The following is a 141,156-nucleotide window of genomic DNA, read 5'->3' on the forward strand; positions in this document are numbered from 1 at the left end:
TTGATGTGCTAGATGTAGCACTTCCCCATGCCTTGGGGGAAGTTGTAGAAAACAAGGGATCATCTCTTAACCACCACCTCAGTCTCTGAGAAGGACTGTGGTGGTTTGACCATGGCTGAATGCCAGGTGCCCACTAAACTGTTCTATCACTCCCCTCAACTGGACAGGGGAGACAAAATATAATGAAAGGCACATGGGCCAAGATAAGGACAGGAGGATCACTCAGCAATTACTGTCCAGGCAAAACAGATTTGACCTGGGGAAAATTAGTTTAATTTATTACCATTCAAATCAGAAAATACTTTCTCCTCACCCCTCCCTTCTTCCCAGGCTTAACATAATTCTGATTTCTTCACCTCCTCCCCATGACAGCACAGGAGAACAGGGAATGCGGGTTACAGTCAGTTCATCACAGGTTGTTTCTAACACTTCTTTTCCCTCACACTCTTCCCCTGCTCCAGCATGAGGTCCCTCCCACAGGAGACAGTTCTCCATGAACTTCTCCAACATAAGTCCATCCCTCTGGCTGCAGTTCTTCACACACTGCTCCATCATGGGTCCCTCCCACAGGTCCACAGCAAACGGTGCCAGCAAACAGTGCCAGCAAACCTGCTTCAGCAGAGGCTTCCCATGGGTCACAGCCTCCTTCAGGCATCCACCTGCTCTGGAATGGGGTCTTCCATGGGCTGCAGGTGGACACCTGTTCCACTGTGGAACTCCAAGGGCTGCAGGGGCACAGCTTGCCTCACCATGGTCTTCACCATGGACTGCAAGGGGAATCTCTGCCCTGATGCCTGGAGCACCTCCTGCCTCTCCTTCTGCACTGACCTGGGTGTCTGCAGAGTCTCACATTGTCTCACTCCTTTCTCTTGCTGGCTCCGTGGGTTTTTTTCCTTTTTTCCTTCTTAATATTACTATCACAGAGGTGCTACTTCCACCGCTGATGGGCTCAGCCTTGGCCAGCGGTGGGTTCATCTTGGGGCCAGCTGGCATTGGCTCCACTGGACATGAGGGAAGCTTCTGGCATCTTCTCACAGAAGCCATTCCTGTAGCACCCCTGATACCAAAACCTTGCCACACAAACCCGCTCGCTACAAGGACCTTCTTGGAAATGCTCTGAACATCATGGTCCTGTCAGGCTCTTGGGGAAGAATCTTCCCTTGAGCTCCGGCAGACACTTTAAAATGCCAAAACAGTGTCCTCTGTATCCATGGCTCTTATGTTTCAGGACTTTCTACAAACACACCTGATACCATGTCTAAGAAGGGCCAAGGTTTCCTGGCCAAATGAACATCATTTTGCTTTGACACCTTGTCTTCCAGATTGTCTTTGAAATCAGCCAAGCTGAAACACAACAACTTTGTTTTGCCTGTCTCTGGGGGAAAGTCAGGGTTGTTTCCAGGGCTCAAGCATTCCTGATGCCAACAGGGATAGCCTGTGGTAGGAAACCATGGGCTTCATGAAATTTCTTCCTTGTATATACCTTTTTGCTCGAATTTGCTGGTAGGTCTTTGGCTGGGGGCTGCGCTTTTGGCTCCTCTGCAAGGGATAGCTTCCAGGTCCATTGCAGCTAGGTGCTGCAAGGGCTGCTATCAGTGCCTTCCCTGCAATGAACCCTCCACACTTAAGACAGCAAGGTGCAGTGTCACTGTTAATAAGCAACAAACCACAGTATGTCAAAAAGGTGTTCATCTCCTCCAGCCTATCCCTCTGGAGGGGAAGCCAACAAAAGAGGCAATGTCAGTGATATCCTTCCCCCCATGCACCATCCTTTCCAGCTGGCAAAATGCCTGTAGCCCTCAATGAAGCCCAGGCAGCAGTACTCACCCCAGCAGCAGTTGTTGCTCCAGCTCAGGGTGCAGCTAGCAGGATAGGGCTGATTTGCCAGCCTATTCACCCCCAGGCTGTCAGATCCCACCTGAGTTTGCACTTCCACTGCCTGTTTAACACCTTCCTCAGGACTCTTCAGAAAACAACAGAGTTCGGAGGAAACAGGTTATCCCCCTGCAGAAGCCTGGCTGCCAAACTGGCATTTCCTATAAAAATAAAGGCAATCTCTTAAACATCCTGCATGGCAACCTCACTGGAGTCTGACTGGGCCTTGCTGCTCTTCAAAGACATTGGAGTACTAGATCTGAGCCACAACATGAGCAGCCCTGGGGAATTCAGGGAATTCCCCCTCACTAGTCAAGTCACAATGCCATATCACCATTCCTACCTGAGCCTCTGGGCTGTAATACTGTTTGCCTGAATTCTGGCTGTGAGCCTTGTAAGCTCACACGTCCCACAGGGACTGAAGGCCTGGAAAGGCAGATGAAGCTGCAAACAGAGGATTAACAGCAACCAGAACCAAGACGCTTTGCAATTTGTTAGAGATGGGTCTCAAGTTTGCCACTCCTTTGAGACAGGCAACGTCCTGGCTCAAGCAGGATTACACATGGCATAAACTTTCTCATGCTGAGTCTTTTCCTAGTGACGTGCGGAATTAAACTCTATAACGCAGGAGAAGTTACAAAGCAGGTATGTTTATTGCGGTGCTGGGTGCAAGGGGGATCGCTCCTCCTAACTTGAACACCTAGTTAATTTTAAATTTACTGGGCATGCTTCTCGAGCGGGGGATTCACTCTCTTCAGGGGGTCATTTGAGTAGGTGGTAGTGATGTCCCACTACCACAGTTATTTTGTCCTAGTGTCTTGAGTCTTACCACTTCAGTAGGTTTTTTTTTTTTAGCAATTAGCACATCCTTGTCAGAAGGCTACTGATTTACGCTCTTGTGGAGCTCATCTACATCTGTACTTACTGTCCTTTCTGAAGTGCTGAGTGGGCTGAGCTCCAGACCTTCTCTCCAGACAGTGAGGCTCCTGCCTGCCTGTTGATGGTTCCTGTTACCTATGCAACTCCTGCCTGCAGAGTTTTAGGTTTTTCACTATATTTTCTCGCATCACCCACCTCCTCTGCCCCCTCTGGGTGATGCCGGGGACGGGGGCTCTGCTCAGCTCATGGCAGCTCCTCTCTCCGCGCCTTCCTGCTCATGCTTCTCCCCTGCCTGCGGTCCCTCATGGTGAACAGGCCTCCCCTCTGGGGGCTGCAGGGCAATCCCACGCCTGCAGCTGCCTCCTTCCCTGCCCTCCGTGCTCCCAGGGCCCTTCCTCACATTCTTTCCCTCACACCTCATTGTCTCCGTGGTGTTTCACCCTTCCTTAAGCAGGTTTTCCTCAGGGTGCTGCAGCCGAGGGGCTGGGGCGGGCCCTGCGGCTGCGAGTGGCTGCTGGGCAGGCCTGGCCTCACAGGATCCCCTCACAGGGACCTCTCGCAGGATCCCCTCACAGGATCCCCTCACAGGGGCCCCTCGCAGGATCCCCTCACAGGGGCCGCTCGCAGGATCCCCTCACAGGGGCCCCTCGCAGGATCCCCTCAGAGGGGCCCCTCGCAGGATCCCCTCACAGGGGCCCCTCGCAGGATCCCCTCAAAGGGACCCCTTGCTAAGACCTGCATCACTAGCTACAATATTCTTGAGCTGAGGAATAAACATCTCTTTGACTTCCCCCTGCTGGCTCTTGCACAACTGCTTCAGGGAGAGCTTTGGTGAAAGGGGCTGAAATACTAAAGCTTTTGAAGTAGTGAGTGTTGGTTGCTCCACCAGGACTGATAGCCTTGATTTCCATGAACACAGCTCTCACTTCACTCTCTTGTTGGAGATCACCTGCACCCCAGCCGTCTGCCTGGCAGCTCTGCAGTTTCCCTGGCGTGTGCACTGTTACAGGGGCCTGTGGTTACCCCTGCTAAATCCAAAGCCTGTATTGCAAACTAGACAGCAGTACCCTGCCTACCCAATTGATCAGAACTAATGAACACAGAATGAGATGCTACCACAGTACTGGGGGATGTGGAAGGGAGGCCCGACTCCACATTTTTCTACTAGTCGGCAGGGCTTGATGAGATTCCTGAGGGCAGTACTGTTACCGAAATCTTGGAATGAAAAACTTACCAACACCAATGTGATGTAGATAAGCAGACCCTTCTTTATTGATGGTGCGTGAGTCCTCTCACGATCAACGATCAATGCACACCATGGTTCAAAATCATACACCTTATATAGAACTTATTCATACATATTCATTAAGTATTCATGCATAAACATAGTATTTCCCCAAAATCATTAACATACTCTCGCTTCATATGTTAATTAGCTTATCAGTCCTTCACACTTGCGCGCTTGCGCAAATTCTTCCAAGAATTGTGGGCAGGGGTCTCCGGGATGTGGGCAGTGGTCTTTGGGAGGAAGGCTGTAGGTCTTCCTCAGAGTGTACTTTTCACCTTTTGCCTGGAATGTGATGGTCTTGCAAGTCTGCAGTGTCCTTATCGGTCTGAGCTATTTTATGTCCTTGTCGACCATCTGTTTCTTCTCCTTGTTTCTTGTAGTTGCTCCCTCTATATAACTTATAAACAGGCCCCTTGTTAGAGAAAGTTAAAGAAAGAGAAACAGACTCCTCCTTTCATCAGTTATTTCATTAATTATTTATATAAACTTATATACAACTTATATAAACTTACATAAAACCAAACTATGGTTACATGACCTCATTACTATACCTACATTCTTTGTGTAAATATAAGTTCTTAGCCTTGGTACAGGGCTGTACAGAGGATTTCATAGCAGCTTTTCTTGTGCAACTACTAGTTTCATTAGAATATATTTCTTATTCCTCTATATTTCTATTAAAATGATTTTAGCAAATCTGTAACAGTACTATGGTTTCAGGACACGGATCCTACGAAAGAGTCCCGATGGAAACCCCAGTCTTCTGATACACGTTGTAGGAAAGCAACATTTAGAAAGTCCATCGGTAGCCTTGCTATTACACAGCGCACTCAAACCTACGTGCCATACAGCGGCCAGGAAACACGTTCAGACGGAAGGACCGGCACAGCTCCAGCCCCACTGACAGGCCCTGCGGGGAACGGCCGCTCCGTCCGCCCGCGCAGCCGCTGCCGCAGAGCCATAGCACAGGCGCGTAGGCCCCTCGTGCGGCCCGCAGGAGAAACGCACCGGTGCCGCACTTCCCCGGCCTGGCGCAGACGAGAACGGCGGCGGCCGCGGCGGCTCCTTCCGGCCGCGCGGGCGGCGGGCGGCGACGTCACCGGCCTGGCGCCGCGCCAGCGGTACGTCAGCGGAGGGCGGCGGTGCTCCATGGCCGCGCTGCCGTGGCTGGCCGTGCAGCTGGGCGCGGGCCGCGCCGCCATGGCCGCGCTGCCGTGGCTGGCCGTGCAGCTGGGCGCGGGCCGCGCCGCCATGGCCGCGCTGCCGTGGCTGGCCGTGCAGCTGGGCGCGGGCTGCGCCGCCTGCGTGGTGCGCGTGGACGTGGGGCGCGCGGCGCGGCCCCTGCCGCACTTCTGGAGGAGCACGGGCTTCTGGTAAGCGCGCGGGGCTGGCGGGACGCGGCCGCTGCCCCCGCCGGCTGCCCCCGGCCCGTGGCCGCGGCCCTTCTGGAGCGGCCTGGGCGCTGCCAGCCCGCTGCGGAGGCGTCGGAGGGCCCAGCCCCTTGCTGCTGGTCATGGGACGTGGCCAGCGAATGTAAACAAAGCGGATCAGGAGATGAGGCCATAGACGCCCCGGCTGTGACACGCTCCCTTGCCACCAGGGCCCTCGGACACCTTCCCCTTCCCCAGCACTGCACATGTGTTGACGCTCGGAGCTCATTCACTCTCCTTTTCCGAGTTCCTTTGGTCACGGTCCTGAAAGAGGCCCGGGCGCAGCTTCCCAGCCTGTTAGCTCTAGGGAGTTTATTCTTGCAAGGCGCTTTCAACATATGCCATCTTCCTGATGTGGCCAGTGAGGCCGGTTGATCCGAGTCAGTGGGATGTGTGGGAGCACGTGTAAATCCCAGCCCCACCACTTCACATCTTGGTAGTGCTTTGCTTCTCAGAGAAAGCCCAGTCTTGCTGAGCTAACGGGGGTCAAACAGTCTTCAACTTTTGTGAGATACATGAAGGCTTCTAGCAGGCTTAAAAGCGAGAGACAGTACCTCCCTCAGCCATGTTTGTATCTTACTCTAAACCGCTTATGGCCTCCTTCATTTAGACATACAGTGGATTAAGTAGCAGTTGTAGGAAAAAAGAGTTGCAACAGGGATGGAATCAGCAGTGTGTACTTTGGACAAAAAGGAATTTGTGCACTTTTTTTGTGTAATGCATAAAGGTAGTCTAAGACAAAACTTGAAAAAATTCCCATTAGTTTTCCATCTTGGGGGGGGGGGGGGGGAACAAAACAGGGCATCAAACACATTCTGGTGAAGAGAAGTGTTTGGGCTTTTTGGATTATTTTTCTTTTGCTGTTTCATGTCTTGTTTTAATTTTTGCTTGCAATGTTAGGAAATATTAATGAAAAGCTGCCTTAAAAATATATCTTTTGCCCATTTAAACTTTAGCCCAAGAAACAACCGTTATTTTAATTGTGTAAAAGTAACTTTGGAAAGCTGCAAACATGAAAAGCGTGTGAGGGAAGAGCAGAGGAGCCGCAGCAGAGGCAGAGGCTCTCCAAGGGTCAGCATCTATTCAGTTATAACGCTTGGCCAACACTGGTATTTCTTATGATGTGGGATCCCAGCTCCCTTGAAAGCTCACGCTAAGACAGAACTGGGTTCCAGTTGTTAAAGCTTCTTTTCTGCACCACAGTTTCAGACAGCTGGGCAAATGCACAGCTGTGGATCAGCAGTTGACAAAGCCTGGGAGCAAGGCTTGATTTTTTCTTGGATGGGTGGTTTTCGCTCTGAACAGGAAAGGACAGATACTGATACTACCAATAACAAAACCTACTGCCAGCTTTCTTTAGTATCTTGTCATGGTTTTTGCTAGAATTCTCTCTAGCAGAGTGTGAATTTCAGAGTATTTATTCAGTGTGGATAGAGCAAAAAATGTGTCAGTGCTTCACGCCTTGATTCCCAGCTTTGCCACTGCTTGAACTGAAGCAGGTTTGAATCATGAAGTAGTAGAGCACTCCTTCAGAAACTGACAGTTAACATTGTCCTTATCCACTGGGGCAAGAAAAAAGACCCAGATGGCTGGTAAGAATGGAATTGGTGACTTCAGTCTCACTTGTGTGACTTGAAGCATCTCAGGGAGATGATTTTTAAGTGCCTTGTATGCTGGTGAAGTTGCAAAGAGGAGCTCATTTGTGCTGGCTGATATGTATGGATCACTACAAGGATGTAATCTGTGTAAAGACTTGCACTTTCAGATGAGGATGCAGGACATGGGGTAATAGATAGGCACTGTCTTAGCTAGGACAAAAGCTGTTGTCCAGGTGGGGTCAGGTTTTTCCCCCCTTTGCGTACAGATAGTTATATGGTAGCAGGTGCATTTGGGGGGCCTTTGGAGATGGGATAAATATGTGCAGGGGGACAGAGGAGCAGAGGATGACAGTGTGACTCTTCCCAGCATAGTTATAGCCACCACAGAGCCAATCCACCCATCAGAGGAGACATATCACAGTAGTCAAAGCATAAACTGTATTAGTTTTTTACTTGTACAGTTAATATAAAAGTCTGTAGTTAGAGCACAAGTCATCTCTCTTTGCAATGTGAAGACACGTGGAAGTATTTTACTGAACCTTGGGGAACAGTGTTGGTTTATCTTTCTTGTAATACAAATACTTTAATGCTCAGAATTTGCACGTTAACAGGAAGCTTAATGAGAGTCTCTAAGGATGCCCAAATCCAGTGAACTGGGCAGCATTCTAAGTTTCTGACTTGTGGAGGGTGGTGTGAAATCTTTCTCCATCTTGCAGCTATTTATCTGCAGAGATAGAGGCAGCAGAAATTTGCCCCAGTGTTATGTTAATTTCAGTGGAATAAGTAGACACCAAAGTCATAGTGAGATGATCATTGCTGTATAGCTGTGAGCAGGTAAAACTGCTTGCAGCATCAAGCATAGAAACCTCATACTCCTGTGCTTCCTTGTGCTTAGAGGTGAGTTGAATATAGCCAAAGAACGTGGAGGCTCTGAGTGTCTAATTCTGCTTGTAACAAGTGCAGCTTCCACAGCAGAGCAAGAATTGGTATCATTGCATGGACTGCAGCAGGAAGATCAAACCTGCATTTGTTTACTACAGACCTCAGCAAGTCTGACTTCCACTCCAAAGCCTAAAAGACACTGAGCTGCCTGAGACAAGGTGCCTACCATTGTATGGCCTCTGCTTTCTTTTGTAATGCTTTCTTTTGAGCATGGCAATGAAATGCACCCAAGTTTTGCCAAACTACGTGTGTAGCCAGTTAGCCCCAAATAACCTGCAACTCCATTTTGCTTTCATTTCATCTTAGATAGTAGTCCTCATGCCGGGGAGGATCTTGTAGGTGTTATAGGGACTTAGCACAAGGATCTTTGGATACCCAGTGGAGCAGCCAGTTAATGTTGCAATGTGGTTTTTCTTTTCTGTCCCTCCTTTTCTGAAGCCCTCCTTTACCTCACAGCCGTGCTGACCTATTTGACCTGAGCAAAGACCAAGAGATGAACCTTGCCTATATTTCTTCTGTTCCGCATGGTGGCATTGAACAAGTTCGAATTCACTGGTTATTGGAATTAGTTGCTCTCAGGTAAGCAAACTCCTCGAGCCAAAATACAAAAAAATTTGGCACATTAAAATATCCAACAGGTGCTCGCTTTGATACTTATTGTAGTATGATTGCAAGCTGGGCATGTCTTTGCTTCCTTGGAAGTCAGGTAAGTGCCAGTGGTGGAGAGTCAATTTAAGAGTGCATGAGATTAAGAAAGAGAGCTTGTATTGAGAAAGATGGGGCTAACCTGCATGCATTACATCCTGACAACAGGTTAAGGAGCCCTTTAAGGTTCCTTTCATCTGAAGAGTCTTGTGGGTGTGCAAGTCAAGTTTTACCAAGAGTGTCTCAGGTCATATGCTACAGTCATTCCATGTCTTCCCTGCTGCCATGCCTGGCCACAGCATCTTGATTCCCAGTTTTACCATGACTCCCAGACAGGCCTCAAGCTAGCAGAAATGGATTTCATGGATCCTTAGCATGTACAAAGTTCTAGTGCAGCTTTTTGTGACTGGCTGCATTCTTTCTAAAGTACTGCTTGGCACAACTTTCAAGAGAGCTCTAGAGGAGTCTCCAGTTGTTCCTTGAAGAAGGAACAGTTCTGCTGTGCAGTCAAGGCATCTGTGCCCAACGTTACAGAGAGAGCTGTCGGCAGGGTTCCAGACAGTGTTCATTCCAGCTGTTTTCAAGACTCATACTGGGTGATATCACTGCCAGGATTTCGGTCTTAGTGCAGGAACACCAGCATCTACTCACTACTGAGAAGAACTGCTGGGAGAAGCGAGACTGAGAGTTCAGGTCCCGTGCACTTCCCGGCTGTCCACACGTGTACATAGAGCTCCCCCTAGCCGTAGTTCTGCTTTTAATATTCAGATCACAGTGTTAACGCTCCCTTTACAGGTTAGATGAGTCTTTGGCAAAAGCTAGGAATAGGATAGAATAGAGTGATAGGCATAAATTCAGTCCATTCCTTACCAAAGCATTTCAGGTGGCAATACTGTCTGAAACAAGACTTCTCACCCATCCTGTTCTGGGCTTTGCTAACCATTAGCCATTCTAAGAACAGTGCTGAGGGACTAGAAAGATGGCTTGCTTTTCTGTCCTTTAATTTAGGAGACATGATACAGCAAAAAAAGTCCCACAAAGATTAAAACAAGCTTGATTTACTGACATGTCTAAATGAAAGCTGCCATTATTTTGTTACTATTTCTGTCTTCCTTCCACTTAACTTGGGAGTTTCATTTTGCATCCTAAACCTACTTGTGCACTGCAACAAGTGATAGATAGTGACAACTGAAACAGGGCAACTTTAGTTAATACTGTCTTTCAAAAGGATTCAAATGCATAATAGCATTTATAGCTCTAGGGAAGTACCTGTCAGACTTTATGAGGACAACACTGGAATTCTTTGCCTTTTGGGTCCCATTTAACTCAGCTTAAAACATCTTCATACCAATATGTCCAGTGGAAAGAACCAAATATAGATGCCTAGAGCAAGAATGATTGGTCTGTCAGGAAGGACAAACCATAAAACCCCATCAAAAGTTGTAATAGCTCTTAAAGTTCTGCCTGGCTCAGCGTGTTGCTGGGCAAAGCATGTTTACAATCCACTCCATTACTCTGTCTGCTGTCCAAGACATGAGGATGGGAACTTACCAGCTGTAAGTTGTGGAAACAACAAGGAGAAGGAGAGCTCAGATTCTGGAAATGGAATATGAGCAGAGAAGTAGTGGGTTTCAGAGTGTCCATTAGGAGCACCTTCCCCTTCTCAGTTTTAAAGTGTTTTTTCTCATTATGTCTTCTAATCCCACAATGCCAAGTGCATCCCTGTATTTTAACCCTTTTCTAGGACAGCAAACCCACCTCTTACCTTTTTCTTTATTCCAAGTTATCCTATTATTTCACCACCCATGAAAGGATATCACAAGGAAAACTTTTCAAATATCTATTCATTTTATTTTCCAACCAAAAGTATGCGTTTGTCTCTAGGTCATGTGACACAGGAATACTTATAGTTGCAGGGAAACCCAAGGTGTCTTTCATGGACTGGACAGATCCCTGGTTGATAGTTACCAGTGCCAATAAATGCAGCCATTTTGACAGCTAGACTGCACATTCTGGCCTGTTGCACTAGTCAACAGGGAAGTTTGAGGTTCGCAGCTCTTTTCCAGCTCCATGGGACCCACACAGTCTGCAAGTTAAGAATCCTTTCCTATTCTTGTGTAGCAGTACTAAAGGTTGTTGGATACATGATTTATACAAGGTGCCACAGCAAAAAAAAAAAAATACAGTCTAGATACATGATGGATATAACATTTCCTAAAAGGCATATAATGATTTTATTTCAGCATTAGTATTAACTTAGTTGGAATTACAAGCCAGTCCCCAGCTCCTCTCCAAGTCATTCCTGATAGAATAGGAAAGAAGAAGATCATCAGGTTTTAACATTTTCAATCGTGATACCCTTAATCTTGGTATAACGTGGTATAGCAAACATAAATGTGCCAGGGAAAGGCTTGCTTTTTCAGTTACTTTTTATATACTACTTAGAAATAATTTACAGTCTTCCAGCATCCTTACATCATAGCACTGAAAGTTTCCCGGCTGCATTTGACACTGTCCAACACAATTGTGAGCCAGCTGTGCGAATGAAACTGAAACAAATTGTTCTTGTGTTTTTTCCTGGTCAATAGTTTCTTCCTAGTAAAAGTCTTAAAGCCTACCCACCCTCTTATGCATAGCCAAGTTTCTTTGCTGAGGTATCTTTTGGTGCCATTCTTGCAACAAATATGAAAAAGAGACTTCTGACTCTTAATTTCTTAGCCTGCTGGATAAGAGAAGGACAGCCTTTCTTCATTTTTCTCCAGAGACTGTTGCAAGGATACACCTTCCATTGGAATCTCTCTTGCTTTTTGTTCTCTTTTAAAATGAGATTCATCTAGAGTTAAGGGTATTTTTGCTTTTTTTGCCTTATGTTCTAGGTTGGTAGTTTGACCCATACAGACAGATGAAGTCTAAATTGCTAGAGTGTGTGTTCTTTTGCACTGAAACAATTACATTTTCTTCCAATGAGAGCTTGCTTTGGCACAACAGCCTTAGAGTGTCTGTATTTATATTGTCTGGCAGTGACTTCTGTAAATTCACTTCTTTGTGCTAGGCCCTGGTAGGTCCTTAAAAGAGATATTCCCTGGTCAAAGAATGGTTACAAACAGAAGCAGACACAAAGCAATACTTTGTCCTTGGGCTGTGCCCATTTGCTTTTATGACAGAAGCTAGTCATACCAAGTCAGCAGTTTGAAAGATAATGTAATTAAATTGTTTTATGGCAGGAAAATGCTGCCAATGGTCAATCCTTTAATCTCTTGACAGACATTTCTGTCAGGTTTTACTGCTTTGGCAGTACTAACAGTGTGCAGCTGATAACACTTTTATAATGAGTGCAGGAAAATATCTGCATTGAATCACTTAGCTAATACTGTGTTACTCTCAACCTCTGTGAAGACATTTTTTATTTTATCTTTTGGGAATGCACTGCTTTTCCTTTAATAAAATATTTGTTCTTGAGAGCCTGACAGGCTCTGGGGCACCTGAAGAACCTCAGTTTGGGTGTTCTTTCATTTAAGACCTGAAAAGCGTAAATAAACAAGTCACCTGTTGTGTTGACCTCACTTTTCTGGTTTTTGAATGGCACAGCAGAGAAATGGCTTCTGCATACATGGAACCTTTTTCTACAGTCTGCTAATTGTAAGAGGCACAGCTGTGAGAGAATTTCCTTCCATGCTTGGTGCTGTCTGTGAGCCAGCCATGAATAAGGAGAGAAAGATGGAGCAGCTCTCCTATCTTTCATGCAGGTAATGATAAACTTGAGTATGAGAGAGGATATTCTGCCCGTAGGCCAGAGTACTAACTCTGTTACAATGAAAATCTAAATCTATACATATTTGTAAAGAGAGAACATGTATATAATAACACAACTGACTCTGGGGGTATCATTTGACACAAAGCAGAATGAACAGCAGTTAATGCAAATTATTATAGAAAGCAACCCAGCCTTGGAAAACATGGTTTAGTAGACCTCAAATCAAAGAATAACATGACAGGAAAAAAATAACAAACAACAAACCAACACCAAACATCTGTAGTATGTACAAACAGTGGTGGAGTTTTTCCAGCATATGGGGATGCACAACTTAAAAAGCATTGCTCCCTTTACTTGGCCCAGGTGTGCTACTGTAAAGCTTCATTAGTGTTGCATCAGAGACCAGCCAGCCAGTTCAGACTGACTGATCACTCCCCTTCTAGGCAGATCACAGATTTACCTTCCCACCCTACCCTCTTTTCTCCTGTTTCTCTTTGCACCCAGGCAGGCAGTTGTTGGAACAACATGTTGTGCTGCATCACAGTTATGAGGTTTCATGATTGATCATCCCTATGTATCCCTGAATTTGAATTGCATCTGCGCACCAGAAGCAACTTTTATTTTTACAGGATGGTACAACTACTTGGGTAACTGTGTGACTGCCTGTTAAAGCCATTCATTTTTCTTAATTCTGTTTATCCTCTTACTAGTTACAAAATTGCGTGTCAGAGTCATATTTCTTGCAGCATCATTAAGGGTATCACAGCCTTCAGTAACTAATTACCACAGATTGAAGCCAATAACACAGGTGCCTCCAGCAGTAATTTTTGGAAGTGATAGTTTTGAGAGGAACCTGTGATGGATCATGGGCAGTTCGTGTTATTAAGGCTGTGTAATTGAGGTGGAGAGACATACTAAATTGTACAATATTTTATACAATTATTTGTATACAAATAGTGGGAGTTGTTTAGGAGCAACTAGAATGATGGAAGGGGCAGGAAACTGCAAGCCAGAATTTAAACCAATGTGTCCCCAAGATGCTAGATTGATTGCATTTTCATGGCTTAGCCCTCTTAACGGAAACCAGCCATTAAACCACTGGGAGAGTCAGCTGACACTGGGCAGACCTTCTAGTGCAGCAGTCTTATGATGTATACGTGGTCACACATGATCATGACACAAGAGAGAAGTCAATCACAATCTGCCCTATTGCACATCACCTGGATTTTAAAGTGAAGGTGCAGGTAATAATCCAACCTGTTCCATCCTGGTCCTGAAGTGTATCCCCAGTGGCTGTTATATGTGGCATCTCACAAACAGCCAAGCTCTTCAGGGGAGGATGGCTTGTAGGCCCATTGCTGTACACAGTCAACAGTGTGTCTGATAATGTAATTATTGCAAACTGCCCCTTCCGTCTGTCACTTTTGTAGTGAATCATCAAGGAAGGAACAGGATTAAACTGAGCAATCTGCTGGAAGCTTTTGGTCTTTTGCAAATTGCACAGCATTATGTATACTGTAAAACAGCATTTCCTGCGTACTTCCAAAATCTTTCCCAAAGTAACCTCCTCTTTTCAGAGAGTCTATCACTGAGGGATTGCAGCAAGCCAGGAGAACAGAAACATTTAAGTTCTTGTAGTCTTTCAGGATTTCCTTTAGAGTATTAACTCCAGTGGTGTCCAAAAATGAGATGGAAGAGCAATCTAAAACTAAGGCTTGGAAATCAATTTGCTTAGGAACTAGTTGCAGAGTGGTTTCTCTGGTGCCCAATCCATTAGCAGTTGTGTGATCTCCCTTTTTCAGATGCTGCTTTTCCTTTTTCTCATATTTCTTCCTTCTAGCAGCTTCTAGGTTAGGATCAAAGTTAGTCAGTCTGTACAGAGACTTCAGGAAGTAGTTTCTATTTGCATAGTAAAGTGGGGCCTCAAAACGGAATATTTTGACCTTTGGAACAGAAGAGAGATTTTCATATTCTAAGTCATCCTCGTAAAAGTCGGTGTCTTGGATCTGACCAAGCAGGGTTGTCCGTGGCCGCTGTGTCCGAACAATGATGCATAGCATGGAGAAAACAATGCCAACCAACAGCCCTATTTCTGTGCTGATCAAGGCAGAGGCAGACATGGTAACAACCCAAACAAGCGTGTCCACCTTATTCACATGATACCGTGCTGGCACATCTCGGAACTTCCTCAGGGCTCCTCGGAGGCTGACAATGATGATACAAGCCAAAACACACTTCTGCAGGGAGTAGAAAAGAGGTGCCAAGAAAAGCAGCACCAGTAAAACCACCATTGCACTAATTACTCCAGAGACCTGAGTCTGGCAGCCTGTAGATGTTTTGACGAGTGTTTTTGCCAGAGCTGCACTGGTTGCAAAACAGTGAAAGAAAGAAGGAATGATGTTGCAGAAGCCCACAGCAAACATTTCCTGATTGGCTCGGATGGTGTAAGCGTATTTCTTTGCACACATTTCAGAAAGGGATACAGTGAAGACAAAGCTGACTATGGCGAGAGGCAAAGCATCTATAGCAACTCGGAGCATTAAGCTGAAATGTGGTACCTTGGGGGGAATAAATCCTGTTGGAATAGCCCCAGAAACACTGGATGCATATACTTCATTTAACTTTGCATAGTGTGACACTAGTGTTGCCACAACGATAACTACCAGCTCTGTGGGCAGAGGAAATTTCAGCTTATGCTTATACCGATCTCCCAGTTCCTTAGCAGTGACCAGCACCACAATACAAATGGCACTTGTGATGACATCACAAAGATTAGCCTGAGAAATGTTCCGGAAAATGTTAATCCAGGTAATAACAAGCATCCCATGCCCTTGGCTACGTGGGATTTTTATTCCAATCAGATACTTCACTTGAGCTGTTAAAATGGTTAAGGAAGCACCAGTTGCAAAGCCATCTAGTACAGACTCAGATAGGTACATAGATATGAAACCCAGACGAAAGATTCCCATTAGAACCTGAGGAGACAGAAAAAAAAAAGTTTAAAAAAACAGTTGAGCCTTGAATGGTGCTGCAAATAAAGTACAGATGGGAGAGGACTAGCTGGAGGCAGATAGCGTTTGGCTATTTGAATCTTAGAGCAGGAATTACCCTTTCATGTTTCCAGTCTGCTTTTAAAACATAGGATTCCTTTTACTGTTGTGGGATGCTACAAAACCAGGAGGTGAATGAGGAGTTTGAGACAGGGTCAATCAAACCTTCATCTGAAGTGATTCCACTGAAGTGGCTTGTCTGCCTTTTATTTCCAATGCAAAAGAGCAATGGATCCAAAAAAGGCATCTGTTATACTAAAGCAAATTTTCTATTTTTCATGTCTTAAAGTGAATAAAGTTAAAACTTATGACCATTGCTTTGTAAACAGAATTTGAATGATAACAGCTAAGATCCCTGCTTTAGTGGCACTGTTACATTAAGCAGCTTTTGAGCCCTGTGAACAGAAGGAAGAATGGAGCACAGGCAGCCTTTGTGGCATGCCTAAGGTCAGAAATGCCAGAAGTGCTCACAAACTTTCCCAAATCCCAGGATACTGTCCTTAACTAGTTGCTTTTCCTTCCTTCCATGACTTTGGGAAGAATAGCTTCACAAGGACATTTTGTTGTTCATAAATGTGATCTGAAATTTCATAGTAAACTGGAAGATAGCTAGCTCTGTCATAATTCATAAATATGTATATATATACACACACACACAATTAATAGGTCAGTATGTTCATCTTGCTTCCTTTTGCATTCTCTTGGTATCCTTGTAACAAGCAGCACATTTGTAAGTCTCAAAGAGTCAGCACAGCTGTGGTCTGAGACATAGGTTAGTCAATCTATTTCCCCTCTTGTCCTTTCTGCTTCTGAAATATCTTTGGGCAGCCGTTTGGTAGAGCATAGTACGCACTAGCAAAACACGGAGCTGCACATTCTGAACCTGTGCAGAAGTAGATGAGTGGGTCTGCACCTTCTTAAAGTATCGAGGGGATGAGAACTCTTTTTTTCGCTGTTAAGCTACCTGAGAATTTCCCTCATGGTAAGATCTGTATTGGATTCATGGTCCCATGAAAACAACAAGGCTCAGAGACAGTAGAGTGTCAAAACAATGTTAATGGTCTCACAGAAGACTCTTGTTTTACCTGTGCTTACTAGTAGCTAAGAAAACTGCCTACCTCTTGCTTTCTCTGTGTTGTCTGCAGTTAGGCTTCCTGGAGAAAACAGTCCAAGGTCATTCAAGTGAACTGATGCTCTATCTCTTATTGAAATGAGAGTCAAATGAAAGCTTAGGTCGTGCAAAGAAGATTTAGGAACTTCATACCTTGCCTCTGGATGTCAGCAACCACTTACCTGATACACTCCAGCCACAAATGTCAAAGCTGTAGCAATGCCAATAGCATAGCATTCTTTCCCACACTCAGCATTCATCCCTGCAATTGTAAGGTTGAAGGCAGTTGTGCTGGACTGAGTGTCATTCTGCTCAGAGCCACCACTCGGGGCTGGTGGGACATCATCATTTAAGTCAAACCCAGCCAAGAGAAGTTCTCGATCCACAACTTGTCCTACCATTAAGCTTATCAAGCTGAAAATGCCAACTGAGACGTGACGGGATGTGCCCATTAAGAAATAGATGATGTTGGCAAAGAATGATGTGTAAAGACTATAAATGGGCTTCAGACCTGCCAGCAGTGAGTATGCAATTGCTTGGGGCACCAAAATGATCCCAATCACTAACCCGGACATAACATCCCCCCAGATATAGTCTTTGCACTGGTACTTGGGAAGCCATCGTAAAACAGGAAGGAAGTTCATGACAAAGTTCTTCATCTTCTTTGGGGTGCAGGAGCAGCTCTTCCTCAGCTTAGCTAGCATGACTTCTTTCCTGTTAATCTTGGCATGAGTCTTTCTTTCCATGAGAAAGCAGGGAGAGGCATGCTTTTCTATCCTGGTAGCCTCAAGTCCTGTTTCCATTATCTCGGTGTTTACTTCATGTATGTGTTCCTGCAGTGTGAAGAAAACTGCTATTAGGTTGCCATTCGTGAAGGTTTCTTTTTAGCATAGATGCTTAATTCTAAAAGTTTGTCACGGTTGTGCTTTTAAGGAAGCATTATCCCAGCAAGAACACCACCACAAGGCTTCAGTGACACAAATTTCAGTGACACTAAAAAATAAGTCTGCAGATTGAGCCCATTCTTGCAGACATTTAAGAGTATATTTGATTAAATCTGGTTTGTTTTACTAAGGAAAAATGGAGTTAAATTAGTAAATTCTTTGTACAGGTATTTTCATCAGCTCTTCCGATGCTCCATCATAGAGGTGTCTTTGATCAGGGGCAGCACTTGGTAGTGTGAAATAAACATATATTAACGAGGTAGGCTGTGGTATTTCTAATAGCACATCTTGTAGTCATTGATGTGGAAGTCACATGTGGTGTAGTGACCTGTCACTGCAGCTCTCCTCAATGCACAGGAGAAAAATTTTGCTAGTAGAACCTGTAAAGCAGTTTTCTGGAGAGCAACAGTTTAGTCTTATGCAAAACTTTGTACACAAACCATTGGTGGACTCTTAGAGGCTGCTACATAACATGGACCTGTTGAACTGTAGATTATTTTGATATGCAGCTTCCATTAATTAATAAGCATCTCCTCACAGATACCACTTAGGCATCATATGGACCATACGTCATGATGGAATCTATTACCATCTCAGAAGAGTGCTACTTGTTAGTATTTTCAAGTTTAAACCCATAGTTACTCTAACTTTGTTCTCCGGGGAATAAGATACAATAAATAATTATGTGGGCAGCAGAACAAACATGTAGTTCTCCTGCATGTCAGTTTTCTCATTCATAAAGACTGGGAAAAATTGTATTCTCCAGATGGAAGTGCTTTTGGTGTCTCTTGCCTCTATGAGCACAACTGTTTTCACCAAACTCAATTTCTGCATTTTTACTCAATTGTCAAGTTGAAATTAACTTAGTGCCTTCATAAATCATTTCAGGGTAGGTAGGGACATGACTGAGAGGCAAAACAGTGTAACATGCAAGAGCCCTACCTGAAACAATTTAAAAATAAAAATAAGAGCAGGAAGGTGGACAATGTGAAATAGATTATGCCAGGTGGCAAATCCTGGCTTCTGGTTTGCCATGGAAATAAGTGACTTCCAAGAGTGGATGCCTATATGTAAGTACTGGGAGATAAGGAATGACTTGTATTGACTTAGAAGGAGAGTATATGTACTAGTACAACAGTATGCAGAATCTTGATGAAAGAAGAATTTCTTAAGCCTAGCCTCTCACACTGTCATAAACAGCCAGGATCTCTGCAACAAAGCTTTTTGGTGCCAGATGTGACACGCAGTATAATTTCAAAGCTTGTCTTCACTTACAAGTTAAAGCTGTTTCTTTCCTCTTTTAGCATCTAGAGGCAGAAGCCATCAATTTCCTAAAACTTGGAAGTACGCTCACTGGCACAGTATTCTGTTGGTATATTTTGATGCTTTTATCAGTTGATAGTAAGCTTAGACTCTAGTGACAGAAGTAATCACTCTCTGTGTAAATATCATATGTAATTTTTTTTTGTTAGTAAGAGTACTTTGATTTGTTAATGTTTGGTAACACCCAGTAAAGTGTAGAATTCCAAGCTGAAAAAACCCAAAAGGATTATGAGACCAACTGGAAGCATAATGAATAAGCAAAAGAATAGATTACCAACAGCTTTTAATCTGTAGCACTCCAAATAGAGAGTGGTTTATTACAAAGTGTTCTATCATGCTTAGTGATTTTGTCAAGATTTTAACAAATACCTTTTGCCAGCAAATTGAAAACACTAAGATACGTGTTTGTAACTAGAGCAGAAGTCTTGAACAAGTTCCTAGGTATTATTTTAAATGACACAGTGTGATTTCTAAGGCCATGCAAAATTTAACCACAACTTGAAACAGGATGTTTTAAGTGTTGCAGATAGGTAATTCATAATTTGGTAGAAGGCAGAAAAGAGATTCTTATTAGATGTATGTGGACTCATTGCCCAACTTGAAAATGACTTGCATAGTAGACTAAATATGTTTTTAAAAATCAGTAAATGTCTATGCATCTCGATTACATTAAACAGTTTTTAGCTCCCACTGTATAATTTTCTTTATGTTTGTAAGAAAGGTTTATTTCCATCATAAGGGAAAGCTAATTACAATTTAATGTAATTATTTGGAAAGATTGATGGGTATTTTTATCAGTAATGCCAAATTTACTTTAGACTTTAATGTACTGTGTGGTTATGCTAGGCAAGATCTACTTGGACAAGGCAAGAAATAGGTTGGATCTGGTGTTTGTTAGAATGCAAAGGTGAGAGAAAAGATAAAAGTTACACCACCACGAGAAATATGTAAGAGCATACACTTAAAGCTTACGAAGTACACAATGCTATCAATGGTAATGAAGACTCATTTTTCCGATACAAAACCCCAAAATGTCCTGTCTTACCTAAATTAGTTTGGAGAATGAGAGGCTTGTGTGTGAGGACAGCAAGTCGTATTCAAAAGCCACCTGCTTCTTACAGCCAAGTGAATTCAGACAGCCAGGAAATAAATACGGTGCCCTTATTCTACATACTTAAAAGCTAGTGGGCAGTTCAATATCCAATGAGTGTTTTTGGTAGGCTACATAAAAAAGATTGCATCAGCTTCTGTACACTAGGCTCATATATTTTAATTGTACAGTTGCTGTCTGTCTCTCTTTAAACTCACACAATTCACTTGCAAGTAAATTTGTATTTTCAAAATCCCCCATTAAAAGTCACACATATGCAGTTTGTGCAGCTTCCTGAGGGATGATAATATTTTTTAATATATCAGATTATTGGAATATAATTACTCTGGAAATCTATTAAGACATCTTGTGTATGAATGATAATTTAGTAATGCATCTCAGCTGTACTACTTTAATGGATAATCAAAATAATCGCTTTTTGAAAAAAAACCAAAAAAGCTAGTATGATGAAGCGTATATCTTTTCAGCAGTTTTGATGCATTTTAGACAAAGATCAAATAACTCTTCATGGTGGAATAAATGCATTTGAGCTAAAAGACAGCCAAATACTGACAGAAAGTAATTTTCTTCAGTTTTTTTTCTTCTGAAAATAAAAGTTTCCTTCCTGTAAATAGCCATTTATTCTGCTAGATGCATTTTCAGAAGCCAAGTCAAATGAACGTGCTAGCTGTGAAACAGCTCTACAATGAGATGGTTTCGGTTTCCAGAAACTGTTAGTATTTATAGTTAAATGTTGCTTTTAGAACATAGTAAAGCTGCAGTGATGTTGTTACCAGTGAAACATTTTTCAGCTGTGTAACCCAAGAATTCTCAGGCTCTGATGCCTGTAGCTCAGTAATAACTCAGTTGCTTCACCTGAAGAAAACAGGATTCCACCATGGCTGCATACTATCCCCTGCACATTTGTGCAGCCCAGCAGAGAGCTGGGAGCTTCCAGTGCTCTTGCCATCTCCAAAGACAGGAGGGTGAAGAGCAGATCTGTCTATGCCTGTGCACATGAGTATACTCCAGCCTTCTGATTCTGGCACTGAGATACAACACTGTTATTCCAAAGTAGTAATACTTGAGAACATTCAGGACCCTTAGGGGTGCCAGTAAATAGATTCCTCTACTGGTTCACCAAACTGACCTATTTTCAGTTTAGTCCGTACTAACTGGTTTATAAGAAAAGGGACAACCCCTACTTCAGGCTCCCCCTTGCCCCCCCGAGCTTCACAGAACATAATGCTTGTATTTTATTCAAGGGGAGGCTTCCCATCACTTGCTGTTCTTAGCTGTGTTGTGCAGATGAAGCAGCATGTAACACAGAACATGCCTGTCCATTGACTTTGGTATCAGAACATTCTCAGCTGTTTAATACAAATGAAAGTTACTCGCATACACATTCATATACATATGTATCATCCATATCGTTACAATGAAAAGTAGCCTTGGTTATTTTTAATTGTATTTTGATGTTTGGAATCTTCACAGTTAAGTTTTTTCAAGTTGTCCTTGACCATATAAGCAAAACCAAAAAGCTTTTAATTTTTTTTCCCCTGCTTGAGCAGAACCAGTGCCTGAACCACCCATTCTTTCACATTAAATGCAGTGACTTTCTCTTGTGAAAAGGAGAAACAGAGCAAAGAACCATTCAAGTCAAACAAACTGCTAACTTTCCAGCTGGCCCTAGTCCCACCTTTCTGTCTTTTCACCATGCCACTGACCTGACGGGATCTCTCTGAAGGGGAGGAAACATCCATCACAACATGGTGAGTGGGATTTCTCTTTGCAGATTCCTTGGCAAGGAGTTTCTGCTGGTACACATATAACCATTCTGGCTAGTTGAGTTGTTCTTGTTGTGAAACGGCACAGCCCCAAAAAACTTTATTCTGATGCATCCTTTTGTCTTCCCATTATGATTGTCCACCAGAAAATCTGAAGCTGTATCTCTAGGAAGTCCAAGAGCGAGTAGGCAGGGTGAGCCTGCTTCTTTATGCTAAGGTCTCTTAAATGCTGTATTCAGGACAGAAGTCTGACTATATCACAACTGTATGCTAGAATCACTCACTCTTGCAGAAATAGTGATTGCGAGTGTTAATTTAGGATAGAGCCCTTTAGTTTGAGCCAGGTGATGCAATTTTCTTTATGTTCGAACTATGGAAAATCAGCTAAAAATCTAATGTGGTAGAGCAGGTTTTGTATTTATCACCTGAAGTTCCACTGTATTTTTGTTGCATAAATACAGAAAAAACATGAGAGACAGTTTGGCTAAGCATTTGATTTAAAACACATATAGATGTTGATTAAACTGTTCATGTTACTCATCTTTCATACTAGCAACATTTTCTGCCTATAAGAAACCTCTCTTGGTCTCTCATGGCTATGACTACATTACTATTCTGGTTTTGAGCATAACACAGTTTTGAAAAAAATCCCTGGTTAGCCTCGTTTACAGTGCATAGATTCAATGTACAGAGACATGTTAGGCTTGCAAACCAGACACTTTTTCAGTGGAAAGTAACCCAGAAGCTCTGCCCCAGTGCACTCGACCCTTTATGGTAGCATAAAGTCCTGAGCCAGCAATTGGTTCTTTGGGTAAATTTGAACAGATGTGGTGAGGACATTTAGTCTGTGCAACCTGACTGGTCTGAAATAAAATCCCCTGAAATGCATACCATACGGTACAATGCTGCTTTAGCACCTACTACTTTGATTTATTAATCTGTTTTGTTGTGCAGAATTACTTAGAAATGTCAACATAACCTATGATTTTTAGAAGGATCAAGTGACAGAACAAGTGAAATGGTATTTCTCTTTGTCTTGCATAAGCTATTGTATTTTCAGCTTTAGAGCATCAAGACCTAGATGTACTTGGAAGCAGGCTTCAGCAACGTGCCAGCAACCAAAACCCTTTATTTAACTGACTGACCTGAGCACTGACCTCGCAAGCTTTCAGGCTATAGGCAAAGAATGTTGCAGTGCTTTTTAGAAATATCATGTGAAACTTCATGAGCTTAGTTTTTTACTAAATTTGGGAAAAGGACTGTGGCTTCAAAGCATTTTCCCATTAAGTTTCAATGTTGTGCTAATGCAAAATTGAAAGAGGAAAAAATATTACAGTTTATTGGTCTCTGTGAGTCAGAAAAGGCAGAACATTAGTCTTAAATCCTCTACAAATTAACACTGCTATACTAAGAAGTTACTCTAAGAGTCAAGCAGTCTTTTAGATTTGTGTGTTTCTAATTAAAATCTCCAATTCACAACTTCTACGTACAGCTATAGATTGATCTAGGATTTCCAAGCCAAGTTAGGCTCCTTTTCAAATGCCTGCATTTGCCAGCAGCTGTGGTTCAATTCATATTTTCCCAAGGACTCTCAGTGCAGTGTCCCACTGGGTAAGATGACAACCATGACATGTAACAGTCCCAGAGGTGACGAGCAGGCTACAGCAGAACTCACACAGCCAGCCAGCAGCTGTTGTTAAAGGCTGGCCCATCAGATCATTGTTGGGAATGATCAGACCTTGGAAATAAATGATCAAGCAGTTTCACTGTTCCTCCAGGGGCTGGTTTTTTTCAGGGGTTCCAGAACGTGCTCGTCAAAATATTGGCGTGCACTTGAAGGCAAGGCAGCGTTACTCTTCTGGAGAGTCCTAGGGCATGACCACTAAAAAGATATTTTCTGTGGGGTCAAAGAATATTCCTAAATATCAGACTTCTTGCTTTGGGAAAGGTAGCTGGTCCAAAGTGAAGGTCTGATTTTTAAAAAAATCTTCCAAGACAGCTTTCCAAGACCTTAGTCACCAGCCACAGAGCTAAACACTATGCTGTTTTCTGCCCTGTGGTTTTGCTGGAGTTTGTTGAGTCACATTCTCATGTTTTTTCCTGTTGCCTTCTGTGATATCTTGGGTTTACAACAGGCAATGAGGACAATACTTTGGAAACATTCTTTCATATTTAATTACTAAGAACATGCTCAGTTTTAATAATAATTTATACTTTGAGAACCAGACAAGCATCATATAGGCCACTTTTCTTAACTACAAATAAAAACTAACCAAATGGCTGGTCTTGAACTCCCAAATCAGGGTTTGCAGGAAAGATTATTTTCATACCAATTGCAGCTGGCTATGTGTTTTACAAACCTTTGCCCAGTATCTACCTTATAATTAATATTTATGAGAAACAGAATAATGACAGAATTTAAAAAGCATCACCAGTTTGCAAACTGACTGAAAAGAGACAGTTTTGCACCTTTGCAAACAGGCAAAGAATGAATAAAACCTGAGCTCAGAGGTGTGGGAGGGCAGGCAAATCTCTTACCTGGATAGCTTTTTGACAGGAACGTTCGGCTCTGTTTTTGCACGTTGGAATGAATGAACGTCTTCAGTCAGGCTTTGCTCTATTTGCATAAAGGATAATTATTAGCTAAGTATTCCTCAAGGGAAGAATGGGTAATTATGGAATCTTGAGCTTGCTGCTTGGTAGTGTGTTGCCACTTGTACCGCTCTGAAAACTTGATATATGTGCAGCACTCACTGAGGATTTGAGTTTAAATAATGTGTAAGATTATTAATTAACTAACGCTGATCCAAAAATTATGCTGAGTTCAGGCTAGTACATCTCTGACCTTTGAAGCTGCTTCTCATCTGAGATTTGACCTGGTTTATGCATCCTCATATAGCACTAGCTTTTGATTTTGCGTTTTCAAGGTATAAGAATGGAACTGCAATGTTGCCTGAGATTTGAGCATTTTGTGGGCTGGAATAAGTACTGTGCTGCTCAGCACATAGGATGGGACTGTTGGAGGTCAGAGTTCCATTTCTACACGTCAGCACGTTCAGATCACAAGATCTGTTGTTGCTTCTGTAAACAGAAGACTGTAAAATGTAGGCAGATCAGCAGAACAAAGACTGACTGTCTGTTCATTCTTGTGAGGTATGTAAGTGACTGAGTCCCGTCTCAGCTCTTTGGATAGGTGCAGACCTGTCCAAATGATAAATAATCATCCATTTCTTCTTCTTGACAAAGGTGATAGTTTATGTTTAATGGTTACTAAGCGGTGTAGATTAACAGTTGGAGCAGAAGGCCAGGTCTCCCAGGAACTGTGTTCAGTTGGCCTAGAAGTTAAGGGATGAGGAAGTATGTTTCTCAGCCAAGGAAGAACATGAACATGCATGCAATAAGAATCTGAGGTGGGAAGTGCAAGGTCTGAAAAAGACTGTGTTGCTGGATAGACAAACATGGTGCCTCCTTTCCTGCCAGCAGGAGTGCTTGCAGGGGGGTGCTGTGCACAAGCATGTCTACAGAGGGCCAGGTTACAACATTGTCTTTTATCCCAGCACAAAAAGTTGTTTGCTGCTTTTTAAAAATAAAAAGAAAAGTTGACAATTACGGAAGTGAAAAGTCAAAACACCAACACGAAGGTGGAACAGAAGAGGAAGCACATATCACCTCTGTGCTCAACTAGTCATAGATTCGTAAAACTACTGGCTGTTATCAAGAACTCAAACTTGGTGACAGTAGTTGTGACATTCTAATCCCAAAAGTTAAAGGTGGTCATTTAATTCTTAGTAACATCCTCTTTCTTGCCCCTTCCCTGTAGAAAGTCTTGTCAAGCATTCCTGTTCTTTTGCCATTCCCAAGGTAGCTCTAAGAATAAAAGGGAAGCAGTTGCACTTAATTTGCATAATGAATTTTGTACACTGGTGGCAGTAAAATAGTGTGTCTGTTTAGTCTTGTGCACCACAGAATAGAAAATGGCTTTATTGCTTCTGTTGATTTCTTTTCAGGCCTGTAAGATAAAGTGACTTGAACTCAGTCTCTCAAATTTGTTCTTTCATCCATTTTACTACATAATTCTTAGAACCAAGAGTCATCTTCTCTAATGACCTCTTAAAATGTTCAAGCCATCTGCTTCAAGACCAAAGTAAGGTTGGCTACTCTGTCCTCCTTTAGAGCATGTTTCCAGTATTTGCAAACTGTGCAACTTCTGTCTAGTATTTGCAGTCCTGGAATTTGCAAAATAATTGGGTTTTGCCCCACTTACCTTGTTGGGGTTTTTGGTTTTTTTTTTCCCCCCAAAGAAACCTCTGCATTTCTCTCCACAGCATTTTTCCTAATATCAGGCTCGTAAAGGTACCACAGGATGTTTGCATTATAACTTGACCCCTACCATATAGAGTCGGTTTTAACTTTGTTGTGGCTCAGGCTAGCCTAAAAATAGTGCTTTCTGAAATCTAAAAAAAAAATTCAAATCATAATTTTGAGATACATGAACACTGTTTAGGCACAGCACCATTCAAGTGGGGCTGAATATGTCTGGACAGGACAATTCCACATGGGAAAAAAACCTGACAAAATGAAGCAGTCTCTTATTCTGTCTCTAGGAGTTGTGAAAATAATCTAATTTTGGAGAAACTACATTTTATGATGAATAAGCTTTACTTAACATACAAAAGTATTGATAGCAGAAGGTTCATCACTGCTTTAATTATAGGGATCCTAATCCACACTACATAGCATGAAGCAATTCATCAAGGCTTCAGGCCAGCAATAATTCTGAGTGTGCAGCCCCTGGCATCCTGGTTGAGTTCCACTGACACTAACAAGGCAGGACTCAGTTTTAGAAGAACTGTGTTTCCATGTCACATGCTCAGTTGTGTATTTAACAAACAATGGTAATTGGCCAAAATAACCAAAAGACATGCTACAATGAAACATCTATCATCAACAATAGAAACTACATTAAAAAAGAAAAGACCGTTGACCAATAATTGAGAGTTTACAGATGATTTTCCTTTGTGTGACTTACTATTTATCCTTATAAACAGATGCCTAGTATTAACTGGAGTAAGAACTGCAAAAGGTTAAAAGCAAAATCTACCTGGTGGTATTTGTGAAATAAATGCTGTAAACATATGAAACATATTTGGCTTTGTTGACACACTTACTTGAGAATTTCAAAGATCTCAGAATAATTCACAACATTACTACATACAATTCATATCCAGTAACCTAATTATATGCTTAAAGAAATAACACTGAATTAATATTACAGGGAATATTAATCATACAGGGAAAATTAATCATAGAATCACAGAACCATAGTTAAAAGTGTTTGTTTACAGGGCTACTATCAATAACATCAAATATTCAAAAGTACATACGACAAATAGCCTTGTTCTTCCTTCTGTGCAAGTGTTTGAAGTTCATAAATTCAGCGAATCATAAAAAACACTTAAGACTGATGTCTGAATTATTTGAAATGCCCTCAAGCCTCAATTAGTCTACAGTTTGTCTTTATACCATAGTGACCAGGTGATGTGCTTAAAAGGCATACATTTTATTGCTATTTAATAGGAAAGATGAGAGAACTAAAAATAAGCACCTACTCTTTAAAAACCTCTATGTGCTATCCCTGACAGTCCTTCTCTAGCTGTTGCAAGTGTCCAGCACAGCTGAAAATTATGTGTATGTGGGAGGGAAGCGACATGTTATTGATTAGCTTTTTTTTTAAAAAAAAAATCTTCTGTAGTCCCTGCTGCAGGAGAAACCTTTGAAATCTGCAGGTTCAGTGCAAATGCATCTATTCAAAACAGAGTAAGACCATCCTTTACTATGCATCCCTCGTTCTGTTTCCCATTACAAACAGAAACAATTGATCAGCACTTACCAGAGGCACAAAGTAGCTGCAGTAGCTCCACAACTGATTTCTTATCAGCACACAGTAGCACAGTTCCCCAGGAGCACAGCTTTCTACAAGAGTAGATTAGAAATTCTGTATTTATGGTTTGTGTCTGTCCAATGCTATTACTCCAATGGTGTTTACAGTGAGATAACATATATAAACAGTAGCTCTGGAAAAAAATCTTTGTCCTGTAGAGTGTAATCACAGGTGGAAGATAAGCTTAAAATCATTATATTGCAGGGGCTGGTGGTAATCTCTGCCTTCTTACTCATCCCTGCTATTTTATTTAATAGAGCAGTTGCAGTGCATGGGGATCAACTAGAAGTGCAGTTCTGACTTAGCTTTATCAGTTTCACTTTTTTTGTGAAGGGTTTTGTATACTTAACTTGAATTAAACAAAAAAATAATGTATTAAATGGGATTTAATGTGTGGAACTGTCCTTACACACAGTGTTGAGCTGTCTATGGTTATTAATGGAGTTGTGTCCTCTGAAAAAAGTATTTTTATTAAAATACATCATGGAGGGAATCTTAATGTCTAGGAAGACTTTACGTACCTGCCACTGCCATTGAGTGTGAAATGCATGAGCTTGTTTGCCTGGTAAACAAAACTGCCTGTTGTTTCATCCCTGAACAGCCAGAACTGTGGTACCAAAGCCTGCTTATTGATTGGTTTAGGATGAACATTACCACTGATATTTGTAAATCTTAAGTGGTGAATTTACTGTAGCAAGGATTGTCTCTCAGGAATACTGAAGCTTCTTTGCCCATTCCTTGCATTCATGCGTAATCCTAACTGGATATTCAAAACCCATTTCTGTGTACAAATAAAATAGAGTTTCTTACTGCATTGTGAGGTAAATTTTCCTGTTTCATAAGAACAGAATGTAATGCACTTTTATGCTGAAAAGGGAGGTATTTTTCATATTAGTGGAAACTGTTTGGGATGGGGGAAGAAAGAAGAAAAAAGGATTATAGATGACATGAAGACTCATGGAGTGGAAGAGCTGTCACTGCTGTATTTAATAATACATCACTAGCCTGAATTGTAATGCCAAAACCAGGTTTGGAATAGATCAGCTTTCAGTTTATAGACATGCAGGTTTGCATCTCATTGAAAACTCCCTATAGATGCTATTAATTGGTTTTACCTCCTTAATTGTAAGAGGTTTTGCTATGTTTTACATTCAAGAGCAAAAAACAGACACTGGGATGCCATTTGAAGTGCTGCTCTTTCCAGTATTGGGTTATAGCGCTCTTTTGTTAGTTCTGAAGTATTCAGAAACCACTCATCCCAAAAATTCTGCAAGATAGGAGCAAGACAGTGGATGACACATTCATTGTGCTTTTTCACCATCAATTAAACATCAGTAAAATATTAGGAAATTAACGTGGTATCATTTAGTGAAGCTCTTCTAATTTTTGTTTTGCAAATAAGTGATATATTCAAGTTAGACATACAGTTGCCTGTGGGCAGGCAATGATTAATATAGAAAGACACACCTGAAAGTACATCTGCCATGCAAATATATCCAGGAGCAGCTGGACTTCGTCAGACACCATGTGCTATCTGTACTTTTTAGAGAAGTACATCAGCTGAGAAGTCTGGCTGCAAATCACTACACCTGCAGTGCTTGGCTCCATGTCTTTCTCTTCTTAGACCATTCGTTAGTTGTCCTGTTAGATGCCTCTCAATACAGATCTCACCAAGTGGAAACAAGTTTTGAGAATGTAAGATGGAAAAAGTTAGACACCTCATGAAAGTAACACAGCGTGCATTAATGCAACATTTCAGGTCCAGTTGCAGTATGTTTGTGGAATCTATGATGATCCTGGGTGCTTGCAAGATGTACAGAGCAGACTAAGTAGAGCATTGTTGAATTTGGTTCTTCTTGCATATTTGGCAGCAGGAAGGGCAACCATTCCAACTCCTTGTTGTTATAATACAACAGTAAATAAGCCATGTCCTGTGCTATAATTGGATTCACTTACTTTTGGACTATATTTCCACATAGGACTAACAGGCAAAAGAATAGAATGAGCATAAACAGAAAATAAAGATGTGAAAATGAAGGAGTGACAGTAACAGTACTGTGAAATGAAGCCACGTACCATGGAGACTTGTTACTGAAGGTGCGGTATTAGGCTGGGTGCTTGAATTAGAATGCTGGATGCATACAGAGAACAGTTCTGTTGCTGCTTGGAAAGAAAAGTTCAGTGACAGCTCTCCCAGGCAGTGCCGAAAAGAGTTATGTGCTTGAAGCAAGTAAGTTTTAGCACTTGGTTATCATTCCTTTTCCTTGTGCATCTCAAAAGTCACCCTTTAATCTTCATTTTGGATTTAGTCTCCCTATCCCCTCTTTCTAAAACTTTTCCTTATAGATGACATTATTTGGAGTTGCATCATCAAGAACAGTATAAAACTACAATGAATATTATACATAGAGCCATGTGTTATGCAGGAGGAAATCACTTCCATACATCAAACTCAATCAGAAAGAAAGGTGTCCTGTAGCAGCCCAGCTCACATACAGTGAGCCTACTCACTATATAGACTGAGCCTGCTTTTCAGGCACTGACTGAGCCTTTGAATTTGTAGTGAACAATTAGTGAAAAAGCATTTTCTACTACTGGATTTGCCTTATTGTTATTTCATTACTTCTCTTTGTGAATGAGTGTAGATACAACGGATCTCAACAAGCGATCACAACAAGATCTCACAACAGTCAAAATTATCCATGCCTAGATGATCTGATTGGATGTGTTTGCGTGTTCGGAGAGGCAAGACACTGAAATACCTTATAGCTTTTGCCTAGATTGCTACGCTTTTGTAGCCTGTTTCCCCTTTTACATCTTGAATTTGTTTTAAAAGGGAGGGAGTGAGGGGAGGGGGGAGACAAGACACAACAGTCTAACGATATTCCTAGCAAGCTAACTCACCTTGGCACAGGAAGCTGTTGATGCTTTGTCTGCCTCTCGTCCCCCCACACACAGCACGCTCATTGCTGAAAGGACTGAGGCTGTGCTCACAAAAGCAGGCTGAGTAAGAAATGGAAAATCATAGGCCGTGATTAGCATCAGCTTGAAAGCATTCATTGTTTGCTTACACTTCTATGCATGTGAGTTTTAGCCAGATCACAACAAAGATTTTGTGAGTTGCTTTGCAAGGTGAAGCTCAAATAACGCTGATTTCAAAAAGGAAAGAAGGTAATTAAGATGCTGTATAAATCAAAGTCAATTCTATTTTTATGTATTTAAAAAAAGAAAAAGATTCAGCTGAATGCACAGCCTCCTCGCCAGCTTGTGGAAGAGGCAGTGATTTCCAATAAATAACAGAGGATGCATTTTGCATTTTTGAAGCCAGTTTATTCCTAAACCACAAAGATTCATACCCGTCCTTCTTTTTGCGCATGTGTCATGCTGGCTGGTTGTATGGATGGATTAACTGTGACAAGCTGTGACATCAGCAAGGGCTGGATGCTGCCTGGCTATGTGGATTTGTAATGCATCCTCCCATTATTGCTGGGCTGACTCATGCACACTTTAGGGTGAGTGAATTATGCATGTTATGGGCCCGGGCAGCACGGACTGAATGAAGTCTTCAGTATTGTGCTCCTGTGCAGAAGCTGTGCCATAATTGTAAAGCAAGCAGATTTTCAGTCCCTGCTTATACAAACAATATAGCTGAGAAGCAAATGCAGGCAAGTATTAATGCTAACAAATAAATGAAGAAGTAATAAAGTATGCCAGTTCTTTAGCATGGATGCAGTAGTCTTTGGCCTTGTAACTTTGAAAAAGCCTCTGAATGAAGTTTTAGATCTGCAAAGCACATGTGAAAAGCACAGGTTGTGTTTTGCCTGAGGACTGCCAAGGAGGAAGAATCGGTGTTCATGAACCTGAAAAGGTCAAGTGATCATGGTTATTTTGGGATATGGGGATTTCATGGAAGGCAGCCAATTTACCATATCATAATGATCACAGGAAGCCAGAGCACATGGAGCAAGAACATGGTAGAAGCAGCTCTGCTGTAAATGAGTGCTGTATTGTCAACTTCCACTGCATTCAGAAGAGGGAAGTGTTTATTAATAACCCAGGAGCCTGCTGATTTAATAGTTACTTATTAATGATCTTGTGATCAAACCTGAAGTACCAGTCTAGTAGGGATTTTTTGGTTGACATTGAGGAAATGTGGAGCAGTAAGTGCTGAGAAGGCAGCCTCTGGAAAGGTGAATGCTAATGATGGCTATCCTACCCTTCATATACTCTGAAGTATCATTTCTGTAGTGCTCATTCTCCCTTAGTATCTGCTTTTACAGTCCAGAGGTTTTCAGAACAAGAAACTTATGTAGAGTTGGTGGTTTTGGAGCAAACAAGGTCTTAGTTACAACCTGAACTTTAAACAGGCTTCATTTAATTCCTCAGAGCTGGAAAAGTAAGTAAAGAACAAGGAGGCAGGATCCTTTTGTGTCGTAACAGGGATGTGGAGGGCAACAAGTTGCCTTCTTGGAAAAGGAAAACTTGCTGACATTTCCTATCTGGAGCTTTTGACCTTCATCTTGAAGATGCTGTGCTCACAGCTTGCATGCTTCACTGTCACTTCAACAGTCTGCTTCTCTGGCTAAAGCAGTAAGTTACTTCTGGAGAACCTGGTAGCAGCAAGAGTTTGAACTGGCATAGTTTATCACTGTTTGTTCCTACTTCTTTCCAGTGAACATTTTGGCTGCGGACACTGAGCTTCTCTCCAGGTTAGACAGGCTTGTATGTCTGTATGGTCCCTAAAATGGTGTCATGGACTCTAGAAAATCAATTTTTTGGGACACTGTATCTAAGGATGCTCCTGATAGTAGTCACCTGCTGCAACTGTTGACCCTTAGTTGACTCATGAGAGGGGGAATTTAATTATCATGAATATTTACACTTATCAGAACAATGATGACTGTGCTACCATTGGTCCACATCTGGGCACCATGGCCAAGGGAGTGTATGCTTGCAGGAAACAGCTTACAAGGCCAAAGATGGTCTGGCACACAGCTAAGCATCTCTATCAAATGAATAATGGTGTGTAATATGTTCATTCTCTGAACAGACACCATAGCAGGGTAGTGGCTTAGACTGCTCTTTCACTTCTTTCTAAGACTGTAACACAGAAAACCTATGGAACAGTGTCTTTTTCTAGGTGGCTCCCTCATGGAGTGCACCTTTCAAATCTGAGGTCAGCCAATACCCTGCTGAATAATCTTGTTTACTGTTAAGATGTCATTTGCACCTCTCCTTTGCCAAAAGCTTGTGCCAGTGTTCTGTGTGCTAGTTCTTGGCAGCATTTGCCACTAGGCAAGCAGTCTTTTCCAGCAGAAGCTCCCAGTGAGGCTGTAAGCAGACTCCGCTGCCTTGGGAGTGGTGCTAGCCAGCCACTGTGGCCAGTCTACCAGAAGAGAGGCTGTTCTCAGACATTGGTGAAAGCAAGCCAGATTATGGTAGCTTCTGATGTGCATGGTAACTGTCCACCAGAAATGTAGAGGGAGGCCACATCAGCTGAGTGAGAATGTCAGGATGAGAAAGTGTATAGATATTTCCCAATCGTATCAATCCTAGGTCAGACAAAGCTCTCTTCAAAGCTCTGTTGATGGTTACCTTACTTGTTACCTTAGGGTTCCTAAACAGGCTGTGAGCTACTGACAGAGGTCAGCCACAAGGCTTCCTATCCCAGGAAATTTGTTCAGTACATTACAGTAAAGTTTGATAAAGTTAGCTTGACGTGTAATCAGAGATTCAGTACTTGACTGAAGATTACCTGGAATGGAAACACTCCCTGCCTGTGTTTTTCTTGCTCTCTTCTCTGTAGATAAGATACTTGGTCCAATGTCTGCGTGTGCACTTGCTTCCGAGGGCATGCAACGATGTTCCTGAGCAGGATCAACCCAGGGCAGAACAGAAGCAGCAGATTACTGGACACAAGAGGGAAGCTGTAGCTGTAGGCTAAGGAGCAGTATCCACAGCTGTACTAACCAGGGCAGACCTGGCTGTGATGCAGGGTGTTCACAGCCAAAGCTAGCTTACCCCTGCCCTCCCGAGAGATTAAGTTTGTTGATGGGAGTAGGCTGAAAGTGGTGTGAATAAGAAGCACAATATGATTATCTTACAACACTTCGGCAGCCTATCCAGCCTGTGCACCTGAAAAGGATTTCCTTCCATACTGGAAAAACCTTACTCCAGTAAAGGGAGGCAAGCGGACAGATGTTAACCTGGGCCTGTAACCTTTGACTCAGCAAAGGATGTCCCACAAAGCAAGCCTCTCCAAGGATGTGAGCACCAAGATTTTATGACAGCCAGCAGACTCTGCTCCATACTTATCATTACTCTTCATGTTCACAACACCATTGTTGCTCTTAGGAGCAAGCATGTACAAATGGGTCTTGAACTGACACCATGACAAAGACTGGAAAGACATCTCACCAGTGGGCAGGAGTGTCTGCAGTATAGCAGTCTGAGGCCTGGGTCTTATATTGGTGCCAGGAAGCCAGTAAGCATGTTTTAGGGTCATTGCTTGTTATGACTGAAGATGATGAAGGCCTTATCTGGCAGGTCTCCCAGAAAAAGCCTAGTTGAGGAACATTTGAAAGGCAGACATAGACAAGACAGTGATCGCTGTTCCACATCGAAATGCCCAACGGCAAACCATGAACAATCCCAGTCTGGCAAGCACTCACATGACATGACAAGGACATAACCTTCTGCATGTTCGTAAGTGAAGATAGTGGTGTCTAGAAACCATAACTTAAGGGTAGAGAGATCAGAAGATGAGCAGGCCAAAAAAAAAGAAGACTGTAAAAGTCTGTGAGCCTGCTACCAAGGACCCAGTCATAGGTCTGCGGTGCTGCACCAGCAGGTCCTAGGTCAGATATACCAAGCTGTTTTGAACAACTTTGACAATGTTAAGTGAATTTATCCTGGGTCTGGGACTTACCTTGTCACATGCCTGTGACAGTTTTGATATGGTCTTCAGTGTCCTAAAATTATATTTATAGGACTCCTGGTAACAGCCTGATAGTTGAGCCAATCTTCCCCCTGCAGAATGTTTGTAAATAATACCAGCTTGTGAGATTCCTGCTGTGCCCCATGCATGGCAGTCAGCACAGCTTCCAGACACCTCATGGCATGCAACCATGCAACCCAAATTCTAGTGGTACTGTATAGGTTATGTAAAAAAAAAAAAAAAAAAAAAAAAATCAACCATCAACTGCACATCAGAAAAGTAGTATGGGTGCGGATAAGATCAAGATCTGAGAAAGCTGCAATCCTAGCAGTTAAGTAATAGTTTCACTAATAGGAGCATACTGCCTTAATCCAATTGCAAGCAAGAAAAGATTCCCATGAAGTGACAGATCAGCCCAAGGATATAAGAAGTACCTCTACATCTACACATATAACACAGGATCTCATGTACTGTCACTTCAGTCATGGCTAGCAATGGCATTCTGTTTTACATGTTTTACTTAATTGATACAGGAGGAGAAATGTGCTGGGTCCTTAAGTGTACATGCATCACATCGAAGGCCTTATTTTCCTGTATGTTTTCACATAGTACTGTGTAGACCTTAGACTGGAGTCAGGAAGACAATAGCTCTTTTGCTATTATCTAAATGGTGTTATTAAGTTTTTACAAGACAGTACAGTTAATCATTCTTATGCTCACTGACTGTAAGTGTGCATGTAAGCAAATATTTCAATAGAACACAGGGTACAACTGGAAATAGTTAATGGATCTGAGGGAGTAGAGCTACCTTTTGCAACAGAATATTTGTCTTTGAACTTTGGAATAGGACTGTCAGACTTTTTTTTTTTAACCTCTGTCTAAGCAAAAAAAAAACCCCAAGTTCCAAATGGCTGTTCTTTCATTCAGCAGTAATTTCTAAAATGCTCTTATGGCTACTAAAGTAAATAAATATCTTTCTGCTCCATTTGACTCTGGCAGGAGCTGCAAGCCCATCAATGGCTGCAGACATGACAATTTCTGTCCTGGTGGTAGGGCATACTTTAAAAGAGAAAAGCCAGCTGCAGGTCTTTGGTAGAGGAGTGTGACCATGCATGGGCTGAGATTGTGTGCTTGGTTACATCACAGATGGAGCTGGTACAGTGGATATAGCTTATGTTACATCTGTTTTGCCTGTCCTATTTTCATCTTCCATATCATAGTCGGAGATGCTGATGGCACTTTGTCCTCTTCAGGTTGTACACTTCCCTTCTTTATTCCCTAGGCAATTTTGTCTGCCTTTCTTAATTCTCTGGGAACTTTGGGATTGCTAATACAGGTTCTTCACTGAAACCTTCCCTTGGCAAGAAAGCACAGAGGAAAAGCCCAGTCTAAGAGGCTCACAAATGCATGGGAAGGCACAGAAGGAAGTTGTGAATCTCAGCACAGAGCCTATCATTGATTTAAGAGATCTGCCAACTGCCCCATTCACACTTTTTATCCTTTGTGTCCAGCTGGCACTGATCTGTTATAGAAACTGTGTGTGATTGTGTCTCCCCCTTCCATCACATCTAGAACATTGCATCAGCAGTTCACTTGTACAGATTTCCACCCAAGCAGAAGCAGTGTGCCTGGGAAAGAGTAGGCAAGGCAGCAGAGGCAGGGCTCAGGCTGCACTGTACCAGAGAAATTAGGTGTAGTGCTCTGGCAAGGATGGAGAAATCAGCTTTGAGAGCTGCTGGCAAGACCCTGATCATCCCTCTTATATGACCAGGGCTGGACCTACCTCAGGGGTGCTTACAAAGCCTTTTGCTTAGGGCATACTGAAGTCAGAATTTGGCTTGGGCCAAATGGCTGCAAGTCACACTACCGGAATGTTGTCAACAGAACTTCATTTTTAATTCCTATTTGACACTTCATACTGGCAAAACTTCTGTCTTGTCAGATTTCAGTTAAATCAGGCCACAGATTCAGAAGTTACAGGAAATCATACATTGACCCACATACTACATTATTTTTGTTTTCACTGGATACCAGGCAAGAAAAGCCTTTCAGGAGTTTAAAGGGTATCTTCAAATGTGTCATAGATAAATTTCAAATGCCAGTTTTCATCCCCTGGGTAAAAGAACTCCAGTGTTCCTATACAGGTGCATGCCCAAATTTTACTACCTGTGCTCCTGCAAGATTCATTGGCACAAAGGGGTGCATCATGGGGCTACTCCTAAGTATTTGAACACAGATATTCAAGGCTGGATAAAAGGGTTGCAGCCTGAGGTCCTGGGAATACAGGAGAAGTAGTAAGCAAATGCTAACAATGAAGTAAAAATCACATCGTGTGCATAAATGCAGCATTCTTCGAAAGATACAAAGTTGTTTCTCAGCTGGACCTAAGCCCCTAAGAAGCACTACTAAGAAAGCTGTATTATATATTGCAAATTAAGAGAACATTAAGAGAGACTGCATATGAGACAAGGTGGAAACCAGCTGGCCTAGCAGTAGGTAATCAAATGGAAACGGAAAAAACAGCTTAGCTGAAAGAAGTCTAGGTAAATTTCAGTTCAGCAAAGATGCAGAAATCTTAATATCCTGTTAAAAACTCAAAATCCAGCAAGCAAGTTCATTATATTGCTTCTATTGCTGCTGCTGGAATAGGAAGGGGCATGGGTTGGACAAGAAGCATGACTTGCTTATGGTGAGCACCCATTACTTTAGAGGAGGAAAGTTTGTGTATAATTCTGAGAACATTAGTTACATGTAAATTTAGAGAGCCAGAAGAAGGCAGCCATCTGACCCATTATCTGCAACTAAGTGCCACCTTTGCTATAATATTTATGTTTTTCCTTTTTATTACCTGTATTCTTCAGAGTGATGAATGGGAAACTTCACTACAATTTTACTGCCTTGGATAACCTTATGGATCGCCTGTGGGAAAATAAGCTAATTCCAGGTGAGGGCAGCTCCCTACCTCCACAACGTGCTACATCTGTTTGCCTATGTTGTGCAATCATCAGAGAATTCTTAGCTTTGCCAAAGCTGATTTTGATAAAAATCCATTCTTCTCCTTTTTGCCTTTACCTTATATCCATATAAACACAAAGTGTGAGCAAAACACATTTACAACAATTAAGACAACATGAATAGTTTCACATTGCTTTCAACAACAGTTAGAGATGTATAAATTCGGAAATTACATTAACATGTACCTAAAAGGGCCAGTGAAGCATCTACTCAAAGGTATAGTTTCCACTGAATTTTGGCAAATATCCAGGTTCCCTCTGAGACCTGAATTTATGATGGTAAGTATTAGTATTGATTACTGTAGTCATTGACAAGTAACAAGTTTGAGCAACCTCAAATCTGAAATATTCCCGGTGGGAACATGTTAAAACAGGAAAGCCCATTTAATGATGCTTCTTCATTAACAAGTTTGTTACAGATAATGCAATAATCCCTTTGTTAATCAAAAGTCAATACCATTCACAAAAAAAGAAAACCAATCTTTGATGCCTTTTTTAGGATTTGAATTGATGGGGAATCCATCAGGATATTTTTTTGATTTTGAAGATAAAGAACAGGTAGTAAGGTGGAGAAACTTAATTACACTTCTGGCCAACAGATACATAGGTAAGTTTTGAAAAAAGCCCTTTTATTTGTTCTGTTGTAATCCCTTCTAACTACCTCAAAAAGTTCTGTGTATTGTGATCAATTTCAAGACCCTAGATGTCAGCACAGAACTGGAAAAACGGCATGCCGGAGCAGACAGTGGGATAATAGCTAGTTTTTTTGCTGATCTGTGACTAACATCCTGAATGAGTAGTGTGTTCTGGGTAGCACATTTGGCCTGCCTCTGAGGACTGACTTTTTAACTTTGTTATGTTGTTGTGGTTGTAAACCACCAGCTTGCACTAGGACATGGTAATCTGAATACTTCCCACATGCCAGCTTCAAATATCTCTAATGAGACAGAAGCTGCAACCTGCATTAAGGCGAGGTGAGTTCCCTAACCACAAGGCTGTAATGCACATCACCTCCCTCTCATCTTTCATCTTTTTCAAATATTGCTGTGCTTCATCAAAAATGAGAGATCATTTTGAAACTACCAACACCACATTTCCCTCATTATTAAAAAAGGTAATATATATACCCTGTTATAGCTCTGGGTGCTATTGGATTGTCTGGATCAGTGAGTTAGTAACTGATAGGATTGTCTGAATATGTAGCTCACTAGTAAATGAGGCCTTCTGCAGATAGGTATGGATTGGAACATGTTGCTAAATGGAATTTTGAAACATGGAATGAACCAGACCACCATGACTTCGACAATGTCTCTATGACAGTGAAAGGTAAGCATGTTTTGGAGCACTTACTAGTGTAGTAAAGCGAGACAGGTATGTTGGGTGGGTGGAGGGTTGACAGTGGGAAAGGAGAGATGCTGGCAAAGAAATACGGTAGATAAGAAAGATAAGGAATGTGAAAGTTATATCTAGTCTGTTTTGCTAAGGTCATGTTGCTGATTGATAACACTTTGTTCCCTGCTTGGACATCAGTATAAATACAGGGATAGCAGAACAGGGAAAACAGAAGAGAAGTTACACGAAGAAGATGCAGTTCATTATTTCAATATAAAGTAAGGTTACTGGGGTTAAGTGGGTAAAGGGTGCAAAACTGTTCGTTGATAGATGCATGCTTCGGGAACTTGTCCTCACAAGACCTTTGGAAGAACCTTGTGAATGCAGCTGAGGTTGGATGTCTTCTCATGCTGTCAGTGTATAGGGAAGGGTAGCCTCAGTTTGTGAGGTTCTGCCAATAAATGCAATAATAGAGTTATGACATCTCCCAGTAGTTTTAGATCAAAACTCTGTTTTGAGTTATCGTCTTTGATACATGCATCTGCTCGGACTTCAGGGTTTCTCAACTATTATGATGCCTGCTCAGAAGGATTAAGAGCAGCCAGTCCTCTACTAAAATTTGGAGGGCCTGGGGATTCCTTCCACCCCTTACCAAAGTCACCCATATGCTGGAGTCTTCTGGGTCATTGCTACAATGGAACCAACTTCTTCACAGGGGAAACTGGTGTAAGGCTGGACTACATCTCTCTCCATAAGAAGGTCAGCCCAAGATTTGAATTTAAGGCTATTTTGTTAATCAGCTCAATCCAAGTTACATTTTATTCTGATTTATGAAGTTGATTTCCAGATGAGTGTCCAGCCTGTAGCAGGAAGCATGGCTACCTATTCTAATGAAACTTTGAAGATGTTCAGTTGCAAGACTTGAACTCAAAGGAAATTTGCCTTTGCCTAATTCCCAGGGGGAAACAACTCCTCTACCTCTTTTCCATTTTATATTCTAGGAGGAACAGCACATGCTGTAGTGGATTAAGTAAAAATACTAATACTGTCTGACCCATGGCTCTTTAGGGACCCCATAAACAAGATTTTAGAATATGTTGATGTTTATGTGTTTACTACTGTTTTCTCACTTCCACTAAGGAGGTATGAAATATTGTTGCAGGGAGGTGGGAGTTCTCTCTACATCTTGCAACAAGAAATAGAAGCAGTTGAACAAATTCAGAAGCTGTTCCCAAATTTTGCTTCTATTGCCATATACAATGATGAAGCAGATCCAATGGTTGGATGGTCCATTCCACAGCTGTGGCGAGCTGATGTGACCTATGCAGCTATGGTTGTAAAGGTAAGTGTTTATTGACAGTCTTGTCACAGTAGGGTCTCCTGATGGGTTAATGCATTTACAAAAGTAGACTGACAGTCAATTTTTAAGCAGCTACTCAGAATAATAGATCCAACAAAAGGACAGCTCACTATTGATACAGCTGGGGTTTCCCTTAGTAGTCTGGTTTCAGTAGCTTTATTTAGTTTGTATTCGTTTTCTTTATCTTCCCTTTCAAAAAAAACCAAACAACTGAGGGCTAGCATTCCATGTGCTGGATAATGTGTCATATATTGTATACAGCCCCCCAATTAGATCCACCTGCTAAGACTATACCCACACATCTTCTCTCCATGTAATACTACTGCTATCATCTCACTACTGCTAGCTGTCACCTGACTTATGTGAGACATTATTTCCCAGCTCCTTCATAAGTTTATCTCATCAAGAGACAGCAGGTACAATTAATAAGTCCATTGAGCTCTCTGCATAAGCCCATTCTTTGGTTTTGGATAATGACTGTACATGTGGTGTTATTGATTACTGTTAGTAATGATGACTGTTGCATCAGAAAAGCAGAAGAAGAGAATGGTCAGCATTCCTGCCCCTGCAAAAATTGTAGCCTGGCACCAGAGCAAGCACAACTGTTTCCCCTGCATAGCAATAGTTCCCACTGCAGGCCTGTTGCTTTGTGAGCCACTACCTTACACAGCATCCAAAGTCCAAGTACTCCTGTGCAAAGTAGTAATTCCCAAACCTGGGAGCATGTATGTCACCCAGAAACAAGATACGTCTTATCAGCTGCTCCTGTGGAGACAGAGGCTCCCAGTTTGTTTAGGCTGCGTACAAGAGCAGTCTTCTTCAAAGCAACAAGTTACTGACTGTATTGCAGTGAGTTTGTGAGAGCAAACAACAGTGTTTATAATGACTTGACAATATGAAGGGATTAAAAAACCCACATCCAATGGAAAATTAGCACCTGGGTGGATGGGATCTGGAGCCCTGTGTTCCTTCAGGGGTACAATTATGAGACCTTTTCAGTTGTCAGCCTTCTGAAGTTCTATTTGATTCTGATACTTTGGCACAGTCTGGTAAACAGAGAGCTTGGGACTGCTGACATTTTGCAGGGAAGCAGCATAGCAACCAGTGAAATGTCAGAACTAATTCTGTGTTAGCACCAAGCGGGTAAAGTGACTCATTGAGTTACAAGAATCCAGGACCAGCTCCCAGACATACGTATAATGGTTGCAAAGTAACTCCAGAATTGAATAAGCGTTTAGACTTAATTCAGATGGTAAATCTGGATTACTAATTTAATATTCAAGACAGAGGAACATGGTTTGTAGTGCAGTAGCCAAGGAAATGTATTCATAATTTATGCAGAGTACTAGTGGATACTTCAGATTTTCCAGTGATTAATGTATCACCTAATGAGTATTTTCTCCAAGAGTTGTGAGGAACAGTTTAGTTCTTCAAACTTTTCTAAATGGTAGAGTGGCAGCTCTTTTCAATATGCTGAAAAAAATTAAAAGAAACAACAACATTGTGTGTTTGTTAGATTTTCTCCACGGTGAAGTTCTCTATGACTTCGCAGGTAATCATCCAGCATCAAAATCTGCTCATTTCCAAAGCCAACAACAGCATCAACTACACACTGCTGAGTAATGACAATGCCTTCTTGAGCTACTACCCCCATCACTTCACACAGCGGACTCTGACAGCCCGTTTTCAGATGAACAATACAAAGCCACCTCATGTCCAGATGGTGCGGAAACCAGTGCTGACTGTCATGGGGTTGCTGGCCCTGCTAGGTATAGTAACCACTGATTAAAGAGCATATCAATAACCTTTTCTGCCTAGAAGCTTCCTGCCTAAGAGAGATTATTCCAGCCATTTCACTACTGACAAAAGCAGGATTTCTCCTACCCTTTGTTTACCAGCTGTGTTAAGAAAATGAAAATTAATTTCCTCTGAGAGATTCATAGCTCAGGAGATGTTCCTGACAGTCTGTTATCCGTTTGATTTATTTTACTGCTTTGTTTAGACCCTGTGCATGCCAACCACTCCTTTTTTGTTCACTGGTACTTCCCTCTTGTGGCATCTCATCAGGCTGCAAATGTCTTTAAAAATTCCTACAGCTGGAAGACCCATAGAGCATGCTAAAGGAAGATCCTAATCACTGTTACATGCTTATTGTCGCTAGCTGAACTGCTAAGCATAAGAACTGCTGTAGTATGTGCATGCTCTGCTGTTGTAAAAGAAGCCTGACTGAATGCTATACATGGTAAAATAAGCTAGAAGATAACTCAACTTATAGATCCCCATGTTTTGACCATTCCTCTATCAGAAGATGATATAGGACTGACTAGCAGTGATGTTTACAGTGTTGTCACATTTTTTAAAGGAGAGAAACAGATTTTTGCAGAAGTGAACAACAGTGAAGGCGAAAACACTGAAAATGGTACAATTGGTGTCTTGGCATCTGTACACACCCCAATTGAGATGCAGCCCTCAGACAGTTGGCAAGCTGCTCTGCTGATGTATTCAAGTGAAGATAACAGAACTTCATCCAACATCAGCACCATCACGGTGAATGCCACCCACTTCCCCAAACTTAAAGGTAGCCAAACATTAAGTAGTCACCTCACATAATTTATCTTTAGGATAGAACATCTGTTGAAACATTTCTGCGGAGTTGCTTTCATTGCATGAGTGAGTTTCATTTGCTGTCTTTCTTCTGGACACTCCCAGATTTTCTGTGATACGATGCTGCTTTTCTAGGAAATGTTTTTTCTGAATGCCTGCACTTTCACCCTGTCTTTAATGGCAGCTCTAAGTGCTACCTTTTTGGGAAGTTACTAACCTCAGTGTCCTTGGCTGTATATTGCCAAGCAACAATTTTCTTACTGGGATGACTCCGAGACAGCCAACATGACCTCATGATTACATAGCTGATGCAGTTGTCAAACAAATGTGTGCAGCATCTGTGCGAAAAATAAGAGGGTTTCAGTTCTGGTTATGAAAGTAAGAGTTTGAAATTTAAACTTGGCAAACATGAATTGTAGAGCCTTGTAAGAGTGCTAGCCTCATGGCTTTCCTGTGGAAGTCAGGCTCTGAAGTGCTGATATCACTTTTGAGCAAGTAGACGTAAACAACTTCTGCTGAATTTATTCTTGTTAATCTTTAAATCCAAGTAGAGTTTACTTACTTTCATTTGTGTTTCTAAAGAGCTGGTGTATGTAACATATTACCTGGATAACAACCAAACCAATCCCTACCTGAAGTGGAAAAACCTGGGAAGCCCTGACTTTCCTTTTCCAGAACAGTTCCAGCAAATAAGGGATGCTGAGGTATGACCATGTGTTTGCCTGAAGTGTGGCATGGCTAAAGTGCTTGTGAATTGGTTAACTACAGCTAGAGAGACAAGAAATAAGCTCAAGTAGTCAAAATTTTCTTATCTCACTGTCATCTTACATACATATAAAAATGCACTTGCAGGCATGCAGAGAAATGTAGCTGATACACAACTGATACCTTTGCATTTATGTTATACAAGAGTCTAAATGTAGATCACCAGCTTCTTTGCTACTGGCCTACCCTTAACTAAGGAGATGGAGTTGCTCCAGAGCAAGTTCCACCTTCTCTCTGAAACTTCAATAAGCTTTGAGACCCTTTCTGTTCTGTCTCACCAAATAAGTCACATGGCCCGGTGTATATTAAAGAAGGGCCATATTGCTGCATTAGAGAGTTGAAATGAACCCCATTCAATAACAGAAAACAAAATACCAAACAGCTCTCTGAGGTGGAAACTACCCAGTGCAAGTTCAGAAGACACATCTCCCAGGGGCTCACAGGTAGGCCTGCAGTTTACCTTCGTCCTTACCAGTTCTGAATGCACCCCAGAGGAGACTGAGGAATAAGTCCTTTGTGAGGACTTCTCTCCTCTCTAATGAGAAAAGCCATGGCCAGATTACTTACTGTATCTGAGAATATGTGAGCACTCTGTCACTTCAGCTCCCTCTCCTGTAGTCTCCTTATGCATTCAGATCCACAGGTTAAAATAAAGGAGACCACCTCTATCACCTTAGGGGCTTACAGACAGTAACTGCCTTCTGAATTTAGTGTGCAGTACTGTGTCTTCTCTTCCCAGTCACCATAACCCACTATTGCTAAGGCCTGTGAGATACTACAGGAGCCATCAGCTCTTCCTTCAACAGGGCAGCAGCAAGGTTTTAGATACTCTTGGCCATCTGGTGAAATCTCATCCTCAGAGACCAGCTGAGGGGGCTGTTGTAGCTAGCAATAGCTTTCACTGCACACTGGGAGTCCACAGCTAAGAGACAAGGGTGTGGTTTGTAAAGATCGCTAGCCTGAAAGAAACCATCCATGGGAAGTTATTAAAAATGACAGGTTGCACCTAAAGGGCATTTGTGATCAGCCCAGTCTGAGAGATGGACAAACCCTCTTGCTTCCTGAAGACCTGGAAAACAGGCAAGACAGAAAAGCCTCTCAGCTTGAAGAACTTTGATGGCTGTAAGCCATTTACCAGCACCAACACTACTGGAAATTTACAGTCCCAAAGTAAACACACAGTCACTTCACAGTGATGTAACAGTTGGTCTTCAGGTGCTGTACTGAAAGACTGTTCATAACGCTTCTCTTTGGCTCAACAGGACCCGGTGGCAACAGGCCCATTCCCATTTCCTGAAGATGGCATCCTGACACTGAAGCAAGACCTTCCCATTCCCTCAGTCTTTCTGATCCACATCTGTGCAAGACCCAGATCTTTTCCTGGTCAAGTATGTGTTGTATTCTACTGTCAGACTCACCAAATTAGTAACTGTGTCCTGCTTTAAGTCTCACTGTGAAGAGCTAGACTAGTATTTGGACCTATTACATGATAAAGGTACCATCTAAGACTTAGTAAATAAACAATTCTTCTCTCCTTTGATGAGAAGGCTCTCCAAGCGTAATTCAAGATAAAGCATTCCACAGCAAGTAATAGGAGCCATTGCTGAGATGAATACAAGTTTATCCTCGATGGGGAAATAACAATGCAGTACTGGAAAGGGCAGTATCTTTTTTAAAATCACACGTACTACCAGGCTTGACAGTAGCCCTCCAGTTAGTAACTGATAGCTGAAAATAAAATGGAATCGTGGCTGCCATAGATTAGACATCCGTATCTGCTCATTTAGTCCTGCCCATGTTCATAGTGGTACCCAGAGCCTCTGAAGGTCCTCTGCAAGGTTGACAGGTTGGAGACATAGGCTACAAAGCTATGGAGCCAGAAATTCTGTTTTTTCCCTTAGTTTCTATGGAAAGAATCAAGGCAAGTAATTAATAAGGAAGGATGCACACAGAAGTCTGTCCTGGCTGCTTCGTTTGTAAAGTTTTCTTACATGGACCTGTGTCTTTGGACAGGTGACCGGTGTTCGTTTGATCCCTCTCACAAAAGGGCAGGTCATTGTGTTGTGGGACGATGGTTGTGTAAATTCAAAGTAAGTAGCATTCAAAATAAAATTGATATAACTGAGTTACCAGCACATTTCTCCCTAAGTTGCCACCAGTCCTACAAAGTGAAACGAGTGCACAAATTAATGACTGCTTGCTCTTTGAGAGATGCTATGGTGCATTTGTCTGACAAAATGAACCGTAGAACCTACATGGAGTAACTTGACAGCAACCCTGACTAATTTGCAGTCCGAGCAAGGGAATCTGCCTGTTGCTCACCAGCATCCAATGGCATTTTTCACAGAATCACAGGGTTGAAAGGGACCTCTGGAGATCTTCTAGTCTAACCCACTGCTAAAGCAGGTTCACTTAGAGCGTGTTGCACAGAGTCATATCCAGGCAGATTTTGAATATCCTCAGAAAAGAAGACTCCACAGCCTGTCTAGGCAGCCTGTTCCAGTGCTCTGTCACCCTCAAGTGAAGAAGTTCTTCCTCATATTCAGATGGAACTTCCTGTGTTGCAGTTTTTGCCCATTGTCCCTTGTCTGATCACTTGGCATCACTGAAAAGAGCCTGGCCCCATCTTCCTGACACTCAGCCTTCAGATATTTGTAGACATTGATAAGATCCCCTCGCAGTTTTCTCTTCTCCAGGCTAAACAGGCCCAGCTGTCTCAGCCTTTCCTCGTAAAGGAGATGCTCCAGTCCCCACTGCAGCCCTCTGGTGGACCCTCTCCAGCAGTTCCCTGTCTCTCTCGAACTGGGGAGCCCAGCACTGGACACAGCACTCCCGATGTGGCCTCACCAGGGCAGAGCAAGGGGGAGGATCACCTCCCTCTGCCTGCTGGCCGCGGTCCTCCTAATGCCCCCCAGGATTCCGCTGGCCTTCTTGGCCACCAGGGCACAGCGCTGGCTCATTGGCAACTTGCTGTCCACCAGCACTCCCAGGTCCTTCCCCGCAGAGCTGCCTTCCAGCAGGTCACCCCCAGCCTGTACTGGTGCGTGGGGTTGTCCCTCCTCAGGTGCAGGACCTTAACCTGCCTTTGTTGAGCTTTATTAGGTTCCTCTCTGCCCAACTCTCTGGCCTGTCCATGTCATCCTGAATGGCATTGCAGCCTTCTGGTGTATTTTTGAGGGACTTGCCTTAAGCACAGCAGACAGGAGCATCTATGTTAAAAGTTACATTAGCAGCAGGTGCCTAGGAGGAATGTTGTACATCCCTATAAGGGATGTGAACTCAAAGAGAAAACCTCCAGTTCCTTGCTCCAGCAAGCTGTACTAGACTGGAAGCCCTCTGTAGGTGAACTGTCAGAGGCATTCCAGTGTATGTCCAGTTTCCTGCAGGAAGCACAGAATTAGTTCCTTTTCAAACCAGTCTCCCTAGACTCTTCAACCTTGATAACCCTGTTTTGAGAGTAAAAGATGCATAACGTTTTGTGATGTTGCAAGTACCTAGCTATAGCAAGTCAGTCTGGGTGTTGTTCTGTGGGCTGTTGGAGCTGTGGTTCTTCGTGGTAATGACAATTCATGCCAGTCCCGCATTTGGTAGGAATGAGTCAACTGAGTATTTCCTGGTTTTGGCCTTCTTTGTTGAAATGGCCCTGACATTAAGATTTGATTGCTTGATGCATTATCGGTTGTATTTAATGAGCTGTCTTTTTTTTTTTTTTTTCTAGATGTATAAAGACATTTGAAGTGGAGTTCTCACCAGATGGAAAAGCGTACCAGCGGATTAATGCCAAAGACACAATATTCACTCTCTGGGTCTACAGTCCAGGTACATGTATTATGTAATCCGTCATGTTAATAGTGCCACTCATGAATGTGTGAAATATCATTTAGTAACTACTGAAGGCACATAGCTTGCTAGTGACATACACTCCATCACAAATAAGAGCACGTCCTTTTAGGACCATGTTCTTGGTGAAAGCCTTATTCTCAAGGACAAACACTAATTGACAAGTAGTCATGGGGACATTGTTAGTTGTATTGTCGTGAGTAAATTCCCTGTCACAGAAACCAAGGTCACCCAGCTGCAGGCCTGGCAAGCTGCCTGAGAGGCCACACAGCACTTTGTCTCTATTCGTAGCTGGTATAGAAGCATGCAAAAATAAGAACAAAAAAAAAATTGCTCCATGTGACCAGACCTTGGTGTTGTGCTCTTGGTGGTAGACTCACAGCAAGGCAAGTCTGAGGTTTGGGCTCAGTCCCACATGTATTGGCCATGCCTTTGCCTAAATTTGTGCAGTGTTTTTGGGGTGGGGCAGTAGGAGCAAACTGCCTTAGTAACACTTGTTCTGTACTGCTGAGCCTTGAGGTATTAGACTGCCTAAGGATACGGCATCAACACAGAAATAAGTGGGAGGTCATGTCCACCTTTCATGGAGTGGTTGGTTGCCTGGCATTTATTATGTTCTGAGCTGCTCCAAGGGAAGGCTGCAATTTTGTTTTCGTCATGGCTACCTGTCCCTGTTTCCGTATGTTTTTTATGGCTTGGCAATCTTAAACTAGTGAGAAGCTCCCTTACAAGAGCAGAAGAGGTGCTCCTGTAGGACAGTTAGTCCTGGCTGTCTGAACACCTAGCCGAGAAACCACTCCTCTCTGCTGTTTCTTAGAGCTTTCTTTTTAGCCCTGATTAGCTGCCTAAGTTTTAGATGTTTCACATTAGAGGGTAGTGAATTTCATCTTTGACAACGGGCAAAGCTTCTCCCAGAGCCTGTGGTCATTTCTCCTCAAGTACAGCCTAGTTGCAACAGAAACATAGCCAGATGAAAAATACTGAAAGAAGGTAGTGATGTTTTCTTTGGGTATTTTTTTGTTGGTCTGGGGGCTTTGTTAACAAAGTGTGGTTTAATCCACAATGTGACTGTCCAGCAAGTGTTACTAATAAGCACTGATCAGAGCTGTGTGAAACACAGACAGACCTTGCCTCAAAGTTACTCTAATAAGAGCAATTCAGAGAGGTTTTTGCCAAGAAAAAATGAGCCCATCTTAGCCTGAGAAAGGCTAAGCATCAGCAGTGGGTGCATGATAATATTCAGAGCTCCTATTGCAATGTAAAGGCTACACAGGTAAGCAAAGACTGTAAATCATGGCTAGGGCAAATCGCTGAAATTAGGATTCATTATCATCTCGTGCTGTACATCTGAAGAACCTACCAGATTTAACTGTTTGTTTCTAAAACAAAAAAAAGACTGCTTGAAAAAATCTCACATCTCAGCAGCCTTTGTTGCTAGGTACTTCCTTTTCATTCACTATTGCTATCATTCTTTAAAAAAATAAAATTAATAGATTACAAAAAAACATTTATATTGCTTGTGAGGTTAAAGACTGCTAATGAAGGCTGTGTCCTTTGAACTGGATCAAGGATGAAAACCAGCAGAGCCACAGAACATTAGTTCACATACCTTTGGAGCAACTGGTGTTGCTTCCTGAGATGAGCAGAGGGCTTTCAGTCAGCCTTTATGCTTCTTGTTCTGCTTCTTTGTTGATTCTGTCCCCACATAACCTGTTCCAAAGGCACAATTCAGGCAGAAAAGTAAGTCAGAAAAAAGGAAATTACTAGTTGTGGGTTGCAGAAGATGTCATATCCTTCTTCCAAAGGGACGGCTGGGACAGCAGTCCTCTAGCTGTACTTGCAGATCCTAATGAGGAGAGGAAAGGTCCTTGGTGCAACAAAGAAAAAAAGCCAGTACTTGGCCCTGAGTAATTTATAATCAGTTTTAGTTAGACAGGCACAGGTACACTTACACAGGGTGCAGAATTGATTTCACCACTTCTCCAGCCCATTCCACAAACCTACATTTTATAGGAGTAGTGCCTGCTCCACATACTGCAAGCACCACAGGCGTCAGCCTTTCACAGTGACCATTTCTAACCTTTTCATTTGCAGGAAGGTCAGTCTCCGGCTTTTACAGAGTGCGTGCCATTGACTACTGGGGGAAGGCAGGCCCGTCTTCCCTTCCTGTGGAGTATGTTGAAGCTTTCAAGTGACCCTGAAGAGTGGTGCCTGGCTTGGTGACTGAGTGGTGTATGCTTCCAGCAAATGATAACTCCCCAGAAAAATAAACTCCTCCCAGGCTGAGGAGGGAGTATGGAAAGGACCTGATGAAGCAGGTTAGGAATGCAAGTTAGAGGCAACTGCCCCTGTTAACTCTTCAGAGCTCAAAAAACAAACAGCCACCACTGGCAACCCAACTGGTACAATTGTAAGAGGCTGCCGTAGGACTGGGATTCAGCTTCATAACTACGAATTGTGGGAATATTATTCCCTATATACACTGAGGTAATGGCCAGGAAACCAAAGATTTATGGAGGTCACAAACTGCAGCAGGAACGGGACCATCAGTTCACGGTACAGGTGAGGATGGCAGTGAAGCACAAGGAGGACCTGTCTGAGAGTGAACTGCCTGCCTCAGGCGCCAGGCTGTCTTGATGTAATAGTTTGATGGAGAAGTGCACAGCAACCAGATGCATCCAGAGCATGAAGTGAAGGATCCCTGCTTCCCTGCTGGTTAGTTACACATGCTCCAGTGGCTTATTTCAGAGCACTTGTCATGTCTTCAGATGTATGAGGTTCTTTACCCTCTCACAGAGGGTTTTGCACCCAGCTCTCTGCATTTGTGGCTGTTGGATGCCAGAGCTATTCTCTTCATGCAGGCAGAGGAAGGGGTAGCAGCTCATCTTCAGAGGGGAAGAAGACACAGGAGGCTCTAGCCTCCAGACTTCCCTGCCTTTTCTGCTTTCTGCTTTTGCCCAAGTCACCTCTTTGCACTGTGGCCGTCAGCTGCTGGTTCTTTGTGGTGGCAGCTCTGACCCTGAAAACCCCTTTCTCTCCATTGCGGTCACCTAGCCTGGCCTTCTACTGCACTTGCAGCTAATGTCTCTCTCAGCACACCTACCCTCTCAGACTGTCAGTGAGCTGAGGCTTGGCTTTAGGTGGCCAGGAGAAAGCTGAAATGCTTGTTAGAGCCTTTTGTGTTTTTCATATTATGAGACCATATTCTTGAATATAACAGGGCTGCTATTGACAGCCAGTTAGGAAGTCAGTGAAGAACAATTTGAGCTTCTGTGCTTTGCAGAGCGTATCACAAGTGTGTGATAGCCCCAGATCATGCTACAGGGCACCTCTGGCAGTCCTTGGAGCTGCCAGAAACTTTTATGTAACAGCAAAGTTCCCTGACATTGCAGGGGTGTTTTTTAATTCTCCTCTTTTCACAACTGACACAGTTTGAACTGTGCCTTTAAAATGCTTGTAGAGGGAGGCATAATGCCAGTGAAAACAACTGGTGTGTTTTCCGTAAGAGAAGCAACTTTGTCGCACAAACAAATCCCCTACTGCTTTCTTTGCTGACATCAGCTATCTCACCAACGTAACAACAAAGACTGCATATTTGATGAAACATTCAGGCCTCAGACAAAAAAACCCAAGCTTGGGCAGTAGGAGAGAGCTGAACTACCTCAGATGGCCTCACTTTTACAGCACAGAAAGAAACATATATGCAAAGTCAGTACATGTGAGACAAGACCTCATATCTCCTTACCTTGTGCTTCCTTATTCATGTGCTTGTGCTGGAAGTTAGCCTTAAAAGATTCATTTTATTGCAGAATTCAGACAAAATAGCTCTTGCGTCACTGAAGTTTGAATAAGGAGCACTTTGTTACCTCCTAATCTGCCAATTCCTTGCCCATAAAGGCTTGTGCAGAACAGAAAATGGCTATTGGAACCTACTTAATAACTTTCTCAGTTTCAGAAAAGTTAGTGAGAAGTTCTACTTGGATGGAGATAGAAAAAATACATTTCAAGTATGTTATAACTGTCCCTAAGTGAAGAACCAGAAACGCAGTTAAATAAAATAGCAGTTAAGACATATTGTTTTGCCAGTATGAAGTGGAACCACATAAAAAATGACTTTTAGAAATGTTCAAATGTAGGTCCTTAAGAGATTTTAGTACATCTGAAGCAAGGGAAGATACAGCACCTAGAGTGGACAGTTTACCCTGTTAGGCTGTCCTATTAGAGTAGCCAAATTTTCCCACACTGGCAATTGAATATAGCAGTCTTTATCAAACCAAGGACCATGCAGTAGTTACAGGTCTGTGAAAAAGACTGAAGCATAGCTGTTATGAAGAGTTTTGATTTTGCCATGCAGTGATGTAACAGAAAATGTATAGGTGTGCAAATCATGAAAAATGGAAGACCAAAAATCACTGCTCCGCTTTATTTAGCCGACAAACTCAAATTATACCTCACATAGTGAGGTCAGTAATGGCATATATGAGGCAAATCTTGCAAAGCTGATGACTCCTTGTGGAGTGTTTGGCTTTTGCAAAGAAGCAGAACAGAGAATGGCAGTTCTCTTACTCATTCACTGTATTGAAGTCTGGCCCTATGGCAAGTGATTTCCTTTAGGGCAAGTTACCACCTTTTAGAAGATTTTAGGGGGAGAGTTCTGATGGCCCAGGGTTTCTGCTTCTCAGCGGTGACAGACATGAGACTTGCAGCTGCCTCTTCAGAGTGGTTTGTAATTCTCATGCTTACTTCTTTTGCCTTATTAAAAAGCAGGGAAGAGCGCTGTGTTCTTTAAAGTTTTAAGGTAAAATTTCATACATTACTATCTTGCTTATTGAAGCAACAAAAAAAGGAGAAATTTTACATGCAAGGGCAGAGCTTAACATGTTGTAGATGCAAGTAAAATTGAGTTTCTTAGGGGCAAGTCCAGCCACTTTGAAAATCTGTCACTAGGTCCCTGTTCTAGGGCTTTTAGATTAAACATCATTCCATATGTGGAAGGCACGGTAATTTTTCAGGTATTTTCCTGGCAGTGGCAAATACTCATGGAAAGCAGAGCTGACCAAAAATGATGCACTGTCTGTTCAGAAACAAGTTTTGAATATTCAGTAAGATATTTTTTTTCTTCTTCTTTACTGCTTTGGTATAAACTTATGCCTTTAAGCAATAAGCAAGTCTCAACAATTGTAGCAGAGATGAATTCGGTATTTCCAGGTTTGAATTTATTTCTAACAAAGTTTAGAAGTTTCGGGCTGCCCTTGTCTTTATTGTAATTTCATGTCTACAGAAAAACGCTATTTAATACTCGAAACTTGAGTTTTATTTAGCCATCTGTCACTGACTCTGTCTAATAGGGCTTCCAAAATTGCATGGTTAACTCTGCCGTCTTCTCCATTACTGGGTAGTCATCAGCTCCCCCTCACAGTCTCATTTTTCAGAAGTACCAGAGGTGCAAAGCACTGAGTGGGAGTAGCAGCTGCTTAGTAGTTCTGTACCATCAGAACCAAAGTAAGACTGCAGAGCACTTGGGTATGTCTCTTGCTGGCCATAAATCCAAATAGGAAAATTTAACTGCAACTGCACAATGAGATTTTTTGCCTGGTCTTTAAGCAAAAGCATCTGAGGCTGTGTAACAGTTTTGCAATTGTTTGTTAAAATGAATGCTAGGGAAGAACCTTTCAAAGGATAGCTTTATATTGTCTAATTGTGTATATACTATATTAATTACTATCTTTTGTGCTACCCAATAAAACCAGGTTTTAATCTTTCACGTGAACCCTCTAAAACCAGGATGTGATCACTGTGTTCTGAAAAATTCTCAAAACTCTCGTGTCAACAACTTAATCTTGGGAAGTAAAGCCTGTTCTCAAGGTATAAAAGATAACTTGATTGGTACAAGTTCCAGTATTACACAAAAGTGAAGCATGAAGGGAGTGTGACCGTAAGCAATTTCAAGGCTGAAGTAGGAGCTTGAGTTGCTGCAGTTACCACAGCCCAGGGAAAAGTGGTCTAACACAACATGGTATTGGACTGAACATGGACAATGTGGACTGGACATATCTCAGGACTTGCAGTGTCCTTGCTGGGAGGAGGTTCACTGGTGTGTGAAGGACAATATCTTTGCAGGGTTCCTCCTGCTGTTGCACAGTTGTAGCCTTTCTGCCAGCACTAAAGGACCTTCTGAGGATAAAACAACAGTCCTTTTCATTTGTAAACAGCTTTTTCTTTTTTCTTGTTAGTGGAAAGTTTGTGCAGGACAGAGATTATGACTTGTGACCTATACACACAGTTAAACCCAGGAATAATAGACTGGTTCTCATCAGCCAGTTCAACTGCAGACCGAAGTGTGTCTGCCTCTAGACATACCCCAGATATTTTATGTTTAACTCAATGGAATAACAGGAGAAGTGTAAATCGGACAGCTGCCTGCCCTACCCTACCTCATCTTTAGCATTTTCTGCAGTCAGTGGAGAGGAGTGGATATCAGCTAACTCCCATCTGTTTATTAATTCACGAGATTTGTATGATGAGGGTCTGCATGTGGTCCTGATGGGACCATGTTCCCACAATTCCTGCAAGTACAAAGCAGATGCCAAGGGCATGTGTAAATCCATGGTATATTCTCCCAGAATCACCGCTATCCTACAAACCTAAAGGCACAACCTTGTGTGGCAGAGGAGGGAATTCACTGCCTAGCTCATCTGGACAGACTATATCAAGCACAATAAGGATGCACTTGGTCCTGCATGTAGATCTTTCTCCCGTCTGCTCTGGTCATACAGTTATTATAATGATAGACATGAAAAATTCCACTTCTCTAGGACGGGTAATACTGGTCTGAATGTCCTGGCCAAAGGCCAGGCTCCTTCAGTTAAGGTCTGGCGTTGTCTGATCACCTGCGATGCAAGTCCCAAGTTCACCAATCTCCACCCCAATACTTCCTTATGGGAGAGGCGGGCAAGTGGTGAACACTCAGTCAATGCACTGACCTTGCACTTAGTCCAGCACAAAAGGCTGATATTTTTTCAGCACTCAGTAGTCTGTATCTGTGTGATTTTTTGTTTGTACTGCCTGCTGCTGCTCTTCAGTTTCTGTCCTTAGCTTTAGATGGTAGTTCACCATCTTGTTCCCCATCAGGGTAACTTTCCCTAGACCACAAGAGCAAGGAACACTTTTTTTTTTTATGCTGGCTGAGATTCTTAGGAGTCCTGCCTGGAAATCCTGGGAAACGCAAGCTTGAGAGACTTCTCTGCATATCTGGGGTAAGGCCTCCGGCCTTGGAGAAGAGTCTTCAGTCACTGATTTTTATGTGCCTTCCAAGAGAGGCAGTAGATAATCGTTGGATGCTGTTGATTGTGTATGCATCTTGCAGAAGCTGTTTTGTAGTGCAGTGCTCTGAAGGTCTTCACTCGATGTCAGCCTTGTGCCACATACCTTTTGAAAGCCTCAGGAGTGGGGGCTGTTCAGCTTGGTCTTCCCTCTGTGCTTGGTAATCATGACTTGTAAAAATGAGTGTTGCTGACAAATTGCAGGGTTCAGCAGGTTGCTGGGGGTGTTCTGGACTGGTAGTTTTGTTCATAGGAAACATTCGAAGTGAACGTGCTTTTACTAAGGGCAGTGGGAGATACATATAAACAATGCTGACTTGGGTACTTTTTCTACATGGAATTATCTAGATACTATTCTTTTGGTTCCCTCTATGTGTGAAATTCTTGGCCATAAAACCTATCAGTTCTGTATTTTTCAGTTCTGTACCTCAGATACTGGAGGCTGGATTACAAAGGCAGTGGGGAGTAGATTACTGCTTATGCCGTTAGAAATGGAAGTAACTGCTCATTTAAAGCAATGTCCTGGTGTTACTGACAGGAACATCTGCTTTATTGCATTTGTGATTCAGGTGCTAGTTAGAAATACTCTGTGCAGACTTTGGAGTATTCCCGTGTACCAGAAATAACCATATTACCAGGCAGCAAGGATCACACTATCAGCCTCATCTCAGGTTGTTGTTCAAAAGGATTTCGTAGCTTCAGAATTTAAATAGAAATGTTCGTGGGAGAGCTACATTGTGTATGCCAGGGCCCTGCAGGCACCCACAGCCCTTCGTTGCTTTGTGCAGCCTCACCTGGGACCGCCACCCCCATACTGCTTGTATGCAGACCCCTTGGGACCCCTCTGTGGTCCACAAACCCTTTTCAGCTCAGCCTGGGCCTCTGCCCCCTGGGAGCCTTGCCGGAGGTAGCTCTGCCTCTGACCCACTCTCCAGTCCTGTCTCTGGCCGAAGACACCACGCAGGCACGCCTGTGCCCTGTCCTGTGCCTTGCTGCCCTCGCTCTCTGGTTGGACTTCCCAGGCAAACCCCAGGCCTGTCCTGTCCCTGTGCACTTGTCTGACAATCAGCACTGTCAAGGGGCCTGTCCCTGTCACCACTGCTGCCCTGCTTCCCCTGCTTGGTGCTGGGGAGGGACAGAGCCCTCCCTGCCTGTGCTGGGGCCACCCCCAGCTGCTGCCTCACCTCCCCTCGGCAAGCAGCCCCACTCTTCCTGCTCCTCAAGAGCACAGCGGGTAACAAAAAACAGTTCCAGAGGTGTGTTTTTAAAAAACATTTATTGACAAATGCCACATTAGGTATCCCCTTGAAAATCCAAATATCAGTACTGTATTGCACACAGTTTACAAAAACACTAACATTTTCATGTGTTTTTCAGGAAAAACACACTAGTCCATACTATGATTTTATTTTTTTTATTAGCTGAGTGGCAACTTCTAGGAGGTCTGGTTTCTGTGCTTAAGGATAGGATCAGAAGTGTACTTTTAGCAGGCCCCTGGAAAGAAAGAAAAGCAAACTTTAGTCCCAGTAAGTAATTTGCAAAGAGCTCTAACAATCTTTCAGTCTTCAGTGAAGCTGTAGCTACAGCCTTCCTAGGGTACTTCTGAATCACAGTACAAGATTAGAGTGGGGGTTGCAAAAGCTGCTGTTTGCATTGCTCTGTGTCTGTTGGCATGGCATTTGCGCAGCCTTTGGTAATCCCAGCTAGCCATCAGTTTGCAGCTAGGTCAGCACCTAGACATGAGCTCACAAACCAGCTGCCCTCCCTCTGATACAGTAAGCAATGTGGAAGGCATGGGGCAGGGGTGCCCATACCAGGCCCATAAACTCGGATGATGCCAGCACCTGGCACCTGCTCTGTAGTGGACTCGTTCACACAATGGTGTGCTGTTCAGAAGGTTTTAGCTGCTAATTCTTGTCCAGAAGTGCAGCAACACGTGTGTTACTGTGGCAATCCCCCAGTCCAGGTCCCCATGCCTGGGCTGGGAAGGGGCCAGTGTCCAGGCAAGGCAGTGGGTAGGTGAAGGGTGTTGGCACTCAGCTGCCAAGAAAGAGGAGTTTCTGCCTCCAGCATATCCCTCAAAAATTATCTGCCTATCTTGTGGACTAGCACAGGAGCTATAGATCATCTGCCATGCCTCCCCAAAAAAAGTTATCTCAAAATAGGCTTTGGACATGTTCTGTCTGCATCTATGTGGCACAACTGCTGACTCCCACTGCCAGCAGACACAGTCAGAACCACTGCTCAGAGCCCCTCGTCTCTGCTACTCAGGCCACCCAGGACACAAATCACGGTGGAGCTAAGAGCGAGGGTGCTTCTTCTTGGAGGCAGCTTATCCTCCCTTCCTGAAGGACAGTACACAGACATAAGGTAAGATGCTGTTACCCAGATGGCCAAGACAAGCATTTCTAAGTGCAGAAACACCAGGTTGTTACACCCGTCCATACCCTATCTATTACAGTAACAGAGCTGATCTTCCTTTCGTAGTGTGCCAGTTTCAGCACAGAGGATTCCTATAAGGGCAAACTTAAGGTCTCCCTTGTATGGGTTTCCCTTTGCAACTATTTTCCTATTAGATAGAATTTTTTTTTAAAGTTGCTAAAAGACTACAACTTAGTTCGCTGTGGTTCTTGTTGTATTTACAGCAAATGTTATCACCTACCCTACAAGCTGCTAGCGCAGCCATATCAGTGAGTTTGCTAATTAGCCCGAAGTACCTGACTGAAGCACTGGCTGGAACTGGCCAGACATGCATATTTCTTCCTGCTTCTGACGGACAATGCGCTGGATGGCTGGGGGGAGGCCACGGGGGTTGCGTGAAAAGATCAGGGAGTAGCCATCGTCACAGGAGCCATCCTCCTTTAGACTGCGGCAGGCATAGGTAATGGCATAGTTATCGTAGTCAGTATCAATCACCCAGTAGTTGTCCCCTGAAACATCAGAACACAATTGTTTGTCACAGCAGGCAAAACAAAGCAGAGGTGGACATAGTCATCCCACAGGTAGACACTTCACTTCAGCACATGGCAGAGATAGCATCCCAAAGTATGTGAAGTCATCTCCCACATCCATCTTATGCCCACACCATGAAGTGAAGAACTGGGACAAGCATGGGGCATCCTGAGGCTGTGTTACTCCCCACGATGCTCAGTACATTTTCACCTTTGGTTTCTTAGGCAAGAAGTATTAGGAGGACTAGGACTTTCCAGGTTTTCAATGACAAAAAATGGCTTGATTTTTCTCGCTCAAGCATGGTGGGTGGAGCATACAGATTAAATTTTGGCTGTACAGATTACATTTCCTATAGAAGAAGCTTCAGTTAAAAAAAAAACATTCCTCCTGTTTTCCAGGCTCACTCAACTAAGTGCATTTTGGTGTGGCTTATCTGCCTGTACTAAATGAATGTACTTCTTTCTTATGCATTAGCAGGCCAAGCACAGCCCGACTCCACAGCTGGAGTCCCACAGCTGTGGGAGACTGGCACGAAGTATGGGATGTGAAGGCTGCGTAAGTGAGGTTCAGCATGAGCAGTTTCTACAAGGGGGACTTCAGTTAAGAGCTCCATTTTGTTGAGTCCAGCTATGTCTGTCTGAGGAGAACTGCGTCTTGCTGCTGGAATGCAGATGTGGGTCTGGGTCCACATGTCACCTCCCATTAGTTATGAGGAGTACAAGGATGACTGGCCCTCAGCACCTCTGTAATGCCCACTGCAGGGCCCAGGAAATACTGCCTCCCTAGGTGCAGCGCCCCACTTGGCTGTATAAAATCTGTGTAGCCCATTGTCTCTAAGCTGCATATGCCCTGTTAACATATATGGTGTGTAGGTGGGGTGTCTAGGGAGTCTCTGTACCCTGCCCCTTCTGTGGAGATAAAAAGCATTTCTTGGTTAAAGCGTCCTCTCAAAAAAGGATGCTTTGTCTCCACTTGAAGCAATCTAAACTCAACTGTTTTTCCTGCTCGTACACTGAAACACACAAATCTGGGCAGCTCTGAGCTATTGACCAGCACTGGGGGGCTGGAGCAGTTCACTTACCACCGCTGGAGAGGTAGCTGGCCAGGCCCTGGTAGGTCATGTACATTTTTGCTGGAGTGGTTGGGTCAGGTACTGTATACTGAGCAGCCATGTCAGCACAGATCACCCAGAACCTGCAATGAGATCCATGAGACTGAAGGTAAAACCTTGTGCCCTCTGAGCTTTGAATGGGTGTCCCTCACTCAGGGCTCAGGCAAGAACCAGGCTACAGTTCAGCTGAGCATTGGGTATGGCCTTTCTTAATGCAAAGTCGCTGTTTGTTGTTAAGTAAGCAAATCTGTGACACCCTCCCCACCACTGGCAGTGCACTGCTGGTGTCTGGTCCGTCTGGTCTCTGCCCTGCTGTACAACTACGCCGCTGCAGCTGGGGCAGTGCCCTGACCCTCCTTCAGCTCAGCAGGCTTTTTACCACCCATTTCTGTACAAGCAGATAGCTACCAAGCAAAATGATGGACATTGTTTCTTGGCTCCCTGCTAGCAGTTTGCAGAGTGAGCTGACCTGCATTTGGGCTCTTTTGCTGTGTCCCCAGGCAGAGGCAGGGACTTGGCTCTCCTCTCTCTAACCCTTCCTAGCTCTGTTGCCACAGGGATGTCTGTTACAAGCACAAAAATAATTACAGACACTTTGCTGTCCAAGCTAGTTAAAGGACTTTATACAGGCTGTGGGAACCCAGTAGGTGCCCAGACAGCCTGTCTTCATTGTCCATTTCTTCTAATGTCCTTCTCTGGTTGGCATCTGTTTGCTTTGAATACCACCTGCGTCTTAGCACACTTTGTCAAGCATTACTTGGATTTGTGAAACAATGGAAGGTCCTTCACTCCCTTCATTGCACAGGCTGCACTTCCCCTTTACTCTGCTGTTGTAGAAATAAATTCCCAGCAGCCTTGAGACCCCAGTTGGTTTCCGGAGGGTCTTTTCAGGAATCTTCCCACCCACATTGCATAGTGTGCCTGCAAAGCTTCATTTGCCCCATTCCAAAATATCCTGGAGTGCTCTGCTCTAAGACTTACAAGGTTCATAGTCACCTGCTCTACTCTACTGTTCATGCAGTTAGACAGTTTTTGGTAGTTAATGCACAGCAGGACTAGGGCTGGTCTGTGGAAGCCCCAGGTTTTCTTTTCTACACCCAGAAAGCTGTTTGGTCCCCTTAAGTGCTGTAATTCCTTATAGTAACCGTGACCAACTGGCAAAACTCTTAAGCATCCTTCCATCTGTCTGTTCAGGCATTGCAATGGCATCGAAGAGTTAACTACGTTTTCCTCAGAAGTCTGTCCAACAATGTGTGGAAAGATCTGTGAAAGTAATGCTCACTTACACTCCTTCCCCTGAACCACTCAGTGAAATAAGATTGCTCCTGCCCTCACAGCCCCACAGACTTTGCTAGCTCCTCTCACCTGGTTGCAGTTCATTTACCTGATCACTCCATAATTCAAGATTTGACTTTATAATTTACTTTATGCAGTAGTTTTGTGATGGACCCATACCAGAGACAGGCTGAGAAGTAATCCAGGACTCAGAAGTGTCTAACCTCTGGCTTTGAATGTGTTACCTTGATTGAGCTTCCCTTTCTGGTGGAGACAACAGGTTGTGTTGTGTGCTCAGGATAGATCACCTATTGTAGTACCTCATGGCAGCAGCTAGAGCTTAAAGTCAGGAGAGCTCACCCAAAAAGCTTCACTCGGCCTTTGGAAGATGCTGTCATTGTGCCATCTTCCTCCACAGTGTATTCAGCAGAGATGTTGTCCTGAAGGAAAAGGCCTTCTGGATCCTTCTTGGCCAGGGCATACCATTTCCCTGCATACTGACATGAAATACTGTTAGTATCTGGATTAATCACCATGGCAAGATTAGCACAAAAGCATTTCTGTAAACATGATGCCCTTCTGGCTACCCATTTCCTGGCCTATGGAGACAGTCTTCGTTCAGGTGGGTGTGTAGCACACACCTCTGCACTGCTGAGTGCTTGTACTCATTGTCATGTGGAATGTTCCTGTCACAGTGACCCCACACCAGAAGCTTCTCCCATCCTGAGATGCCTGCTGGGAGTCAGATAGTTCTTCCCTGTTTCAGTCCTCTGCTTTTCTGTGGAAGCTGCCGTCAGTGATACTGAACTGCAGCCACAAAGACCTTAGCAAGCTGCTGGAGACATTTTGTGGCTGCCGGGGGCCACAATCTCCAATGGTGACAAGGGTCTACCCAGGGAAACAGAAGGCGATGGCTCTGTGAACTACGAAGAGGAAAGAGCGTGCTGGGGAAGCTAGCAGCAGGAGGAGGTGAAATGAGGTTAGGGGAAGGAAAATGTCTAGGAAAAAATGAGTCCCTGAAAATGTACAAGCAGTATCTAGTAAAATGAAAACAAGACCTAAACAGGTGACTGACAGACAGGAAGGCCCTCAAAAAATAATATTAGTAGTAGAAGTATTGAGGAAAGCAGAACCTAGCTGTGTTAAATTTGATTCTTCATTGAAGCTAATGAGATCTGTTTGGCAAGCTATACGGTGAAGTCTAAAACAGAGTCCATAATTCTCAAATACAGGAGCCTGAGAAAATCTTTGCCTTTATAAAACTGGGATATTCCCAAAGATCTCTCCAGACATGGGTTTGTTTCCAGCAAAGCCAATTTTGTATAGAGGAAGTGCTGGTGCCAGCCCAGCTGCAGCTGGAGGGGATGTTTGCTGAGGGATGGTGGCAATCTGGCACACCTGTCTGGACCTTTTCATCACCGAGATAGCCCTGATTTCCTTCTCAGAGGCAGGCAGATTAAATGCTGTGTCTAAGCAAGAGTGAGTCTGTGTTCAGGATACCCAGCTAGGTGAATTTTCACTTGGCTATGACTCCCAAGAATGGCTGGTGGTGGATGCAAGTCCCCTAGGGCATGTGTTTGGGCTTTCTGATGGGGATCTAAATTGTTTCATTCTTGGGACCACTCAAAGCTGAAGTCTGTACTGAGCTTTGAGCTAGCAGAAGGTGACATCCTACAGAATCACATCCATGACTTTCAAGGCCTGTTTTACCATAATGCTCAGAAGGTTAATCACTAGTGAGAAAAGCAAACTCCAGGAACAGTGTCTGAGAGACAGAATACAAAAGGACTTAACCTCTTACTGACGAACCTCTTTAGTTAACACAACCCATAACCTGGAAAGACAGTTTATATGTGAAGCTTCTTCACATATACTGCTGAAGTAGCCATAATTACCCTTTTTGGATCAAAATTGTCTTTCACAGAGAAAGACTCCACTGCACAGGTCTGAGCTAGGCTGTATTCAACAGTGGAGAAGATCGAGGCCAGGAAAACATAGTGTGTGTATTTCATTCTGCAAGAAAAAAGCAAACATGGAGTTTTATTTAATGCAGTAGACATGGGTAGCCTGCATTGCGTGCCTACAGATACATTCCCCTCATTTTAAGACTAGTTTCATGCTGAGTAGATTATAAATCCTCCACTGAAAAACCACTGGGTCATTGTGGTTCCCAAACCCAGCCAAAACTGAGCACTGATGGGCATTACTTTGCAATAGTATTTTGCTTGCCAGTAGGAGTATTTTGGCTCATTATATTTTTACATTATAAATCAAGCCTGACTGTATAAGGTTCGTAAGAACTGATAAAATTTTGATTTTTTTTTAAATTTTTGTTTTCACAAGAAGAATAATATTCTGATGAACTCTGGTAAAGCACTGTAGGTTGTAAGGATATTGTTCCCAATTATTTCATGGTGAGTGTCCACTTTGCTTTCAAGCCAGCAAAACTGTGTTCTTTAAGACCAGTTCTCATGACCAAAACAGGCTCTTCCTAGCTGCCTACTTTAATAGGAAAGTATGTCTTGATATTGTCTGCCCTCAGACCATTCTCTCGACAAACACGATAAATAATATTCAGTTCCTAGAGGCTTGATCTGCCATGGCAGCACAGCCACCAGATGGCCATGGCTTTATTTGTCCCCTTGGGTATCCCAGCATATTTGTTTCTCCCACTTCAGGAAGAAAGCACCTGCATTGACCATTCTTGCAGAGCATTTGACTCTGAATACCTGTTCTGATGCCAAGAAAAAACACAGTTACCTGAAATTTGCCTACAGCATCCAAGCTGAACTACTAACCCAGAAGTTCTAAACACCCAAGTAGCTATTCTATTCCTAGCTGCTGCAGTGCAAGCTGCACTTCCCTGCTGTAAGAGATGCTAATCTGGTCTGCCTCTGCTGAAGAGAGACCTACCTGTTGGGTTAGAGATGCTGGAGATTCCTGAGACTTCTTTGCTTCAGTCTTCGGGCTGCAGTCAGCAGAAGAGTCTTGTGTCAGTTGCCCTCCAGCTGCCTTTAAATAATGGATCTGCAAAGTCACTAATTGGTTATTTTTGCTCGTGTGCCTGAATAAAACACTTAATCTTGGATAATCCATTATGTAAAAACCAACTGTAATCCTCACACTGGTGGGTCTAACTGCTATACTAATACAAACACAGCTTTTACATCATGGAAAAAGCTGCCCAGAAAGCTAATAAGTCTACTGATGTGATTGTATCACACCTTTGTCTCACTGAAGTCTTTCTGCTTCTAACACGTGTTAGGAGAATAAGCACAGAGCATTAACCAGAGAAACGCATGGACTATACATACCTCTCTGCATAGGCACGTGTTCATATTTGATAATGTGCATGGGTTGGATATATAATAAGTTCTTCCAATATCTGCATCATCAAAATAAGGTGATTCTTGCAAGAGCAGGAAACATTGCCTTCAAGTTCACATTAAAGTCTCAGAGTCCCTACTTCTCCTGTGCACTGAAAGATCTTTATACACATTATTCCCAGTTCATCTTATCAACATTTCCAGTTACATGAATGCTATAGCTCTGTCCTTTCCAAGATGTTCTTCCTAGAAGACCTCCATGGGAATGCAATAAAGCACAAAAAGATGAAAAGGCAGAAATGGCTAGAAAAACATTTTTGGTAGCAAACCATGCCTGCTGTTTTTACAGTTTCCCCAAGTGCCCAAAGAATTCCCACAACTACAAAGGCTGCCCATGTATTCTTTCTAGCCACTTTCACCTGGGAGATTTAAGACTTCACACATTCATCTAGGAGTTACCAGCACTAGCAGTTACTTCTCCCATTGGGCTTCCGGGTGCTGAAGAGCCTTGGACATACCTATTAGAGACAACTGTGTAGTTCCTACAGAGTAAGCCCAGGGAGTCCTGAACCTCCTGGTACTCATCCAACAACCGGGACATTTCAGAGTAATGCTAGAACCTTCTGGATGTGTTGGTCTTGCTGCAGTGACTTGCAGTCACTTGCCCAGGAATTCCTCAACAGAAGCACACAACCTTGCCCTGTAGCTGGTGTGAACTGTGTTGCTTTCCAAGCAGCTTGTTTAGGGTTGCCATTATCTGGGAAAGACAGTCCTTGCTTCCTGCCAGAGGAAACTTTGATATGGCCTCTGTGCAACTTCCACTTACACTTTAGAGGGAGGCAATCATACTTTACATGTGCATGTCTGGCGGAGGGGCTGAGCGTACCCTCTTCTTGCCACCTGCATGGCTTCAAAGGCAACCTGGGTAATCACTGTTAGCTGTTAGCTGGGACAGGAAGGTGAGACCGCCCATCCCAGGCCAGGGGCGATCAGGAGCAAGCACCACATGGTGGGGCCATGCCATCACACCCTATGCTCTTGGCTCTTCATAAGTGGCTTTCTTTGGGGCAGGTAGAGAACTCTGGGGCTGGCCAGTTATGCACAATGGCTCCTTCTTCTCCCTGGGCATTCTGGCTGGGTTCATTCAGGGACGCCAAAATCTAGAGGTGTGGGGAGATAGCACATATACAGCTGCTGCGACAAGGTACTGGCCAGTTTGGTCCTGGGCAATGTGGGTCTACCTCCTCCTGCCTGGATTCATTGGCCTGATTTTCTACAAAGACGCCAAACAGCCGTTTGCTGAACTAATCCTTTAGCTACAGCTGTCTGCTCACCATATGTACCATGCTCCAGGGTTGAGCAGAGTCCCTGAAAGGATTGTACAGGGCTGGCAGCCTCCAGCACTGAGTGTGACGATAACCAGCTTTGTTAATTCAGGCACAGCTCGTTACCTATGGTCTTGCAAACACACCGTGCTCCTGAGATCACACTCACCTCCCCTGGCACATGCTCCTTGTACTTGTCTCTTCTTCAGCGGCAGCATTTACTTCATTTAGAAAGGCCCAGAAAGCCCAAGTAATGCTTGGCCACTTAAAGAATGACATAAAAAGTAACTTCTTAAACTCCTTTTTGCCGACTGGAGGGCGGATGCCCACTAGATGCCAACTAGATTTTCAAAGGACTTTCCCCTGACACTGAATCTGAGTGCAGAAGTATGCTTTTCCACCCTGACACAGAAATTTGAACGGCAGTGTTTTCTGTAAATTAGAAGGGCTTTGAAACATTTATCACTTCATCTGTTTCCAATAAAACAGATTAGTTTATGTCCATGTGAGACATGGGTGACACTCGAAGCCATGCTTAGGTGACCACTTAATCCAACGGGGATTAGAGACATGCTAATAATAGCTAATCACAGCATAAGATTTTGGTTAGTGACTGTAACATCTGCCACTGCATTATTTGCTGTTTAGAGCACTAGGAAAACAAAATCAAACTAATCTTCATTTTCACAGTATTATGGAGGTTTGTGCTGGGCATAGAAAGAAAAGGGAGGCTTCAAAACCCTGAGGCATATTCCAGGGATGGTTAAATTTTATGTAATATGGAATAGATTTTATAAAAACAAAGTTGCACTGCAGGGTTTGGTTGTCAAAGAAGACATCCAAGGGCCTGTTCCAGACCTGATTATCAAAACTAGGTTGTATTTAATAGAGAAGATGGCCTGAACAAATAAAACATATACTCAGTGTACTAGACTCAGCACAAGAGTAACTGGTAGTTTTAATGGCCTGCAGTAAAACAGGTATGCAGACAAGATGATTAGTTTTATCTCCTGCCCTATCCTATGAAGCACAGCAGCAGCAGTTTTGGATTTCCTACCCGTAGCAGCCCCCCTCCTTCTGCCTTATTATTGGAATAAGCATTGGGTAAACTGCTCTGGGAATTACTGCAATTGCACTGCCGACTCAGATTTACAAACATGTGCTAGCTCAGCAGCCAATGGTACAGTGTGAGATCTCTAAATAGCCTCCTACATCAGGCATTAAGTTCCCTTAAGGTGTGGGCTTGTTTACCAGGGTGGTGGAGAACTACATGTAGGTGCATTTTGAGTCACCCCTTACAGCTATCGTTATGGTTATTGCACTGTAAGTTGCCAGGATTTCCTGCTCTAGCTTTAGATCTAGTTTATGCTGCTGAGGATGGAGGGCTTCCTTCTGGGGTGTCACACACATGTGCTTGCATTGCTGGAGGACCTGCGTCCCAAGCCCAGGTCTTCCAAGGACACAGAGAACAGTGATAGTCTGCTCTACTCCCTCACTGGGGTGGGAGGCAGGAGAAATATGGCCTTCCCATAGTGGCACATCACATGAAGGCTGTTGCCTGAGGTTCTCAGTTTCTGTGACTTCTGCTCAGAAATGCTGATCTTTCCCAATACAGAGAGTGATGCAATACAGATGAAGAGGAAATAATCTGAAGTTTGTTCCTCTGTGGTTCAGGGTAAGGTTCCTGGGTGTGTCACATCATTAGATAAAAAAGCATCATAAATCACTGCTTTATGACTTTCAAGGTGCCATTCAAATATCTGATGGCTTTAAATGACATGAACTGAAAGGCACCTTTCCCTTCTGAAGTAAGATAGTGTCATTCTTGCTGAACATATTGACTGACAATTGGTAGAGCAGGGGCTCCCATGCTGCCATGCATACAACACGTCTCAGACACAGACACACAGGTCTCACCAGTTTGCAAGTGAAAACAGGAGACTGCTCAAAGCACAAGAAGCGTCAAGGAGCCTCAGCACCTCTGCTGTCATGGGTAGCCAGCCCCAGAGGGAATGGCTTTATCAGGGCCATTTTCAAGGACTTGCCAGCAAAACTAAGTTACAGCGTGTATTCCAAACCCTTCAGTATCTTGCTGCTTTGGCAGCACAGGGTTGAATGCAGAGCTGCCTAAAATCTCTCCTGAAGTGCGATTTTGACATACAGGGATCTGCTGGCCAAAGAGACATCAGGCTTTGTGCCATCTCCTGGTTTCTGCACAACTGTATGGATGATGGTTGCAGCTTGGTCAGTGAGCTGCTGGATTTCACTCTCCAAGCCGTGACAGTTTCCCTAATGACCTGTTGCTACTCTGTACCAAAAGACCACCCAGGCCTGAGGCAACCTGATGAAAAAGACCATTTTTGACCATCAAATAAAGAGGTGGATGTTTTGGTGGTTGTTTTCTAGTAATTACCACTGGGCATACTGTTGCCATATTCATATACATACCTAGTATTTGCAACTGAACCGGTCCATTTGCAGACCAGTTTTGTTCGTTTCAGTTGCAACATTTCTTTAAAGATGCAATATTTGTCTTTTCATAATAGAATCATAGAATCATTTAGGTTGGAAAAGACCTTTAAGATCATCAAGTCCAACCATTAACCCAGGACTGCAAAGTCCACCACTTAACCATGCCCCTAAGTACCACATCTATGGAAAAAGAACTGTGAGTTTTTTTCTAAGCTGTGAAAGATGATCAAATTTTTTTTTTCATGGAGGATTTTGTTTGTTTTATGCTTTCAACAGCTGATTTTCTTTGAAAGTGCAAGACCTGAGAGGTTAAATATTCCATGGATAGGAAACTTCACCGTTTTCATCATGACATGCTTCTCATCAGCTGAGGGCACTTACGTAGCAAAGCAATTTATTTTACAGAAGGACCCAGAGGTTCCAGTCAATTCAAAGGTTCCAACGTGTTACCACTGCTGTAAGCTTTCAACTGGAATACACTTCACCCAAAGGCTAAGCTTACATCCACTTCAGCCTGAGCAACAAGCTGGAAACACTGAAAATTGCAGTGTTGCCTCAAAGAGATAGTTACTAATGCCCACTAGAAATAACATCACTACAGCAACTTCTGCTGCAGGAAATGGACCTTAAGTGTCCCTCTGCCCAGAAGGAGTGAAGGAGGAGGAGACACGCTGCAGTCTGCTCAGATACCATCAAAACCTCTTCAGGACCCGCTGCTCCCCACCACAGGGAGCTACAGCCACTCCTGCTATGACCAGTGAAACACCTGTATGGCCAGCCCTGTTGCTGGTCTCTGGACTATCAGTACTTGCTGCTTCTTTGCGGCAGCCTTACACCTGCCAGTGTTGTGTTCCTCTTTGCGCTGTTCTGCTGTGTGCACTGAGACTACACAGTCTTTCCCAGCTTCTCGTGATTTCTTGGCTTGACCTCCTACCCATGGTGGCCATGCTGTGTCCCACATTTTCTGGTTCCCTGATTGTTCATAGTCCTTTGAGTTAAAGCCACTTCCTGTGATTGCATCCCTGTGCACACCACTGTCACCCCATCCTGGCAAGGCCTGTCCCTGAGCCATCTCCACCTTCATTATCTCAGTGTGCCACCAGCCTCTTTCTAAACTCACCTGAATGTGTATCTCTCTGAACACCTTCCCAGCCTGGTTTAGTTGTCCTGCAGCAGGTGTGTGGAGAATCACTCAGCTTCACGTGATCTGAATATCCAAAAGCAAACTTTGAAATACTCCCTGTGGGACCCTTTCAGCCTTGATTTCCTCCTACCCAACAGCCCCCCTGGCTTGCAGAAATGCTTCTGTACCCTGGATCTTCCCTGATAAGGGGCCCAAGGTTATTCCACAATAACCAATTCCAGATGTATGGATGGGCATTTTCTGTTGGCTTTTGCCGTGTGGCCCTCCTGGCTCATCACCACTCTCTAATCACCATACTCTCCATGTATCACCGTACTCCTTCCCAGATTTCAGTCCGTGGCTGTTTCCACAGCTTCATATGGACCCTAGCCCTTTTCTTCTTCTTCATTACTTCATCATCTCTTGTGCTCTTTCTTTACTCGTGAAATTAGAGTCAGTTTCTTTGCTCCACTTATTTCCTGCTAAACAATCCTATTCTCTGTCTTCCCCCCACCCCCTCCTTGTGTCCATGTTTCCTACAAATCAATTCAGTCATCTGGGATGCTGCCCTCTTGTTCTGCAGACATCTGTAAACCTTTTCTTAGAGCCTCTTCTCTCTTCTTTATCATTTCCCCCTGACATTGCACAAGCAAACCTACTTCTGGGTAGATCTGAGCACCTATAGAATGTTATTAATGTTCCTTATTAAAGTTTCATGTGACCTACCATTGTGTTTTCCTTAATTCCATGCCTAGAGTATTTGGGGAAGATGGTTGCAGAAGGAGTGCAAATGATAAGAGTTTGGAAGAGTTTAATGAGCTTTTTTGTTCCTCCGTTTCACAGGACATTTGATCAACTAAGTAATCTTCTTATTCAAGGTTCAGTGATTTGCTCTAAGAGCTTTGAATACAATCTGTCAATTGAAAGATAAACTCATGTAGTCTTATTGCAGAAATTGCCATTGCTACTGTACTGTGATAATTTTTTTAACTGATCCATCTCTCCATAAAAATTAAGAGAATCTGTGTATGTTTACAAGGTATACAAGGAGGACATACAAGGCACATCACCATGCTAGGTCTGGTGGACTTACTCAAGGCTCAGGTGCATTTCCAGTCTTCTGGCATGGCAAAGATACTTTTTGTCATAGATGTCTTTGAAAAAACAACAGCCAGACTTGCCACATTCCAAACTGACATGGACAAGAGTGCAAGGGAAGGGCTGCCACTTTCAGAAACCCAGGACATCCTAGAGCACTGGACAGTGTAAAGTTCAGCCTCTTACACACCACCATTCCCTTGAGTGAGGTAAGTCCAGTATAGCAGGTGTTCTTATACCTCCTCTAAACACTAGGCTATTTAATAATAATAATAATAATTATAATAATAATAATAATAATAATAATAAGAAGAAGAAGAAGAAGAAGAAGAAGAAGAATGAGAATAATAAGAATAATAATAATGAAAATAATAATAATAACATTTATTTTAAGAGTCTGCAAGATTTTGCATTTAAGGAGAGGTTTGGTGGGTTTTTTTCAGAAATAAAATGAAACAATTAACTGAGAACTAGCCTCACATTAACCTGAAGATGTACTTTCTGTGTCTTATCCTTTTATGGGGGTTGAAAGCATTTTGGCAAGCTAATCAAGCATGCCTACTGATTGTTGTGTACTCAGAACACACTATCTAAAGTAAAACTTTGTATTTATGTGCATGTCCATAGCATCACCTCCTTTCTGTGAGAACCATTCAGATTCAAATATCTATTTCCTGCAATCCACCAGTACAATACTTAAATTAGTGTGCTAATTATAAAGTAATTCTCCAATTATATAAGAATAAGGGGAAGGCTCATGTTTCCTGGCTCTACCCCCGACAAGATGGAGCCAACATTCTGGCCAAAATGCAAGCAAAAAATTTCTGAAGGGTGTCCAGGTCCTAACTTTGACACTAGAACACATTACTCACCCTTTGCAATTGAGCAGCAGGCAACACACTTTTCACAGTATGCATGAGATTTATACTTCATTATAAACATTTAATGATCCTGACAATTCAGGTATCACCTATCCAGCCAGCAAGAAAACAGAGCTCTAGCATAACCAGCTACTGCTCAAGGTGCGTGTTCTACAGACCTAGGATCATCACTAATCAGTGTTCCTGTGCTCCATTGCTGTATTTCTGTGTAACAGCCAACTACATTAAAACAAGCGTGCAGCTCAGGCTGTGCTCATGCACACCTCACAGCTGACACACGTCCCCGTTGCCACCATCCTGCACCTCTGCTGGGTTTCTGCCAGCCAGGGGCAGGACCCTGCTCCTGGTACCCATGTCTCCAGCCCCTGAGGTCCCTCTGCAGGGCAGCCCTGCCCTCTGCTCCCCCATTTCGATACTGTCCCAAGACTTGTCTGACTGTTGTCCGCCCCTCTTCCAGCTCCCACCGCCTCGCCCACGGGGCCGCAGGGAGGCTGCGCAGTGGCTGTGCCAGCTGGGGCTGGAGGCAGGAATGGGGCCCAGCAGTGCCTGGCACAGGGTGGGGGCAAGAGCCCAGGTGGCATGGTTATGTTGTGATGCCATCTAAAGGTCCCTGGCCATGCAGAGGAGAAGGGAAGGCCAGGGGATGATGCTGAGCAGGAGTCCTGAGGTTTTTCCTGCTAGGTCTCCATGCAGCAAAAGACAATCCGTGTGCGGCTGCAGGAGTGGGCCAGACTTCAGCAACAGAAGACCATGGCCCAGGAGGGGTGAGGGACACAACTCTGATCCTCACTGGGCTCCTGTGGCTCCAGGCAGGAAAGCTTATTCTTGGATACAAGCAGGTGGCCTGAGAATATTACTTGGTAAATCAGATAAGCTGCAATCTTGTTATGCCAACGGATGAGTGAGCCAGAAAGGTTTGAATGTAGCTGTCAATACAGCGTCCTGTAAAGATAATGCCTAAGCAAATTAGTCACTTGCGGCTCCCCTCCCCACAGCCTCTTGGTTAGGATGAAAACATTGTTCCCATGAAGAAGGGGCAAAAGCATCTTCAGACCTAATATCCCCAACACTTGCCATCACCCTTTCTGCTTTTCAGGTAGTATCTGCCCTGTCTGCTTTGGACACAATCCGATAAATGGCTCTAACAATACTGCTTCTCTTGGGCAGCACATTTTGCACCACATCACCTGGATGATTTTATTTTGCAGTTGGAGTTTTTAGTAGTGTCCATCTTAGAACTGGGGAGAGACTGTTGATATGAGTTGTTGGGAGGGAAGGAATTTTATCCCCAGAGACTCTAGCTCATTTTCCCAGCCACCAGCCAAGCCTTCAGGGCAGCCTAAGCATTTGAGGTTTCCATTTGAAACACTGCGTAAAGCACATCCACCAACACCCAACAAGGCAGAAGTGTTATGCCAACTCTGCAATTCAGTTTTAAAACTATTAAAAACAAATGTGTGCAGCCACACGTGCTCAGATATTATTATGCTGTGTGACAGTCTAGTGCAAGTTTCCTAAAATAGCAGCTTCATCCTCCTCCAAAATCCTCCATTGTCTACCTAAGTCCAATCAAACAGCATTATCCTGCTGCAAGCTTAGACTGTATCCACCTCAGTTACCACTGGTGTGCCAGCAATGGCTTTCATGGTGCCACCTAAGTTTCCCTGAAGGCCTCAGGAACACCCGCAGCCTTTGAACCACACTTTAAATTCTGGGTACATCTGGCCACCAGCCTTCTCCAGTGGGTTCGCTCTGGCACTGCTGGCTCCCTCTGCAGGGGCGATTTAGTGCTCCACCCACCGTTCCTACATGGTTTCAATTGCACTGCAGTTATACAGCCCTGGCTTGGCTGAACTGATACTGCCTCAGCTTCTCTGCCTCTTCAGCTATAAACTTCAATACTTTAGGACCTTTATTCTTTCCCCTTGCTATCGGGAAATCTTGTTGAGTTTCAAATCGTGCATGCAGAGGAAGGAACTGGGCTTGGATCATTTATATTTTGAGCCTGGAGCGTCACTGTTGGACAGTGCTTGTTTTTCTTACAAGTGTTTCAAAACAAAAACATTTATCTTGAACTGAACATTTCATACTAAACGCAGTCCAAGTATCTGGGAGGTTTGGATCCCAAAGAGAGCCAGCTTTGATTTAATATTAATAGTTCACCCATTTGCAATTTTTCAGCTCCCAAATCACAACCCAAAAGCACATACAATGATTTGCATACACCTTAATACAGCCACCAAACCTGTTTATGTCAACTTGTACATAAAGGTTGAAGCCGTACAGCCTGCAAAACACTATGTTACCAAGCCCAAAGGACCTCATGTTTAGACATAGGGCATCCTGAGTGTGTCCTCTGACTGCATAGCTCTGCACTGTGATACTCATTTCATACACAGACTGATTCTTGGATATTGAAATAATTTAGGGATGTGGCTATGAGGTCCCAGAAGACCTTCCCTCCTTCCACAAATCTGAGCTGGTACAAAGCAATTCCACTAGATCAGAAAAATTGCTAGACTGTAAAAGGAGCTACAACTTCACTTCAGACCTTCTTCAAAGTCCAGGTGATAGGAAAATTCATTTCTTTGATTTCTGGTTTTGGCTGGAATAGAGTTAATTTTCGTCTTAGTAGCTGGTACAGTGCTGTGTTTTGCATTTAGTGTGGGAATAATGTTGATTACACACTGACGGGTTTAGTTGTTGCCAAGTAGTGTTTATATTAAGTTAGTAAGTTTATACTTTCAAGTCTCTCAGGCCCTGCCAGTGAGAGGGCTGAGTGGCACAAGAAATCGGGAGGGGGCACAGCCAGGCAGCTGACCCACACTAATCAAAGGGGTATTCCATACCATGGGACATCGTTCTCAGTATATAAATTGAAGAGAGTTGGCTGGGGCTGGCCAGTCACTGCTTGGGGACTGGCTGGGCATCGGTCAGTGGGTGGTAAGCAATTGTGTTGTGCATCACTTCATTTTTTTCCCTTTTGGATTTTATTTCTCTCTCCCTCTCTCTCCTTCTCATTACAATTGCTGTTGTTGTTATTATTCTGTTTTATTTTAATTATTAAATTGTTCTTATCTCAACCCATGAGTTTTACCTTTTTCCTGCATCTCCTCCCCATGCCTCTGAGTGGTGGGAGTGAGTGAGCGGTTCTGTGGTACTTAGTTGCTGGCTGGGGCTTAACCATGACACTTTGGGATACCAGAATCCAAAGTTCATTAGTGCCCCTGCAAGTTGTTTAATTGGTTTTACTTTACCCAGTCCTTTTCCTCGCCATCACTGTGGGATGAAACAAGGCTTATACTTTACAGCATACTGGAAGTGCCCAGGTTGATCTGGTCTGGAGGCCCTGGAAGGCAGAAGGATGCCTCTGGCTTTCATCATGCGTTGATCATCATTAAAATTACTCCCATCTGGCAGGTTTACACTTATGCAAATGAAGTTTTTCCTGGTGTGCAAGCACTGGTTTCCTCACATATAACTGGCCTGAGAGGCCATGGAGTGTGGAGGACTGGACCCACAGAAAAATGTGTTCCCCTCCAGCTATAAGAAGTTTGTCCATACCACTCCCAGCAGGGTGGTGCCATTATGTGCGCATCGCTTCTGACAAGGGGCGTTCACTGGGAAAAAGAATGGCATCTTTGTTTCTAGGGGTACCTGAAATAAGGTGAGAGCCATCTCTTCGCACTGTTGTGGAAGCCCTTCCAGTGCAGATCTGAAATCTCCTGTCCTACATGACTATGGAGAATAGACTGTTCGCTTTTTCTTAGCAGTAGCCCTCTATACAATTGAGGACAGTTCTGTTTAGAAAAGAGATGACTCAGAAGAGACAAAAAATCTCAGTTCCTCATGTCACATTTTCCCATTGTCTTCCAGGTGACACATCTGTTTAGTACAACTTGGCATAGCCTGTTATACAATAGAACGATCATCCTGATGGATGTAGACCTCCTACTTGGTAGTGTTGACACATGTTCAGCCTGTGATAAGCTCGGATAGTGACTCATCCCCATGAATTCACCAGGTGACTGTTCTCCACATAATCAGGGCTTTCTGTGCACCCTGGGTGAGTTCTAGTCCTCCTGCACATAGGTGTCCGCAACGTAGTTTTAAGATGGTGCTCAAACACATTTACAGACATGTGACTGCAGCTCATATGCTGGCTTAATATGCATTTTCCCATTCATCAGTGGAAATACTGAGATGCTCTACACCTAAGACAGCCTCTGTGGGGAATCCTACTCAAGAAGTTCTTACATTTCATAGTGAGCTGCTAACAATGTTTCTTCCTCTTCCAAACAGATATGCTACCACTTTTTAACTGTTTCATCTAAGCCCTCACCTTAAGAGATAGAGTACTTTTGTGTCATTTCCTCATGACTTAAGATCTGTGACAGTTATTACTTTCCTTCTGTCCACAGACTTCTTACTCTGGCATAGAGGAAATTATGCAGGCATGACACAGTTTACTCTTAACAAAATCACACTGGCTGTTATGTATGTCCTCTAGTTACTTACAGAACACGTTTGTTCTTGTATTTTCTTAGAAGCTAGATTTAAAGCAGTCTGTTGTGGAATTATCCAGTTCTTCCTTTTCCCTGTTTTGCTGAAAGAATCATTGCATCTCCCTTTTCCCAGCACTTCAGAACTTCAGAAGATCCTCCATTAATTGCCAGAAAAAGCCATTAAGAGCTTAGACATTACTTCATATAACACTCTAAGCACTCCTGTCCTTCACTACTTTCCTTGATATTCCTACTCTTCCCATTCTATCCGATGTTCATTGCCCTTCATATTCCTAATTTAATCTCACTTTGGATCCTGACCTTTCTGACTTCCCATTTTTCTTTTTTCATGGTATTTTTGTACTAATCATCAATAATTTTGACATGCTTGCTCACTTTCTGTCTGTTTTTCTCTTGCTTAAGATAAGAACACACAATTTACAAAATAGCCTATTTTTTCCAGTTTCAAACTCTTATTTCATGGTCTAACTCACCTAAACTGTCTCCCCACCTTCAAGTTCTCAGCTAGTTATTTCCCTTGCCTCCAGTCAAAACCAAAGAAAATTTCTTTTTGCTCTTTCTGCCACCCTTTTTACCCAGAAAACAGCTGCAACATGCAAGACCTTGCTAAACAGCCTGTAACCTGGAGCGCTGCCATCCATACAGATATCAGGCAATTAAAATTCCCCACTGACCAAGTTCTGTGCTTGGGACAGTCCTGCTTGTTACTCACAAGAAGGCCTCATGTACCCCCGTTCTGGATATCTGGTGCAGACCTCCACCATGATAGTGCTGAACAGGTCCTTGTCCCTCCATTAGAACATGTGTATGCACCCCTGGCACACATCAGCTTCTCCAAGTCTTCTTAAGCAATAAGTCTATTTTAATATCCTGACCAGAGCAAGTCTCTGCCATGTTCACAATAAGACATAAGACATTCAACCAGTTGACCCAACAACTGCATCCTACTGCATCTCCTGTGATCCAGGGAGCTGAAAGAGGGAAAGGAGAAAATGGAACTATAAATAGTAGATTTCTAGAACTTTGTCTCAGTTTCCACTGGTTTACCTGCAATCTTCTGAAATGAATTCTCTCTCAACTCCCTTCCACTATACTCCCATGCCTTTGTGAGATGGTGCTCATCTCCTGTTTGAGGAGTGCACATGGATGCTCAGAAGCTGTCTCTTCTGTCTTCCCTCCTGAGCTCCAGACCCACCTGTATAAGCATTTCTAACCCTGCCACCACAGCTTCTTCTCTTGTCACTGTCCTCCCAGGCACCCACATTTTCATTTGGTCTGGTTTGCACCGCTGCTGGCAGTAGTGCCAGTGCTCAAAGGGATGGGCAGCCTGGACCTTTACTCCTTGAGCAGATGAGCCTTGGCTATCTCCCATCAGTGTGGAGGATGGGACTTAGCCTTGTCCCCCCCCGATGAAAACACTTGTATATTGTTTAATTTCCCTGAAAAGTAGTAGCCTCCATCGCATTTTGCCCCTCTGTGTGATGCTGACCCTCACCTGCTGTTTGCACAGCACAGTGGCCTCACTGATGTGAAACAACTTCTGTCCCTCACAGTCATAATTTCCACCCTTTCTCCACTAACAGCAATGAGGGATTTTTTTCTGCCTTCCTGGGTGGTGGGGTTTTGGTGTTTGGTTTGTTTTTTTTTCTTTTTCTGCAGGTGTTCCTATGATTCCTCAGAGTGTTTCAACCCAGCTGCCCCACCTGAAGCTCTCCAGATTTCTTCCTAAAGGGATGCAACTAAGAGGCATGTTTTCCTCTCCTGGTTCTTGCTAGCAAGAAGAAAATGCCACAGACCTTGCAAATTTGGTTCAAATCCTGGATTAAAGCATTCAGGATTGGTGCTTCCATTTAAGAACAGCCCTTACAGCAGCAAAGAACCATGTAATAGTAGAGGGAACCCTGAAAGAGTAGCATTACCTCACTATTTCTGTTCTGACCACCGTGCACTTTCGTGAAGGATGGATGCACTTGCTACTACTGCACGGAGCTGGGAGAGCAGAAATAATAAGATGCTCACCTTGTTAGCCAAGGATTAGGCCCAAGCAGTATATATTTAATTGGACTTTAAAGAGCTTATTTCAATGTTAGGAGATGCAGTTCTTGCCTGTTGCTGCTGCCTGAATATAATTGTTTCAGTAAGTGTCCTGCTTCTCAAGAGAAAGAAGTGTTTTCAGATATTGTGAATACTCAGTTTTTGTTTGCATTTAGATTAAGAAGAAGGAAGTTCACCCAAAGCTCTTGCAGAGGTCATCTAATCTGTTTGGTTGAGAAGATCTGTCCTCCCACAGACTCACCTTCGGCACTATAAAGGAATACCTCTTCCTGATGACAAGCTCTCTTTGCAGTGTTACCTCACCCTTGGTCCTTCTAGAAGCAACATCTTCGATTGCGAAAACTTAGGAACTACATCGGAAACTAGAGTGCTGTTTGCACAGACCACATTTTTGGAGTACTACCTACCACAAGACCCAGGGCATTCACAATGAGCATTAGTGAAGACGACGTGGAGAAGTTTCTTGATGGCAACCCTGCTTTTGCTAAGCAGTACTTTGAGAAGAAACTAAAAACAGAGTCCTGGGATAACAATGAGAATGAAATCCTTTTTGAGTTGATCCAAGACATGCAAGAAAGCATCAACATGGAGAAAGTTGTTTTCAAGACCTTGAGAAGAATCAGGTCCCTTATTCACGCTGACCGCTGTAGTCTTTTCATGTACAGGCAGAGAAATGGCACACCTGAACTGGCAACAAGGCTTTTCAACATCCAAGAGGGAAGCACCCTGGAGGAATGCCTGGTTTCCCCAGACTGTGAGATTGTCTATCCGTTGGACATAGGCATTGTGGGCTACGTTGCGCAAACCAAGAAAACCATGAACATCAAGGATGTCAGTGAGGTAGGTTTGCCATTTGTTCATTCACTCGGTAGAAGAAAAGCTCACATGTTTACTAGTACAAAAGGGTCAAGAGGTAGCAGGGCATCTCAGTGCTGGTCAAACCTCTTGCAGTGTAAAGGCTGTGTGGTGGAAATGAAAGCACCAGTAGCAAGTCTGTAAGTTGCTTCCAGTTTCATTTATGGAGTGAGGTAAAGCTAAGCACGTTAATTACACTAGGTGTTAATGCTGGAAAACAAGTGCATTGTCACACCTTGCCTGTCTAATTAAAAAGAAAAAAATAAAATCATATCTTGTCCAGCAGAGAAGAGAGGCTGAGGTACAGTCCGATCTGCACTGAATACACATGGAATTTTCCACACATATTTATATTCCATAAATAACTGGCAAAGAGAAATAAATCCTTTACAGTGGATTTTCCACCACAAATGACATTTGAAAATGTCTGCTGTCTGATGAAGCTTGGGCCAAGGGCATTTAGAGGTATTTTTGTCAATTGGAGGGAGCAGACTTCAGAGCAGGTGGGTTAACTGCAACCTGTCTATGGGTGATCTACATCAGAAGCAGCAAATGACAAACTTTGACCAAAAAATCTCTTTCAGAAAGCACTGCACGCTGCAATACCAGGAGGGATTCAAGGAATTTTAAAGTTTTATTTTAATGCCTTCATAACGGTATTTACCCCCCATACTCCTGGGTTGAAACATGTAAACCTGAATGGCAGCAACAGCAATCTGTTTGTTCTAATCATAGATACAAAACTAAAATCCATGTGACCCAAATATAGCATTTGGGATTACTCCATCTATTGTTTGCTAGTTACAAAGAGACCATCTGTTTGTCATCCGTTTGTCACTCAATACAAGCATATGCAAACGCTTCAGCAAAAATTTCCTTGCTGTCCACAGAACATCCTGACACGCTGATTTTTCAGGGAAGGAGTGGAGGAAAAGCATCACAATGTGACTTAAACTTTTCAGAGCTCTCTGTCTTCAAGCATTTCTCCAAGAGCATGGAAGAATTTCAGTGCTATGAGCCAAGCGCTGCCCTCCATCTCCAGTGCTTTCAGGCACTGTCATAAGGCAATGCCTTTGTAGGAGACCCACAGACTAAGTGCTTGGTCTACCCCAATTGGCAGGGAAGGCCAGTAGTGGGGAAAGTATGGGGAAAAGGTGCTTTAGAGTTGATTAGTCTTTCTAGTGCAGCCTTCTGAATATGATCAGAGATGAAGGGCTTTTGCTAACCCAGTTAGAGGGACCTGTAGCTGACAAGTTATTCAGCTGAGCAGGGAGAAGATCTTGGGTCAGCAAGACTATCCCTGCACTCCCTATTCTCAGGTGATGAGGGTGGTGGGCCATCTGCTTTCCCCTTACTACCCTTTCTCGGCTTTGTTTTCTTTTGGGCTGGGGAGACAATGATATTCACATAAGGAACTACTGGGCGAGTTCTCTCTGCGCTGCCCCTGCAGCATGACCTAGCACCCTCCCCGTGGTCCGAATGGTGATGCCCTCATGGGCAGCTCCCTGGGCAGCCCAGTCCACAGCAGTGCTATCCGCACGTTGCAACAGCTGCCACAATGCTCCTGGGGCAGAAGGGAGTGGGTGACTCCCAGGGGCAAGGGGAGAGTGCCAGGAACCATACACCGCCGGTGCCAGCTGCACCTTCCATTGGAATGCCTTCCCTACCATCTACCTTCCCATGCACAACATGGGAGGGAATGCCTGGGACAACACTTTCAAGAGAAACGAGGGATAGACAGCTTCATGGTGGCTGCAAGCTGACAGCAGCTTCAGGGCCTAGGCAAAAGCAAAAGCAAAATGAGGATCAGTGAACTTCCCAGTGGCTGTACCAGATAGTACTGGTTTATAAACTGTGGCTACACAGTGCTGCGTGGTAACTGGCTGTACCCACACTGCAGTGTTAACGAGAAGCTGGAGGAAAGGATGGAGGAGGTACTATGAAGAATGTCAGTGATCTGAAAACGACCAGTGGAGAGCCTCCTTGTTCTGAGAGAGTCTGATATGTTAAATCTTACGATTTGCAAGATCTCTGCAAAAAGTGAAAGAGTGCCTTTGTTGCAGTCAAAAACCACAGCCAGTTCTCTTGATACTAGCTTTATCACCTGTATATTGTCCAACTATCTGCTAATTCATTTCTCTCCCACAGTATTTTTTTAAGCAAAACTTTGTTTAGGCAGCTTACTTCAAGAGGTTGTGCTTTAACTTGATTTTAAGACTACAGGTGTTGTGGAAAATGCTTAATTTATAAATTCTCTGTTGAACAGTGTGCCCAGTTCAGTCCATTTGTTGATGAGCTCACCGACTACACTACAAAAAGCATCCTTGCAACACCCATCTTGAATGGCAAAGATTTAGTTGCTGTCATTGTGGCTATTAATAAGCTGAACGGCCCACACTTCACCAGCTCTGATGAAACAGTAAGTGGTCAGTAGCTCAGCTTCTGTCAAGCAGTTGTCGCTTTTGCCAAGTAACAGACTTTTCTACACTAGGGATGTCTGCTTTAGTGAAGCTCCACTGGTGTGAATTTCCCTAGAGGGGACTTAGTCTTTAACAGAAGAGGCTTATTATGAGGATGCTTATCTCAGAAATCTTTCAGGGAAGTTACTGCGGGATAAGCCTCATCTCACACCAATGCAAAGCAAAGCAAAGCAAAGCATTTATCCAGGTGAATTACCATGATGTTGCTGAAGGGGTGTTATGAAATCCAGTATACACGAGGCTGCTACTGCCTTTGACTCAATCTCATTGTTTGCCTTCTCAGCTTTTTCTGAAGTACCTGAATTTTGCCTCCTTGAACTTGAAAATTTATCACTTGAGTTATCTTCACAATTGCGAGACTCGGAGAGGCCAGGTAAGAGTGAAAATGCAGCTTGGGCTGTATCTTAAAATCAAATGAGTGCATTCTTCTGAGTTCAGAGATGTAGCTGGTCTGCTTCAAGCTTTGTGCCTGAAGAGCAGAAAGAAAAAAGTGCCCTTATCTGCTTTTGGGTACTGTTCATTCCCCAGAGTCCTGCAGTCTCTTCCTCCTGCTCTTGGCAGAACTGCAGGAACTGACACCGTGGCACCAGCTTCAGCAGGAGTGAGCTCCAGACATTTTGTTGAACTGACACTATGAAATGCTCTTAGGGCATTTAACCACTTCAGCCAGCAGCACCAAGAGACTTCCCGAAACAAGAATGTAGCATTTTTTCCTTATCTGCTATTAAAATTGCTGTTGAATTTCTTCTTAGTGCCAGTAAAATGATTCTCATATGCCTGTTGTATTGGCCTTGGTAGAACTGAACATAGATGAGGGGTTTAGGGTATTCTAAATTGAAACAATTCAGCTACCATTCTTTTCCATGACTTGAGTTATGAAAATAATCTCAAATTTATTGGGATGGATGTGAATCCATGAAATTACTTTCTGCAGCAGTCCACTGGATGTCATTGAAGAGGACATGAAATTGCATCTATGTTTCATGGGCAGCCATGCTCTTGTCTCAGTGGGTGTTCCTGTGGGGGATAAACACCTGTTTCAGCAAAATGGATGCAGAATGAAAGTTTATTTTAGAAGGTTTGGGACAGCAGTTATACTTATTAATTCATTATGTTATGTGTTTCATCTGATTTTTTCAGTTATCAAAAACATGAATGATGGTCAACTAATATAGCTATCTAGCAATGCTGAGTAGTTCAACCAAAGTAGAACTAGTGAAGGTTTATTCCTGTTGAGGCCTTAGCAGTAGGACTGGGGGAAGTAAGGAAGGGGCTAGAAGACAAAGTGGAGACCCCAAGAGGTAGAAGATCTAATGTCTCCCACAAGGTGCTCTGATCTGGGGCAGAACCCAAGAGTCATGTGTTCATATTTCACTGCTGCATCCACAGATCCCACAGAAAGGGAAGCATGCGAGAATGAGATGCAAGACACACTTCTAATTGTACCAACAGTTCAATTGGCAGACCTTTGGCCATCAGGGTCTAAAGGTCTGTGCAAGGGTTAATAGGGTTCATCGTGTTAGACTTAAAAGTACCAAAGTACAAAGTGAGCAAATGACCTTCTCAAAGGTGGTCTAGGATTTTGCAAATCCCAAGTGCAAAGACTGGGGGATACTGAAGTAAAATGGCTTGTGCAAAGACAGTTCAGTCTGCTTGTGCTTAGGTACTGCTTAAGAGTCTTACCAGAAGGCTATATAGCACATTTTGCCTGGCTCCTTTACATTTCTATGAATTGGCCATTCTTCCTCCTGTCTGGACTTGTGGCTTTCAGCACTGATTATTGCATGCTGTCAAATGTCAAAATAAACCATTGCTCATTTTCCTCTAATGGTTTGTATGGCAAAACCAGTATCATATCTGAGTGATGCTCAGAGGCCAGTGACACTTGAAAACCTCAGAATTTATAGAAGTGGCAGAGTTGTCACAATTTATGGATTAGAAACAGACTGATGCAGCTCAGAATTGTTAAAAATATCTACTAGTGGCCAGTGAAGAGGTGAGACACACTTTTTCTGATTCTGGCTCTGTAACGGTACTTCTTGTTCAAAGCACAGGTCCAGTCATCGTCAGGTAGCAGCTCTCAGTGCTTCTGAAGCACTGTGCCTCATGTTCCCTGGGCTCAGAAAACAAAGCACACACACTCAGATACAGGCACACATGCACCAGCTAAGCTAGGCAATTGCACAGATGGCTTCCTTACCTTTTCAGAAAAAGATTAAGTTCTCCATTAAGCCTACAAAGACCCTCCTTGTGCCATGAGAAATACTTGCCTAATTTGCTGCATATCCTCCATTTTTACAAATTAAAGAGACTAATAGCAACAGCTTTCTTAAGGGTACATCTGTGGGGCACAGGATGAGGAAGAGGATCCTAGGCTGACGCTCACAAAAAGCAGCTGTGCAAAGGCTTTGAGGAAAGTGTTAATTCAGATACTTCCAACTCCAGCCTCTGGAGTTTGCAACACTTTTAGTGTTAACTGGTTTTGGATGCAAGATTTTACTTATGTGTATAAAATGTAAGTGGGGCCATCTTTTTACCTGGCAATACTACTTTTTCATGCTATATTTTTAAAAATGGACTTTTAAATAGCACTCCATGATGATCTGACTCTTCCTCAGAGTGCACCTTTCCCTAGTAATTCCCAGTGTGAATAAGCAATGGTTTTGCACTTTGCAGTATAGGTTGCTATTACTCTTTTCAGGAACTGTTGCCTCGTTACTCCAAACACATTTGGGAAGCCCAGCTTTCAAGGAGAGGATATGCTTACACTTATTTGGATGTTATCTTGCAGGTGCTGTTGTGGTCAGCTAATAAGGTTTTTGAGGAACTGACAGACATTGAGAGACAGTTTCACAAGGCTTTTTACACAGTGAGAGCATACCTGAACTGTGACCGGTACTCAGTAGGTCTCCTGGACATGACGAAGCAGAAGGTGAGTGTTCACCTGTGTGTTGTACATCTTTCTGCTTTGCTGCTATCTACTAAGGGGTGATGTGTGGACGTGAGTTTTACTGGGTCAGCCAAAGTGCAAACTAGCTTTTAAGACATTATTCATGCTTTGGTTGGCATTGTTTTATTCAGCTGTGCAAATGAAGTGTTAAAGGTCAGGCTGGGTGGGGCTTTGAGCAGCTGTTGAAGGAGCCAGAGGCTGGGAAGACTAAGGAAGGGCAAACATGTCCTTGGCAATCCTGGTCAAAGCCTGCAACATAAGCATAGCCTCACAAAGTCTGTGGATATCAGAAATATAGTGAGATACCTGTGGAAAGCCACAGCAACAAAGCAGCCACCGTCCTCAAGGACTCATCTGTGTGCATGTTATCCAGGCTTTTAGGTGAAATTTGGCTTCATGAAAGTAAGCTGACAGAAGCTAAGTTACTTCTGCAGCTCTGATTTGGTCTGATTGCTTGCACCTCGGGTAAGCTCTACGTGGGGGTTACACAGCATCCTTGTCACAGGAGCCTGTTTATTCCATGGTCAGGCTGACTGGGGCTACCATGAACATTGATCTCCACCGTGTTGTCAGAGCCTTTATAGCATGCTGTCTTGTGGAGAGGTGTATTAACAGACCATTAGTGTGCTGAAGGCACTTTACTTTGATCAGCATTATAATGCCATCTAAAGAGAAAAAAAATATTCCACTTTAGCAAGATAGCAAGTAGTACATCAGCCCTATATCACTCCAGAAAATGAAGAACACCTAAAATGTTGACATAGCCATTTGCTCTGTGAGTACAGCCTGTGCTGTTCACCGAATGAAGCAGCATCCTGTATATAGGCAGTATATGACCTATATACAGCCATATAATACACCTGATACTTTCTGATTTAGATATACCATTCTGCTGCCTAATATTGAACTGGGCTTATTATGTCCGGCCTTGTTTACACAGTACCAAAACCAGCGTGGTTACTCTGAGGCTCAAGGCAGGATATGCTTTTCTACTCTAAAAGTACTTCTTTCATTTTAAAACCAGGAATTTTTTGACCTGTGGCCAGTCCTCCTGGGAGAAGTCCCCCCCTACTCAGGACCTCGCACCCCAGATGGCAGGGTACGTGAAGAACCAGATTTCTTAAACTCTCTCCTGTCTGACTGGATTGCCTCACCACTAATTTTAACACCACTCTTCTTTTTATTTGTAGGAAATAGTCTTCTACAAGGTCATTGATTACATATTACATGGAAAAGAAGACATTAAAGTCATCCCGTAAGTTCCCAGTTTCTGAGTGCTAGGTACTGACACAGAGTGTAGCTAAAACCGAAGTTCCCCATGATTTTTCAAGACATTGATGAGGAGATATGCAAAGGACTCATAGAGGAATAAGAGAGCCAGAATGTAAGTTGGTACTTTGACTCACATTTCTGTGGGACAGATTTCCTCCAGGCATTAGGATCCTGGATTGCAAATCAGACTCCAGAAGTCATGGCAACCAGTGCTTATTTTTAGATGCAGAAGTGAACTACCTTGACTGCCTGCGGTTTTGCCACTCTCCTTGCCAGGCTGAGGCATCACTTGGTGCCTTCCCTGTGTCAGTGGGTAAGCCCGTCCAGGCTGCCCTTGAGTTGAGGCACTCACTGTTCCAGCCCTGCCCCTCACCCCTCTGCTACCCTTCTGGCCTCTCATGGTCACTCCTGTTTCCTGCTTGTCTTCCAGCTTCCTTGCTGCTCTCTTATCCTCCAGTCACTGACCCCTCTTTCTGTACCTCTGGACTTGCCTCCTCTCTTGACACCCACTGACTGCCTCTTTCTGAAAACCACCCTCTCTTCTTGGCACTGAATTTTTCAGAGGAGTCTTGTACAAATCTGATGTTAAGGAGTTTTGCCCAGTTCTGGTCATTCTGCTTTGCATCAGTGTAAAGTGTTATGAGAAAGGCCTCCATTGCTTAGGTACAGCATTGTTCAAAAGTTCAGGCTGGTAGACACCCTTAGCCAGGATCTAACTTTATTTTCCCCTGTGCTGAAGGTCTGAAATATGGCACTCACCTCCAGGAACAACTTTTTCTTAAATCTCTGCAGACTATGATATTTTGTGAATTACTCTGTACCGAATCCTTGAAAGAGAAGTATTTACTTATGTGAAAAATTTTTGCTTGCACACGTGGGTTCTTTGAAAGAAACAGGACTGTTCAGTAGCTGAGGGTGAAATACCTGGATTGCATAATCAGCTAGGTACATTTCAGTGCCATGATAATTTTTGAGTAAATATATAAATATATATCCTTAATTCCCCTTATGATGTGTTTTTCTTTCATTCAGAAATCCTGCACCAGATCACTGGGCACTAGTTACTGGACTGCCAACCTATGTGGCTGAAAGTGGATTTGTAAGTACTTAGGCTTCATTAAAGCTTTCTGAGATGAAGTCATGCTAATTCTGCTGTGTTCTCAATTCAGGTTTTTTGTTTTGGCATTTAAACTGCTCATTGCCCATATTGTAAAACTTCTCCTTTTGTGCAATCCCCTAGATCTGCAACATTATGAATGCTGCTGCAGATGAGATGTTTAACTTTCAGGTACTGTGAAAACTTCCAGTCCCATCAAGGATCCTACTTAGTTTGCAGAAGTGTAATTTAGAGTCGATATTAAGCACATAAATATTGCTTTAGCCTGTAGTCTTGATGTAAAATGGAAGTGCTTATGTATTTAGAAAACACATTAAGTACATGGTGTCTTTCTGCTTGCTATTGCTTCAAGGAAGGTCCTCTAGATGAATCAGGATGGACTATCAAAAATGTTCTCTCCATGCCAATAGTCAACAAAAAGGAAGAAATAGTTGGCGTTGTCACATTTTACAACAGAAAAGATGGGAAGCCATTTGATGAACAAGATGAGACCCTCATGGAGGTACAGTTCCTTGCTGCAGTTAGAAGTAGTTCATATGGTTGAGGAGGTCACTATTGCTCATTGTACACCTGCAAAGCAGCCACCAGTGTTTTGCGGCTAAGTTTCTTCGTTGCTTATAGAAGTGTTATGCATCAGCTTGAAATCAACTTTGCTTTTGAAAGCAACTATACAAAATACAAGGTTTTTTTCAGTCTTGGAAGCCCAGCTGTGTTTGCCTCATTTTGTTTCAGTATTCTTGGATTAGACACCTAGCCATGAGCAGCTACTATGTACTAACACGATGATTCTGACTTGTATTCACATACATGACAGCTGGTTCATGATGCCTGGGCAACTCCCTCGAGAAATTACACGGAAATTGTCTGTGTAGCTAAGATACAAAGGGTGGCCAGCTATTGAATCTGGTAACAGCAGCTGTAATTACAGACCTTGCTTCTTAGAAATGCTGCTATGCTAGTTTCAGTCCAACATAGGCATTCAGCTCCTGGCATCTGTTACCAATCAGAGCATTTCCTGAAAAAGATTTTTCTTATCAAACAAAAAGATTGTGGGGAAAAAATATCGGTTTGAATAGGCCACTGGATGGCAAACAAGTTGAGAGCAAACACAGGGTGTGGGTGAACATATGTGAAAGATGATGAGACAACTTTGCTCTCCCCTGATACAAGGATTCCTGAACTGCTGTCACCATTGTGACACCAGCTTTTCCACATGCATGGAGACACTTGCAACAACAGAGAAACAGCCTTCCATATGCTGAATTGGACTGAGGGTCCATGAATCTCCACACAATGGATGCCCTGGAAGCCTAGGCAGATTCAATGTCTGGGAAGCTGCTCTGCAGAGGAGCAAGTAGCAGCTGGGTGCTTTTGTGTTTTTCTAAATATATATATCACGCAGTGTTATATTTCTGTGTCTTTGAAGAATGGATGTTTTGGTTATTTCACCATTTCCTTCTTTTCCCCTCACCAAGTCCTTGACACAGTTCCTGGGTTGGTCTGTACTCAACACAGACACATACGATAAGATGAACAAGCTGGAGAACCGGAAGGACATTGCTCAGGACATGGTGCTCTACCATGTGAAATGTGACAAGGATGAAATCCAAGAAATTCTGGTAATGCCTCACAACATACAGCACACCCCCAAGCGTGATGGGTGTCTGGCCCATCACTTCGGGCACAGACACAGGCCTCACATCCCTCAGAAATGCTCACAGTCATCATGCCTGAGGCATGAGATGAGGCAGCACCCGGAGCCCCAGCTATTGCACAGTAGCAGAACAAGTTTTTGTGCACTGTGTGCTTTCCAATTTCATCAGCAAAGGCAGCCCTGGAGGTGGGCTTATGCAGGTGCTGCTCAGGGCAGGGCTGTGGGAGTGGAAGAGGAGCCAATTTATTCCCCAAAACCTCCTTAGTGCAGAGGATATGGAGGTAAGAGGACCCAGCTGGGACACTGTCTCTAGGAGGACATTTGCAAGTGGGGGAAACACAAACCAAAGTCAAGGATAAGGAGAACATTTTGCCTGGAAGAATGGGTTGAGAGACCAGAAATAGAAGAAAGGTCCAAGAGAAAAACAGCTTCCATATGGGAGCTGCCCTAGATTGCCCCAAAGCTGCACAGTGCAAAGTCCAGTGCGGTTCGGTCATCAGTTTAACATGTCTGTGCTCTTTGCAGCCAACACGAGAAAAGCTGGGGAAGGAGCCAAGTGAGTGTGAGGAAGAAGAGCTGGCAAGCATCCTGGTAAGAGCAATGTACCACTGGAATGGGCAGCCCTGGCAAACAAATATTGCCTGGGTGGACGCAGGAAAGAGTTTCCTGTGCTGGCACAGTGGTACACATCGACAAGGCACCTGGTGAAGGGTGAAGGCAAAGCATACCCTGCCCTCCTCTGCCATGCGAGTTTGACATTAGTATCAGGTGGCAGCGAATGCCTTCCCCAGCTCCCAGGGAGTACCTGCTCTCTGCCACTTTATCTCAAGAGTTTCAAAGTCCATCTGGAAACATGTCAGTCACCTTGACTTGTCACGCATTTTGTTCTCCAGAGTAAATATGGAGAGCTGTAAGTCTTCTCCTGTAAGACCTGTCAAGTTTGGAGTCTCCAAACTATATCATATCAACAAGAAAAGTGCTTAAGAGAAAACAAGCAATATATCTGGCACTTGACCAAAAATGCCCCTCCCTCTTGCCCTGCTAACAGGGTTATCATGAGAAGCTGCATTTCAGTCTATTTATGTGTTATATTCTAAAAAGAAAAGCTTCCAGCAGTACCAAACTGTAAAATTTTTATTAAGCAAAACCCGTTCTAGGTGTTTCTAGGGATGGCATAAGTAGTGCAGCAACAAACTATCCCACCTCTCTTACAGAAAGAAGAACTCCCAGGACCCACCAAGTTCGAAATCTATGAGTTCAGGTTTTCTGATTTTGACTGCACCGAGCTAGAGCTGGTGAAGTGCGGCATTCAGATGTACTATGAACTCGGTGTGGTGAAAAAGTTCCAGATCCCACAGGAGGTAGGAGTTGACAACACCGAGGGACTCCTGTCCTGGATGGCCAGCAGACTTGCCACATGGCTGAGGTCCCCATGCATGCCCTGTGCAGCTCACGGAGGGGCTGGAGGCCTGGGTTCATGGGAGCTTGCAGGGAGAGGGGTGTGTGTTCTGAGCCCCTAGCCCTGCCGAGGGCAGGGAACACCCCTCTCAAAGCCCCTGGTCGCTGTTTGTGGGTTTGGAGTGTGAAGCTGGCCTCTTCTGCTCTGCACTGTCTGCTACAGGTGTGGGTTTGCTATCAGGTCTATATAGATGGAGGCTACACCATGCAAAAAATTGCTTGCACTTCGTGTGTCTAATGCCACTCACAGCCGGAGTGTAATAGTACAGTTTCCAGGTGCAACACGGGACAGTGCATAATTGTGCGCGTGTTTCGTTTGTATAGTATGTACCCAATAGCTTTCAGCCAACATATGCTGCAACCCACAGTGGCAGGTCACTCTGCTTTTCTTTGCTCTGTGAAGACGTATGTGCCTTCATTTGGTGCAGCTGGTACCAGTTTCCTGACTGCTGGTGACAGGAGTGGTGTGACCCTGCGGGAACAAGGACCCCGTAGCACCTGATGTGCAAGTTCACGGGTTTTGCCACAGTCTAAGCCCCTGTAGGAATTGTGAATCTGGCACTTCAGCAGCTTTGCTGCTCCCCAGGGGATTTCTCAGCACATCATGTGAGGTTTGTTCCCATCTAGTGGGATCTGGAGGAAACTGCAGGAAGAGTTTTCACTCCGGGGAGGCGGGTTGGGCGGTAGAAGGGAGTAAAGGGCTCTGAACGGGAATTATTTCTGTGCTTCTTACTTATAGCAAGTCAATGTCAAAAAGTACTCAAAACATCTACTCTGGAACAACTAACCCCTGATACAGGTGTGAAAAGTAGTCATTCTTTGCTGCCACTCTGAGAAGCTGAGATTTTTAAAAATGAATACTCGTCCATGATTAATTTGCTCTCTAATGAGAAAACCTACATAGCTACAAGAGGTAGTACACATGGAGAAGTAGAATACTTTCCTATTTTTGACTAGGATAGAGTAAAACAGTTGGTTATTTAATGCCCTATATTGTAACTGTTTAGGTGATATAAACATCACCTATCTCTACAACTATGGAGCCATACCCCTTGAAGAAAAGTATCAGTATTACTAAATCACAAGACGTGGGAGGGACAAATCTTACTAGTGACAACATAAAGAAGTACAAAAATTCCATAAATTCATAAACACTAGGATGAAAACTCCTTTCCTGTAGACACTGGTTTTTCTTGTTTCCCTCACAGACATCTCTGTGTTTTTATTTTTCTTTCAAAAAGAAAAGAAAAGAGAAAGATATTAATTTTAGTGTCCCTGTTAGCTGTCCACTAGGCTTTACTATAAAAACACTGTCAGGGAAGCCTGATGATATTAAAGCTTCTGATTCCTTTTTGGGGCCATGTCTGTAGAACTGGTCAGAACTTCATCCATGAGTTCTCTGTGGTCTTTATTGCAGCCTCATCACACAAACTGACTTTCTCTTCCCCTCTTTGCAGGTTCTGGTAAGGTTTGTGTACTCTGTCAGCAAAGGCTACCGGAAGATAACTTATCACAACTGGCGCCATGGCTTCAATGTCGCACAGACCATGTTCACGCTCCTGATGGTAAGGTAACACCACCCCAGTTAATTCTGTGGCTTGGCTTTATTTACAGAACATCTTCTGTTGCACCCTGGAGATATGCAGGGTTCCCTTTGAATCCTGATGTAGGATAAAAGTTTGCCACTCCTCGCACAGGTCCTGCTAAACGAGCTCTCCATTTCTCTGAAGGGGCAGTCCTTGCCTTACACTTAAAGCCATGGCCAACACTGCACAGTGTATGGAGTGCTTTAATTCTCATAGGTATAGACATGTACGGTGTTGAATAGCCTCCAGATTATATCCTTCTGCAGGGTAGGGGAGACACACTACAGGACTTTCCTTCCTCCAGTAGTTTCTGGCAGTAAGAGCCAGACTGAAGTCAGTTGGCTGGGCTGGAGGCAACCTCACACTTTCCATTTCCAGCCAGAACAGGCACCAGTGTGATTCTACTGCTACTGTGGATGTGGCAAGTGCCATTTCTCACAGGCTGTCAGGGCAACAGGTGGCTCAACAAGAAAAAATGGTGTTAGACCACTGCTCCACACCAGGGATGGACCAGCACCAGGACCCAGTGCAGGCAGTATGGCCCACACAGCTGGCAGCAGAATTAAGCCTCCCACCCCCAGACAATCCTTTGGGCAATTCAGCTTTGAGAACCCATTGCCCAGAAAGATGCAGAGCCGCTTTGCAAAGTACTTTGTGTTCAGTGACTGGAGGGGTGCTTATGAGGACCTGGGTGTCCCTAGGGCACCACTATAGCAGTGGGTAGCCAGCATCAGAGGTGGGAATCAAGCACATATGCATGACATGCATGCCCACCTGAGTCTGAAACCTTTTGTTTCCAACTGCTTCCCCATTTTAACCTAAGTGTACTGTGTATTGCATTCAGCTTCACAAGTGTTTTCAGTTCTCCTGGACTGTTCCAGCGAGGAGATGCCCAGCACAGAGCCACCACAACTCACTACCCTTTCCTGTAAGAGATACTGACAGATGACATGCAAATTCTTACCCTCCAGACTGGCAAACTGAAGCGTTACTACACAGACCTCGAAGCCCTTGCAATGGTAACTGCTGCTTTGTGCCATGACATTGACCACAGGGGAACCAACAACCTTTACCAAATGAAGTAAGCACTTTCCGATCACTCCAAACTATTTACTGTTGCTCTTACACGGAGTGCAATCAAGCTGTGATCACACCAAACCCCTGTACAGGTCTGGTTTATACACAGATGTAACAACCTTCCTTTTGCAAATAGCCTTGCTTTTCAGCTTGCTACAACACTTGGGCTTACACTTTGGCCAGAGGGGAAGCTGAAATTTTGCGGTGCTCTCTGGGGTTTTCTTTATGTCCTGGCAAACGTCCTTTGGTTAAAACAACACTCTACATTACCGTTACAGGGTGGAACAAGTACAGAGCAGGCATTTAGTAGCCTGAGCATCATAGGAGGCTCAGGATGCCACCAGGAGCATCCTGGACATAAGAAACCTACTTTTTGCTGGAAGGTGTCTATGAAGATACTGGTATCTATGGTATCATGGCACTGCCCTCACCACCTGCAGAAACAAAGCACCTGTGAGTGTGAGGGTCCTGCTCTCAATAGGTAGCTACTCGTTACAGAAAAACAATTGCATGATTTCACTGACCAGTCAAGACTCTGTCTCACTTAAAGTAGTGTCAGATCACAGTTCTTCTGCAATGCTTGCTGGCTATACAGTTTTGCTGTTTTCTGAAGCTTTGGGAAAATATAAATGAAGGTGGTTGGTGTTTTGAATATAAAAACGGTCTTGCTTTTCAGCTAGGACAGTGTCCAAGGACCACTGTTTTTTCTGTTCCTGTTACTAGGTATCAACATGTGGTTATTCAGGAATGAAACAAGCTTGCTATGCTGAGTAGTAAGAGTCCAGTAATAAACAACTTTTTGGGTGAAGTCTGTAGTTGTAAGACTGTTATAAAGTGTTATTAGCAGTGTCACAGAAGTCTTTTACTAGACTGAAGTCATTAGCTATTAAAAGCATTACTCCTAGGCCTTCTAATATGTGTTGAACTTGTGTGTGTGACAAAAGTAAATACAAAATGAGGCACTTATCTATATTTTTAAGTGTTGCACTAACATCTTTAATTTTTCCTTTATGCAACCAGATCTCAAAATCCTCTAGCTAAGCTTCATGGATCCTCAATTTTAGAGAGACATCACTTGGAATTTGGAAAATTCTTGCTCTCTGAAGAGGTTGGTAATGAACTGTAATGTAAGGACATGAATAATTTACTTTCAAGGAAGTTTTTCAGCAACAACAGAGCTGTCAGCTTAGCACAAGACCTTTCTCTAGTTTGAACACCTGAGGAACTGCAGCTGCCTCACTCCCCAACTACTCTATGCTCACCCAGGGTCAAAACACATGGGTTTCCTAAATGCATGACTTGATTTCTTCAGAAGTCATATCATTGTCTCTACAGAAATATGTTACATACAGGATTGTCCTCCTGTGAGCATCTCTGACAGGGTCAAGGGTGGCACCACTCCCCCAGCCAACTTTCAATTTCAGGCAAATTTGCCCTGGGGCTGGGGGCCAGGGTTTGGGCACACACTGTGTAACAAGCTTCAGGACCCTGACCCTCTTCAATGAACAAAAGGGGAGACTAGGCACCAACACAGTGGTCAGGGCTCACAACACTTGAGCCTTAGGGGCTCAAGCTGAAGCTATTAAAAAAACCAAACAAGCACATTTGAGAAAGGGAGATGGTGATGGCCAGGAACTCACATTACAGTGCTTGGATTTTGCAGCTCCCTTTGCTTTGCTTTTCAGTCGCTGAATATATGTCAGAACCTCAACCGCAGGCAGCATGAGCACGTGATTCACTTGATGGACATTGCCATTATAGCAACAGACCTGGCACTCTACTTCAAGTAAGTTGGTCACATTACTCGATATGTGAAGGGCAGAAAGCAGCTAGTACTTTACAAAGGCAAAACGTGGAGCTTTGCTCTCAGAGCTCCCCCATGCAGCAATCCTTTCCACAGACGCTGCCTCTGGGAGGCTGCCTTTAATAATGACATTAGAGCTGGTGGAGAGAACTCAAATTGCTCAAAAGAATTTTGAACATTTACTCATTAGATCACATATGTGACTTTTTAACCCTCTTTCCAACAAGGCAGTGCTATATGACCCCCCAATAGAAAGAGATGTTTCATTTTTATCTTACCTAGGACTTCAGCGCTAAAAATACTCATGAATGGCAAAATGGCCTGGCCAGGGCTACATTAATTTTTCTGGGAGAGCAGCACAACCCAAATAACAACCGGTCCTTTGTAGGTGAATATCCAGTTCATAGTCTATTGCACATCCAAAAGCCAAAAATGCCGAATGTTGGAGCAGCATGCACTGAGTTCCTGAGACCTAAGTCTGGAATTCAACAATGTATGGCTTCCTAATTAGCAAGGAGCTTTCAAAATGTGCTTCGAAGTACAGTGCTGAGACCAGAGACTGCTTCTGTGTTTTGCACTGAAGAGTGATTACGCAAAATATAAACAGTCCACAATAGAGGAATATGAGGGAGGGTGAAATAGCTGGTCCTCTTACTCGAAAGGTAGGGTGGCTATATGGGAGCAGATACCACCACTTCCTTACCAGATGAGAACAAACTGGTCTTTGCCCTCCTTGGTCCATGGTCTGAAAGCAAAAGCTTGGTTGAGATCAGACCCAGGTAAAATCATAGAGACAGAACATGTATGAAAGTCACTTTGTGAATCTGTCCTAAATGTCTTCTCTGCTACCATGGAAACAGCAGATTTTTCCAGATTTCACACCACGCAACACATGAGTATGTTGTGTATAAACCCTTCCCCAGAATTTGCTGCATATATTTAGGTATATAAACAAGGTTAACAAGGTCAGATTAAATATGTAAACTCAGGTAGCTTTACAAATCCAGTCAGCTCTAGGTTTCTGCAGTTTGCTCAACATTTATGGGAAAAGCTGCCTTGTGCTGGCAGCAAAGGTGAAAGAATTTCTTAGCTGATACGTTGCAGTAGCTCATACTTCCAAGTTCCTGCTCATGTCTCACCATGATACATATTTTTAAGGCATTTACAATAGTCTTCCCTACTTAAGAGAAGCAGGTGACTACTAAGTTTTGCTGGGGGCTTCCTTGAGGACATAAATGCCAGGATAGCAACTACTGGAAACCCTCCTGGAAGGGTTGTCAATACCAGCATCAGCCATCTGTTTTTAACACATTTGTTTCCTTGTTTTGGAGCTTTTTCTTTTTTTTTCCCTCCCCCAAAGAAAGAGAACAATGTTTCAAAAGATCGTTGATGAGTCCAAGACCTACGATAGCACAACTGCCTGGACTGAATACCTGTCTCTGGAGACAACAAAGAAAGAGGTTGTCATGTGAGTAATCAGCTCGGGAAAGGTTAGTGACCTGGTCCCCTGGTGAGAGCTCCAGAACATGCCTTGTGCTGCACTTAGTGCAAAATCAGCACGGGATACACTGCTACCCACTCAAATCTGATGTTCTGGAGAAGCAGGGAAACAGGGAATAAAGCTTAAAGTGGTTCTTCATCCAGGTAAGTGACTGATTTTGGAGTGTCCTTCTGTCCATATACCCCTAACAAGATGCAGGATACCTTCTGGCCATATAGTCCTAGAAGACTGCCCTGTAGGCCACAAACAGGGGAAGGCTGCAATGGCAGATCTGCCATAGATCTACAGGAATACAATCCATTAGTTGTTCTTCCCAGCAGCAACCAATCTGGATTGCACAATGCTGCTGTTGTGACCGGACAGATGCTTTGCAGGACGCTTTGCACTGGTGATGAAGTGTACCCACAGCTTCGCTGCAGTCTGCATTGCTACATGTCCGTGAGGGAGCCAGAAGTGTTACTCCAGAGTCAAGAAGTTCAGCCCAGCAATGACTAAAGCAGCAAACATCTTAGTGCCAGAAGCAAAAAATTCCCTAGCATAAATCCATTTTAATCAGGAGAGCAATCCTTGATGGTGTCCCAGCCAGAGCCAAGGATGTTAGAGCAACCTATCATTCCCTCTTTCAGCAGGGCCTGGGGGATACCTGCCACAGTACTGGGGGGTGAGCATCCTGAGCCTGCAAGAAGTAGGGTGCAGGCTGTAGAAAAGAACTGTTTTCTTTCCTGTTTCTAGGGCCATGATGATGACTGCCTGTGATTTGTCAGCAATCACAAAGCCTTGGGAAGTCCAGAGTAAGGTCAGGTGCTTGATATACTGTTAGATTTCTCTAGCTTATATTTCAAAGTAGTGCAGTTTCTCAAGCTGCCTGGAAGCTGAATCAGAGCCTTCTACCAAAACTACAAAAAGGACTTTAGAATAACTATGGTTTTGATGGATAAACCAATCTTTAAAGATTGTAGTTGGGAATTCTGTAGAAAATTCATGTTTACCAAAAAAGAAAAGACACCCACCACCCCACCCCAAGTATTTAGCTTCTTGGGTTACAGTGAGGGTTTTTTTGCATATAACATATGGGTTGATGTTTGCTCAGTTGTTTGATTTCCTTTAGGAGTTCCCTCCAGAACTGTACTTGAGCAATTGCTAAGTAAGAAACATTAACTTAAAGGAGGATAAAAGAAATAAAACCCACCTTCCTGTTCAGCATGGAGAAAGGACAACTGAGAAAATCGTAATAGGCAGCCACAACTGTGACCGAGAGGCAAATCCTTGAGGGGGACACAATGGAAATATTTCTTCATAGATGAGCTCCCGTGCAATAAGGTTGTCGAGCTGTCACTACATGGGTGCAATCCCATTGCCACTGCTGCCCTTCCCAGGAGAAAGGCTGGTGCTGGGGTTGGGCACAAAGCAACAGTGGGGCTAGATGATTTACTTCATGGTGGAGACCTGAAGTGCATGAAGTTATAAAGTCGAAGTTAGTGCTAACTTTTCTTTTTCCCTCCTTGGCAATGTAGGTAGCTCTCCTGGTAGCAGCTGAGTTCTGGGAGCAAGGAGACTTAGAAATCAGTGTCCTTCAGCAGCAGCCTATTGTAAGTACCATGCAAGAACCAGACAGTTCAGTTCAGACAGCAAGTCTTGGCAGAGACTTACCACAAGCAATGCTGCTCTCAGAGCACTGGGAGTCTTTCTGAAATCACTCTGCCTGCCAAAATCCATTGGAAAAGTAGGTACCCGGCTAGGGAAGACCCTCTGTGACAGACCCTCTTGTCCAGTTCTCCATATAGTTAGAGGGGTCTCAGTGGCTGTGAACCAGTGAGGAGTGACTGTCCCCCTGGAGACTTTGTGCTGGTCCCTTATAGAAAAATTGAAGATGAAATACATACATTGTAGAGAAAAGCTGAGTTTCTAATAAAAACTACAAACACAAGCTTTGTAGCATCCAGAAATTAATTCTGGTAATTGGAAGTGCATTAAAGCAGTGTTTCTTTAAATGTCTTTTCTGCTATGATAACAAATTTGGCATTGAAAGAGCCAGGAGTTGTCACAGCACTCTCAAAACTATCAAGCTGCAACAAGGTCTTTTACCATCTCATACCAACACACTCTTAATGCCAGTCCCTCTGCTGCCTTCTCCTAGTCTCTCCTCATTCAGAGCACGTGTTCTCTCTTTGCTTCTTCCTCCTCTCTCTTCCTTGGCTGCTCCCTTTTCCTTGGCTGCCCAACCGCTTAACAGAACCAGCCACAGCTGCACCTTATCCACATCAGCCAACCCACCACCCCTGAAGCCAGCTCACAGCTGTATATTATCGATGATAATTAACCCAGCTTCATTCCTCTACAATTCCCCCTTTTTTTTCTTAACATTTCATACCTTATGTTTTTAACAATCATTACAACCTTTTTACAAATAAATTTTTCATACAGTCCTCTATAATTCCTCTACAAGGAGTCATTCCTTGATGTGGTCTCCAGCTGTGTGGTTTGGGGTTTTTTTAAGTAGACTTTCACACACACACTCTATCCACAGAGGCATCACAAATGATATACTAAGCAACAAGGCCTTATAAGCATGTAATTTCATGCTCAGCTACACTTTAGAGAATTGAAAACCTTTTCAGTACTTTATAACACAAACCTGCCCTCAGGCATCTGGTTGACAGGCACAAGGGAAAATCTCTCTGTCCTCCTCCCTATCCATAAACATTGAAAGAGCTGTCTAAAATTTCTGCTAAAATGGCAAAGGAGATGAGCTCATGTCACTGTCCCGCAGTGGAGGAAGAGGGCTGTGACAGACAGCCTTTATGGACAGCATGGCAGCACTGCCAGACTGACACCACAAGGCAGTTTTGGGGAGAAAGCAGAGGTGTGTTTTTCAATGAACAGTTCTCATAAATCATGGTCAACTTGTGTCCTCCCACAGCCCATGATGGACCGGAGGAAAGCTGCTGAGCTTCCAAAACTTCAAGTGGGTTTCATTGACTTTGTGTGTACGTTTGTCTATAAGGTAAGCAAAGCACGCCCTTGCACACCCCAACCTTCTTGGCAGGGGTTCAGATCCCAGATGAGTAAGTCCTGGTAAAGCAGAACTCATGGGGGAGGGACAGGCAGAGGAAACAACAGCTGCCCCTCTCCAGAGCATTGCAGCATGGTCCCTGTTAATGCCATTAATGCTTTCCCTGCATGAGCCAGGCTGGGAGGCCAGAAGTCAGGGTCCGTCCTCAGGTGTGATGGACAAGTACTGCCTCTGTGTTGCATTGCACTGATGGATGTGTTTTGGCTAGGAATTCTCCCGTTTCCATGAGGAAATTCAGCCTATGCTTGATGGGCTGCTGAACAACAGAAATGAGTGGAAGACCCGTGCTGATGAGTACGATGAAAAAATGAAAGCTCTGGAGGAAGAGAAGAAAAAAGAGGAAGAGAAGATGGCTGCAAGGAAAGGTCAGAAACAATGCTTAGCTTTTCTTCCTCATTCAAAAACACATTCATGTGATACTCTCCCAGATCTGCAGCAGGCTTTGCTGACATGGAACATAGTCAGATGCCCAGAACAGGTTTCCACAGTCTTGCTCCACTGGCAAAGCTGAAGACACCTTGTCTTCAAACCTGACACCATGACAGGCTGCCAAAAAGGCCACCTGTTCAAATGACCAGGAACTAGTGCCTGAGAAACTAGTGAGACTACTTGCAGCATGAGCATTCGTGCAGCTGGGGGCCATAGAAAGTCCTTTGCAGTATATATATATATATATATATATATATGTCCCTGGAAAACAGCAGGGAGACATCCCCTTGTATGCAGAGGCTGTGGCTGATGTGTTGTTCCACAGGTCATGATGCAGAAGTTAAGAAAAACTAACACACTCCTAGGGAGAACACTTAAGGAATTACAGTTCATCCTGTTCCTAGCTTTTTTTTTTTTTTTTTGCCTTTTTTTTTTAATATATATTAGGGGTACTACCTAATCTACTACTACCAGATTAGATTTTTAGATTAGGTACTACCTAGAAGCACACAGCAGTAGTAGTACCTAGTAGCGATTTATTTTGGTCAAATCCATTTTTCTTCTTCTGTGGGCCCAGACTGGGTAGCACTGAAATTTATCAGCTGCAGTGGGCATTTAATGAAAGCTTGTTTGATAGCCTTGGGAACCATTTGACTTGCAAGCAGGTGGAAGCAGAAGGCTCTCCTGGCCTCTCCCAAGTGTCTGAGCAAAGAACTGTTAGAATTTGGTGCCTCTACTCCACAGCAACTGCATCTGAAGTCTCCTTTGGTCCCCTTTTTGGGCCCAAAATCCCAACAGCCCATGGGGTGGGCCTTCCTCAGATACAGTTTAGAACATATTAGAGCCATCTAGATGTCTTATCTCTGTTTAATTAATAGCAATTAACTTCAAATATCAAAAGTAAGTGCTTTAGCTATGATTTGGAAAATTTCTGAAGAATTATTTCTTGACTGAGTAATAGGTAGTTAAATGAGGAAAGTATCTACTAACTCTAAAACACTTTTTCCAAGCAGCCTTACGTGTATGATTACTTTGCACAGCAGCCAGCCTTAGATATGGGTACTATAGGTATGACCTACATTGATCACTGGATAACTTAATAGTGCTAAAGTCTCCTCTAATGACTGAGAAGGACATTTATGACTGTGCCTCTAATTCTGTGTTTCTTTTTATATGGCAGATGGAATAACCTGTAATGGAGGAACAGCTCCAGCTTCCAAAACCTGTAGCATACTTTAGACCTATTATCGATGCAATATATGCCACCCAAAATGAGAATGCCCATTTTTTTTAAAAAAACCCAATAATCATGTCAATACAGATATATTCCTGATTGGACTGTTCTGCTACTTTAATTAGGCTTACAACCAACCAGGGAAGGGCTACATCTCGTTTGCCTTAATTGCATCTCTTCCTGATGGTGAGGAGCCCGTTCTGTGTTCTCTCTTGCTCCATTTAATGCACCTGATGTCAGATGGCATATGGCAAGTCAGAACAACATTTGGCCCAATAAATCAGGCTGCATGACAATGGAAGAGCATTTCTCCTGCACTGAAACACTTCTTCCCCCAAAAGCTGTTGGACCCAGTTGAACTCATATCCAGCTCCACACAACCCTGTGTGATTGACAGTGCATGCAATCAGAGCCTGCAGAGTAGCAAAAAAGAGACAATTTTATCATATCTAAGCCTTCATCTGTCAGGATATCAGAAAGAAATCTGTGGGTAGGAACAAAGATAAAGCATGAAATCTGGCCATAGTAAACCTTCAAACTGCTCTTAAAAAGTTACAATTCCATGTAAATCCAAGAAACACTGACTGAGAGAATAGTTCTGCTCTCAGTTCAAGAATTTGAATAGGTTGCTGCTCTAAGGCGTGGAGCCATTTGTGCAACACTCAGTAGCTGCTGTCTGCACAAGCAGGATCCACGCTGGGCGCTAACCAAGGCTTTGCTCTGTAACACGTGACTGTAAGAAGACAGTGTTATCTTTACTCATCACAGTTCCATTTACAGTTACCCAAGCAACCTGAATTGTGGCATCTCCTAAATTTGTTCTGTTTTGCCTCATAATGCCAATGTTATTTAACATTATTTAATCCCCTTTCAATCAGTACCAGCCCTCCTTCCTTTACTTTTCCTGTTCTGAGATGTCTGGTTTTTAGATTCCCCTCCAGACTTTGAAAGACTGATGACTTGTACTCTTTTATTTGAGATGAAAGTTAGTTTTCATGTTTATTTATGTGACCATATTAGAACACACAATTACACTCTTGTAGCAGTAGAGACACCCTTCTCTACTCCTCTCTCTCTCTCTCTCTCTCTCTCTCTTATTTTTTTAAGTGTTTGGAGATCTGTTTTGCTGGGGATTTTCTTCTTCTGTTACTCCCACTACCTTCAGTACTTTTACCCTTCAGTATCTTGTTTTGCATCACAAAAATACTGCAAGTAAAAGGAAAACTAGAGCTGTGGTGATACCTGGTGATCATTTATCCGTGTCTCAGCGCGGTACGCACAATGCAGTCCTCTGTCACTATGCAGCAGTTCTGCGAGCAGCAAGTTGTCTTTCAGGAAAACACCGAGACCCGTCTGCTTGCACGAAAGCTAAACCTGCCACTAGTAACGGCTTCGTGCTTTGTGTCAGTTTCATCAAGAGCTACGTAGGAGGCTTTCCTCATACAGCATTTGAAGTCAAGTATTTTTTCAGCGCGAAAAACGCCACAAGGTCAACATATTGCAAGGGGCTTTCACAGACCACGGCGGGCGCTACACCGCAATGCTGACAAAAGCTCCCTGCGCCCTCAAGCACCGTCCGGGAGATAAAGCCAGGGGGCTAGTGGTCCTGCGCGGGGTGGCCCACGCGGCGCGCTCCAGCCGCGGTGCTGGGCCGGGGCGCTCCAGCCGGGCTGCGGGGCTGTGCCGCCCGCCCTGCGCCCCCGCCTCCCGCATCGGGGCGGGTGTGCTGCGTGCTGCCGCGCGGCCCCAGGGCCACCACGCGCCGTGCGGAGCGGAGCGGTGCCCCCGGCCCTGCGGGGTGCTGCGCCAGGGGACGGGGTGTCTCTCAAGGACGGACCTCTCCCGTGGGAGCCGGAGGGTCCTGCAGCGGGGACCTCGCCCGTGCGTGCCGCGCGCAGGACGCTGTGCCCCGCCGGGGGGACGGGCCAGCCGCGCCCCTGTCCCTCCCCACCGGGTCCTGCCTCCCCGTTCCATGGCGGCAGCTGCGCCGCCCGGCAGCGCAGGATGCGCGGCCGCCCCCGGCTGTCCTGCGGCGAGGCGCCTGTCGGGCGGCGGTCACAGGTCGCAGCTGCCCGCGTCCCACTTCGCGCTGGGAAGCCACACGCAGCAATCAGAAGGCAGCAGCAGAAACAGCATGCCAACACCTTTCATTTTCCTTTTATTTTCCTCCTGCACTCTGTTTCTGGTAGGATACAGCCTGTGGGTAAAACTTTTCCGTGCAGCTTCCTCGCAGTGGCTGCAGAGTTCCTGCCTATCTTCTGCGCAGGAATTGCGCCCCTGCTGCACAGCCATCGGCAGCCTCTACGCCGAGGGGACAGATGGGCGGCAGGAGGCAGAGGTGATCCACAGGTCTGTAGCCAAGCAGCACGTCTGCACTGGTGGGTGCAGGGTGGGGTGACAACATGCCGCTGCCGTCTGAGGTTACCCAACAGTTAAGTGGCAGGTAGCACTTGTCACTCACCCATGGGACCCTAGGACAGGCCACGGCCCCTCACGTCCCAGGCTCTAACGGCACAATGCAGTGCCCCAGAGTGGGGCAGCTGCTGGGAGGGAAACCTTCCCTGCCCGCAGCTGGGGAGGTGCTCCGACGAGATGCTTCATCTGCTGCTCCCGCTGTCTTCTCATCTGACACAAAAGTCGTGCCCAGCCACGGCACATACAGCCCTGAGCTGCAGGCAGCCTGCCCTTACCTTTTGCCCCTCACTGTGTCTCTCGGTCCTACTGCCTAACACGCTGAGTGTCTTGAGGGAAAAACTGACTTCCTTGTACTACGTAGACCAGGTGATGAAATTATTTTTTTTTTTTCTTTTTTCAAAATGGTACCATCAGCCCACAAAGCCACTCTGCCAAAAGACTGGGACCACTGTGCTTTCTGGTCAGCAATCCCTTACTAACAGATGTTTCTACAGCTTGTTGCATGCCACAGCCACACCACCTGTGGTTTGCTTCCCACCAGAGGTATTAGCCCGTTAGATGCAGGTAGGGCCTGGCATAGTTCGTACCTGCAGTGCATATGGTTCATTCACAGGTGACAGCTGGCCAGACTGGCTGGGCATGGAGAAGGGTAGAAATAGATTTTTCCAGGATTTTCCCAGGCCTGCAAGACAATTTCAGAAGTCTCCTGACCAATCAACGCCCTGTTGAGTGCTGCAGGGTATCTGCAGCTTCTGGTATACTGGTATGATATATGTCTGGTCAGGTAGCTGGGCTTCTAGTATATTTGCCTATACGCCAGGAAGTATTTTTACCTCTGGCTCTCAAGTCCAGAGGGCGGTGAGAGGAGGCCTGTTTTGTAAGTGCCTCGCTGAAGGAAGTAATGTATACAGACCTCCAGTCTTAGTTTTGAAGGCAGTGGGGCAAGGAAATGAATATCCCTCTGAGACTTGTAGGGGAGGTTTCTCAAGAGAGGGGCTCAGGGGCAGAGAGGAAATTTCCCCTCCATGCAGAAGGGGCTTGCCTCGAGTTGGGAGCTGCCAAGGGATTTTTAATGCTGCATCTTGGCCATCATCTGTTGTCTCAGATGGAAGGGGTAAGACAAAGTGACTCAAAAGCACGTAGGTGCCCTTCAGCTGTTCCCTCTGCTGGAGCCTAGCCTGCTGCTGCTCGTGCGTTGTGAGTGGAGGTGCCTGACCTGGTACTGCCAGAAATGTGGGAGCACGTATGAAGTCTCTGCTGCTGGCAGAGCTGTGAGGATAGCAGTTGCTGCAGAGAGGGGAAAAACCTGCCAGGGAGACTGGAGCCCGTGGTCCCGTCTTCAGCTGCCCCTTGTGGTTCTGGGAAAAGTGCTGTCTTTTCCCAGCTGGCCATGGTCTGACCCCAGCTAAGGCTGGGAAGTGCTGCTTCCCTCCCAGAGAGGCTGAACACAAGCAAATCAACCTTCACTCTTCAAAGGAAGAGACAGTATTTAAACGCACAGGTGGGGTATGGATCCCAGTTCCACCCTCCAGGCAGATGGGTTGCCTTCCTTGGCACTCGGCTGGATGGCTTTGTCCTTCCAGCAGCTCCAGCTCCTGCATAAGAAAACCTCCACAAGACCCCAGAGACTACTGGATCCAGTTAAGGCTTTATTGCTGTCTGGGCTGAATGTGGCTTGCATCATCCATCACAAATGCTTGCAAGAGAAAAATCTCTTTTCTCTGTACCTCTTCACCTGCTCCTTCCACAAAATCTTAAGGTGGGGTATGGGGAAGATTAGGAAAAACATTCAGAGAGAGAGAGAAACTCCTTTTCAAGCAGCAACAGAGGAGCGAGACAAACCTAGTTCCAGCAGACAAAAAGGTGGCTGCTGTGTTTTACAGACCACAAAACAAACATGAGGATCTTTCCCCTCATAACATGAAAGGAAAGGCATTTTCTTGCTGCCTCCTTCCTCATCTTTGCATTTTCAAGCAACAGGTTTCAAGTTAACTTTCTGCTTCATTTTTTACCTCTTTCCAAGAAAAAATTGTCCGTTGACTGAGCTATCAGTCTCTTTTTCTCCCTGCTTTCTTCCTTGGCACCTTACACTTGTGTAATGCCACCTGGGGTTGGATACTCTTGTCTTTACTGCTTTCTCCTCTACACCTTTCATCAAGTTGTGGTTGCTCTTGCTGCTGGGGGTTGCAGCAGCCTCAGGCTCAAATAACACAGCTCTTTCTCCAATTATCTCAAAATCTATTGCCAAACACAACTTTCATCAAGTTTGCAGGCAAATACTTGGCTTGGTGTGCAGTCATCTGGCCAAGTGAGTGGCCTCACTTATTTCTCAGTGACAGCAGATACTTATCAAAGGGTTATTTAATACATCCACCCCATTTTTTGTCTTGTTGCTAGCAGTCTGGAAAAGAATTTATGCCCATCATTTTCACAGCAGTCTTTAGATGTATGTGCAATCTGTTCCCACATTCCCCACTTCCTCAAGAGGCAATTCCATCAGCTTCCTCAGGATTGCAGGGGCTAAACACTGGGACTGAACTTCAACCACAAGCAGACTGATCATACACCCCCTAGCACCACCACCTGACCTCGTAAGTGCTCTTAGTCTGGCACAGGTGCAAAGCCTAATGGTTTCCTTCAGCACCTTTGGATGACTGCTTCCAAAACTGCATGTACAGTCAGATGGATCACCTCTACTTTCCATAGGCTTGCCCCTCTCTTCCATGTGTTTTATAAATGAAAAAAGGAAGCCTTGGACCCAAACACCTGCACAAATTCTATTCATAGGACATGTGTATGAAATGGAGTACCCAAGCCTGCCACAGAAGCAAAGAAAAAAAATTGTGTCTGGACTGTTATTAAAATGAAGTCTGACCACATTGTCAGAATTTTCCCTGTACTTCTGCAACGCATGCCTGCAGCACCTTCCTTTTGCTGTGCACCTCTGAGTATGAGGCTGTATTTCCCAGAATTTCCCTCAGCTGAGGACAACGGTTCACCCCTTGATCTTCACAGGTACCTTAGTCTTGCTGTAAATAGTGTTAAAACTTACTATAGCTGTTTAGCATTGGCTTTTTTTGTCTCAAACCTGGTAATTATCTATTGCCTGGCCAGAATGGGGTGGCAGAGGAGTAACTTGGTCACCATGGGGCAGCTGTAGTGAGGCTTGTGGCACCTTTCCCACCCACATGGGAATTCAACCCAATGTAAAAGGACATATAAATATAATGTGTATAATCACATTGTGCTCAAGCACAGTCACAGGTGAATCCCAAGTGTTGAGTTTCAGAGGTTTTTCAGAAGCCCTTATTTCACATACCACCATTTGACAGCTTACAGGCTAGCACCACAGACATGAATTCAGCGCCCGTGTTTTAAAAACATTAGGTTTTCTGACAAATCAGATCTGATTTACAGCTCCTGAAATTACTGGAAAAATATTGGCTTTTAAGTGTGCAACACATCCTGTTAACCTGAGAGTTCAGGATATGATGCATTATTTCTGTGTTGCAGAAAGAGGATTTGAAACTAACTGCCAGTCTGTATCCTTACTTTCATAAGCATTACCTTGTAATTTCAATACCACGAGATATACATTCAAGTAAAAAAACCAAAAGCCTAATCATGACATGTAGCTGATTTTCCTATTCCTCTTTTTTCCTTGAAAACACCCCATTTTAACCCCTTTTCCCTGCAGTTACTGGATACGCTACACTTCCAATTCAAATTCAATTTTGTTATACTTCATTCCCGTATACTCCGTAGGACTGCTTTATTAGTTCAGAACGTGCACTGGCAGTTTAAGGATTTATTTCTTTCAAAGTATAATCTAGAAGAGGCTGTGTATTTATCAACAGCAATTATAATAAAACATATGATGACGCTTCCTGAAAGACTGCCATCACTGGGGAGAGATTTAGACCTGAAATCACCGCTTCCGCTGTCTGATCTGCAATGTCAGAAGGAAGCTAGCCATCGTCCAAGTTAGAAACAAGGCCCCCTGAATGTCCGAGTTATTTGTATTACTTACAGTGACAAAACCCAAGACCACCACTACAATCTACCAGGATAGGCTTTTTACCTTCTGGGGTATCTGAGGTCCGTACAGCTGAGGAGGTACCTTAGCAGCTTACATGCTAATGGCAGACAATTTCACGTTAAAGGCCACTACTTTTTAAAATCTCAGTCCCCTGCATTGCCAGTCACTTCCTATAAAAGCGGCAGATTACAATTTAACGGTAACTTATTCATAGTTTTGGGGAACATTTGACCCTCTGTTAAATCTGAAAAGATACGTTTAAAAATACCCGACTAGTGAGCCAGCACCAATGCTTCAGATCTCCTCAGCATAACTTAACAAATCACCATCAAGTTTGACTGCACTGTCAAATGCAAGAATCGTGCAATAATCTACTGTGATAACAACGCTGAAAATAGATGGCAGCAACTCCCCAGTCAAGCCATTTAATAAGCTGGTTCAGGCAGCCAGTGCCATGTCAGCCTCCCCCACATGCCCATATACATTAAATTGTATGTATTTTCTGATCACAAATATTACTTACGAGTAGTAGGTGTAGTGATTGGCTGTTGCTGGAGGAATACAACAGGGTGTTTCAGCTGCAGCAATGGCCAGCTTGTGACAAATGCTTCCTGTCACATTCTGTAAGTTATTTTTGCAGCTGTTCTGTGCAATTCTCTCAAAAGATACCAATTGAAGTGTTGCAAGACCTTTATTGATAGAATAACATGCAGAGCCCACCAAACACTGAACAATTCAGGGCCTAGCCATGTATCTCCATGTGGGAAATTAATATCCAATCCTTTGTTCATTTCAATATGGAATCTTCACTTGCTATAAGGGAAGAAAAAACCAAACATAGTTAGGACTACTAGTCACTCCCATGCAGTACTAAAATATGCAAAGCACTAGTGGGATCAAAGGCTTCCTTTAAGTATGCCATTTCTTTCTAGCCAGTTTTTAATGATTCCCACTTCTGCTTATTCAACAGAACTGTTATTTCATTGCTTTGGGGTAGAGGCACTTTTTTGGCTTACTCATTAGTAAATGACAGTTTTCTGAACTGGTAATTCAAATAAGCCCAGAAAAAGCTATCATTACAGGTATGTCCAATTATTCATTTCTAAAGAACAATCTTCAACAACTGCACTGCACTGAATGAAGTTTTAACAGTTGCTTTTCTAACTGGAAAACCACAACAAACCCACTGTTCGGAATGCAGAACAGTCATCTGTGTGCTACTTTTAAACAGATTAAACATTCTACAGAAATAATCATGTAATTCCATTAAGCAGAGTAACACTGCACTACAGCCTCTATCTCCAAAAAATGTGAAGTTTCAGCTAAACCAGAGAATACCTAAAAGACCCATTGGTTATGGAACAAATAAATGGGGACCACGTATTTTAAGATGGTACAACAGCTGCGCAAAATAGCTTTATCTCTAGTAAGCAATATAATTCACCTACTTACATATTTGATTTTATATATGTGCAGTTAATTTAATTATGGGGTCTTGTTCAACATTAGTCTTCTTTAGGACAATGCAAATGTCACTATTTCCCAGCGAAATAGTTACTAAGTGTGTAGCTGCACCAAGAACAGCTTGAGTCATTAATCAATTTTCTTAAAGTTCTCAACTGTAAGTCCACCTAAAAAAGCCTAGGTGAATTCAAGCTACAGAACACACTTCTCTAAGGTGGGGGAAGGAACCCTCCCTTAGAAACACACAGGGGTCCCAAGAAATAATCCTAAGGATGAGAGAAAGCATGCTGCAGCAGAACTACTAGAGGGTGGAAGGCATTGAGAAAAAAGCAGCAATACTAATACCAACTGATCACCTTCAGTATATTCTCCTCACAAGAAATATAACAAATTAAGTTGATCTCTTAACACTGTGTTACTACCACCACTTAAAAGCTTTGAGTTGCAACTACAAGCAGCTGCCTATGTACTCTGGTTTAGGCTATCGGTCACATTTGTGAGATTTCTGTATTGCATGGAGAAAAGGGATCACAGATTTGCTGTGTCCAGCTGAATAAGGCAAATCCAAGTACAGTTAATATACAGTCCCAATTACTCCTCACAGAAAAATCTGCAGCTTTTAGCAATTTATTTTCCTAGTGGAAATTCAAATAGTCATTTAACAAATCCCGTTTGGTTGCAAAAGTGTTTTTAACTCTTCCTCTACTGATGTTTACGTTTTGCAGGGCTTGTCAAACAGCAGCACTATTTACCCTTCACATAACTCTAACCACTGCTCCATGAATCCACAAGAGTCTGCAGCCCACTGGCCGTGAGCCTCAATTCCTCCTAAAAACACTGCAGCAAAACAGCTGCCCACTTGCAAACCACTGTGTGCACTTTGGCAAGAGATGCGTAAATTAAACCAAGGGACTACCTTCTGCAAGCTCTTTTGCAATCCGCTGAAGTTCTTCCTGTTTCTTTTTCTCTTCAGCCTCTATTCTTCTCTCTTCTTCAGCAATAGGCTTTAGGTAGTCTGTCATTAACACATTTGATTTAAAACACAATTTCTAGAACCCGGCACAAAGCTCTGAGCCTGCTAGCTTACTCAAAAAGGAAGAAAGAGAGTTTCGCTGGCACACTGGCACATTCCACACGGATCTGTGGCTTCTAACCAGTTAAGAGCCCCTCTCCGAGGGCCTGCTCGGCAAGGCCCAGGCAGCTCCCGCTGCGGCGGGGAAGGGGAAATGGCGGCCAGGCCGCGCCGGCCGCCTCAAGGTGCCCTTGCGGGCCGTGAGGGGGAGGGGACAGGCCGCCCGGAGCGCCGCACTCACCGTATCGCTTCTTGCCGTAGATCATCCCCACCAGCAGCGCCGAGTACCGGGTGAACTGCGGGAGGCAGAGACAAGGACGCGGCCTGCACTCAGCTCACACGCACCGCCAGGCCCGGCCCGGCTCGGCCCGGCGCTGCCAGCCCGCCCGCCCGCCCGCCGACAGGCCGCCCCCCCGCCCCGCAGTACGGCGGGACGCCCCTGCGGCGCCGGGGCACCGGCCTGCCGCCCTCACCTTGATGAGCGGCGAGACCTGCACCGGCGGGATCATCCTGGCGGCAGCGGCGCGGCGGCCGGAAGTGACGGCGCGGAGCGGCGGCGGGGCGGAAGGGGCGGAAGGGGCGGGGGGGTGCCCGGGGTGGGGGTTTGGTGAGGTGAGGCCGTCGTTTTGTGCGTGTTGTGACATTTCAGTGACCGGTCACACGCCGCCCAGGGGCGGGGAGCTATCTCGCCACAAAACGGCCGTGCTCGCTTCCCTTACGACAGAAGACAGAGGCGCCGTCCCGGCCGGGCGTCCCTCGGCCGCCGCGGGGGGGCGCGCTCGCAGCTCCCCCCGCCTGGGAAGGGCGTGGCGGGCGGCGGGGGCGGCGGCGGGAGCCCCCCGGGCTGCCACCCCGCCGCGGGGAGCGGGGCGACGCATCTGCCCGTGGCACGGCAGGCTGCGGCCGGGCCGGGGACCTCACCGCCTGTGCCCCGCGGGCAGTGACCCCCGCGGAACCGCACCGACAGCACCTTGATGTTGGATCCAGAGGGCAGAGGACCCATTGGCAAAGACTACGACGTGCGCTTCTGTGTTTGGCTCTTGAACCTTGACATAACCTTGTTGTTACGTGCCGGGCAACAAGAAATCTGGATGATGTTTCACATTCTCTCACAAAACTAATTAATCTTAACCTCAGCTGACTGCTCAGTAGTGCCATCATTTTTCAAATCCTTGCCTAAAGTTAAACATACACAGTGGAAGGGTAAGGACATGATTATTAAACTCCTTGGAACCTAATTACCTGTGCTTTTTTCTGCTCATCAAACCACAGGTAATTTAAATTCCTTCATTAAGAGAGGTCTGAAATGTTTTTAGGGAGCTGACTGGAAGATTTTTAGTGTTCCATTCATTTGTAGTATCATGAAGTTTTTTCAATTATTGTATGTGCTGCATCAGTAAGACCAGAAAGTACTTTCTTTCATGGATGGAAAGCTATCCTATCCCTCTACCCCTCCACCACCACCATTCCACCATCTATTTATTTACTTTGAATAGCAAGACCTATGAAAGACCTATGAAAGGGAGCATTACAGATGAGACTGGTCAGTGCTGGGTGGATATCACTTTAGTTCCAGGCACCAATATCAGTTGTTAATGCCACAGTAATTCACCACAAAGTTCAGTGCCAAGTCAGTAACAAACCGGTGAAGCTTCTAGTGGGACAATTGCTTACTCAACCCCTTTTGTCTAATGCATATCCACATGACAGTTTTAAAATCCTTAGGTACTCGACAGTGGCATGATTTTAATGAAATGTTATAAATCTCCCAAACACAAAGCAGCTGTATTTTAACTAGGAGTCTTTATGCTGGTCTGTGAAGAGAACACATAGTGACTTGGAGAGGGGCATTTGCAGAACTAGAACCAGTCCAGCATTTCTCCATAGGCTCGTATACCAATTTTAAAAGCAAGCAGTGCAAGTTAGATCATATACTAGCCAGGAGTGTTCTTCAACTTGGTACTAAGAAGAAAAAAGTTGCAAACTGTGATGGTCTTGAATTAACTGAATCACTTACTTTGAAATACAGCTAATGTTAACCAGCCATCTAACAAGACTTTTCTGTGTACCACCAGCCTGAAATGCCTTCTGATGACCCAGGCTAAGAAATTTAGTGCTGTCTTCATTTTGTCATTGACATGGATGTGGGTGCTAAATACAAACTGCTTTTTAAAAAGTAAATAAGTCCCTTAAGTTAAAACTTACAAACTCCTAAGACAGAGTGAGAAAAATGTTACATCTTTCAAGAAAAAAAAAATCCTACAGGAAGTCGTATGTCGGTAACAACTGATTCTGCTCTTTGAGGCAGCATCTTTATAAACTTGCACCAACTCATTTTTTGAGGTTTTGCTTTGAGGAAGTGCTTTACTGAGTTACTGATTGAGCTTGATTTATTCAAAGCAGTGAAGTGCTCCTTTTTAATGATTCGTAACATGATTATGATTTTTATAATTTTGCAGTGTTTTTTAATTAAGCAATTAATTGAATTATATCCCTGTGCTGGATATTTAAACAAAAAGCACTAAAGCTCTGAGGAAAAAATCACCACTGCTCTTCATTTCTTTTGATGATATACAGACAGAACAAAAGTTCTGGTCTTCCCCTACTGATGCAGCAGGCGACTTGGCCTACAAGCCATGATGCTATGCCATCAGACATGAAGAAGAAAAGGAGGAGTAGATGGCATCATGCAGATGCCTGCAATAAAATCTCGAATTATAAGCATTAAAAGAGATCTGTGTGTTTTCTTCTCACCACAAACAAAATTTATCTGTGTTCCATTCAATAGCAACAAACAAATGGATTGCAGTTGCCTGACACTATCCCGATTAACCCCACAGGTTACCAAGCTGAAGGCTGAAAACCAAGTTCCTACAGTGAATTTAAGCTTTGCACACTACTGTCAAGCACCCTCACACTGGAAAAAATCAAACTGAGCAAGTTCAAAATTCCTGGTGACTGACTTTATTTTACTGAAAAATCCAATTGCAAGAGCTGCTCTTGGTTAATCAGATGCCAAACTATAGCTTTGACTATGTCTGCTCCAAACTTGTATGGAAGTTGAGTCACTGTAAGAAGCATGTTCCTAGTAAGTTGTAAGAGAACTATTTGCACTAACTCAGTTGTTTTCAAATGCAATAGAAAAAAGTCAACTATTTACAATGTTTACAGTGATTAAACGCAAATCCTGTCTCTGCAAATAACTCCAGCTGTTACTGTTACTCTTTTAAGCTCCCTATGTTTATCATTAGTCTGAAGGCTCCAAGCTGAAACTGCATCCTTCAGCAGTCTTTTTTTCAGCTAGCACCATTTGTAATGGAAGGCAAAGATGACGGTGTTGCAAGTGGCAGTTACCATCTTTTAAAGTCTTGAATGGATTAATCTTGAACATGAACCCATTAACAAGGCCAACCAGTCTGAGCAAACAAAACAGCTGTTATTATGGAATCACAGTTGTGAACTGAGAAACAACAGACTTCTCAAGTACCCTACCATGCATAACCACATTTTGTCCAACCTGACCTCTTCAGTTCAGGAGGCAGTTGTTCCTGACTGGCAGTACCAGTACCATAGGCAAAAAATTTCAGTGTCATTAGAAGAGAAGTTTTACTGCAACATTTTACTGCAATTTTACTTCCTTGCTTCCAGGAGATTTTATGTAATTAAAACTATTGTTCTGGCAAAGGTGGCCAGCAACCTCCTGGACTTAGGAAAACTGTCATTGTCACTGGCAGGTCAGGTCAAGGGAGGTGACTAGTTAAAAGCATATCCAGCGTGCTGTCTCCAGCTCTCCCCTCCTAAGCACAGGAAGGGCATGGACATTCAAAGGCCAGTCCACCAAAAGGCAATGGAGATGACACAGGCACTGGAGCATACTCATACAAGGAGAGACAGAGCTGGGACAATGCAGCCTGCAAGAGAAGCATCGGGGGGGATCTTGACAACATTTATGAATCCCTGATGGGGAAGAGCAGTGACTGAGCCAGACTCCTCTCAGTGGCACCCAATGGCAGGGTGAGAAGTGATGGCCACAAACTGAAATAAAGGGAATTTCTTTTATATGGGGAAAAAAAGGGGAAAAAAACCCCTTCTTTTTACCCTAATGACAACTGGGCATTCTAACAGGTTGACCTGTTGAATGGTTGTGGTGTCACCATCTGTGCAGATGCTCAAAGTCTGACTGGACTCATCTCTATTTTAAACAGGAAGGTTGGACTAGACAGTCCCCAGAGGTCCCTTCCAACCTCATCCATTCTGTGATTCTGGGATTATCATAATCACTACAAGTGTTTCACTTTAATTTTTCTGGAGACAAAAACCTGTGGGGTCATTAGTAATTCTGTAAAGAACAGCTAGGTACAGTTAAATTTGGGAATGTTCTTTCTACCTGTGAATCACACAATTCAGATTAAGGCCTCATTCTGAAATGTGGTTTGTTTCTGCAGTTTGGTAAATTATTACCGAAATTATCAGAATGATCCTAAGCCAACCCTGTTTATACAAAACCACAGGTCAAGTTTGCCCTGAAGTTTAGGTTCTGAGATACTACCAAATTTGATTTGAATAATGGTATCTTGACTACATGCCAAAAAAATTATATAATTGTTCTTTCTGCAGAACAGATTACTCACTTGCAAGTGGGGTAAAAAAAAGAAGGAAAAATGCACACCAGTACAGTATCTTGTAGTATTTTTATGTTGCAATTCACTGCTCTTTAAAGCACCCCTGTGTGAAACTCCTTGGTCAGACTCAGTTTCAGATCTCATTTCCTTCAAGTACCACAGAAGTAGAATCAACATATTTTGCATACCATTAAAAGTGTCTGGGTGTTTCACACAAAATCACAGAATAGAAGAGGTTGGCAGGGATGATTTTGAAGACAAAAAAATAAAAAGATCTCCAACATAATTTTAATTGTAGACATCAGATCTAAGTTTCATCTGCAGAGCAGAAATAAAGGACTAGAAGCTTTGTTTTTTCACTGATTGAAATTTATTACAAATACACATATTCACTGTTTATTATGTGCCCACTGCATATGAGAAACAAAACCATATAGAACTAAAAGTGCTTTTAATAAATATCAGAAAAACTCTGTGATACACAACACAGTGCAGAATTCTACTGCAAGTCATTTAACTTCAACCAGGTATAAAACCCCTTGAATATGTGAACATACTTTTTTCACAAGAAGTACGTAATGCTAACAATTACATACTAGTACCAAAGTACTTCAAACCAAAAAGCACAAGCGCTTTCAAGACTGATCTCAACTGAAATGAGATATTTGAATTTGTTTTCACTAACAATCACTCCAGGCATACTTTGCAACAGCATTTTTAAGTTTTTCTTTTAGAGGAACAACGAAATCCCTCAAATGCCTTTAAATACAGCATTAAAGTTATCAGGCACTAAGACAGTTCAAGACACAAACTAATGGCTCTGCAAAAAGAAATGCAAAGGCTTCCAAAGCAGCCAGAGGCTAGATCACTTTGCCCACTCCTTTTGTACAGTTCTCTGCAGGGTAAGTGTGAAAAAACTGCACATAAAAAAATTCAACATGTCATAGACGGGAACTTCTACAGGGTTAGTTTCTTTTGCTGTCTTGCTGAGTCTCAGAAATCCGTGGGATCCCTTAGTTAGACTCTGCTTAGGGAAAAACTCATCTCCCTTACCTGATGGGTAACTCTTAGGCAAGGCAGGAACATCTCATATGCTCTCTGAATGTGACATCATGCCTTCAGAATAACAGAAGGATGCTGCTTTTAGCAGGCATGAAAACCGACACAAAAAGCTTGAGAAATCAAACCCTTTCATTTCAGATAAGCAGCTGCTTCAAAACTGAAAATAAATTTACCTCTAATCCCACAGCTCTTTGAATCTCTTCCCTGGGAGATATTAAAGCTAGTTCAGACCTTGGATACATAGCCACAAGAATCCTCATTTATTAAATACCATCTTTTTTTAAAAGAACAGATGTGCCTTAAGAACTCGTGTTCAAGTAGCCTGGAAGACTCCATATGGGTCACAATTGCAACTCCCTTCTAAACTCACACTCACAGCCATTCAACAAAAGTTTTCAAAAAGCTATCACAAGTTTGTGACTATGCAGAAGACATTGTAATCGTTAAACAAATAGTAAAAAAAAAAAAAACAAACCCAAAAAAACCCCCCACACCAGCAACCTGTATGCATGAGTGTTTTAACACCATGCACCATCCAGAAATCCAGAGGTCTCCATGTCTCCCAGATCTCACTCCCTATGTTACATTAGCACAATCAGCTTCTATACCTGTTTTTGGCTGCCATGATGTGGCCACATGTCAGAAAAGTGCATTTTGCTGGGCAACTGTCTGTGCAGTTCTTAATCAATCACCACTGCAGTTACATGTCAAGCAGCAATTTTTCCAAAAGGGTAACTCTAAAGGAAGGGCAACATGCTTTTCTTTGTATCCCCTATTCACCCAGTGTTTCCAGTTATGGGTTTTGGAAAAAGGGTCTCAAGCACGACCAGCTAAAAATTAAATATCCCCCGGTTATGCCCAATGCAGGCATTAGTTTAGATCAACATAATCCACACATGAAGATAATGTGAAGAACCGAAGTTAATGCCACAACTTCACATGCACTACATGGAAATTTAGGACAATGTTTCAGTAGGAGACAAACATGCCTCCTCTTCTTCTGACAGTACAGCCTTCCGTCTGGAGAGGGACACCATGGACTTTATAACAGCTAAAGAAATTCTAACAAAAATGCGCAAGGCAAGAAAAGCAAATGGGATTACAATCTGCATAAGATGGAAAATTGCTGTGCTAAATTCACTTAACAAGCACGTTAGAAAGAAGGCCCCAAGGCTTACACAAGGGTAGAGAGCCAGCTTGGCAAACATGAAGGCATGCTCGTTGCCACCATATTGAGCAAAAGGATGCAAAGTTTCCCTTTCATGGAGGAGAGCTGTAGTCCATATTGCAAACTGAAATATGCTGGCAAAGAAAGTGATAACACAGCTGACCTGAATGGCTTCTAGTTCATTGTGAGACTTCTCTGCAAATTCACTGGTCAGTTGGTAAGCTAGTGGAAGCCCACCAATGAAAGCCAGCGAAAGTATGTTAAGCAGTTCCATTAATCGTGTAGCTTTTGTTACATAGAGGAAAAGTGAGTGATGGACAAACCACAGGAGACCAATTGTTACAAATGAGCCAAAGTAGGCAAGGTAGTTTGGCCCATATTCACTCAAAGCTTCAAGAAGGCTTCCATGGAACTTCTCCCTTACTTCTCTGGGATCAGGGACGTTGTCTTCACTGTGGAGAGAACACTTTCTTTGCATATTACTGTTATAAAAACACACCTGCAGCAACACTGAACTGTATTTCTTTACTGTGAGCAAGCAGGAACAACAGAGGCCCACTCCATAGCTCTCTAATTTGTAACTTAAAAATAGCATTTCAAATAACAGCTCTGCAAATAAATCAGATCTGAAAGGAAATCTGAAAATAAGTTGGCATTCTTTAGGTTAATGTAATAAAGTTGCCACAGTGACTAAACAGCTTTTGTTGATAAAAGCCCTTTATCTGAAAACACAACTAAGCAAAAAGGACACTTTCTTCTTCAAGACTCCCCACCCCAATATACATTACAGGGATGATCACTTCTGCTGAAATATGGGCATTAGAAGTGTCTTTTGTTTGTGTTCTGTATCTTTCCAGAAAATCATACTTAAAGTAACCACTGCAGGTTTTAGAAGTCAATGTTTGGTTAATTTTATTTCCTCAAATATTGCATACAGACAAATGTTAGTATTGTATTTAACAACACAAAGTGTAGGAAGTAACACAAAGCCTTACCATATATCCAAAATGAGCAGGGTTGCTACTATAGCATAGACTCCATCACTGAATGCTTCTACCCGTTCCTTACTCAGAGGCTCACTGAGGTAAAAAGTGAAGGTTTCTAAGCTATGGTGTTCCTCTTCTTCCTCTCTCTGACCTGGGAACAAATTCAGACGCTTACTAATGAAAGACAAAATCAGGTGGTATAAAACAAAGTAGTTAAACAACCTACTGTGACCTCCCTTTGTCTTTCTTCCCACCTGCCAAAAGTATTTCTGTAGAAGGGAGGGTGCCATTCATTCACACAGCTGTCACTCCACTTTTTTCAGCAGCTGTGCCTCTCCCTTAAGCTCATGTTGCATTCAGGACAAGTGCTTCAGGGACAAAAAAGCCCTGTCCTTTAAACTGTATGGCAGACTGTTTCCACCAAGTGAATAATGACTCAAAGGTCTAATTGAACAAAATGTTTGAGCTAAACAGATCAGATGCTGTGCCAAAGACATGATCTGTCCAAAGACATGATCTGTTCAGCAGTTCTGTGGTCAGTTTATATTGCTATCAAAGAGGAACACTCCACCTTTTGGCCAAGTAGGTTGCATGTTACCACCTTTTCCTTTATTTTGGCACTGGCAACTTCCTTCTCAGCAGAGTTTAAGAGCAGCTCTGGCTGTTGGTGTCGTTGTGCAACTGTTAGTGCTGACACAAGGAGGGCAGAAGAACATAAGCAATGAGCATGAGGGAAGGAAGCATCGATTTAGGCTGATGTAAGCAATGCGTGAGGACCTTTAGACCATAGCAGTTAGATTAATGAGATGTAACACCCTAAACAGTTAATTACCCTGAAGAAGTTTGATTTATAGGTGCTCTTCTTGCCAGTTTGAACATGTGGGAACATACAGTATTGCTGGGAAGAAAGCGATACAGGCATAGAGCTTGCTTCCTATATTCTTCAGTACCCACCTTCCCTTTTTAAGAGGGAAAAGGAATGGATGGCCTGCAGCCATCATTCATGTACTTGTGTGTGTGGGCACGCATGTGCATGTTCAGGACAAACCAGAGAAGTTTCGCACTCAGAAATCATCTTTGAATGTGTTCTGCCTTACACAAATCTTGTCACAAATTAAGGGAAACCAAGGAGCAAAGGAGAAACTGTTTGGAAGCACAGCAATAAACCCCAAAATTGCGTTCCAAGCCTGAAAATGGAAGTAGAACTAAAATTACTTCATAGCAGGCCATTTGGATAACATGTTGACAACCTAATAACATACCTGAACATACATACAATGAATATTGTTACTCACCAACAATCCTGGTTTTACACCATGCAATGAATCGAGTGAGATGTGGAAAAACAATTACGAGCCCAAGAAGTACATAAGACTATGGAGAGAAAAATGAACACAGTTTAAATTTAGTTATCAAAATATAAATTACCTTCCAAGTCTCATATGAAAATACTACTTCAATCTTTAGGTATAATCACATTGAGAAAAACAAATCTTGACTTTATGACATGGAAACTGCTCACCTGAAATGCACATGCACCTCCTGAATATTGCATGTGCAAACTAATACTGCTTTTTGATAGCTAATTTAGTACCAGTAATGAAGCAAGCTAAAACAGGAAGGGAAATAATTCAGCTAACAAAAATTCAGTAACGCCTTCTCTTTAGAAGCTGGAGAACGATCCCATGTGATCCTTATGAGACCCCTCCGACTTGAGATATTCTATGATTCTACTACTTGTGTCCCAAAGACATCACAGTGGTTCACAGGCTTTGTACAGGTCTAAGCACAACAGCAACTTGGAGACAATCGTCACTGTTATTAATATTAAAATATAATACACTAATAAACAAGGTGAGGGAGAAAAGGGAAGTCATGGTGTAAGAGGAGAACATATTTTCAGTTAAAATTAGGCCTTTTCACATTTGGACTTGTAAATGTCCCTTTTATCAACAGCAACGCAATTCCTCCTAAATCAGGGGATTATTTAAATACTGTTAATTCCCATGGAATCTTTCTCAAAGTTCAGTTCAATCCACCTTTTTCTAAAGAACAAGAGAGAGGAAAGGAAGCTCAGGATACATCCAAAAAACTAGATTTCAGTTCCGAGTGAGGGTTCTGAGAAAGATAAAAGCTGTTAAGTAGGAGCAACTCACTGCCATTTAATAAAGGTGGCAGAGAAAAAGGCTGTGTAAGAGCAGGCCTTAGGCGAAAACATTTGGTTTAAGATGCAGGCTGGTTAACTTTGCTCTGCTTATTCTGTTTGCTCTTACACCCTGAATTAGTGCAGCAATTACATTCACTTGTCTTCAATTTGTGCACACTGGTGCAATGTAATGAGTATTTCATATAACCTTTCACATTACCTCACTGACTTCTAATAAGCAAGGTGCTAAGTTACAGCTTAGAAGACCTGCTTCTAATGAAGAGAAGCAGTAAAAAAAATCAGGCGAAGCAAGTAAGGCTAATACTGTAGCAGAATATTCTTTCAAAACTATCCAAACTCATGGATCAAATTATGGATTGGTATCTGTGATTTCAACACCTTCAAAGCAAAACAGCAGCCATGATCACAACCCCACAGAGATGGCAACTGATAAAGTCTGTGTTATTTAGCATGGAACTCACTGTTTTAATACACAGTCCTAAATAATACAACTGTTATAAACTGCTGCATCAAGGTTTTCAGTTAGCTGGGAGAACTTACCAAAGGAATAAAGAAAAAAGAAAAGATGGCTGCTAAAAAGCATAAAACTGGTCCTCTTAGGATAATCTTTAAGATACGACGTTTATAGAAATTCTGATTTTCAGACACCTGTATCTCATGATTCAGTAAATGTGGGTGATAGAATCCATATACTACTATCACAGCCTGCAAGAAGAAGATAATTACTGAAGTTATTACATACCAATATATGCAGTAATGAAAATATAAAACTGTAAAACTATCAATCAACAAATTCCAAAACACTTTCAACCTTATCCACTCCTACATGGAGGGCTGGTCTTAGAAACTCTGAAATTTCAAAATACACTGCATGTCAAGATTTTGGTCTCCTCTGCAGAGCCTGTCATGACCATGTATCTTATATGAAAAGGAATTAAGACCTCCACAATAAGGAACAGAAAGCAACAAGGCACTGCACCAGGAGAAAACCAGTGCCATTGGACTGAGGCTAAAAGCCCATGTTCACTCAGCCATTGCTGCATGGCTCAGTAAGAACCTCAGCATAAATCAGTTGCTGTTTCCCCAAGGCATACTTAAAGAGTGGGAAAGGAATTACTATTCAGTGGATGTTAAGGCCCTGCCACTTCACAAGACAGTGGCAATGCGAATTTTCATCTTACGTACAGATATTGTATTATCACAACAGGCACAACTTTGAAAAAGAATGCTAAACAAACAAAAAGACATTTAGCAGTTTATATCCATAGTTGAAAAATGCTATTGTAGCTCTACTCAAGAAAATCTATTTAAAAGTGAAAACATAAATGGATAGCTCCAATACCTGTATAAGGCCAATGACAACAGCACAGACACTGAACAGGAAAATGCCAAAAGGTACCTCTGGAAAGGAGGCCATTAAGGAAAACTAGAAAAAAATGAAACTAGGTGAAATATTTAATTAAGAAGCTATGTAGGAATAACAGTAGAGAAAGGGAAGCACTTTTCATTCAATATAGAAGCTCAAAAACTTAAATAAGACTTTGCATTTCAATATAATTCCATGAAATGTAATTTCTAACCACAAATACATGCAGGCATCACAACCAAAGGCATCTGGAGAGGTGGCTTTGCTCTCATGTTGATACACCAAAACTCTCCGATGCTGTGTCTCCATACTAACTACAGACTGGCTTGCAGCTCAGCACAAAGTTTAACAGTGTTTTCAGTGGACAAGATGTTCATAGCTGTGAAAATTAATATGCAGACACCTTTTTGAATGTTTTAATTTCTCTGTCTCCATGGCCTCCTGTTATATTAATTTCTGCAGCTTCATTAGAGGAGGGGAGAAAAAGCGGGAAGTAGTATTAGGGTAACATTGACAACTTTAAAAAATTATTTCAGCTTCAAGGCAAAGTAGAAAGTATGTGCTCTTGCTAATAAAGGTAATTTCATTGACCACAGCCTTATCCTTTGCAGACTAATATATAATGCAGATATATCCACAGAGAAACAGGTGCCTGTCATATATATATATATATATATATATATATGTTCTACACACAATAAAAGTCAAGATGCATTTTTGCTGGTTTGTTCTGTGAATATGGTGTTCAGCTGCAAATATTCTTGCAAGGTCTAAAGGTCATCTGACCAGAAATTATGCAAAACATCAAATTCACAGATTTCAAAAATGAATGTTTGGCTGCCAGAATGAACTTTACTGAATTAAGTCAAAAGTTAATCCAAAACCTGTCTAGATTACAAAAGGAAAATGTTCTGTCATCTAAAGAGGAGCTTGAAACACAGCTAGTTCCCTTACAAAATGCAAAATTCTCATCAGGCAACTTTGACTTTTTTCAGTATGGCTACTTTTTTATAAGAAATCATGGGAAACGATAACTTTCCATGTTTATAAGTTCTCTTTTAGCATACCAGTTTTCTGCCAGGTCTATAACATGCAGTGACTGAAGGTTATAACATGTCCTCGTGAATTTTTAAAAAGTAAAGCTTAACGATTACAATGGATTCAGGGTTTATATTGTAACAACACTTTCTGGGTTTCTGAATATTTTGATAAAAGTCTTTCCAATTAAAGAAAGAAAAAAACTTTCTAATTTAAAAATATATTTTAGAAAAGTACTTACTGTGTATGGCAAGAAAGTTATGATCATCATACAAGCCTAAAAAAGAAAGAAGTGTACTGAAGCACTAAAGACAAAGCAGAGAATTCCCTCATTAAAGACATGTCCAGGTAATGGAACACAAACAGCTCAAATACTTGTGCTGTATCATGAAAAAACCCCACATTTCTGAGGTTGCTGAGCTTTGACTGTAACAAATGGCTAGTTCTGTACACATCTTCCATGTTTGCTATCCAAACTGTACAGGTTTATTTTAGTAAACACTACAGTTTTGTTAGCAATACCATGGGTAGAAGTTTGGTATGGTTCTTAACAGACTTCTTTCTACAGTAGCAATGCCAAAAGTACCACACCTCCTAAAGAGCTGTTTCTGATTGGTCACAAACATTAATTTCTGATGACAAATATTTCATATATAAAAAATCCAATTAAAAAAAAAAGAACAAAAAAACCACCTCAAGCACAAAGAAATGCATTGCTTTAAAAGCTACATTACATAAGAATTACATGCCTTAAGCTAGTCTCCTAGCATTATTTCCTGTAGCGTTATCCCATGGAGTTTAAATGCAGTATCTTTATTACCAAAATTAAATTAACTGTGTAGTTGCACCGTCAGAGAACAGAATTTTAAACCATATCGCAAAAAAAAAAAAAGCTGAGAGCAAGAATATGTTCACCATTGCAGCATCCCATTACAACTATTAGTAACCAAGATATTACAGGGTTAAAAAACTTACTCAAATAAATGAAGAGTTTTTAAGAGATAAGATTTAGGCAAGTGTAAAGCTCAGAACACTGATTCAGGATTGGTCCCTCAGTGGCAGTTTTTGAAAGATCATATAATCCTCTGTTTCAAATAAGCTTCAGAATGACTTTCTAAGCAACTTAAACAAAGAAATGACTGAAAACGTAACTGTAAATCAAACCTACACTTAAGATATTTTTGCCGCAAAAGACATAGCATTTCATTTTCTTAAGCCTGGAGGACAGACAGTTCAGCTGGACAGAGATAAACAGAGGTAAAAAGCTTTTGCCATAGGTGCCTCTTCAGTTCCCTCAGATGACCTTCACTTCAACCTGTTGCAGAGCTTCTTTTGACTTATAGTAAACCATGCAGAAGTTAAAAGCAAGTTAGTTGTCAATCATCCACTTTGGCAAGGAGTAATTCAAGCTCTCTGTATCTTCCTGACTTGGAAATCTGGTAGAGTTATGCTATGTAATTTAGAAACTTTTGGACATGTACATACAGACTTAAGAAAAAGTGACCTGTATTTGCTCATCAAACATCCAGCGTGTCTGACAAGACTCACCAGATTTAGAAGAGCGAGGACATCATCTATAAGCTTTATCACCTGAAACAACCTGGCAAGGCAAGGCAAGATATCATGAACAAGCCATCTCCCAAAATGTTTTACAACACTGTATAAAAATTGCACTTTTATAATATTATAGGGGAATGTGATTTAATTTCCTCCAGAATTTATGCAAGTAGTGCAGGTCTACCAAAACTCATTGGCTCAAACATGGCAGTAATTTGCTAGAAAAATTTGAAAAACGAGATACAAACAGTCAAGTTCAATTACGGAGTAGTTATTAAGAACCTCACTTCTATCTGAAGGACAAGTGGCATATGGTGTAGCAAACTGGCTTCCCCCTACCCCCACTCTATCCTTCCTCTACACCTGACTTTATATATAAACTTTGATGTAAACTTCACTGCTGTTAACAGCCAATTAATCTGTGAAGAAGTGATCCAGATGTTAGTTCTGATTGAGTCACACACCAAAAACCTAACAAGGCAGTGAGCTACAAATTGATATATTTCCTTGGAAAATGGAAGATACGGGGATGATTTGAGAGCAGGAGTTGATGACGATTCTCTGCAGGACTTGCCACTTCACTACAGGATTAAATGCAGCCAAGTCACAGGGTTTGGTTTGCCTTCTTCCATGGCAGTTTTGTTCCAGAACAACTCTTACCTTTTGCCACCTGGCAAACTGGGGACCGGACAGCCAGCAAACTGCTAGTGAGCTGCACAAGGCTTGGAGTCACATGAAAACTATCATTAACTGACAATTAATCGCCTATTTACTTAAACACAGGCAAGGCCCAGAACTAACTGGAGACTCACAGCCTGTGCTCGCTGCTCAAGCAAACGCTTCTGAAGCATGAACAAAGGCAGACTTTCACCAGCAGTCACTGTTCACTGCTCACACGAGAACATCAACAAGTTCATTTCATACTCTGATGCCAAAATAAACACACTGGCACCAGCTAAAAGGCTGACTTTTAGCTTGTCATGGGAAGCAATATTGTGTAGGGATCTGAGCCCTGCAGTAGCACTGCACAGATCTTCCAGAGCAGATGCAGATGTTCAGAGTCTCAGATTTTTCTTTGTCTCATATGCCATTGTAAAGAGCTATTAATTCTGATTTTCTCTAAGTTTTACTTGAGAGAACAGAGACAAGTTCACGCTGTTAGGGCCACAGTATTTTCAGAATTTTAAGGCTTAAAATTATTTCTACTGAAGATATAATGTAGCTCTTATTATGCAAAGAAAAATTAGCTTTTCTTCCAAACTGCCCCACACCTTGTTATTGAAACTCCAGAACCACAGAAGTGTCTCTTAGAAACGATAGAACCAATCGCCCTCCACCAAACCCTAAACTATTCAAAGGCTATATGCCTTAGTATTTACTTATGCAAAGAAAAGCAATGCAGTAAGAGCACTAGATGTGAAGTACCAGCTTCAAGTATCAAATTACAGGTTGCACACCTCTATTAGAATGCTGTCAATCCACTTAATTAAGGAAAGAATATAGTAACATTTGTAAATTTCGTAATTCACACAAAAACTGCCCTAATTCCACTGTGATGCCTGCATGTCAATTTCTTAACTACCACAACAGGGGCAGGTGACAGTGACCACAGCTCTATAAAATGCAGCATCTGCAACATCACTATTGATTTTGTGAGAAGCACTGCTGAGGACTAAGACAAGCTTTAGGCCAGCTGTACTACATCAGCTACGCAAATATTCCCCTATTTGTGTAGCATACAAAGTCATGCTTTTGCAGCATAATCAGAAGCTCAATTTCATCTAGAATATGAAGTAAAATGAAGAGTAACTCTCATTTAAAATATACAAAATGCTTGGTTTTCATTGTATCACTGTGTCAGTGGTGTAAGCGTACAGTTATTCACTGCTTAGAGTAGCACTTCGTTACAATGAATTTTTGGTATTACCCAACAAAAGGCAATTCAGAAATACATCAGCAAGACAGAAATGTTACCTCCTGTCCTTTTAAACAATACTTTTAACTTTGGAGTTAAATACTGTGTTCCTACCTTACATGAGCTGCCCATGCCACTGTGACTATTAAGAAGGTCATCAAGTAGACTGCAATTTTTGCGAGAAGAAGTTGCTGAATACTTTCACCGAGTTTCTGAAACAGAAAGTGACACCCAGTGACAGAGAAATGAAAGGTAAATGTTACATTGTGAAATTATTAGCAACATCTGCAAATGACGAAGGGCATGCAGTCACGTAGCAGACTTTCTGAAAATGCCTGCCAAAAATGCTGTTCTTTTCCAACAATCTTTTCACTGCCATGCAGAGGAACTGGTTTATTAGACACCTGTGAGTATGCTGAAGTGTGTAGTTAGTGGCCTATGATGAACCAACATCTCTCTTTAATCTATAAAAGGGCTTCCCAATGTGATCCATTTACACACACTCTCTATCACACAGGTAACGTGACAATGCATTTCAGAGGAGGGCTGGCCACAAAATGGTCCTTTTTTTTCTTAGCACTGACTTCTGCGGTAGAAGCATCACACAGGTTTTCGTGTGATGATTGTTAACAAGGAACAGGAAGGCTTAACCACAACAGATTTTGCATGTACCACCACAATGGCTTAAACAGACTCATGTGGCTATTTGCTGTGTTAGGGATCATACTTGAGTTTCCTGTACTAAATGAGAAGAGATATTTGCATCTATATGTGTTTATAACAGCAGAAAAATAAATCCTGATTAAACAAAATCTTGTACTTTCTCAATTTATTAATTTACGTTTCCTAACATTCCTGGCTTTTTCAGATTTAATTTATTTTCTCTAGTCTTCTATTTCCACCTTTGCTTACTCTGATTGCATTTATTATTAACCCGATCTTAAAACCAGCATTTAGATTGCACTATGTAAGTGGTTTCTCTATGTGAGGATGTATTACCAAAAGGAGCAGAGGCTTTCTGAAAGGTGTTTTAGTCAGACAGGCAATTCATTTCGCATTCAAAAGTGACTAGATAAATCTGTGGCCTACATTATACACCTCATTCAGGCTTTACACCACAACTTCTGCAGATTACACAGATCTTCAGTATTTAAGTTCTTCACGTCAAGTTCCACAGCTCCTCCCCCTATGGGAAGTTTCTGTTGGCTTTAGCGTTGCAAATCTGGAACTTGAAGTGGGGGTGCAAAAGTAGGATGTTACACGTAGTTGCAAAGACGGGGAAACAGCAAAACAGAAGACATACGGTACCTGATCAGGATGTATTTTTGTGTGAGCCACAGGCAAAATCTGAAAAAACAAAACCTCGTCAGTACAGGGCATTCTTTTCCTTACGGAGAGCTTTATTAAAATCCGGAAAACTTCAGGTGGCCGCTGATACTCCCGGGCCGGGCCGCTCCCACAGCCCGCGGTGCGGCCGGCAGCGCCGCTCGGCCGCCGCACGGGGCCCGCGCCCCCGCCCCGCCCCGCCGAGCGCTGCGGCCCGGGGGCGGCCAGCCGCGACCGCCGGCACCAGGCTCCCAGGCGCCCCGCGGGGCCGGGGGAACGGGCGAACACGGCCCCTCGAAAGCGCCGGGTAGACAGGCCCACGGCCCGCGCACGGGCTCGGTCCGGAGGGCCTGGTCCAAGCTGCGGCTGCTCGGGGGCCTTTTCCCTCACGACGCCTAACGGCGGGCCCCGCGCCTCCCCGCGGAGCCAGCCCGCCCCGGCCCCGCCACCCCGCCGGCGCCGCCGCCCGCCCGGGTCCCGCGGCAGGGCCAGACCCGGGCCGGGCAGGCCCCGCTCCGCGGCAGGGCCGGGCGCTCACCATCACCGTGGCGATGATAGAGAGCAGCGCATCGCTGTAGGCCAGCAGCCGGTGCGACGTCGGCGTGCTGCTTCCCTCCAGCTCCAGTCCCCGGCCGCGCAGCGGCACCGGCTCCGGTTCCCCCGCCCCGCCGCCGGGGCCCGGCGCCGCGGCTCGCGAGGCCGACATGGCCCCGGTGCGCTGCGCCCGCGGCGGCGGCTGGTGGGCGGGGCGGGAGCGGCGCGGCCCCTCCTCGGGCGCCGTGAGGCGGCCCCCGCCGGCCTGGCCTGGCCTGGGGGTCAGCGGCCTCCGGCCCCCCGCGGGGCCACGGCTGCCGGCCGGCACTCGGGCTTCTGCTGCTGGAATGCCGAAATCCCCACGAACCGAGGGTGCTTTCCCCTGGGTCTGGGAATGTCTGCCGTGACCTCTTGAAATCTGGAAGCCCAGGGCTGGTGCGGGTGACATGCGTGGGTGGGCACCGGGGGGAGCAACCGCGTTACAAATGGCGTGTCGGTGTGTTACCCGCCACCGGAGGTCTTCATAGCACATGTATGCACACCAAAGATTGCGCTCACTGGATGCTGTAGCGTCTGGAGATTCTCAGCTTTGTTTACAAATTGTATGTTAAAATCTGTAATCTGAATTCCAGCATAACTTGTCCCCACCTGGGTTGGGTTTGGTTTGGTTTTTTTACCCGCCTAACCAACCTTGTCCCACCGCTTCAAACCATTTGGCATTTGCTCTGTCTGTCACCTTCTGTCCTCTGGGGCTGTGAACTGGAGACTTTTGTTTTACGTTCAGGTGTTTATTCCATTGGCACATTTAGACCATGCCATAATGATAGTTTATTTGGCCCATGTAGGCCTTATTGTAGTTTCCAGCTGTGCTTTAACAAGTGATTCCAGCGCTGCTGCAAGGTGGTTTTGTTGCAGAGGAACAGCTGTGTTTTTTAAGTCTTCTGCTGTAACTGAAACGGAATTGAGGTCTTAAAGGAAACATGCCTGGATTTGTGAGAGGTTTTTGTCTGGCAGTGTCTTTGTCATCCTGAAAGTTGTATTTTCGGTTTCAAGAAAGCCTATTCACTGAATAATGGACTTCATAAGAGAAAACCAGAGAAAAGGCCGAGATTTAAATATCATGTAAAGAACGCAAATTACAGGGAGCAAAACCACAGTCTGATGGGGCGAAAATCCTCTAGGTTTGCACAAATTCTGATCTGAAAATACACTGAAGATACAGTTTAATTCATAAACAGTTGCCTCAGCTTACTGATGGGAGTTAGAAATCCAAGATGTTCTAGACTGAAAAGCTTCATGATACTGTGTTCTTGTAGTATAGGATGCTGCCTCCCGTAAATGGTAACTGGTTTTCCTCAGTTCCTGTATTAACTGAAGCTAAGGGTACAATAGCCAGATCAGAAATACACAGCTAAGTACGTACTGTAAATCGGAATGAGTTTGTTGTAGACTTTTGGGAAGGAAGAGCCCAGCAGATGTGCTAGAACTGCTGTGGAAATCTCTAAAATTCGTAACTAGGAGTTGGAAATACAATCTAGTAAATAGTTGGAAGAACCTGTGGAGACCACTCAGCTGTGCCCCAGTCTCTGCTCAAGAGAGATGTTTCTGCCTCTGGTGCAAGTCAGCTCTTAAACCAGTTAGGGTATGCAAGAAAGTGGGTGGATGTTGTAGACCTGCCTATATGCCAGAACTGATCAGCCTGAGAGTGTGATATGCTTGAAACTTCAGGTGGTCTTCCTGGAAAGAAGAATGTGAGAAAAACCAGGAATCATGGCTGCACTCAGAAGCAGGAAGAGGCTGGAGGAAAGAGCTGAAAAGCTGGGATGTCTCATCTGGGAAAAAAGGAGCAGCCAAACAGCTTTTGACTAAGTGTATGAGGAGACTCTCATCAGGCATTAGCAGCTGGCCTTAGGAGAGAACGGGCTGGAAATCACCTTGGAACAGCTTGTTGGAGTGCCAGGAACAGTCCGGAGAGAAAGACCTGAATACATTTGCCCATAAGAACAGCATTTCTTCCACAAAAGTTTCCTGAGGCAGGTAATGTGAATGAATGGCATTTTCATTTGGGGCTGACCTGAGTGGTCTGAGCTGGAACATACATTGTTCTAATAGAACTAATTACAGAAGACTTCAGCTGTAAGATCTCAGAAGTCAACCTCTTTTCATTAGCAAGTTGAACTGAAGTATTGTATAGATGATGAGAGAAAACAGCAGAACTGTGGCAAAAATAAATTTGTAAAACAAAAAGGGGCAAGACTGGCTGAAATACTGAATGGGTGTGCCAAATATAAGTAGAATATGCATGGACTTCAGCTGGGACAGGTACAGTTCTGTGGCTCCAACAGTAAATTTTTGTGAGGCCCTGGGACGCGGAGCAATACTGAAAGTTCAGCTGCTGAAGTGATCCTGCTTTTAAAAGGTCTTACAGTTCATCTCACTATTTTCCATAGCAGCTTTCTGAATCTGGTGACACTGATGGCTTTTTTTTACACTTGGTCAAGAAACATCAGCAGAAGAGGCAAAAGAAAACATGGCTCTGACAGATATTCCTTGAACAAATTCACTAGTGATAGATAAATCTTGGCTGGGACTGCTGCCTTGTAAAACACAACCCCACTGCCACAGGCAACAGAACAGCTTGTTTTTAACTGAATTTATTGCCAATTAATGAACTTTTAATTACTGATTCTAGTATTGAAAAGAAGACAAAAGATCACTCAGGGAGAAGTGACCTGACTTCACTCTGGACACCTCTCCTCCCCGCTTCCTGACTTCAGTCCCTTGAGTGAGGTGATGGGGAGCACGAGATTGGGTTCAGTGTGTTGTCATTGCTTTTCTTTTGCTCCTCCATGTTTCTGTCTCCGCTCCTCTGACATGGGCTTCTCCACCATGTGCAGACCCCTTGGAGGCCTACCAACCCTAGGTCTTCTTTTGTGTGTCTGCCCCGCTGTGGATGTCTCTGTTGTTGTCCTGCTCAAGCAACTTCTCTTGTGCCTGCTTTTTCTCCAGCATCCTCCTTCCTTCATGTCTCTTCTGCCCTGGCACCCCTTCCCTATGCTCTAGTGTCTCTTGCCTCCATTTTTTTGGGTTCTCGCTTACAAAGGTTGACTCTATTTTCTTTTTTTTTTTTTCTTTTTTTCTTTTACATTCAAGGCTAGGGTTGGGTATATGTATACCCCACATTATAAAACATGCTGAGAAGAATTTATTTTATATTTATATTTTATATTTATAAGAATTGTGTATAAGACACAACGAAAGCACAAGTATTTTAGAATGGAGCATAATTCATGCAGCATAATGAATTCAAGGTACAGGACACAGAAATTCTTCATGTGAGTGGTTCTCTATGCTTTATATGAAGTGTTTTATGGAATGTTTAACTTGAGCTCAAAGCGTATTTATTACACAGAATTGAAGTACCTCCAGGCACAGAGATCTCTGTATTACTAGTTTAGTTTTGTATTGTATCATAATAAATTCTGAAGCTAAAGAAAAGCAAATAAATAGATGATTTAATGGATTTCATAGGGCACTTCTGGCAATCATTAACTGTGGTTTAAAGTCTTTCTCTTTATTGCTCTCCTTCACAAACACTTAAGCAATCATTGTCCTCTGAGAATTGGTGTGTTTTTTGGTGTTAGGCGCCAAAAACTTTTGTTCCTGAGATATAAATAAAAGGGGCAAAATCAAAAGATGTGCAGATGGTCTCCTTTCTCCAACCAGATCACCTCTTTCACCTCTTTGTGTACCGCTCTGTAGAGCAGTGGTTTTCACCGAGGTTGACTGGCCTGTTGCAGCACACTAGCAGCCACTTGAGTTACCACAGCTAGCCAGTGCCTCCTCTAGTCATTCATGCAGCTGAGCTATAATTTTGCTTTGGTTATTTTAAGGGTTGGCTTTGACTCATTTGTCTTAAGCGCTTTGCCTTCATTGCTGCTTTCATTCCCTCATACCCCTCACTCCCTGAAGTAAAGGGATGATACTTCTTAGCAGTGAAGACTTCTTTGCAGAATGAACACGCATCTCTTGTGAGAAGTTTGTTGGTGTCCTGGTAGGGGATGTGGTTTGCTTGTGATGGTCAGCTGTAAAGCCTTCAGTTGTAGCTGAAGTTGTACCTGATCTCTGTACCACTCTTGTTACTGTTTAACATGCTTAGTTTATGGAGCAACATTTTCAGAAACAACTACTGATTTAGAGAAGCTGAGCTCAACAGGATGTATTGCAGCAGTGTAGAGCTGCTCAGCAGAACAAGTGTTGTTATGACCAGATAACCTGTTGTCATTCCTAGGTAGCTTTGCAACACTGTGCTGTACTCAGGTGCTCCGGTGTGCTTGTTGCACTGCGTTCTGAAATAAGCCAAAGCAAACAATGCTTCCAAAGGGGCAGTGCTTCTTTTCTTAGTTTAGATACTTGAGTCCAGTTGTTTCCTGCTAGTATCTCTTCATCAAGGCAAACAGTGGGAGAAAAGGGGTCTGTAAAATGAATTGCGAGAGCCTGACCATTGACAAGTTTAAGATTTATTAAGCTAGGACATATATTTTAGTCTCAAAATCCAAGGTAACTTATCAACCCACTGTCTTCATAATTGTTTCTACAAGGTGTGCTGTTGGTTGCTCTGCAGCTCCTCACATAGCCACTGACACAAACAGAATTTGGGGGAAAGAGCACAGTTCACCACCTGGAGCTGTTAGGAACATTTGTCTCACATAGACATTTCTCCGCATAGTTCACTGCTGCAGCTGAGTACAATGTATAGATATTATACCTAGGAGAAAGTGTTATTTGACCTTACAAATTCAGATAAGATCTCTGTGCTGGGTTACTATCTTGAGTAGTTTGCACTTAGAAGAAACAGTAAGAATGGAGGCTTGGGGAAGTGTGTGAAAGTATTGAACTCTGGCTTAGCTGTGTTCACCTTTCACATCATGACAATGCTTCTGCAGAGTTTAGCGGGACCACTATTAACCAAACACAAAAGTCTTATGAAAGGAGTTTCTGTAGCAATGCATTGTAAAATCCACACAGAGCAGTCTTAATCTATTGAACTTCTGAGGAACAAACATGCAGAAGTGATTACCTCAGCTGTTTGCATAGATATTAACCTTTCCACGTCACCTTCTGCCTGTGCTTGTTCTGTAGCCCAGTTACTTTGGGTCTTTCTCATTTGCAGGCTTGCTGAAGGTACCAAGTCATGTCAATTCATACCTCAAAAAGGGAAAAACGTTTTCTTTTTACCTCAGAATCTGTTGCTGAAGGACATTCTGGTAAGTAAAAATGGTGACTGAATCTTTGCTTTTATTAATGTTTGCACTGAAGAATGGTATCTAATGAAAGTTCATTCATATCTCCTCCAAAAGAGGAAACGAAGGACCCGATTAGTTATTTTGAATAGACTTCAGATTAGTGTCTTGGTTTACTTGACAAGAATTTGTTTTGTTCAGAATGCAACATCATCTGGAACAGACAAAATTAAATCCTTGTTTGAGAGAAAAAAGCACGGAGAGGACTTCTACAGGTAGACTTGGAGCTGCCACATGTACTGGAATTACAATTTAATTTTTAATTCTGTAATGAAAAAATACTACTCTATGCATGTGTTTATTATAGGTGATCACTGAACTCTGAATGTCTGAAATGTTTGGAATACTAAGTATGGATTTTTGTCCAGCTGCATTTCAGATACAGCTGTAATACTGCTTATGCCTCTTTGCCATATTGCTCTCCCTACCACAAGTTTACCGGTGCTGTAGGCTGTACAAAGCCATTGTATTTTTCAGGTTTGGGACTGCACGACTGCTTCAGCTGTAATTGCTATTTATTAAATTTAGCTATTTTCCACACAGTTTTGTTTATACAAATACTTATCTAGAAGCTGTGTTAACTGATAGACCGGAGGAGGTTTGGACCTCCAGCACACATACTAGTAACTCAAATTTACAGTAAAGGTAGCAACAGTTCCTTTTATGGTGGAACATTCAAATGGAGTGTTTTTTAATGTTAAGACTACCTCTTACCTTTTCCATAGTAGAAGGAAAGACAAAAGACCCAATAGTGAAAAATGAGTGTGGTGTCAAACACTGAAGGTTTGCAGCAGAGTTTTTCTTGTGTATCTGTGTTCTCAGGTTTCTTATTCGTTAGGTGGGAGTGGCACAGTGTGAGACCAGTTACATTATGCTGTGTGCCCAGCCCCTAGTGAACAGTCCCAACAGCTGCAAGACCACTGGAGCATGTAGCATCATATCTCGAACCGCTGCAACCACTTGTTTGCTACAAAACACTGTGCAGGATGTTGTAATGGTGCAAGTAACTGAAGGCAATAAAACTTACCAGTTTTTCCAGGTTATGCCTTTCCTGCTTGAGCATTGGACCTTCTGATGTGATTCAGGACTGTTTGCCTCTGGGTTGTTGACGAATTTAGCCCGATGACAGACTTTGGAACTTGACATTACTGATTCCATAGTTGATTGCACAAACGATTTCTGGGTCTGAAATTATGACCACATGATGTCTCTGTCTTTCATCTTACATCCTTGTGTCTTGAAACTGTGGTTAATTTTTGTCAGTGAAGGTACCATACAACTTTAGTAACTGACCAGGATTCTGATTCTCTTAAGTAATATGCTAGCAAGAATTTTCAGTAAGATAGGGCTTGAGCTGAGGATCAGTGCAGCACAAATAGCTGAAGACAGGCTTTACAGCTATCAAGTTGGCTTTTTTGTGTGTTTTCTTTTGATGTTTTTCAAGCCTCTAATTTGTTTCATTTACTTTGCAAGTACTTATAAAATGCAGAGTTAAATGTTTTCAGCTTGTTTGGGGAAAGCACTAGAAATAAAACATAAAGCTATGGAAATTGCTGCTTCAGATTGTGAAAATTATGCCAGTGAAGGAGAGAGCTGTGCACCTCCATAAGCAAATCTCATGCTGACACTGAGATCACTGTAGCCTGTGTGAATAAAAGGGGCACATATATTTTTAGCACTACTGCTTTGCTTTTAGCCTGTTTTTAGTTTGTATTTGCGTGAGATAGCATTGATGGCACTATGGCTGATCCATTCAAAGCTACAGGCTAGCATGTTTCACTTCACTTTTACATTGTGCTGGAAAATACTACTCTACAGTTTCATACTAAAATGCAGTTTTCACTTACACTTTGCATTGAATTACACATCCTTTGGGGTACAGAATAACTCAACTCTTACCTAATAATTTCATTCTAATGTTTGTTTGCTTCCAGACCAGATTATCTTTAAAAGTAAGTAAGTAAGTAGTTTAAACTGGACATTCACTTATGCTTCTTCATCAACTTCCTCTTCGGACCCTCAAGAGAAGTTATTTTAGATTGGCAATTAATGGATAATTACATAGGCTGTTTAAAGCAATATAGGCACCTGGATCATTGATACAGTGTTGTAAATCCAGCTGTGTAGTTGTGTGGCTGAACATATTTTGGTTACCTTTTTTTGTAATAATGGTGGGTGAAAATTAGTTCACATGTCTTATGTTTGATCTGCAGATGCCTTTCAAACCTGTACTTTTGAATAAATAATCTGAATTGCTTTTACCTGGTTCAGTTACCCTGATGGGAGAAAGAAACTCAATTTGTCCCCTAAATTGTTCATTAACTTTTAACAAACCAAATGTGTTTGACATACTCAGGTCTTACTTGGACAGTAAGTCACAGGTGCTAAAGACAGAATAGGTATAATTTTTTTCTCCAGTGCTTTTGTCCTAAAAAAAAAAAAAAAAGACCAAACCTCAGATATATAACTGGAAACTTATAAGTGGCCAATGCTTGTCTGTGAGATAATATTTGCAGATGCTTTTCTAAATTCAGTTGAGCCAAATAGTTGTGGTTAATTGCAGCAGTGGCTTAAATCTAATGCAGCTGTTTATAGGGCAAACAATGCTTCTTGGCATCCAAAAAAGAGATCTTAGAGGTCCCCACTGGTGTACTGAAGGGATAAACACTGCCTTAAGCACAGACCTCTGACAGTTAAAAGATGTAGATCAAAATAGGCAATTCACACAGAAAATGCAATACAAGGTTAAAATAAAGAGGGGAAGAATGCAAAACCCCTACAGAAAGTTCTTAGCTTAAATACTTCTTCCAGAGTTACTACTTGTATCTTCTATTCCCATAAAACTAATATTTCAAGATGCCCTCACAGGCCTTTTTCATTGTTCCCCCACGTGGGAGGCTGCTGGCCTGTGCAGATGACAGTAAAATATCAGAGGAGTGAAAACAGGGTAAAACACACCTTTCAGAATATACATTGCTAAAGTTGCCTCTTGGCAGATGGTCTATAAACAGAAGTCTCTTACCCACTGGAAATTAAATTTTATTGAGAAATCACTTTTTTGTTTTCATCACAGAAAGAAATGTCTCTCTTATTTTTGTCTTCCAGATAAGATGTGTGATCAGATAAGTGATGCTGTTCTAGACACTCATCTCAGTATTGATCCAGATGCCAAGGTTGCCTGTGGTGAGTACAACACAAATAGAAAAACAGATTGATGAAGTACAACAACTGATCCATGTTGATATATATCCTGTGATCCAAAAATTTTTTCAGGAGCTGACTGGCAGTCAACACTTCTACAGTCAGTCAAGAGGCCAGCTCTGGCACACTGACTGAGAGGAGAAGAGAAGGCAGGAAAAAAGCTGCAAAAAATAAGCAGAACAGAGGAAATACACAGTACTCCAATACAAATTAAAAATGCTGACATGTAAGAAATAGATGAGAAAAAACCAGCTGTATCAGGGAAAACAATGGTTGACAGAGCTAATGATAATGAGGAATCTCATAAAATTAAGGAAAAAAAGAACTGAGGAAAGATGTATGTCAAGATATATTTCTTCACAGAGTGAGTAAAAGCTGTTAATAAAACTCAAAATTCAGAAATGCTAAATAGATATTTACCATGCCTTTACAGTAGCAGAGTGATGCCCTTGGTTCACAGGAAAGTAAGTGCACAGTGATTTAAATTTTATTGTGATTTAAGTGTGATTCTGATCAAAGTGGCTTGCCTTGTTCATGGGACTTTATATTATGACTACCCTTTATGCTGCATGGATGTCACTATCAACATAACCTCTTCCAGAGGCTAAGAACATATCATCAAATTGGAATGATCTGGGTTGTCAAAGGCAAATGAACACAGAAAGGGAATATGTCTAAAGAGCTCTTTGAATGCAGTCATTTTTTTCTTAGAACAAGCCATCAAGGCTGTAGTTTCATCTCAGAGGACTAGCTGCATCCCACAAATACAGTGATCTAATATGATGCATCATCTGAAAAATTTCATGTGATCCTTGATGCGTAGATGTGAGCATTGAGGAGGCATGGGGGAGACGGTTTAGCTTTATGTGTTAGACTTGATGAAGCATGGATTTCAGTACTGCAAACAGTTATTCTTCCAAAACTGCTAAAAAGCTAGAGATGGTAGCATCGAAATGCTGCAAAAATGACAAGGACTGAAACATATGTCATAAGAAATGTGAGAAAAATGATCACTTTGTCTTACCAAAAAAGAAGACTGAGATGTGACATGATTACATAGATAAATTCTGTGTAATCTGTAGGGTAACGTATCAAAAATGCTGACTGGAGTCAGAGAACTTGAGTATAACATTAAAGTGTAAGTCTGGAAAAGATAAATTGGCTAAGCAGACACAGTTTGCTAAAAAAAAAATAGTGGACTGAAGAACAGAAAGCAATTATGGCACTGAATACAGGGTTTACCAGGTGAAAAACAGAATTTCTGTTAAGTTGTACAGGCCTTGCCTCAAAGTTTCAGAAAAAATCTCAAAGCATTGTGTAAGTAGCAAGTCACTGTAACACTGTATTTTACAAAGCTATGAAATGTAGTTTATAAAGATGTTTAAACTAGGTTATCTATACCAGTAAGAAAATGTGTCTGTGGTTCTATGAGTTTTGTTTGCTGTGGATAACTGGCTAGCTGAAAAAGTTCACATAAACATAGTCCAGCTGGCTGGACAACAATGCACATCCCTCTCAGCTTATCTGAAGTAAAGCAAAAATACACTATCCTTGGCTGTTCTTGTTACACAGTAACAGGAAGATCGCGGTGGGAAAAGAATGTTACAGGTGGGAACAGATAACTACAGAAGAGAAACGAGGGGCGGGCTTGGTATTTAGGCAACTAACCAATAATGACCTTAACTTTTGTAATACGTATGAGCTAATTGTAACGAGGCATAAAAGGTGACTGTAAGGGACAATAAATGAAGTCTGCTGATCACTCATATTGAGTGACTGTGTCTTCCCTCCGTCGCGACAGTTTGCTGCTTGGACTTGTGAGTATCAACAACTTTTGCATGCAATGTTCTGAATTATTACACTGGCGCTACCTCATTTCAGCAGAACAGAGCTGGTGTCTGTGCTGCCAACAAACTAGGTAGCAGTAAAATCAAGCAAGAAAACACTGGCTGCAAATAGCATAAAGCAGAAGCAAAAAGAATTATTTTACTTCCTCTCTGATTAAGTGAAGCCAAATGCTTTCTTAAAAAAAAATCCTTCCCAGTGTGCCCAACAAATGAGAGTCAAGAGAAAAAAATAACTAACCATAAATCAAGACAGTACAAAAGAGAAGGTGGCAGTTTCTAACTACTAATGGTGTCCAAAATATTCTTTCTGGGGGACTTAAACATGTAAGAAGTCACCCCCCAGTGAAAAGCCCAAAACTTTATACAGTAACTTTCTCTTGGATAGAGCAGGTGGGGGTGTTGCTTGGGCTCACTTGTAAGTTGCAGCTGTAGTGCAGCTACTGAGATGTATTTTCTTTTGGTTGGATTGACTTTCAGTCAGGATGGAAAGCAATGAAAGGTAGGAAAATGAATCTATCTTACCCTGTTACTAAGAAAAGATCATCATGCCATGAAGTGTATCACCATCAAGCTTTGCCTGGTTGTAAGAGGCCAGGGAGAGTTTCTAGGGACTGTTGGTGCTGATTGCAGCCTTGTTCTTCCATCTTTTTAAGGCCCAGTTCCCCTACTTTGTGTTCTTCCAGAGAGGCTTCCCCTTTTTATAATAACCAGCATCTTGTAATGACCACCCAGCACAGGATTCACAGCACCATACATGTCTCGCACACATAGGTGGTCTGTAGCAGACAGGAAGAGCACTGCTCATCATTAGAGCAGGGACACAAGACTGAGTATGAAAATAATGGTACCAGGACACCCTGCACTGTAGTGGTATCGCTGCTGGCGTTGATATGCTGTATATATTTAGGACTATGATATTATTATGTACTCTCACTGTGTCCACAGTGCAATTCAGGCATGCCAGTTAGGATGTAGCTTAACAGTTAAGTCTAGGCTAATTGCCCCTACAGACAGAGAACATTTCCCTGTGCTAAATTCTCAACTGCTTGTCTAGATTATCTAAGCTAAGCTGCCAGTTAAATCTTGTTTGATGATCTTTATGTGATGCTACAGTCCGTAGTTGTGCAATTTTATAGCATATTCCTACCTTAATCTTGAAATCAAATAAAATTCAAATGAGATGGTGACTGGATGATAGAAGTGATGGATGAAATTTAGTGTAGGCTAATATGCAAGGGGGAAGGGAGCAATCTAATCCCCATGTATAGAAAGTAAGTCTGCAGTTCACTGCAAACATTCAGAAGAGAGATTTTGGGGTTGTAATAGACATACATTTCTGTGAAAAGAATTGGTGTTCAGTAGTAGTAAAAGCCAAAGCTGACTATTAGGGCTTGCTGAGAAAGGAATAAGCAGTGCAGCTGAGAACATCATTAAGTCATATAAATCCATGGTTGCCTGTCTTGAGTACTGTGTGCAATCTGTTTCTCTTTCCCCACCCCACAAAAGGCTATAGTAAGATTATATGTCAAGAGTATCAAATACGATCATAGCCTTATAGTGTCATAGCCTAGGCCTTCTCAGTCTGGAAAAGAGGATTGAATGGGGTATGAAATAGAGCTATACAGTTGTAGGTTGTGTTACTGTGATGAATTTTTAAAGATTATTTTCTCTATGTTTTTACATAAAATGGAAAAGTTTAGAAGCCAGGTGGATGCTTGAAAGGAGCAATGAGATAAAATATGAAATGACTCTGCATAGAATTTGTAATGAAGTTGCATATCTTCTTGCTCCAGGATCCTGTAGATGCTAAAAGTTTTTGTGGTTGCCAAGGGCAACTGGCCAAATTACTGTAACAAAAATCTATCACTGGTAATGCCCTCTATTATAAAATTATGTCCATTTAGCTTTAGGAAGACCCTGAGCTGAAATCATAGGGAGACCAGGGAAGTGTTTGAAGAAATAGCACTATATACTTGACCTGGTCTTAGAGATGTTTGCTGCTGTCCTGGAGATAGGATAATTTGGTAAGATGGATCCCCCACCCCCTGCAAGCATTTTAACGTTCATATCAGCTGAAGAGTGGTTGCACACAGACCTGTGTATAGATAGTAAGGCTTTACACTGTTTCCCCTATACCTAATCCTTTGTTATAGCACCATCTTCTGGATCTCTCTGTGTAAGTGTAAATAGTGGTGAAAAGTTTCATGTTTCATCTTTTTTCTGCAGAGTGTGTAGCAAAAACTGGAATGATTTTGCTTTGTGGAGAGATCACATCCAAGGCTATAGTAGATTACCAACAAATTGTAAGAGAGACTATTAAGAGGATAGGGTATGATGACTCTTCCAAAGGTGAGTAGTGAGATCTTTCATGTGTTCAGTCTTGGGTCTGTTCTGCATGTGACCAAAGCTGTGGTTTTATGATCTTATGGAAAATAAAATGACATGTGTATCTAGGCCTAGGAGGAAACTGCACGGGTGTTGATATGCATTTTTCAGTGCCTGGTACTGATGAAGCTATTTTAAGGTGGCATACTTAGAAAAGACTTATTCTTGAAAGTGTCAGGTTGCTCTTGCTCTTCTGATGCAGGAGAACTGATGGTTGCACAAGTGTCAGAAGGTGGTTACGTCTTCAGGTTTGTACAGTGAAAGCATTAACGCTGATGTTCCTTGTCTCTGGGGTGCATAAGCATATGACAGTTGAAGTTCACACCCAAGTGAATTCTTTATTTATTCTTAACATATTATCCAAAGTAGCTTCCTTTCAGCAGTTGAACCCCTTAGATGACTATTCCCCTTCAGTCTTCCTTTTTCATGCACGATATATATAGCTTTTCTCTAAACCTACTGAACTCTAGAACCTACAAGAAAAACTGAATACCAGTGGCCAGTAACATTTTCTACGCTCCTCTCCCAGCTTAAATACGTAAATATTTTCAACTCTAGCCATCATAAGCAGTGTAACAAGCTTTGGTGGGGCAGCTTGTAGGATTACACATATCCTCTCGGTTTCAAGAGCTCAAGTTTGAACCAATACCACTAACTTGCCCACATCCTGAGACAATTATATAAATGTGCTGATTGTCTGCTTCTATTAGCAACAAAAAATGTAGTTTAGGAGGCTTAGAGTTTTAAAAGTTTTAGCCAACTAGATAATTCCTAAAAGCTGCTCCAGCGATTTGTGAACTCTCAAGAATATATGACCTAATTTTACAAAATTCCCTTCACTAGGACTGGACTACAAGACTTGCACAGTTTTAGTGTCCTTAGAACAGCAGTGTAAAGAGATCAAGCATGCTGTCTGCCATGGCAAGACCGATGATGACATTGGAGCAGGTGATCAGGTAATGGTGCTTAATTAACTTACTCAAATTTAGTTTATGTGCAAGCAATTGGAACTGCATTGGACCAGAGCCTTTCCTTAAAAGCTATTGTGCAAAGTGTAAAAATTAGCAGCTAAACACCGTGCACTCTCTTAATCACCCAAAGTGCAAAAAGAGTAACATAGGATTCACTATTTTTCAGTGAAAGTGGCTTTTCCTATATCCAGCGGCCTTGCGGGACAGAGCTACAATTAAGCTTTTTATCATGTTCTGGTCTTTCAAGTCCTTTGGGTAGCCTGGTTTCACCTCTTAGGCATCAAATGCTGTGTTATTTTAGTTGTCATGTGTAGGGAGAAGTCTGAGCAGTCTTTATGAGCTATATGTTTATTAAGCCTTTGCAGTGGATTCTTATGGATGCTTAAGGCAGAGTCGTTCTTGGGAACCAGACCCTGCTGTGGCTCTGATTCTTGTGCATGCAGATACATAAACGTTATTTCAGGCTGGTTATATGTCAAAGTGTAGTCACTCTGCTTGTTACTGTGGTTTCTTTCTAGGTTTTGGGTGGTTTTAAAGTACTATGTGGCAAAGACAGGTGCAGAAATGGAAAGAGAACACAGAAATGAGTGGCTTATTTCCCTGTTTTTCAATGCAGGGTTTGATGTTTGGCTATGCCACCCATGAAACTGAGGAATGTATGCCCTTAACAGTCCTCCTGGCACACAAATTGGCTGCAAGGATAAAGACTTTGGAACGAAATGGAACATGGCCCTGGGTTAGACCAGATGGGAAAACACAGGTTTGTAATATAGATGCATAAACCATAAGGGTGAGAAACAATAGAAATCATTTACCCTGTCGGCTAGCAAATCAGAACTGATGTTTGTCAAAAATGGTGATGTCATATTCAAGGTGGTGTGAGTTTCATAAGGTACATTTGTAGGCAGCACACATGGTTTGTTTAAACTGTTCTATCAGTCTTTTAGCAGGTTTCTTCAAATAACTCTTGTATTTTGCTTCTTTTACTCTGGAGATTAAGAAAATTAACAAACTACTGATAATCAGATGGGTTTTATCTGAGTAAATATCGTAATTCCAGAAGCATGGACTGGGATATTGCTTTGGTTTCCCAGTCAGAACTGTTATTGATTCAGCCTCAAATGATCAGTAGTCACAGCCACTGACATCTGTGTTGCAGAGCTGAGTGGATGAGTCACTGAGCCTACTGTAAGATTGATGCACCTTGGCAGTCTCAAAGGCAGTAAATTCTCTGTCTTTCAGGCTGTGAAATC

The 141,156-nt window shown here is 43.1% G+C and overlaps 6 protein-coding genes and 2 long non-coding RNA genes across 20 annotated transcripts in view; 3 read left to right on the top strand and 5 right to left on the bottom strand.

Annotated features, from left to right (window-relative positions):
- The first annotated feature begins 5,051 nt into the window (after window positions 1–5,051).
- Window positions 5,052–53,273, top strand: IDUA (alpha-L-iduronidase). Of its 5 annotated transcripts, none has more exons than XM_055698640.1 (14): window positions 5,156–5,415; window positions 8,451–8,591; window positions 37,456–37,538; window positions 38,108–38,215; window positions 38,839–38,934; window positions 39,497–39,699; window positions 40,103–40,282; window positions 41,853–42,069; window positions 42,663–42,878; window positions 43,487–43,608; window positions 44,932–45,057; window positions 45,683–45,759; window positions 47,388–47,488; window positions 49,604–53,273. In XM_055698640.1, the coding sequence occupies exons 1-14, from the start codon at window positions 5,192–5,194 to the stop codon at window positions 49,702–49,704; spliced, it is 1,995 nt and encodes a 664-aa protein (XP_055554615.1). In that variant the 5' UTR covers window positions 5,156–5,191; the 3' UTR covers window positions 49,705–53,273. The 5 variants fall into 5 exon arrangements, 4 of the variants coding, with proteins under 4 accessions (XP_055554617.1, XP_055554615.1, XP_055554616.1 ...); XM_055698641.1 differs by having other exon boundaries at window positions 8,469–8,591; XM_055698643.1 differs by lacking the exon at window positions 5,156–5,415 and adding an exon at window positions 12,246–12,403 and having other exon boundaries at window positions 8,468–8,591.
- SLC26A1 (solute carrier family 26 member 1) lies at window positions 12,410–49,701 on the bottom strand. 5 transcript variants are annotated; one of them, XM_055698638.1, is made up of 7 exons: window positions 49,590–49,701; window positions 49,119–49,219; window positions 30,562–30,660; window positions 27,607–27,689; window positions 24,255–24,333; window positions 16,755–17,405; window positions 12,410–15,386 (listed from the first exon to the last, which is right to left on the bottom strand). In XM_055698638.1, the coding sequence occupies exons 6-7, from the start codon at window positions 17,373–17,375 to the stop codon at window positions 13,866–13,868; spliced, it is 2,142 nt and encodes a 713-aa protein (XP_055554613.1). In that variant the 5' UTR covers window positions 17,376–17,405; window positions 24,255–24,333; window positions 27,607–27,689; window positions 30,562–30,660; window positions 49,119–49,219; window positions 49,590–49,701; the 3' UTR covers window positions 12,410–13,865. The 5 variants fall into 5 exon arrangements, with proteins under 5 accessions (XP_055554613.1, XP_055554614.1, XP_027671952.1 ...); XM_055698639.1 differs by lacking the exon at window positions 24,255–24,333 and having other exon boundaries at window positions 27,607–30,660; XM_027816151.2 differs by lacking the exons at window positions 24,255–24,333; window positions 49,590–49,701 and having other exon boundaries at window positions 49,119–49,129.
- A 2,815-nt stretch (window positions 53,274–56,088) lies between the features above and the next one.
- Window positions 56,089–63,214, bottom strand: LOC102055396 (purpurin). The gene is made up of 6 exons (XM_027816189.2): window positions 63,083–63,214; window positions 62,065–62,182; window positions 60,530–60,666; window positions 58,865–58,977; window positions 57,549–57,761; window positions 56,089–56,325 (listed from the first exon to the last, which is right to left on the bottom strand). Exons 2-6 carry the CDS (start codon window positions 62,179–62,181, stop codon window positions 56,315–56,317), a joined length of 591 nt encoding a protein of 196 aa, XP_027671990.1. The 5' UTR covers window position 62,182; window positions 63,083–63,214; the 3' UTR covers window positions 56,089–56,314.
- Window positions 63,215–76,989: 13,775 nt separating this feature from the next.
- On the top strand, window positions 76,990–100,701 carry PDE6B (phosphodiesterase 6B). Its single transcript, XM_005446863.4, has 22 exons — window positions 76,990–77,815; window positions 80,097–80,249; window positions 80,594–80,683; window positions 83,102–83,242; window positions 84,285–84,359; window positions 84,451–84,515; window positions 85,565–85,631; window positions 85,773–85,820; window positions 86,002–86,151; window positions 87,125–87,268; window positions 87,829–87,894; window positions 88,518–88,664; window positions 90,219–90,326; window positions 91,319–91,428; window positions 92,445–92,532; window positions 93,110–93,210; window positions 94,589–94,696; window positions 95,462–95,525; window positions 96,244–96,318; window positions 97,650–97,733; window positions 98,011–98,167; window positions 99,412–100,701. Exons 1-22 carry the CDS (start codon window positions 77,405–77,407, stop codon window positions 99,468–99,470), a joined length of 2,511 nt encoding a protein of 836 aa, XP_005446920.1. The 5' UTR covers window positions 76,990–77,404; the 3' UTR covers window positions 99,471–100,701.
- LOC114018013 (uncharacterized) lies at window positions 99,528–101,085 on the bottom strand. The gene is made up of 2 exons (XR_003563381.2): window positions 100,708–101,085; window positions 99,528–99,878 (listed from the first exon to the last, which is right to left on the bottom strand). It is a non-coding gene; the product is annotated as an uncharacterized LOC114018013 (long non-coding RNA).
- A 921-nt stretch (window positions 101,086–102,006) lies between these two features.
- Window positions 102,007–109,045, bottom strand: LOC129734760 (uncharacterized). 3 transcript variants are annotated; one of them, XR_008730354.1, is made up of 5 exons: window positions 108,929–109,030; window positions 108,697–108,751; window positions 108,300–108,398; window positions 103,766–106,732; window positions 102,007–102,021 (listed from the first exon to the last, which is right to left on the bottom strand). It is a non-coding gene; the product is annotated as an uncharacterized LOC129734760 (long non-coding RNA). The 3 variants fall into 3 exon arrangements; XR_008730355.1 differs by lacking the exon at window positions 102,007–102,021 and having other exon boundaries at window positions 105,628–106,262; window positions 106,443–106,732; XR_008730353.1 differs by lacking the exon at window positions 102,007–102,021 and having other exon boundaries at window positions 106,592–106,732; window positions 108,929–109,045.
- Window positions 109,046–111,792: 2,747 nt separating this feature from the next.
- TMEM175 (transmembrane protein 175) lies at window positions 111,793–126,417 on the bottom strand. Of its 2 annotated transcripts, XM_055699321.1 has the most exons (10): window positions 126,201–126,417; window positions 125,645–125,683; window positions 124,451–124,548; window positions 122,413–122,464; window positions 121,106–121,141; window positions 119,803–119,886; window positions 119,001–119,165; window positions 117,589–117,667; window positions 116,303–116,444; window positions 111,793–115,759 (listed from the first exon to the last, which is right to left on the bottom strand). In XM_055699321.1, exons 1-10 carry the CDS (start codon window positions 126,366–126,368, stop codon window positions 115,096–115,098), a joined length of 1,527 nt encoding a protein of 508 aa, XP_055555296.1. In that variant the 5' UTR covers window positions 126,369–126,417; the 3' UTR covers window positions 111,793–115,095. The 2 variants fall into 2 exon arrangements, with proteins under 2 accessions (XP_055555296.1, XP_055555297.1); XM_055699322.1 differs by lacking the exon at window positions 122,413–122,464 and having other exon boundaries at window positions 126,201–126,299.
- A 4,934-nt stretch (window positions 126,418–131,351) lies between these two features.
- Window positions 131,352–141,156, top strand: part of LOC102054878 (S-adenosylmethionine synthase-like) — a 22,044-nt gene continuing 12,239 nt past the window's right edge. The window contains exons 1-5 of one of the 2 annotated variants that reach the window (XM_005446862.3): window positions 131,352–131,463; window positions 134,605–134,682; window positions 138,774–138,896; window positions 139,776–139,888; window positions 140,520–140,663. In XM_005446862.3, coding sequence (XP_005446919.2) covers window positions 131,391–131,463; window positions 134,605–134,682; window positions 138,774–138,896; window positions 139,776–139,888; window positions 140,520–140,663 — 531 coding nt within the window. In that variant the 5' untranslated portion in view covers window positions 131,352–131,390. Of the gene's footprint in view, window positions 131,464–134,604; window positions 134,683–136,431; window positions 136,518–138,773; window positions 138,897–139,775; window positions 139,889–140,519; window positions 140,664–141,156 lie in introns of those variants that run through there. The other variant, XM_027816193.2, reaches the window with a different exon arrangement.

The sequence above is a fragment of the Falco cherrug genome, chromosome Z (genome assembly GCF_023634085.1).
Source record: "Falco cherrug isolate bFalChe1 chromosome Z, bFalChe1.pri, whole genome shotgun sequence".
NCBI lineage: Eukaryota > Metazoa > Chordata > Aves > Falconiformes > Falconidae > Falco > Falco cherrug.

Excerpts from the sequence above, each read along its gene's own strand:
- IDUA (XM_055698640.1), top strand. The coding sequence starts at position 5,192 with ATGGCCGCGCTGCCGTGGCTGGCCGTGCAGCTGGGCGCGGGCCGCGCC. Across the intron at positions 40,283-41,852 it reads ATGCAGCTATGGTTGTAAAG|GTAATCATCCAGCATCAAAA; the intron begins GTAAGTGTTTAT and ends ATGACTTCGCAG. Across the intron at positions 45,760-47,387 it reads GATGGTTGTGTAAATTCAAA|ATGTATAAAGACATTTGAAG; the intron begins GTAAGTAGCATT and ends TTTTTTTTCTAG.
- SLC26A1 (XM_027816153.2), bottom strand. The coding sequence starts at position 24,343 with ATGCAAATAGAGCAAAGCCTGACTGAAGACGTTCATTCATTCCAACGT. Across the intron at positions 15,387-16,754 it reads TTGTGGCTGGAGTGTATCAG|GTTCTAATGGGAATCTTTCG; the intron begins GTAAGTGGTTGC and ends CTGTCTCCTCAG.
- LOC102055396 (XM_027816189.2), bottom strand. The coding sequence starts at position 62,181 with ATGAAATACACACACTATGTTTTCCTGGCCTCGATCTTCTCCACTGTT. Across the intron at positions 60,667-62,064 it reads ACAATTTTGATCCAAAAAGG|TATGCAGGGAAATGGTATGC; the intron begins GTAATTATGGCT and ends ATTTCATGTCAG. Across the intron at positions 58,978-60,529 it reads GGCCGAGTGAAGCTTTTTGG|GTTCTGGGTGATCTGTGCTG; the intron begins GTGAGCTCTCCT and ends ATCTCATTGCAG.
- PDE6B (XM_005446863.4), top strand. The coding sequence starts at position 77,405 with ATGAGCATTAGTGAAGACGACGTGGAGAAGTTTCTTGATGGCAACCCT. Across the intron at positions 85,632-85,772 it reads ATGTGGCTGAAAGTGGATTT|ATCTGCAACATTATGAATGC; the intron begins GTAAGTACTTAG and ends GCAATCCCCTAG. Across the intron at positions 96,319-97,649 it reads TCCTTCAGCAGCAGCCTATT|CCCATGATGGACCGGAGGAA; the intron begins GTAAGTACCATG and ends GTCCTCCCACAG.
- TMEM175 (XM_055699321.1), bottom strand. The coding sequence starts at position 126,368 with ATGTCGGCCTCGCGAGCCGCGGCGCCGGGCCCCGGCGGCGGGGCGGGG. Across the intron at positions 119,887-121,105 it reads TAACTTTCTTGCCATACACA|TTTTCCTTAATGGCCTCCTT; the intron begins GTAAGTACTTTT and ends ATTTTTTTCTAG. Across the intron at positions 119,166-119,802 it reads TTGTCATTGGCCTTATACAG|GCTGTGATAGTAGTATATGG; the intron begins GTATTGGAGCTA and ends TTCTTCTTGCAG.